Raw genomic sequence first — 101,657 nt, 5'->3', positions numbered from 1 at the left:
AAGATATCCATAAAAAGTGTTGTTTAAAGTTAGCAACAAGCCACCTGGAAGAAACACCAAACATGTGGAAGAAGGTGCTCTGGTCAGATGAAACCAAAATCGAACTTTTTGATAACCATGCCAAACGATATGTTTGGCATAAAGACAACACAGCTCATCACCCTGAACACACCATCCCCACTGTCAAACATGGTGGTAGCAGCATCATGGTTTGGGCCTGCTTTTCTTCAGCAGGGACAGGGAAGATGGTTAAAATTGATGGGCTGATGGATGGAGCCAAATACAGGACCATTCTTGAAGAAAACCTGTTGGAGTCTGCAAAAGACCTGAGACTGGGACAGAGATTTAAACGTATCCAGGTGTTGGAATGGCCAAGTCAAAGTCCAGACCTGAATCCAATCAAGAATCTGTGGAAAGAGCTGAAAACTGCTGTTCACAAACTATCTCCATCAAACCTCACTGAGCTCGAGCTGTTTGCCAAGGAAGAATGGGCAAGAATTTCAGTCTCTCGATGTACAATGTACAAAACTGATAGATATACCCCAAGCGACTTGCAGCTGTAATCGCAGCAAAAGGTGGCGCAACAAAGTATTAAGTTAAAGGGGCCGAATAATATTGCACGCCCCACTTTTCAGTTTTTGAATTTCCACAAAAATTTAAAATAACCAGTAAATTTCGTTCAACTTCACAATTGTGTCCCACTTGTTGTTGATTCTTCACAAAAAATTTACATTTGGTATCTTTATGTTTGATGCATGATATGTGGGAAAAGGTTGAAAAGTTCCAGGGAGCCGAATACTGTCGCAAGGCATTGTGTGTATATGTATGTGTGTGTGTGTAAAAAAAAAAAAAAAAAAAATATATATATATATATATATGTGCAATGGTTAAGGTTGAATGATACCAGTGGTAATAATAAGGTGCAAATGTATAAATATAGTGGTGCCAGCTATGATTAATGCACATAAATGAAGATAGTAATGCTTGGCTTCCAACATATATAAAGCGGTAACTGGGATCACACACTGCAGATGCACCTAAAATGTTAATTTAAACAAATGCATGCTACCAACCAAGGTAAAGGGGGACTCCTAGTGCCCAGCCGTTTCGACACGTGTTTCACACAACATGCTTCATCGGGGTTGATGCCAATGTAAGGGAGAGTTGGGCGCTCCCTTTGTCTAGAGTCAGAAAAGGTGCAAAATCTAGAGGAGACATATTGATATGATTCTGATGTTTAAGTAGACAGATTTTATGTCTAGTCGTGCATCCTTCACACCCCTTCTGAAGAAAAAATTATGTATACTACATGATCACTTACTACTCAAGTAGTATTAGTGCTACCAGGATTTACAGGGGAGGATGTACAGACAGGATTTACAAAGGTGCAAACTTAATTTGATTCCTCTGTATACTAGCCAATTTTTTTTTTTACATGGAAAGAATTTCAACATACTCTGCAAGCTCATATTCCCTATATCTGGGGATGCACCCTATATCCCTTCTGTAATTATTGCCCTAATTTTTAATCCTCAGAGAATCAGTAAGTATTGGGTACCTGTTTGACTTGGTAAGCATCTGATAACTGTACTGCTGAACTTGTTTAAGTTTACAAGTTGAAATTGCATTTAGATTTATATAAAGGGAGCCTGTCACATCCCAACATGCTATTAAGCTGAAAATATGGGGTTAATTTACAATTAGTAGGGATGAGCGGACTCGTGGATATTCGGGTCCGACCAAACGTTAGTCCAAAGTTTGGTTTGGGTATCAGAACTGTAGCTGAACCCCAAAAAATCAATGGGGACCTGAACTTTGGAGCTGGAAAATCAACTCTTTTTTCCTTAACTGTAAAATGGACTCCGTATTCGGAGTTCAGCATCGGAGACTAGGTTGTCCTGTACGAACCCTGAACTTTACAGTTCGGGTTCGCTTATCTCTAGTTATTAGCGTTCCAAAACTTCCTGCCCGCTGCACTGAAAGTTCAGCTACTGGGACGAAAGTTAACTTTTCTCCTCCTGGTAGCCTCTAGCTTTGAGTCATAAGGTCGCAGCTTCAATACAGTATTTTGCTCAGTACGTAATGAGCGGCAGCTGTAACCATGCCAGTGGAATTGACAGCGCTGGAGTGTGATTACAGCTGCTATTTTCCAAGTGGTGTCCTTCAAGATGGCACCACCCACGCATCCGCAACAGCAGCTTTCGGTAATCTTCAAGAGCTGCTACTGCGCAGGCGCGGCCGGCCCCATCTTGAAGGAGGCCTTTTTTTTTCCTTCTCCAGCAAGATGGCGCTGCCGGCACCTGCGCAACAGCAGCTATCGGATCTCTATACAAACCGATAGCTGTTACTGCGCAGGCGCCCCGGGTGCCATTTTCAGAATGACTTTTTTTTTTTTTTTTTTTGCTTTTTAAATCGCTCAAAGAAATCTGCAAAAGGGATTAAGAGCACAGTAACTATACGATTGTGCCGCAGCGCAGGTGCCACGGCCGGCACCTGCCTGCAGAAGCTTTTTTTTGTTTGTTTGTTTTTGGATTCAGTATGTGATGGTATTCATTATGCAAACTAGGGGGCAGGTCAGTGAGGGATCAGTGACCTGTCAGCAGTCTGCATTATGAATACCTAATCAGAGCACCATATACATGAACCCCACCTTAGGACACGAGCATATCATTAACACAAAAATGAAAATAAAGATTAAGAAACAGCCACAAGACGGGTTTCATCAACCAAGGTATCACTTAATTCAGTATAACGGCGCCGACCTGACACTGTGTGTAGATTACTGTGCATAATCCTGCTGACAGGTTCCCTTTAAGGCAGATTTTGTAACACATTTAATCCTATGCATTTAGAAATCTTAAAAAACCTTTAAAATATATTCGGATGTTTTCTGCTGGTTGGCACAGTATTGCTTTGCACTTAGGATATGAGTGACTTAGGATTGACACAATGGGTAGGTCCCTGATCTGATCAATTATTGGCATGGGGTACCATTTTGAAAAAAGTACAAACAATGTGAAAATGAGAGGAAGAGTGTAGAGCCTCAATCAGTTAAGGAGAGTCTGTTAGCACAGAATGACTGTTTAAAAAAAACACAGGCACTTAGTTCATCATGGTGGGGCCATACATTTACAGTATATACACCTTTCCACATGCTTGTTTTCCATCTATCCCCACCCTTCTCTGGCTTTATGAAGCTAGAGCTGTCGATCACAGAGGAGGAGGGGGGGAATAGAAAACAAATAGGTGGGAAGGTGTAGTTAAATGTTTGACCATTCCATGATGCACCGAACACCTGTACTCAGCTGAACAATCTTTTTTGTGCTGACAGTCCCAAGGAGAAGTTGTTCCTAGACTTCAATTTAACCCATCAGCAGAATTGTGCACAGTAACCTACAGACAGTGTCAGGTCGATGCCGTTATACTGAATAAAATGATACCTTGGTTGATGAAATCCGTCTTGTGGTTGTTGTTTAATCTTTATTTTCAGTTTTAAGTTAATGATATTCTCATCCTCCGAGGCAGGCTGTGGGGGGATCTCCTTGCGGTGCTCTGATTAGATATTCATGTGTATGGCTTCTGACAGGTCACTGATCCCTCAGTGACCTACCCCCCTAGTTTACATACTCCATACAATATTGTGTGGTAAAAGAAAGAAAAATTAACATTCATCAAAATGGTGCCTGCGCCGTAGCATGATACAATGGCTAATATGCATATATTCATTTATGATTTAGTCATTTTAGTACTATGGGGAGAAAAAAAATTATCCTCATCAAAACGGCATTGGCGCCTGCGCAGTAGCTTCCATTGCGTTCCAATAGATGCTACTGCGTTAGTGCCACCACCATTTTGCTGGAGAAAAAAAAAACTGGATAAATCAAGATGGTGCTAGCAGCGCCTGTGCAGAAGCATCTATCAGAACGCGATAGATGCGCCATTTTGATGAAAATTTTTTTTTTTTTCTCGCCACAATACTATGACTAAATTAATTAATATATGCATCACCCCAAACTGCCCCTTTCCATATCTCCCCACATTGCCTCTCTGAATATTTTCCCCACTGCCCCTCGCTATACTATGTACCCTTTCACAATCCTCAAATTGCTCCATAATGTCCTCCATTGCTCCATTATATTCACTCGTAGTAGTAGACCCAACTCTCCCCACCCCCTCATCTAAAATGAAAGCACATTTCATCTTCAGATCCTCTGTGGAGTGTTTTCCGGTATCCAACATATCTGCTGCCCGTATGGCGCTGGCAGCAGCGTGCTGATCTCATCACGCTGCTGCACATTGGGATGGGGCTGACGTGCGCTCCTCTGCCACAGTCACGGCAGCACAGTGTTAAAAAGTATGTGTCTGAAAGTAGTGAATACATTTGAATATAGGAAGCGAGCGATGTTTCCCGAACACCTGTGCAGGCTGCAGAGAAACCTTTGGAGCGCCACATGCGGCCTGTGTACAGGATGTTGTCCAGGCCTGGCTTAGAGCTTGAGAAACTGCACAACTCCTAAATCTTTAGTCCTTGGTTTTGGCATCAGTTCACATAAACACACATAAATCACACTTGTGACTATTAGCTAGGCTGCTCTGTTTGACATGTGGTAAGGGTGTTCTCCAACAAATGCAGTGACCCATCTTACACCTTTTGTGAAAATTTTAATACTGTGTTTGTATTAATAATCAAGCCAGAACATAAGTAACCAATAACAAAGACTAGCTCACCTTTTTCCCAGCTGTCATACACAGTATATACAGTACATGGGCAGGTTAAGTTCCACAAGGTACTATGTTCTGTATTTAATTGTTTTCCAGTTGTCTCCAACTCTATTTTTTTTGCATACTTTTAAGTAAAGATGAGCAGATCGTTTGAAATTTGAACTCCCCAACTTAGCTGAATTTCCCCATAAAATTCAATTCACTGTGAATAAATTCACATGAATTGCATAATTAGAAGCTTTTTAATTGCCTTGACAATATGTGTAAAACATTGTGAATTCCCCTTGGAGTCAGTTGGACACAAAACCTTTTAAAAATAAATTAGTCCTATTTTGTTTCTTGAGGTTACTTTCAGGTTTTGTAAGTTCCCAGAATCAGTAGGTATTGTCTAGCAGTATAAAACACAGCCATGAGGTATGTGGCTGGTTGGGCTGTGCACAGTAGCGTACCGGAGTGGGCTGAGGGGCAGCTTCCCCAGGCTCCGCGCTCTGAGATGCCCACCTGAAGTTGTCTACTGTAACTGTATCGGCACTTGGAGCAGTGGGGGGGGGATGAGGAGGGGAGGTGAGTATTGTATATATTTTTTTTAATGCGGCATGCCTTATATAGAATGGAGGCCTATGGGGAGTACATAATACTATATAGGGGCCTATGGGGAGTGCTTGATGCTATATAGAGGCCTATGGGGAGTGCATTTTACTATATGGAAGCCTATGGGAAGTGCATTATACTGTAGGGAGGCCTATGGGGAGTACATTATACTATAAGCCTATGGGGAGAGCATAGACACGAACATGAAACCAGATATTATACTGATGAATGATATGAGGTGTGGCAAAGAAGATCCAAGACAACATACTCAGAAGGGAGGTAAGAAAATTTCTAAAACAATTAACAGGGAGGAGATTGGAACAAAGCAAAATTCTCTAAAATGCATGCTCGCAAACGCCAGAAGCCTGACAAACAAGATGGAAGAACTAGAAGCAGAAATATCTACAGGTAACTATGACATAGTGAGAATAACCGAGACATGGTTAGATGAAAGCTATGACTGGGCTGTTAACTTACAGGGTTACAGTCTGTTTAGAAAGGATCATAAAAATCGGAGATGAGGAGGAGTTTGTCTTTATGTAAAGTCTTGTCTAAAGTCCACTTTAAGGGAAGATATTAGCGAAGGGAATGAGGATGTCGAGTCCATATGGGTCGAAATACATAGTAACAAAATTCTCTTTGGGGTCTGTTACAAACCCCCAAATATAACAGAAATCATGGAAAGTCTACTACTAAGGCAGATAGATGAAGATGCAACCCATAATGAGGTCCTTGTTATGGGGGACTTTAACTACCCGGATATTAACTGGGAAACGGAGACCTGCGAAACCCATAAAGGCAACAGGTTTCTGCTAATAGCCAAGAATAATTATTATCTTTCACAACTGGTGCAGAATCCAACCAGAGTAGCAGCACTTTTAGACCTAATACTATCTAATAGACATGACAGAATAACAAATCTGCAGGTTGTTGGGCATCTAGGAAATAGCAACCACAATATTGTACAGTTTCACTTGTCTTTCGCTAGGGGGACATGTCAGGGAGTCACAAAAACACTGAACTTTAGGAAGGCAAAGTTTGACCAGCTTAGAGATGCCCTTAATCTGGTTGACTGGGACAATGTCCTCAGAAATAAGAATACAGAAAATAAATGGGAAATGTTTAAGAACATCCTTAATAGGCGCTGTAAGCGTTTATACCTTGTGGGAATAAAAGGACAAGAAATAGGAAAAACCCAATGTGGCTAAACAAAGAAGTAAGAGGGGCAATTAACAAAAGGTCCAGATGAATTACACCCCAGAGTACTGAAGGAGATAGCAGAAGAAATTTTTGAACCCCTCTCCATAATCTTTGAAAATTCTTGGAGAACAGGAGAAGTGCCAGAAGACTGGAGAAGAGCAAATGTTGTTCCTATCTTCAAAAAGGGGAAGAAGGTGGACCCAGGCAACTATAGGCCGGTGAGTCTGACTTCTATACCAGGAAAGATCTTTGAACAAATTATTAAACAACATGTATGTCAATACCTGGATAAGAATGAAGTGATTAAACAGAGTCAGCATGGGTTTGTAACTAATAAGTCATGTCAGACTAACTTAATTTCCTTCTATGATGGTATCACTGATTGGGTGGATCAAGGAAATGCTGTAGATAGAGTATATCTTGACTTCAGCAAAGCATTTGACAAAGTTTCTCATACAATCCTTATTGAAAAAATGACTAAAGTATGGAATGGACAAGGCAACTGTTAGGTGGATTCATAACTGGCTTAGTGATCGGACCCAAAGAGTGGTCGTAAATGGCTGCACATCCAGTTGGAAGAATGTCTCAAGTGGAGTACCACAGGGCTCTGTCCTGGGCCCTGTATTGTTCAACATCTTTATCAACGATTTAGATGAAGGAATTGAGGGTAAACTGATTAAATTTGCTGATGACACAAAGCTAGGAGGGATAGCTAATACTAGAGAAGAGAGAGAGAGGATTCAAAAAGATTTAAATAAACTGGAGAAGTGGGCAGCAACTAACAGAATGGTTTTTAACAGGGAGAAATGCAAAGTACTACATCTGGGCAATAAAAATGAAAAAAGCATATATAGAATGGGAGGAATAGGGCTAAGTGACAGCACATGTGAAAAAGACTTGGGTATACTAATAGATCACAGACTGAATATGAGTCAACAGTGTGATGCAGCAGCAAAAAAGGCAAATGTAATTCTAGGATGTATTAACAGAAGCATACAGTCTAGATCACGTGAAGTCGTTATTTCCCTTTACTCCTCTTTGGTCAGACCTCATCTGGAATATTGTGTCCAGTTTTGGGCACCACATTTTAAAAAAGACATCAACAAACTGGAGCAAGTTCAGAAAAGAGCGACCAGAATGGTGACCGGTCTGCAAACCCAGTCTTATGAGGAAAGGTTGCAGGATTTGGGAATGTTTAGTTTGCAAAAGAGAAGACTGAGAGGAGACTTAATAGCTATCTACAAATATCTAAAGGGCTGTCACATTGTAGAAGGATCAACTTTATTCTCATTTGCACAAGGAAAGACTAGAAGCAATGGGATGAAACTGAATGGGAGGAGACACAGATTAGATATTAGAAAAAACTTTTTGACAGTTAGAGTGATCAATGAGTGGAACAGGCTGCCACGAGAAGTGGTGAGTTCTCCTTCAATGGAAGTCTTCAAACAGAGGCTGGACAGACATCTGACTGGGATGATTTAGCGAATCCTGCTTTGAGCAGGGGGTTGGACCAGATGGCCCAGGAGGTCCCTTCCAACTCTACGATTCTATGATTCTAAAAGAAAGCATTTAAACTACTAAAGCAGGATGGCACCATTGAAGCTCTAAAAAAACTATAAGGAGAAAAATTCTTCATCTAAAAAAAATAATTAAAGCTGCCAAAAAGGAAACAGAGAAGCACATTGCTAAGGAGAGTAAAACTAATCCCAAGCTGTTCTTCAACTATATCAATAGTAAAAGAATCAAAAGTGAAAGTGTAGGCCCATTAAAAAATTGTGAGGAAAGTATGGTTGTAGATGATGAGGAAAAAGCTAATATATTAAACACCTTCTTCTCCACGGTATTCACTGTGGAAGATGAAATGCTAGGTGAAATGCTGAGAGACAAAGAAAACCCGATATTAAGGGTCACCAGTCTAACCAAAGAAGAGGTGCAAAATCGGCTAAATAAGATTAAAATAGATAAATCTCCGTGTCCGGATGGCATACACCCACGAGTACTAAGAGAACTAAGTAATGTAATAGACAAACCATTATTTCTTATATTTAGAGACTCTATAGCGACGGGGTCTGTTCCACAGGACTGGCGCATAGCAAATGTGATGCCAATATTCAAAAAGGGCTCTAAAAGTGAACCTGGAAATTATAGGCCAGTAAGTCTAACCTCTATTGTTGGTAAAATATTTGAAGGGTTTCTGAGGGATGTTATTCTGGATTATCTCAATGAGAATAACTGTTTAACGCCATATCAGCATGGGTTTGTGAGGAATCGCTCCTGTCAAACCAATCTAATCAGTTTTTATGAAGAGGTAAGCTATAGACTGGACCAAGGTGAGTCATTGGATGTGGTATATCTCGATTTTTCCAAAGCGTTTGATACCGTGCCACACAAGAGGTTGGTACACAAAATGAGAATGCTGGGTCTGGAGGAAAATGTGTGTAAATGGGTAACTGGCTTAGTGATAGAAAGCAGAGGGTGGTTATAAATGGTATATTCTCTAACTGGGTCACTGTGACCAGTGGGGTACCGAAGGGTCGGTGTTGCGACCTATTCTCTTCAACATATTTAATAACGATCTGGTAGAAGGTTTGCACAGTAAAATATCGATATTTGCAGATGATACAAAACTATGTAAAGCAGTCAATACAAGAGAAGATAGTATTCTGCTACAGATGGATCTGGATAAGTTGGGAACTTGGGCCGAGAGGTGGCAGATGCAGTTTAACAATGATAAATGTAAGGTTATACACATGGGAAGAAGGAATCAATATCACCATTACACACTGAACAGTAAACCACTGGGTAAATCTGACATGGAGAAGGAATTGGGGATCCTAGTTAATGATAAACTTACCTGGAGCAGCCAGTGCCAGGCAGCGGCTGCCAAGGCAAACAGGATCATGGGGTGCATTAAAAGAGGTCTGGATACACATGATGAGAGCATTATACTGCCTCTGTACAAATCTCTGGTTAGACCGCACATGGAGTACTGTGTACAGTTTTGGGCACCGGTGCTCAGGAAGGATATAATGGAACTAGAGCGGGTACAAAGGAGGGCAACAAAATTAATAAAGGAGGTGGGGGAACTACAATACCCAGAGAGATTAGCAAAATTAGGATTATTTAGTCTAGAAAAAAGACAAATGAGGGGTGATCTAATAACCATGTATAAGTATATAAGGGGACAATACAAATATCTCTCCGAGGATCTGTTTATACCAAGGAAGGTGACGGTCACAAGGGGGCATTCTCTGTATCTGGAGGAGAAAAGGTTTTTCCACCAACATAGAAGAGGATTCTTTACAGTTAGGGCAGTGAGAATCTGGAATTCCCTGCCTGAGGAGGTGGTGATGGCGAACTCAGTCGAAGGGTTCAAGAGAGGCCTGGATGTCTTCCTGGAGCATAACAATATTGTATCTTACAGTTATTGTTAGTTTTTTTTTAGAAGGACGTAGATCTGGGGATTTATTCTGACAGAATTTTATAGGCTGAACTGGATGGACTAATGTCTTTTTTCGGCCTTACTATGTTACTATGTTACTATTCTACTATACGGAGACCTTTGGGGAGTGCATTATACTGTATGGAGGCCTATGGAGAGTGCATTATGCTATATGGAGGCCTATAGGGAGTGCATTATACTGTATGGAGGCCTATGGGAAGTGCATTATACTATATCATACTATATTGAGGCCTATGGGGAGTGCATTAAATTGTTTGAAGGGCTACGGAAAGTGCAGTATACTATATGGATTCTATTTAGGGGGCCATTATTCAGTGAGGGGAGCAACATACAGTGTATTATGCTATATGGAGGCCTATGGGGAATGTATTGTACTATATTAGAAGCCTTTCGGGAGTGCATTATACTATACAGAGGCCTATGGGGAGTGCATTATACTATATAGATTCCTATAGGGAGTGCATTATGCTATATGAAGCACAATGGGGAGTGCATTATACTGTATGGAGGCCTATGGGGAGGCCATAATAATTTTATATCTAGCGCCAACATATTCCACAGCAGTTTACATTTTAGAGGGGACTTGTTAAGACAATAAAAGACATTACAGAATAACAATAATCACATAAATCAACAGATACCAAGAGGAGTGAAGGCCGTGCCCGCAAGCTTACAATCTATGAGTAGTATATGGAGGTCTGTGGGAAGTGCATTATACTATATAGAGTCCTATGGGAAGTGCATTATACTATATGGAGGCCTATGGGGAGTGCATTATACCATAAGAAAGCCTATGGGGAGTGCATTAAACTGTATAGGGGCCTATCAGGAGTGCAGTATGCTATATGGAGTCTATATAGGGGGTCATCATACAGTGTGGGGATTACAGTGAGGGGGCCAACATACAGCTTGGGAGCTAATGTGGGGCCATCATACAGTGTTGGATCCATAAAAAAAGTTTGGTGGCTACTAAGGGGTCAGTATACTGTGTATAAGAGAGCATCTTACTGTGTATAGGGGAACTGTACAGGGGGAGACTCGGACCTTTTTAAATGTTAAATGGGCACTTAATGTAATAGGGGCACTCAGGTTATTGTGACTGTCAAAGGGGTACACAGTGGGCCTTTTTACTTTCTAGGGGGCAAAATATGGGTTCTGTTTTCTAGGGCACTTGCACAGGGCATTAATATATTCTTGAGGTTTGTTTTACCATCTAGAGGGCACAACGCAGGTGCAGTAATAGTGGTGGTCCAGCCGTGTCTCAGAGTCGGTCCCGCTCGTGATTCTGGATGGGCTCCTCCTCTGTTTTTCTGGGTAGTCTCCAGTTTTGTTTCTCGGTGATGGCTCTGCCTGTGTTTCCTGGATTTGAGCCGATGTCTTGAGCTTCCATGTCGGTGTTCCTGGATCCAGGCTGTCCGTGTTTTGCCTGTGTCCCAATGTCCTAGCTGTTCTCTGGGGTCCATCCTGTGATAACGTCTGTCCGAGGTCGGTGTCTGATGTTCTCCTGCTGTGCCTGTGCTATGGTTGAGAGGTTCTCCTCATATGCCCGTGCCAGATGACCCTGGACTGCATAAACCCATGATGACCATCTTACATCTGGAGACCTGTGATATTCACCCTTCCTTGATGTGCAGAATTGGGACTCTAGCATTGTCATGTCTTGTTTTCTGTATCGTGACTTTGTGTAGTAAACTTTGTTTCTCCTTACCTGAAGTTGTGTGGTGTCATCTAGTTCTGCATGTCACCACCTTGCCCACATGCTCAGCTGCCACACATCCCGGTTCCTGCCCTTTCCTAGTCTGGGTAGGCCCGGGTCCCCCTCTGTGGTCCAGTGGGTTCACATTCCATTACTACCTGGGACGCACGCCCCACGTCGTCGTAGCTTGGCGGCGTGGGAGCGTAAGCTAAGCCATCTCCGTCTTTGACACACTAAGGGTTAGGGTATGCCAACCATTTAGTACAGAGAATTCTTTTGTACCCCTTGCATATAGTTATATCTCAGTGCTTCTATCCCGATCCGTAGGTAGGGGACCACTATGATAGATAATAACCAATGCATTATGTTCATCAGTAGTCGAAGAAATAAATAGTGATGAAATATAATGTAATCACAATGTGTTTTGCCAAATAACTGTCCCTTGTCTCCTGTATTTATTAGTTTGTTATTTTTATATGTGTTTTTACCACACAGACAAAAACAGCATAGAAGTAATCAGTAAGCAAAATGGCAGCTCTGAGTTATCCATATTATAAATGCTTGGCCCAATGTTATGGTGTATGATTTAGAAGAGTGAGGAAAAGCAGGCGCTAATGCTTACAGTTTGGGAGGCACTTAAACATGTGTTCTTACATTTCCCAATAATACAGAATCACATATTAAGTCTAAGAATCAATATTGAATAACTCACTTAAACTAAGCTTTCCACCACCCTTTTCTTTCGCACAACACTTGTGCTTGTTTTAGGTGTGGCCGGTGTGTTTCCTTGTTAATTCTTTTGCTTGGCAGGTTGGTTTGGGCAATCGTTTATTTATAACTTATATTTATCTAAAACTTTGCTTGTCAAATAAAAGAGGTCATGTATAAGATAAATAGGAAGAAATGCAATTCTTCTACAGTTTATTTTTCTGGTCTTTTTCAGTTTAATTTTAATGTTTTAGCCTTGTTCATTACAGAAAACATATTCTGTAAATGTTACATATGTTCTATACTTTTTAAAAGGCTGTGGTCATATATGACTTCTGGGTTCATAGAGTCATTTGAAATAAATAAAATCTGCAGTTATACTAGGACACATTGGGAGTTGCGGGGGGCTAGATCTTGGCTAAGAACCATAATCAAATATATAGCAGCTTATTTTTTGTCTCATAACTTAATAGGACATAATACAAGCCTTTTCTAAGCATGACTAACTAGAACTGAGCTAACAAATATCAGCTCTTGCTGTAGAGGGTTTGGACCAGCCTTGGATTACATGGTCACCCAATAATATTGCATTTCCTTTCTAGGAGTTGACTTCTGGATACTTTGAGAAGCTCTTGAAGGCCATGTTCATCCTGTGCAATTTTTCAAGAAATGTTTTGTAATCAAAATATGGAAAAAAAAAAGACTTTACCTAGAAATATTTAAATGACACACATTACCTGAGGGATTAGAGGGAATCTGTGGGCAGCATGGATTGCAGCCAGGTATATTATTTTCTGAAATCATTCTACCTTTAAGAGAAAATATACTTTTAAAGATCTGCCAAGGGATGAGTCTAGTCCGGCTCCACCCTTAGCGGGCTTCTCCCAAAGCCACTACAGATGATTGACAGGTCTTTCTCCTTCACATGTACATAAGGAAGGACCTGCCATTCACCTGTAGCGGCACTAGAAAATGCTGACCCAAGTCGGCACCGGACTAGTATGGTCTCTGGCTGTGGTTTGGGCAGCATGAATTGCTTTACAGGATCTCTTTAACTGGCTGCACTGCAGCAATCCTTCTAAGCCAAGCTGGAATCGCATACAGTTGTTACAGTGCAGCTGTTCTTTAACTGTTGAGTAAGAAATGAGAATAGTGATATGTATAGTTGTGTGACACCCCAGAGTCCAGTTTTCACAGTGACATTGCCTCCCTCTAATGGGTAAAGTCATGCTTGGAGGCAGAAAGGGACCCCATGCCAGGCAGCATAGATTTAATCACAATTTCTTGCTGCAGGTCAGAAAAGGGAGATGCCTTATAAATTCTGGCCAGCAGAGGGGGTTGGTGAGTCAGCTAGAAATCAGCTGAGGGGGTTGTCATGGAAACGAAACAGCTGTGAGCTGTGAGAAGAAATGACAGTTTAAACGTGAGGACGTGAGGTAAAGAGATCTTTCTGGAAGATCCTGTCAGATGAAGACAGGCAGTTGATCTGTGAAGAGGGAAAGGACAAGAGCAGAGACTAAGAGACTTTAGGGAAGCTAAAATACTGCATATAGCAGACCCCTGAGTGAAGCGCTAATAAAGAGAAAAGGGACATCTGAGTCTTAGGCTGACAGGAGCTGTACGCCCTGATAGCCGAATCTGAAAGTACAGGGGATTGTAAATTCCTGTGTACATTGATCACCTGAGGGCACGGCAGCGGATAAGGAGCCCGGGGCCGACGGTGAAGAGAACGGTACCCGTGCACGTTTCTTTACCTTTTACTGGTAATAGGTTGCAGACCGGAGTACCACATACAGGTGATGGGATGAGTCCGGCTCGCCTTGAGGCATTCAGGGGATCCACCTTGCCAGGTGGGGATTTAGGACCTTCCTTTCTGCACTTTGTGTGTGGGTCTCCGCTGTATATAACTATGCTGCGACCCTCTATTTGTGATGGTTTCACTAACCTGTACGGCTGTCAGCGTGAGCCTATTCCACGGGTACTGTTCTCTTCACCGTCAGCCCTGGGCTCCTTATCCGCTGCCATGCCCTCAGGTGATCAATGTGCACAGGAATTTACAATCCCCAGATTCCAGAAAGATCACTTTACCTCACGTCCTCACGTTTAAACTGTCATTTCTCACAGCTCACAGCTGTTTTGTTTCCATGACAACCCCCTCAGCTGATTTCTAGCTGACTCGCCAACCCCCTCTGCTGGCCAGAATTTATAAGGCATCTTCCTTTTCTGACCTGCAGCAGGAAATTGTGATTAAATCTATGCAGCCTGGCATGGGGTCCCTTTCTGCCTCCAAGCATGACTTTACCCATTAGGGGGAGGCAATGTCACTGTGACAACCGGACTCTGGGGTGTCACATATGCAGCTAGTGATATGGGTCTTTTTTCCCGTGGGACTAACTTACATATTCAAATATTAAAGGGGTCATCCAGTACTTTTATTATTTTTGCACATAGGGCTAAGGATTGCCTGTCTGTTGTCTGGTACGCCAATGTCTGCCGACTCAGAGTGGACCGTTAACGTTTCTGCCGGTGACTTATCAGCTTCTGCTGACATGGTATCGGCAGAGTAGCATCTTCTCTAATGCCCTGCTCTGTTAACAGGATGTCTCTGTCGATGTCATGCTGATTGACAGCTGCCTACCCGCATGGAGCTGGCTGTCAGTCAGCATGACATTTGCAGTGATGCCTCACCGTCACCAACAGATCAGACTGGAAGTGCTCTTCTGTTGTGGAGAGGTGAAATGAAACAGAAGTAGTGCAGAACAAGCAGGTGAAAAGCAATAACTCCCTGTTAGTTCCTAGCCCCATGCACAAAAATAATAAAAGTACTGTATAACCCCTTTAATTTTATTAAAATGGAATGCAAGCAAGACACAAGAGCTAACTGAAGCACTGTTAGAATCACAATCAGATAGGACTTAAATTTAGTGGAAGAAATCTGTCATGATTCCAAAGCAAAATGGACAAGTTGCTGCACAATTGACATAGAGTGAAATGTGATGAATGTAAGGGCCTCTGCAGGAACGGCCAGATTCTATAGCTGGGCAAAATGATTTGTACTACCATGGTCCCACATCCACTTTTGGGACTCTATGGACGTGGGCCAGGACCATGCGAACTTCTTCGTCCGACAATAAAATTGCATCTTAGGTGGGAAATTATAATTGCAGAAGATGTAAAAACTCGGAAGCCTAGTAATTGCATGGTGATGCTAGCCTTTGACTGCGAGACAAAGGAATTTGCACTTGACTGGCCCGACTGCAACAGAATGCTGATGGGGATGCAGGCACTGTGTAGTAGGAATTATTTTGTTCATCTCTACCAGATTCTAGTACAGGGGTGAAAATGAGAAGACCGGAATGATCTTGGAACATGCTAAGTGGAATTACTAAACCAAAGACTAAGGCTAGTTTCACACTAGCGTTACGGGGCACAGCGCACGGCCGCCGCTAAGCTCCGCCCCGGCCGTGCCCCCTCCGGTCAGCTCCTCCTCTGATCACATGACGCTGCATGCGATCAGCGCACCCTATATTTAGCGTAGGGTATGCTGGTCGTGCGCTGGCACACTTTTGCCGGCACATCCGCCCTTTTGGCGCTGCGCCAAGTGCACAAAAATGCAACACAGTGCGCTTGGCGCATATTGGCACAGCGCCAAAAGGGCAGATGCACCTGCAAAAGTGTGCCAGCGCACAACCAGCGTATCCAACGCTAAATATAGGGTACGCTGATCACATGCAGCGTCATGCGATCAGAGGAGTAGCTGACCAGAGGGGACATGGCCGGGGGCGGAGCTTAGCGGCAGCCCTGCGCTGCACCCAGTAACGCTAGTGTGAAACTAGCCTAACCATGCAAGGTTATTTGAGTTGTTGGATTTGTTATAAAAGTTGTTTTTTTTACTCTTACATCGCTTTTTCACATGCATTAATTGAATTAATATTAATGTTTATAACTTATGCATATCCGTATTGTCACATTAATCAGACTGCACAAAATCTGAGTATTTGGAGAATCTTTGGAGAATTGAAGGATTTGCTTACTTTTTGTTCTCACCTATTAGCTAAATTGTGTTGGTACCCTTGAAATTGTTCCAGAAAATTATTGCAATTACCCATATTTTGTTATACTCATGTTTATTTCCTTTGTCTATTGGAACAACACAAAAAATGGCAAATTGGACATAATTTCACACAAAACCCTATAAATGGGCTGACAAAATTCTTGGCACCTTTTCAAAAATTGACAGTAAACAACTTTGCTTCAAGCATGTGATGCTCATTCACACTTTCCTGTGGCAAGTAACAGGTGTGGGAAATATGAAAATTACACCTGAAACCAGATAAAAAGGGGAAAAGTGGACTCAATACTTGCATTGTGTGTCTGTGTGTGCAACACTAAGCATGGAAAACAGAAAGAGGAGAAGAGAACTGTCTGAGGACTTGAGAACCAAAATTGATGAAAAATATCAAAAATCTCAAGGTTACAAGTTCAACTCCAGATATGTTGATGTTCCTTTGTCCATGGTGCACAACATAGTCAAGAAGTTTACAACCAATCGCACTGTATCTAATCTCACTGAATTTGGACGGCAAAGAAAAATTTATGAGAAGTTGCAATGCATGATAGTCCGGATGGTGAATCAGCAGCTCCAATCAACTTGCAAAGAAATTTAAGCTGCCCTGCATGCTCAGTGTGCATCAATGTCTGCGTAAACTATTTGCCAACATTTGAATTAAATTAAACGCTATGGCAGGAGATCCAGGAAGACCCCACTACTGATACAGTGACATAAAATAACTAGACTGCAGTTTGTCAAAATGTACATGAGTAAGCCAAAATCCTTCTGGGAAAGTGTCTTGTAGACAGAGGAGACCAAGATAGAGTTTTTTGGTAAAGAAAAGAACACAGTCAAATATGGTGGAGGTTCAAAGATGTTTTGGCGTTGTTTTGCTGCCTCTGTCACTAGGTGCCTTGACTGTGTGCAATACATCATGAAATTTGAAGATTACCAAAGGATTTTGGGTCGCAATGTAGTACCCAGCGTGAGAAAGCTGGGTTTCCAGCAGGACAATGACCACAAACATACTTCAAGAAGTACCCATAAATGGATGGAGAATTCTGAAGTGGCCAGCAATGAGCTTGGATCTAAATCCCATTGAACACCTGTGGAGAGATCTTAAAATTGCTGTGGGGAGAAGGCACCCTTCAAATATGAGAGACCTGGAGCAGCTTGCAAAAGAAGAGTAGTACAAAATTCCAGTTAAGGCTAGTTTCACACTTGCGCCTTTTTGCGCAGCGTATCGAGCGTATCGTATCGTACAAAAATCCCTATACACAAATATTAATGTTTTTTTTTCTTTGTGTCACAGATTCCTGGCTACTGGAGAGACCCTCTCTTCACTGCACTTCCAGTACCGGATTGGAATCTCCACGTTGTCTGGAATTGTAGCGGACACCTGCCGGGCTTTGTGGAACGTTCTTTGTCCAGAATTCATGCCCCTGCCCACCGCAGAAAAGTGGTTGGAAATCGCCGAAAGATTCCAGACTGTCTGCAATTTCCCTAACTGTTTGGGAGCGGTGGATGGGAAACACATCCGGATTATCAAGCCCAACAGGCTCTGAGTACTACAACTATAAAAAGTACTTTTCTACTGTACTCATGGCCATTGCGGATGCAGACTGTATGCTTATTGCTGTGAACATTGGGGCATTTGGCCGTGGGAATGACTCCCAGGCTTTTAAGAACTCGGACATGGGCAGGAGGTTGCATGGCAACCACTTCAATTTTCCCATGCCACGTCCTCTTCCCAACACCGAAGGTCCGCCACAGCCCTTTGTAATGGTTGGTGATGAAGCATTCCAGATGTGCCAAAACCTGCTCAAGCCCTACTCCACCCAGGACTTGGATCACAACAAAATAATTTTTAATTACAGGCTGACCAGGGCCAGAAGAACAGTAAAGTGTGCATTTGGTATACTTGTATCTAGATGGCGCATTCTTGGCACAGCCATTAATCTGAAACTGGAAACAGTGGATGAGGTAGTGAAGGCGTGTGTAGTTCTACATAATTTTGTAATTGCTAGAGAGCACCCAAACTTAGATCTTTTTGATGTTGCTCCTAACCCATTGCCTGAATTTACTCAGCACCCTCTCAGGTCATCCGTTGAAGTTGGTCAAATGAGAGACCAATTTGCGGCCTACTTCAACTCAGATGTAGAACGGGTGGAATGGCAAGAGCAAATGGTGTAAAAAAATTGTCTTGTTGGTATGTTAATAAAAAACACTGTTTTGATACCTGTAGTGAGTGCATTCTGTGTTTCTACACTCCCAATACTATTAGCAAGTAGCCAGGTGTATCAGTGAATTTATGATGCTGTATTTTGTGCATCATGAATTCAATTCACCTAATACTCCTGAGGAGGTAACTATACATACACACACAAGTTGTATTACCTTTATAATCTCTACAATGTGTGTTCAATTAACAGCGACCGTGGAGATAATACAACTAATATTTGTGTTACATGGGGCGATTTTACAAATAGTGATTTTTGGATTCACTGGCATACTTCAAAACATGTAAATATAAATATTATTTGTAGGATCAGCACTGTGGCTTGGATTTTGAAAGCACACTGGTAAAATACCCAGGCCTGGTGTCATGCTGAAGTGACGAATACTTCACAAATTTATCACAAATGGGCAGAAGAATACACATTAAACTGCAGCATCACTACACTGTTCTTCAAATATATGGAGAGTTAAGCAACGCTACAGGTTCAAACTCATGTGTATTCACCTGTCCAGGTGTGATGGTGATGATGATACAAGGTCAGGGTACTTGTGAAGTATACATAACATTTATTTTCACCATTATTAATCAGTTTCTTCAAAACACACTGAATAGAGTATGTGGTTAATTACAAGGTATATCTACAGTTCCTTGCCTTATCTCTAATAGTTAAATGATGGTACAAAATAGGCAAGGTAACAATAGATATGCCTTGCACTCAACACCATCCTCAATGCCAGAGTTTCCAAACTCTAGTCCTAAATGTCCACCAACAGATCATGTTTTAAGGATTTAATTTTTTTTTCCTCAGGTGATGCAGTTATCACCAGAGTAATGGAATTACTTAAAACATGATTTGTTTGTTGGCCTTCAACACTGGAGTTGGGGAACCCTGCTCAATTCATGACTTGTCTTTTCCACAGCAGTCTCTACATTCTTGTAATATTGCACAGACTGGATCCAGCAGGGTTCCCCAACTCCAGTCCTCAAGGGCCACCAACAGATCATGTTGTAAGGAAATCCATATCTCCGTTGATAACTGCTTCACAAGAGCAAAATGAAAAAAGGAATTCCATACAACATGATCTGTTGGTGGCCCTTGAGGACTGGAGTTGGGGAACCCTGCTGGATCCAGTCTGTGCAATACTCCAAGAATGTAGAGACTGCTGTGTAAAAGACGAGTCATATAGATTGGTTGTTTTGACAACACATATCTCCAAGACTGACACAAGAATCTCCAAGACTGACACAAGAAACATGTCTCAGTAATGGAGATATCTGGTGGCAAAAACGCTAAGTGTACGGCGCAGTGTGTGTAAGGCGCAGTGTGTGTAGTCGGCGATTGACACAGTAACCAATCCAAATATTTTGAAAGCAGAATTACACATTTATTTTTACAACAACAAAAATTTTTTTTTATTAGGAATGACTTTTTGGGGAAGATTGGGATACTTTGGGGGTGTGGAGAGACAAGGAACGGCTGGAGGTGGAGGAAGGGGTTCTAGGAGAAGGGGCGACGAAAGTACTGGGGGAAGGGAGCTCTGGAATGGACATGGAGGCAGGTTGAGACACATTAGGAGGAGAGGGAGGATGGCCGAAAAAAGTTTTTTCTTTCTTTTCTTTGGCGCAGGAGTATCCTGCCTGGACCGACTTCCACCGTGTGACCGCCATACTTTGCTCGACCGCTTGGAGATGGTGGACCGTGGCGTTGGCCTGTAAAATATCGAATACGGGTCACCACTCTGCTGCTCTTTGGTGGCGGTGCTCCTAGAAGTGGCAGTGGCGGTGCTCCTAGAAGGGGACAAAGTTGTGTCGGTGCTCATAGAAGTGGCGGCGGTGGATGTCATACGAGGAGACGAAATCGTGTCAGTGCTCAAAGAAGTGGCGGTGGCGGTGATCCTTGGAGATGTAGTTGTGTCGGTGCTCCTAGAAGGGGGCTGCGTGTCGGTGATCTGAGCAGAAGTTCTGGCGGGACTCCGAGGAGGAGAATTGGTGGCGGTGCTCTTTGGATGAGGAGTGCTGGCGGTGCTCCTTTGATGAGGAGTGCTGGCTGTGCTCTTATGATGAGGAGTGCTGGCTGTGCTCTTTTGCTGAGGAGTGCTGGCGGTGCTCCTTTGATGTTGACTGGTGGTGTCGGTGGCCCAAGCAGGTTCTGTGGTGGTTTTGCTCCAAGCAGGTGGTGCTGTGGTGGTGGTGGTGCTCCATACAGGAGCAGTGCTTGCCATAGTGGTGGTGGCGGAGGAGTGTCCAGCAGCACTCAGACTTGGGGTGGTGTAGTGGTGTCCGGCCTCGCTGGGAATGCAGGTGGCCATGCAGTGGTATGCAGCAGAAGTTGGTAGGGAGGTGTAGCGAGTCAGCGGTGGCACTGTTGGAAATGACACCACTGACTGCTGCACATACCGATTCTGCTGCATAGCCTGCAAGTAAGCAGTGTTGCAGGCCTGTAACACACTCAGCTGTTGCTCAGGACTAAGGTGTTCCGCCGTGCCCTATTCAATTTTACTGAAAAAATGGTGCGCTGGTCTGTTGAGGTCGGCCTCCAGACGGTCAAGGCGCTGGTCGACAGAGTGGAAGCGGTGTTCCATGTGGTTAAAACCACGTTCCATCAGGGAAAAACCGCTTTCCATTCTGGCAGACAGCGCCTTGAGGCTGACCAGAAAGGCCTCGCTCAAGTACATGAACTCGGGCATGACAGGCCTGTCCGAGGCCCTCTGCCGCTGGTGGGTAGTGCCCGCATAACCAGTGACAGAGACCTGGGACAGGGGAACACCTGATGGACCAGCTTCCTGGTCACCAGCTGTCTGTGTTGCTGACCTGCAAGATGCTTCCTGGCTGTCGGATGGCTGGGACGGGTCTGAGGTCGATCGATGAAGAACCGCTCCCGGGACAGGTTGCAGGGTGCTTCTCCAAGTTCTGTGGAAAGAAAGGGAAAACATTAGTATCATGCATTAACAAGAAGCATCAGCTGTGGACTAGAAAAGCACATAGAAATAAAAATAAAAAAAAAAAAATACGCTCTGCTGGCAAGGACCGGTCTCAGAAAAGCCAATTCGCGATGATAGCGGTACTTTCTTCTGCGCCTTGCCGCTGAACCACTGCGAACCTGTCCCTCAGCACAAACATCAGTGTTGAAGCGGTCCTTCATCGAGCGCGAACGTGTGCGGATTTTCTTCACTGTTGAACAATGCACTGAAGGCAAGATAATTATCAGCACACACACCTGATAGAACTTTGCAAACAGTCAATGCTGCAGCACAAAAAAAATTCTATACACAATGCAGTCACTGTTGATCCTGAGGACACTGTTATGTTTCCTGCTAGAATATATGTAGCAGCCAAAACAACAGTATCATCAGGAGCAAGAATGAAAACAGGATCAAGACAGCAGTTGAATACACAAAGCAATCACTGTTTTCCAGAAGGCATTGGTGTGTTTGATGCAAGAATATATCTGGCCACAAACACACCAGCACCATCTGGACCAAAAATCAATGCAGCTTCAAGACTGCAGTTCAATACACAAAGCAATCACTGTTTTCCAGAAGGCATTGGTGTGTTTGATGCAAGAATATATCTTGCCACAAACACACCAGCACCATCAGGACCATAAAACAATGCAGCTTCAAGACAGCAGTTGAATACATAAATCAATCACTGTTTTCCAGAAGGCATTGGTGTGTTTGATGCAAGAATATATCTTGCCACAAACACACCAGCACCATCTGGACCAAAAATCAATGCAGCTTCAAGACAGCAGTTCAATACACAAAGCAATCACTGTTTTCCAGAAGGCATTGGTGTGTTTGATGCAAGAATATATCTTGCCACAAACATACCAGCCCCATCAGGACCATAAATCAATGCAACTTCAAGACAGCAGTTCAATACACAAAGCAATCACTGTTTTCCAGAAGGCATTGGTGTGTTTGATGCAAGAATATATCTTGCCACAAACATACCAGCCCCATCAGGACCATAAATCAATGCAACTTCAAGACAGCAGTTCAATACACAAAGCAATCACTGTTTTCCAGAAGGTATTGGTGTGTTTGATGCAAGAATATATCTGGCCACAAACACACCAGCACCATCTGGACCATAAATCAATGCAGCTTCAAGACAGCAAATCAATACACAAAGCAATCACTGTTTTCCAGAAGGCATTGGTGTGTTTGATGCAAGAATATATCTGGCCACAAACACACCAGCACCATCTGGACCAAAAATCAATGCAGCTTCAAGACAGCAGTTGAATACACAAAGCAATCACTGTTTTCCAGAAGGCATTGATGTGTTTGATGCAAGAATATATCTTGCCATAAACACACCAGCACCATCAGGACCATAAATCAATGCAGCTTCAAGACAGCAGTTGAATACACAAAGCAATCACTATTTTCCAGAAGGCATTGGTGTGTTTGATGCAGAAATATATCTTGCCACTGGATCGCCCTCCCAGGGCTGTGGGGTACTCGGTACCGGGCCGGTGTCAGGGGGAAAGGTGTCACAGTGGCGGTGACCCGGTCCGTGGCCCAGGGCGCCCAAATCAATGGTGGTTTGTGATATAGTTTATGTGATAGTTCGTGACGCCACCTATGGTGTTTGGCAAGCAAGATGTTAAGCCAACGCAGCGTGCAGATCCTCTGGGGCTGATGGTGTGTTGCAGCATAGATGGTGTAGCTCCCCACAGGTGAAGCTGTAACCCCAGGGCAGTGTAAAGGCAATAGATGAGAATAGGCGCAGGCGGTGTGAGGAATGCTGGTACCCAGATGTAACGGTGCTGACGGTGTTAGCTCACAAATGAATGGAAGACACCAGGGCTTGCAGTTCCAAAGCTTTACTCACAGTCCGTGGTACACACTGGTGCCTGCCTCCGTGCCGTGTCCTCCGGGGCAGAGACTCAATCAACCTCCCGGGCAAGTCAGGATTCTCCTCTCCAACACTCCGCCAACATGTACCTCTTCTGAACGACTCCTCTATTGCGCCTTAAGGTGTGAAGAGCTCCAGTACCGTGGTACTCTGGAGTTCCTCCTGTCAGATGTTCCTAACAACTCTACTCGTATGGCAGACAGCTGTAGCCTCTCTCGGGGACTCCCTTCTCCGGAGTCCTGGCTCTCTATTCAGTTGCTGTTGTGCACCAAGTATTAGATGGGAGTTGCAGTTCTACGTCTTTCTCCTTCTCTTCCTTTCCTGTGCCAGCTGGCTCAGATCACTGAGGCAGCTGCAGCACTCCTTCTCCTCTGACCCGTCCTCAGACTCTCCTGACTGACTGTCCTTCTCCCGCCTGACCTCCTGTCAGACTGCTCTCCCAGGCTGAGCCTCAGACTAACCTGTAATTCTAAACCTTCCCAAAATTTTATATGGATCTCAACTCCACCCAGCTCATCCAGTGTTCCATGCAGGGAACCACCAGAGGTGCTCTGCTACTCTCTATGCACTGAGCCGCAATGTGGTTGTGCAGAACTACCCTGTTGTGTGGGGTGCGAGTGTTGGAGTGTGGAAAGGAGTTCCCACCTTACCTGGATGGTGGGGCCCTACACCTTAGGAAAAGGTGCAGTAGCTATGTGACAACTGAGCCTCAGGGGCACCACACCACAAACACACCAGCACCATCTGGACCAAAAATCAATGCAGCTTCAAGACAGCAGTTCAATACACAAAGCAATCACTGTTTTCCAGAAGGCATTGGTGTGTTTGATGCAAGAATATATCTGGCCACAAACACACCAGCACCATCTGGACCAAAAATCATTGCAGTATCACAGAGCATCTTTATACTTACTGAACGCCCTTTTTGAAGTTGGAGAGGCTCTGTCCCAGCCATCCATCATCGCTGCGGCCACCTCATTCCAGAGCTGCCGGGTCACCACTGTGTCTTTGCACTGCTGGTCACGGCTGTCCCACAACGGGATACGCTCCTCAACAAGGCGGATCAGGTGCTCGTTGTCGATGTACACTTCTTTGTCATCCCGTTGTGGAACCTAGAAAAAAAAAAAAATTAGAATCTTTGTAATTTTGGAGAATGAAAAAGATAGAAAAATAAACAGAGAAGATGAAAATAAAGACAGAAAAAAAAAAAAAAGGAAAGACTATATACTAACATTGCGTCTCCTCGCCACGACTTGGATACGCTGCTCCCGCTCAGACTGCTCCTGCTCAGACTGCTCCCGCACTTCACCTTCACTGGCCGTGTCCGATGTCTGTGCAAGAGAAAAAAAAAATTAAAACACATTTCTAGAGGCAGCTAAACTTACCCAAAGGCAGCAACATCCTCACCTCACAATCAGCTTGGGCCAGTTCTTGTCGAGATGACGAATAGACCGATCCAGAAGAAGACATGCTGAAATTTAAACAAAAAATACATTAGTACATTATAAAATCGTACAGGACACAGACATTATGTTGAAGAATACTCACATTTTGGCATCTGAAGTTTGAATCCACAGTTGGAAGGCTGTCTTGTCTCTTCAAGGCTGTCTGTAGAGTATTGGTCTGGCCCTGAAGACACCTTCTTTTATCTAGACCCCTCTCAAACAATGTTGCTTGTTTAGGGGGAGGTTTAGGCAAGTGTCTAGACATTGTTTACTGAAATCGCGTGCGCGCACAAAGCGCTGACGTGCACGCATCTAAGAGCACGTCAGCGACCCCATAGACTTTAAGGCTATTTTTGGATGCACACGTGCATGCGCAATTTTTTAACGATGTAGGCGGAACAAAAAATGCAACATGTAGCGTACGGCACGTCTGGGCACACACCTGTAAAATGCGCAGCCCACACTAAACGCTGATGAGCGCGTGCAATCGCTAGACCCTGCGACCACCATGTTAAGGATAGGGGAACATTGCGCGTGCGTCCGATAGCGCACAATGCGCTGCGCGATAAAACGCTTGTGTGAAACCAGCCTAAGAGGTGTAAGAAGCTTGTTGATGGTTATACAAAGCAATTTATTGCAGGTACTGTATTTTCCGGATTATAAAACGCACTATTTTTCCCAAAAATTTTTTGGGGAAATGGGGGTGCATCTCATAATCTGAATGTAGTTTACTGATGGGGGGTGGCTGCAGGAGCGGGATCCCAGGAGGCAGAGTTGCTGCTGCAGGAAGCTGTTGGTGGCATCATATATAACATGCGCATATGCATTTGTCATTTTTTCTTAAGGAGTAACTAAACTTTTATTTTATTTTGTTAATAATTTGTCCAGTATCCAAGTTATGGAACTTTGCTAAACACATTATTAAGGGATTGGGATTCATCCCTGTAAAAAAAAATTCCAATCACGTGGCTTCCAAATCCCTGCTCTTTCCCAGCCTATTTTCTTGCCTTCATCTGCATTCATATCAAAACATACTAATTTAGAGTACAGATGATGGCAGTAAAATGGTCAGCTCAGCATCTGTGTCTCACTAACTCTGGGAATAAGCTGTTGCAAGAAACTGAGGGCGATTCATTAACGTGCTTATGCCAGAAATCTAGAATAAACACTTTAATAAGTCACATTAATTATGTACAAAAATGATGCGACTTTTAGTGTTTACACACCAGTGACAGCCAGCTATGCCAATATGTATGTGGCTGGGTCAGGATGGGGTGTGGTCAATTTCGCCTATCAAATTCATCAAAAGTTACGCCACTAAAGTGCTTTATGCCAGACTTAAAGGGGTTTTCCCGTCAAAACCGATAAGGCTGTAGGCATTCTGTATGACTGCAGACTTATGAATCCCCCCAGTGCACGCAGGAAAGTAAGGTATGTATGAGTTATACATGTCCCCGGCCAGTGGGCATGGCCGCGCTCCCTACACTTGTATGGAGCGAAGCCACGCCCTCTAGTCATCTGCATCACTGTTTGGAATGTGGCCTTGGCTCAACAGAAGTGTAGGGGGTGAAGTCCATGTGCAGGGAATATGTATAACACATAAATACCCTCCTGTCCTGGGTTTGAAACAGTCAAATACCCCCAGTGCACATTGTGTGTACAGGAGGGAATTCATAAGTCTGAAGTCACACAGAGTGACTGCAGACTTTTCGGTTTTGACCGGACAGCCCCTTTAATGAGTCGCCCCCCATTCTTCTGATAAGCAGAACATTCAAAGGAGGAAACGTACTGATCCTTTCACTGCCAGCATCTGTACGTTCTGATATCAATGCAGCTAAAGGTACCCAAATAGTCTGAGGAAAAGCAGGGGTTTGGAAGCCACTTACATGCAGGTTTCTACAGGAATGAAGACAGATTCCCATGTGAGGGAGCACCAGGGCCATAGTTCTGGCTGAGACTAATGGCTCTTGTGCACCCTGGTCTCCCGTCACATACAAAGAATGTCCCATTGTCAGTGTACTTGCCTCTTTACTCTCCACACCTTCAGGGTCTTCTCTAGGCTGCTTTTGACCCCCTCCGGTCGTTTGCGCACAAATATAGACACAGTCCAGTTGCAGCTTAAAATGTAGAACTTTACTTTTTCCTTTTCACAGCACATCCTCGTTAGATACAACTTCAGCATAGGGTACTATACACATTCACATTCTTCACTTTCCCTGCACTCTTTCCTATGGTCTTCAGTACGTGCCCGGGTCGTACCGTTTCTTCCGGTACCGCAGCAACCTCCCTGTTCAGACTCACTACGCTCAGGAGTTCCCTCATCTGTTTTGCCCTGGACCTGAGGGCGTCTGTCCATGCAGTGAGCTGCCACATTTTAGAGCCACCTGCATCCCTGTACTGTTATGACCCCAACTGTAGCTTCTGTTCCACACTGGTGTCACTGCTGCTGCCTCGCTGATCTTCTGACCCACTGGGCCCTGGATGGTTGGGTTCCTTACTTAAAACGTTATGAAACTGTCCGCCCTATACGGGCTCCACGGTCCTACTGGCTAGGATCAGCAAGACCCTCTATCTTACACACGGTAGCTCCTCCTAAAATTAACCATTACTTAACTTAGACTAAGTATACTACAGTGTACTAATATGTCCCCATCTATTTTACTCACTAATGTACTATGCTTTCCTTATGTTACAATTGTATACATTAACCCGCTATATATATATATATATATATATATATATAAAAACAGCAGCATCCTTACACCCAAATAAAGTGATCAGCAACATTTCAGAAGTTTAGATGCTGGACAATAAAATAAAAAATAGTAAAATGTATTTGCTCTTGAAATTGTTGGCAACTGAAAGACAATGTGGTACTAAAGTCAGGGAGACATGCTAGCAGCTCTCCCACCTTAAGCAATGCCTAGAGTTGTGGCATATCAGGTCTTCTCTGCCATCCCCCCTTTGTACCATACTGTTCATGTTTTGGGTGGGATACCATTAACCGTGCTCAGTGATTTCTCCCTGGGATCACATCATCACTAACTGCTCCTCCTCTTATCACCTTGTTATTCCTTGTTTGCTTCAATTCATGGTTAATGTTAAATAAATATTATCTCATTGGTGAATTTCTTCCTCAGATTACATATAAAGGTTGTAGTCTTTACACCCAACATCTGACCTGAGAGCAGCCTAATAGAAGAATCCGAGAGGCTACCGGTGAGTGACATATTCACATCGATTTACTATGTGTGTTTGCAAAGGTTAATATCTTCGATACAATCTAACATTTTATTGATTTTCTATTATTTATTCACCTGAACTTATACTATATTTGGTAAAAAAAAAAGAACATTTAGAGAGATTTTAGTTGCTATATATACTCAGCGCTTCTCCTACACTTGCAAGTAACCTTGGTATGGTTTCCATAAAGATTTGACTTCTGTTACTTCATCTATATTGTATATATTTGCATTTATATTTTTATATTCCAAATGAATATAATAGCATTGTCTCTGGGTGTTATATGTATATATACAGTGCCGGCAAAAAAAAACCTCTACATGTTCAACGAATCCACAAAATCTTAATATACAAGTGTTTTATTGTGGATATTTCATTACAATTAGTATGTCGTCATGTCACCCTTTATTTTATCACCATCTGCACTAGTAAGCTAGTTTTGCTATTAGACAGTTTTTGATCATCTTCCTCATGGTGTGCACTTTTAAGAAGTGAAATACATATATAATAATATATATAGTGAAGGAAATAAGTATTTGATCCCTTGATGATTTTTTGAGCTTGCCCACTGACAAAGACAAGAACAGTCTATAATTTTAAGGGTAGGTTAATTTTAACATTGCGAGATAGAATATCAAAAATAAAACCCAGAAAAATCACATAAATTATATAAATTAATTTGCATTTTGTAGGTAGAAATAAGTGATTGATTCCTCTGGCAAACAGGACTAATACTTGGTGGCAAACCCCTTGTTGGCAAGCACAGCAGTCAGACATTTTTTGTAGTTGATGATGAGGTTTGCGCACATGTCAGGAGAATTTTGGTCCACTCCTCTTTGCAGATCATCTCTAAGGGTGTGTGCACACGCTGCGGATTCTGTTGCGGATCCGCAGCGGTTTTGGCCCTGCGGGTCCGCAGCAGTTTCTGCTGCGTTGTACAGTACCTTTATAGCCTATGGAAAGTGAAATCCGCAGTGCACAACTCGCGGATTTGCTGCGGTTTCAAATCCACAGAAAGAATTGACATGTCAATTCTTTCTGCGGATTCCGCTGCGGTTTGCCACCTCCTCCATTGTAGAGGTGTCAAACCGCAGGGCAAAACCGCAGGCTAATCCGCAGATAAACTGCAGGTCTTTTGACCTGCGGATTTTGCTAAATCTGCGTGGAAAAATCCACAGATCATTCCACAGCATGTGCACACACACTACATCATTAAGATTTTGAGACTGTCGCTTGGCAACTCGGAGCTTCAACTCCCTCCATAAGTTTTCTATGGAATTAAGGTCTGAAGACTTAATAGGTCACTCCATGACCTTAATGTGCTTCTTTTTAAGCCACTCCTTTGTTGCCTTAGCTGTATGTTTTGGGTCATTGTCTTGCTGGAAGACCCATTTTTAATGTCCTGGCAGAGGGAAGGAGGTTGTCACTCAAGATTTTACGGTACATGGCTCCATCCATTCTCCATTGATGCGGTGAAGTTATCCTGTGCCCTTAGCAGAGAAACACCTGCAGGATTTTAAACCTTTACGCCGAGGATCATTTGACCAGAGCCATTGGGGAGGCACAGAAAAAGTAGATGGAATTGAAACATGCCAGGGCAGATTTATCAGTACACGCAAACTTAGACAAGACAATCTTAAAATACGCCAAATTTAGCAAAGTGATTTATGCTGTTTAATAATTCTGATGTATGTTTAGACTGTCGGCTCTAAAGGGGCCTTTAGATTGCAAGATAATAATGAATGAGTGTTGTAAAAGACGCTTGTTTCACAATTATTTTGCTGTGGAAAAGGCTTCTGTTTACCTGATGAACACAAGCAAAATATTTGTTCATTGGGTGAAATGGTCTTTTGTGCAGCATTAAAAATCATCGTTCCCAGTGGCGCATCTTTCTGTGGAAACAAGACTCACACGGCCGACAACTATGGCAGGCGATCCGCACTGAGCGATCCACACTAGATTGCTCAGGGAACATCACTTACTTTCCACAGGCAGACTAAATAGGCATTTAAGAGAAGTATACTAATCGGCGTGCTATTTGTCAGTCTGTATAAACTGACGCTTCAGGGGTTTCGGCAGCGTCCGAGAGTGGACCCTCTGGGTCGCGGAACTGAGGCCCCCGGGGCGAGCGCACCAGGTGGAACCCACGCCTATACAGGGACCGTTAGGGGCAGGCCCACGGGAGATCAGACACCGCGACAGCTGGAACCAAGAAGGGCGGCTCGAAGGACCGGAGAGACCACAGGCAGGACTGAGAGGCAGCACCGGAACCAAAGTACAGGGCTCCGTGAGGAGCGGCCGAGGAGAGATACAGAGCAGTTAGCACCAGAGGCAACGAGGAAGATGGACAGGCGACAGGCAAGGGGACAGGACAGGGAAACAGCCAGACACTAAGGAACGGAACCGAAGAGAAGACTAAGAAACACGGACCAGGCAGAACGGAGGGCAGACAGGGAGAAAGGGGAACAGGCTGTGGCAGAGACAGCAAGGCTGGGACAAGGGGCAAGTAAAGAACAGAGGGAGAACCTATAGGGAACCTATAGGCGGCCAAATTAGTGCAAGGACTTCACACAATAACCAGGCGTCTTCCCCTTATGGGAGACGCCTGACAAATCCCCTGCTGGCAGGCACCTGGCTAACCGCTAATTGGCCGCCACCCACCGCAGGGTTAAACTCCCCGACGGGCGCATGCCCGTGCAGTAGTACGCATGTGCAGGCGGGGAGCTGCCCGAGGGCCTGGAGGAGAAGACGCGCATGAGCAGGAGGGAGGAGGGAGTGCGCGCGCCGCTGCCTGCCGCGGGGGGAGCCGGTGCCCGTGGGATGGCGGCGGCTGCGGCCACTGCTGTTACATAAACGGACCTTTAATATACCAAATTTTGGCGTACTTTTTTCCAGAAATGTACTCCACAATTCTGGTGCTCTTTTTGGCACCCAGAGTTGCACAATAAACCATACTCTTTTTCAAAGAGACGATTCATACAAGGCTCAAAAAGTGTCTAATAATATACATAGTGGACAAAGTCATGAAGGGCAAAAATGTGGTGCAATTTATTTGAGAGTCTGACACAATTTGCTTTATAAATATCTCCCACAGTGCAGTAGAGAGTCGTGGAACTTTTCATTTTACAGGGATTAAGCTTTACAGAAAATTAAAAGACTTCTTTAAAAACAAGGCTGAAGTGGATTTGTGACAACCATGACACTAATCTATGAGTTCCTTTCAGTGTGTGCTTGTTTTGTATTACCAGTTTTGTTCGTGTTGGCACACATACTAATGTGCGTTATATCAGATAGGTCAACAAATATTGGTCTCCAAAGAAAAATAGAAGGACATTAACAATATTGTAATGTAAATCTGTGTGTATCTCCACTTTCACTCATGTTGTAACATGTCATTAAGACATTAAAGACATGTTACTTGCGGAGGCGGTGCTGGTCTCTGCAAGCTGGGTTTTCGACTTACAATGCACACTGACAGTGCGCTTTGTTGCGGCTCGTTTTTACTAATCTGAGCCAGAGAGCACAGTGACAAAGCAGGGACTGATCCTGCCCCTGAAATGAGCGTCAGTGATTATGCTACATTTCAGGGAGGGGGATAAGAGGCTGTGGCAGCCTCTGCCCTCTGATGATGCTTTATTTGAGTATCCCAGAATGCAAAGGGATTCTCAAAATTCATCAAATAGGAAGTAGGAAAAAAAAGAAAAGCGGTTAGTGTAGTTAGGGAAGCATAGGGAATTTTTAATTAAAACATATTAGATTATGGAATTAAATAGATTGGTGTTTAGGATGAAAATTAATTTGAATGTTACTATCAATGGCAAATCCCAATACAATGTTATTTATCTCCCCGTTTTGCTGTTTAATCTGAAGGAAAATTCAGATTGCCATTAGCTTCTTTGCAGCCCATGAATATACATGGCTAGTTTATGACATTCATTAGCTGACATGTTTTGCAGTTATTTATGCAAATAGCAAATGTGGGGTATTTTAAGTGGTTGTCTACTAGGCAATACATCAAATTATTAAGGTCTTCACAACAGAAGTTGATCGGTAGTCCCTCTGCTGGGATTCCTAAACATCATTTGAAATCTGTGCAGAGACCTTGCTGCAAGTGTTTAGATATCCTATAATGTCACCATAGGGAAACTGAAGAATTACCTGCTAACCCAGGCAAAGAAATGGCAGTTCCTGTAATGCTTTCATAGGTCAGATCATCCAAAAAAAAATAAAATGTGGCCCTGTTTCACCAAAGTAATTATGTCAAAAATGTAGTGTAAATACTTTGAACAGAGGCACATTTCTTGCGCACCACAAGGTTGCACAAAAATTTGGACACTTTTTCACAATAGTTTTGACCAGCTGGGGTGGAACAGAGTGATGTTTGTCTAATTCATGAAGAGTCATACTCCAGTTTGATGTGCCCAATTCCTTAAGAGGTGTGCCCCTGTTAATGAATCTGTCTTCTCTGACTCTACCACGCCCCTTCATTAACACTGGAGTGAACAACGCTAGTCTTGATAAATTGGGCCTATCTTTTAAGCCACTCTATATTCCAACTATGATGTTGACTATTGGTTTATACCACACAACCCATTTAATATTTTCTGTAACTTTTCAGAATATTATAGAATACTTTTGCAGTGAAATTGAGTGGTTCTATATAAAAGCTGTCACTATTAAGTTCTAGAAAGCAAGAGCATCATAGAGGTATTCTCATGAGAAGTACCTAGTTTTCTGTTATAACTGTAGAAAAAAAAACATGGACCACACATCTTACAAAACATTTTTACAAAACTGAACATAAGGACCCTGATTCATCAATGGCGGCATCGTTAACGCCAGTCTTTATGAGATGGCTTGCTGGAGTCAGAGGCACATGATTCGCAAATATAGAGATTAGAGTAAGATATGCCACAACTCATGATGAATTAGATGGACGCTCATCACCACAACAATTTGGAGGTAGCTAGCCAAAACGGTCATGAAAATGCTAAAAATCATGACTAGTGCCAAAGTGATACCATATGAGCAGGGAGAGTGACCCAGATGCCGCACAGCAGATGTGCTGCAAGGTAATTCCCTCACGGCCGTGACGTGGAAGTGGGTTTCATACAGTCTGATCAGAATGTTAATTAACAATCTTGTTTTCAGTTTTGTACATTTTTGCTTAGCAATAGATCAGTGTATGAGTTTTGGATTTGCAATCCATGTCTTTTTTTCTGCAATCATAGTTTTCTGTTACCAGACAATTTTCTAAACACTATGCCATTCCTACTGAAGATGAGCGGATCGCTTCACACAACACTGGTCCATGGTCTAGGTCAGTGCTCTCTGGCCATGAACAGGAGATGTGCAAATTTCTTGACCTTCCGGGAAACCAGTTTCCTCTTACGATATGCTGTGCTGGTGCGCTGTCACCTCAGTGCACAGATTACATCACCCCAGCTCAGGAAATCAAATGCCACATTGAGGATGTTCATTAAATTTGTGCAGCTCCGGTGCACAACCAGAAACCATTGACCTGTACCATGGATCAGGGTTTAGGGAAGTGTTCCGCTCATCTCTAATTCCAACCGTCAATGAGTTTAGGATGTTGTGTCAGATTTGGCAATGTTGTTTCCATGGACCCATATCAAAGTGCATAGATTACACAAAGAAGTATAGACCTCAAGGTACTTGGCATACTATCATATGATGCTTCCAATAAGCACAATAATCTCCCTAAAATTAATGTTTCTAGGAGACAGTACCTCTGTAATAAGACATCTTATGGGATTTTTCACTGGCACAGATTCCTCAATATAAAACCTTCATGTGGCTTTAGTATCACAGCAAACAAAACAACTAAAACTTTTACTATCATTTACAGTATCTAAAAATATTTTTTTCAAAAGAGTTCTTCCTTCTTGCTCCATCGTATTGTGTGTTTATAATCTATTTGGAGGTAGTAGTCAAGATGTTTGAAAGAAGGTTTCACTGTTATGCCCCTATTTGAAAACAGTATACACCTAATTTGGCCACATTCCTAATAGATAATACTCCACTTAATTCCCAACATGTTTTCCTGTTCACTAAGATCATCGAAGGTGCATAAGGGAATTCCAGAGGTTTGTACAGGTAGTGTTGAATAGTTGACCCCTTGAAAATTACATGTCTTTTTGTTCTCAGAAGGAGGTAATAATTTCAGTATTCAGAACTCCGTGTTTGCTGAAACTGCATGAATTGTACGACTGAAGTTCCTCACAGAAGGGAAAAGAAACTTCTATCACAGACACTGATTATGACTAGACATTTCCTCTCCCACAGTAATAATAAAGGAGATCATAATACAGTTTTCTGCCATATTTAGTATGATATAGGGAGAATGACTATCACACTGTTCTCACAGCTGGATGGACCAGGTCTAGCTGCCCCATTGATGCTGTGCTAATGCATCATGGGATTTACAGCAGAGCAAAGAGGAATAAAATGCAGGATGTGAGCTTTGAATCAAAATGCATTCTGAAGAAAAGAAAATAGAAACTAAACTAATTGGATGAAAGTACACCATATAGAACAGAAGTGTAGAATGTGATAGACAATTAAGAAAAATGTGCAGAGTTGGAAAATAAATAATTGGACTACTGCTTCTTTGACAATCTTGAGTGCCATATTTGAGTTCCATGTTTTACAAAATATGACCATGTGCATGAGCACTAATAACAAAAAGTAAATCAAAATTAATAAACACGAGATCATAAATTTAAACTCGTTTTCTTTGGTTTGATTTGCAGAAATGGCTTTGCGAGCAATAAGAGTGGACTTTCTCAAGCAGGAGAATGCCTGTCAGCACAATACTTCAGAGTATGACAACTCCCATCTCATTGTGAGACGTGGACAGCCTTTTATATTGAAGATTTCTTTTGACAGGGAAGTGACTCAGAGAGATAAAGTAACATTGCAATTTACAACTGGTGAGTACAATATTAGCTGATACTCAAGAACAACCACAGCTATATAAATCACAACTAATCTCATAGCTGTATATAAAACGCTTAAATAAAGCTATCAAGGGAAGAAACTCCGCAATATAGAATTTACATGAAAAAAATGGAGTGCTGACTTCAATAACATATAAAAAATTGGATTTAGATTTTATTATTACATTAAACATGTATACAACAAGTACAAAAAACAAGGAAAGATTCCACACAAGTAATCATTAGGAGATTTGCCCTGGGGAAGTTAGTGCCACAATGCCTAGAATTATATTAATAATGACCCAGTCACCCATATACTGTTACCAGGGTAAAAGCAGTAACCCTGGGAGGGTGAACATAAGGTGCATAGTGCAACAAGGATTGATCAGACCGGTTAGGCACACTTACCCATCTCAATAAATAGTAGTGCTGACAGATCCCCTAAGAAAGCCCTGGACGCGCGTTTCGCGGGATGCTTTATCAACAGGGATAATTAGTGTAGTGAGTCTGTCCTTTTTATATACAGACTAATTACCGTGGTGCCCAAAGCGGCGCATACGCAGTGCGAAACCGCACCCGGAAGCACCATCACATGCAGGCGTCCCTCCAGTGCGCAGGTCCGGGAAAATTCCCGTGAAGTCACAGACCTGCGCACTAATAGTACAGAGGCCAGATGGGATGGGCAAGAGTGCGGACGCACCGGGCATGCGCACAGCGGCGGCCATTTTTAAGAAGCCTATATGGAGGCTACCATCTTAACAATGCTCTCTACATTATAGCACAAATCAGAAACAAAAAAAGGGATATCTAGTGTATATGAATTAAATAATGTGGCCTGGTATTTAGCATTGATGTGGAACCTCCATAGTATTTCTTGGGAATAGTTAGAGACACACCATAATTTAGTACTCTCAACCAAAAATGAGAAAAATAATAATATATACAAACACAATGAAAAACCATAAAGAGAAGGGGAAAAAGGGAGAGAGAAAGGAAATAATATATATTGATGAGGAGAGAGAGAAAAAAAAAAAAAAAATTAAATTAAAAAAAAAGGGGAAAATATAATAAAAAAATAAATAAAAAAAAGAATAGGATGAAAAAAATGATGATGTTGAAATGTCCCATATTCCGCACTCAAAACTGGATGGTTGATGAAGAGGCTTCTCCAAAACATACGCATGTACATTCCACAGATGTAACAACTAAAAAACACAGAAGAGACAGACAAATTAAAATAAAATAAGGGAACCACGAGCAGAACAGAATATAAAAAAATAACAAAATGCTTTTAGCGTAAGAAAGACGAGAAGCTAAGCTTCTCATTGAGACCATTCGGGGTCATCGAGTCCAAGGTGACAATCCACTGACATTCTTTTTGTGCCAAGAGCCGTTTCAGATCGCCACCCCTAATTCCCCCATGTACACAATCAATAGCCCTAATTTTTAGACCCTTAGCATTACAGCCATGATGGATCCTGAAGTGTCTCGGCAGAGTTTTTAGTAACGAAAGATCCTCAATTTTATGTGCATTGCTGATATCACGCACATGCTCTCTAGTCCTAATGCGTAGTTGGCGAGATGTTAAACCAACATAAATTTTCTTGCACAAGCAAGTCGCATAATAAATAACATACGTTGAACTGCAGGAAAAATATTCTTTAATCTCAAATTCCCTTTGGCCATCAGAAGAGCTAAAATGTGTACTCCTAATCATATTAGAACAGGCCACGCAATCTCCGCAGGGAAAAAACCCTCTACGAGGCCTACTACCAGAAGGAACGAGAGGTTTGGACACCTTTGCCACATAGTGGCTGTGTACCAAAAGGTCCCCAAGATTCCTACCTCTCCTGGCCGTCACCATTGGTCTATCTGGGAGATGCAATTTAAGTGATGGATCAGTTTTTAAAACAGACCAATGTCTGCCAAGAATATTCTGGACCTCACTCCAAAAGCAATTGTGTGTCGAGATAAACCGGACTTCCTGATTTTTACTTTTTGCCTTCTTGGAAAAAAGTAATTCCTGCCTTGTACTCTTCCGAGCTCGCAAATAGCCCTTTTTGATACTGCGGTTGCTGTAACCCCGACACTTGAAACAATTCTTTAAGTCCACTGCCTGCCTTTCAAACTTCTCATCGGTGGAGCAAATCCGCCTCAACCTAATTTTTTATTTTTTATTTTTTCTCTCTCCTCATTATCAATATATATTATTTCCTTTCTCTCTCCCTTTTTCCCCTTCTCTTTATGGTTTTTCATTGTGTTTGTATATATTATTATTTCTCTCTTATTTTTGGTTGAGAGTACTAAATTATGGTGTGTCTCTAACTATTCCCAAGAAAAACTATGGAGGTTCCACATCAATGCTAAATACCAGGCCGCATTATTTAATTCATATACACTAGATATCCCTTTTTTTTGTTTCTGATTTGTGCTATAATGTAGAGAGCATTGTTAAGATGGTAGCCTCCATATAGGCTTCTTAAAAATGGCCGCCGCTGTGCGCATGCCCGGTGCGTCCGCACTCTTGCCCATCCCATCTGGCCTCTGTACTATTAGTGCGCAGGTCTGTGACTTCACGGGAATTTTCCCGGACCTGCGCACTGGAGGGACGCCTGCATGTGATGGTGCTTCCGGGTGCGGTTTCGCACTGCGCATGCGCCGCTTTGGGCACCACGGTAATTAGTCTGTATATAAAAAGGACAGACTCACTACACTAATTATCCCTGTTGATAAAGCATCCCGCGAAACGCGCGTCCAGGGCTTTCTTAGGGGATCTGTCAGCACTGCTATTTATTGAGATGGGTAAGTGTGCCTAACCAGTCTGATCAATCCTTGTTGCACTACGCACCTTATGTTCACCCTCCCAGGGTTACTGCTTTTACCCTGGTAACAGTATATGGGTGACTGGGTCATTATTAATATAATTCTAGGCATTGTGGCACTAACTTCCCCAGGGCAAATCTCCTAATGATTACTTGTGTGGAATCTTTCCTTGTTTTTTGTACTTGTTGTATACATGTTTAATGTAATAATAAAATCTAAATCCAATTTTTTATATGTTATTGAAGTCAGCACTCCATTTTTTTCATGTAAACTGGTGAGTACAGTATAAAACCGTTCTAAAATACACCACACTATCTTCATAGACAATGTTAATGATGTATCTATTAGAAATCTAGATTCTGGTTAATTGGACCTGATCTGAAACAGGAGACAAATCCAAATGAACTGGTAAAATCCAGTGTGAGACATGATGGCAGTCCTGATGGACTTTATGGTGGAAACATTGCAATTTTAAAAGAAAAAAGGATAAAATTGTATCAGAAACCAAAAAATGAGAACTTAAATCAGATACACCCCTGAGTGCTGCAGGAATTAAGTACAGTCATAGATAGACCATTATTTTTAATCTTTAAAGATTTCATAATAACAGGGTCTGTACCACAAGACTGGCATATAGCAAATGTGGTGCCAATATTCAAAAAGGGGACAAAAACTGAACTTGGAAATTATAGGCCAGTAAGCTTAGCCTCAACTGTGGGTAAAATCCTGGAGGGATTTCTAAGAGATACTATACTGGAGTATCTGAAGAAGAATAACCTCATGACCCAATATCAACATGGGTTTACGAGGGACCGTTCCTGTCAGACTAATCTGATAAGCTTTTATGAAGAGGTAAGTTCTGGACTGGACCAAGGAAATGCAGTGGACGTGGTGTACATGGACATTTCAAAAGCTTTTGACACGGTGCCACACAAAAGGTTGATACATAAAATGAGAACAATGGAGATAGGGGAAAATAAGTGTAAGTGGATTAAAAGCTGGCTCAGGGATAGGAAACAAAGGGTGGTTATTAATGGAGCACACTCTGACTGGGTCCCAGTTAACAGTGGGGTACCACAGGTGTCAGTATTGGGCCCGCTTCTTTTTAACATATTTATTAATGACCTTGTAGGGGTCATAGAGAGAGAAATTCAATATTTGCAGATGACACTAAACTCTGCAGGGTAATCAATACAGAGGAGGACAATTTTATATTACAGGAGGATTTATGTAAACTAGAAGCTTGGGCTGATAAATGGCAAATGAGATTTAATTGGGATAAATGTAAGGTCATGCACTTGGGTAGAACAAACAAGATGTATAATTATGTACTTAATTGTAAAACACTGGGCAAAACTGTCACTGAAAAAGACCTGGGTGTATGGGTGGACAACAAACTCACATTTAGTGGCCAGTGTCAGGCAACTGCTGCAAAGGCAAATAAAATAATGGGATGTATTAAAAGAGGCATAGATGCTCATGAGGAGAACATAATTTTACCTCTATACAAGTCACTAGTGCGACCACACTTAGAATACTGTGTACAGTTCTGGTCTCCGGTGTATAAGAAAGACATAGCTGAACTGGAGTGGGTGCATAGAAGAGCGACCAAGGTTATTAGAGAACTGGGGGGTCTGCAATACCAAGACAAGTTATTACACTTGGGGTTATTTAGTTTATAAAAATGAAGGCTTAGGGGTGATCTTATTACAATGTATACAGTAAATATATGCGGGGACAGTACAAAGACCTTTCTAATGATCTTTTTACTCTTAGACCTGTGACAGGGACAAGGGGGCATCCTCTACATCTGGGGGAAAGAAGGTTTAAGCATAATCACAGACGCGGATTCTTTACTGTAAGAGCAGTGAGACTATGGAACTCTCTGCCATATGATGCTGTAATGAGTAATCACTTCTAAAATTTAAGAGGGGACTGGATGCCTTTCTTGAAAAGTATAATATTACAGGGTATATACACTAGTTTCCTTAATATTGCGTTGATCCAGGGAGCTAGTCTGATTGCCTTAAATGGAGTCGGGAAGGAACTTTTTTCCCCAATGTGATGCTTACTGTTTGAAGCTTAGTGTTTGCCACATGGGTTTTTTTTGCCTTCCTCTGGATCAACATGTTAGGGCAGGTTAGGATAGGATATGGGTTGAACTGGATGGACTTAAAGTCTTCCTTCAACCTTAATAACTATGTTACTATGTAAAGCATTAGAAATTTTATGTGTTTTTGCTTCATGGCGTTATATTGAGGATATGCTTAGGTGTCTATGTAAAGCATTACTAAATATTAAGGAGAGAAAGAACTGTGACAAAAACAAAATAAGAGCCTTTGTCCATGTATTTAATACATTTTTTGGTTAATTCTAGGGTCCCGTCCATCAAAATCAAATGGATCCCTTGTAGCTATTGAGGTCAACGCTTCACATCTTCCTAAAGAATGGAGCGCTAAAACACAAGAATGTCATGGGAAAGAGGTGAATAACTAATCGTAAAAGAGTGTATTTTTCATTTCTGCGTAGGCTGTTTTCATTGGCCCAGATATTAAGAATTACTAAGATTAACCCTTTACGTCAGATATAAAATATTAAATTAATTGGTTTAGAATCTGACTGTTTGTACTAACAATGTTATTGTTATTCTTAGTGTCTAGTAGCTGTGACTCCACCAGCCAATGCAATCATCGGAAAATACTTACTAAGTATAATAACAGGAAGAGGAATTGTCTTTATGGCAGTAGATTGTCATATTTATCTCCTGTGCAACGCGTGGTGCAAAGGTAACAAGATTTCATTTAATTTTTTATATGCATTTTTCATTGTGCTCATAATTTCATATTTACGGAGTTCAGAATGTGTACTATTTTATCTATTTGAGGTTTTTCTATTTGTGTTTAAAAAAAATGTTGAAGCCTTTTTTGACTGTAAATCAGTAGGAAAATATAAAACATACTACTGCATACCTGGGCAAACTGGAGTCCTTGGGCCACATTATGTGGCCCATATTAATAATAATCTTTATTTATATAGCGCCAACATATTCCACAGCGCTTTACAGTTTAAAAGTTTCAAAACACAAGTCATAAGTAACAACGTTAACAATGCGATAATTAAAGCAAAATAAGACGACCCTGCTCGTGAGAGCTTACAATCTACAATGAGGTGGGGGAGATACAAAGTACAGGTGTGTATTTACAATGATGTATTTACAATGATGGTCCAGCCATCTTGAGGGAGTGAGGGATGGATGGAGATAGTGAATGGGCTACACATGCACACTTACACATAGAATGACTGATTAGTGAACGTGATGTGTTTTGAGCGCCTGAAACTATGCAAATTGTGGATAGTCCTAATTTCTTGGGGTAGAGCATTACAGAGGATTGGCGCAGCGCGGGAGAAGTCTTGGATTCGGGAGTGGGAGGTACGGATTAGTGCAGAGGTTAGTCGAAAGTCGTTTGCAGAGCGCAGCGGTCGATTAGGCCAATAGATAGAAATGAGGGAGGAGATGTAGGGGGTGCTGCACTGTGGAGACCTTTGTGGGTGAGAACAAGTACTTTGAATTGGATCCTACAATGAATGGGCAGCCAATGTAAGGACTGGCGAAGAGCGGACGTGTCCGAGTACCGATTAGCCAGATAGATGACCCTGGCTGCTGCATTAAGTATGGACTGGAGAGGGGATAGTCGAGTAACGGGGAGGCCAATTAATAGAGCGTTGCAGTAATCCAGGCGGGAGTGGATCAATGCTACAGTGAGTGTTTTTGTTGTTTCCATGGTGAGAAAAGGGCGGATTTTAGAGATGTTCTTTAGGTGTAAGTGGCAAGAGATTGTATATGGGATGTGAAGCAGAGATTGGTCTCAAACAGAACACTTAAGGGGGTTTTACACTAAGCGATATCGCTAGCAATATCGCTATAACGTCACCGGTTTTGTGACGTTATAGCGATATTGCTAGCGATATCGCTATGTGTGATACTTACCAACGACCGGCTCCCCCGCTGTCCATCGCTGATCGCGCGAGATTGGGCGGCTCCATTTCTTGTCGTCAGCTTCCTGCTGGGGCTTCCTGCTGTGACGACGAGCGACGCGTGGAGGCGGGCGGGAGGACGTCAGGATCGCTGTGTGTGAAAGGTGAGTATCGTCCGCTGCGTCGCTGCTGAATCGCTGTGAGGTCTTTCTGTGTGAAAGCTCACTAGCGATCATTTAGCGATGCACCGGCGATCCTGACCGGGTCGGATCGCTCGTCGGATAGCTGGTGCATTGCTAAATGTAAAAGGGCCTTTAGACAGTGCGCCTGCTGCAGGGGTGTTATTATGGTGCCACCCACGGAGAGGGAAATGTCAGATTCAAGGAGGTTAGTAGATGGCGGGAGCAGAAGAAATTCAGTTTTGGAGAGGTTGAGTTTCAGATGGAGAGCGGACATGATGTTGGAGACTACGGAGAGACAGTCACTGACGTTCTGTAGTACAGCGGGGGTAAGGTTAGGGAATGACGTATATAGTTGTGTGTCATCAGCATAAAGATGATACAGGAAGCCAAATCTACTGATGGTCTGTCCAATTGGGGCCGTGTAGAGAGAGAAGAGAAGGGGGCCAAGGACTGAGCCCTAAGGTACCCCGACAGCGAGAGGAAGAGGAGATGACGTGGAGCCAGAGAACAAAACACTGAAGGAGAATTAAATGCCCACCCGTGCTCAACTGGCATTTCTACTCAGTTTTGATGCATTTTTGATCAGTGCAACATGTTCATTGAGATGAGAAATAAGTCAGGCAGTTTTGTTGCTGGAAGTTAAGAGAAGCAAGTTAAATAGTCAGGGTGATCAAGCTTTAATAAACATGGTTTGTCAGAACAAATAAGCAAGGTTTTGTAGTCTGAGTAAAATACATATAAGTATGAGCAGAGTTGGGTACATAATAGGTGTAAAAAAAAACAACACAAGTTGTAAGTACATAGCTATTAATTCATTCTGTACAGGTGCAGCTGGCCAATAGTGCATTTAGTCTATATGGGGAATCACACTATTGGTGCTAATTCTAATCTGGATTTGTAATAAACATCAGCTAAATGGTATCATTGCTCTAAGAATATATTAGTCATGCACACAGGGCCGGCTCCAGGTTTTCGTGGGCTCCGGGTGAAAGAGTCTCACTGGGTCCCTTTAACACATACCACTATTCATGATGCACAGATACAGGAGAGAAATATAGGTATAGTACAATGCCAAAGATTTCACTTACTCCTCACATTATATAAGTGATATCTCGTGCAAATTCTACAATAGCTCAGAAACCGGATAGTATAGTCCTCCATGCAGTATTATGCGCATCACATAGTCCTTTATACAGTATTATGGGCACCATATAGTGCTCCATGCAGAATAATGAGCCCCTTATATTGCTCCATACAGTATTATGGGACCCATACATTGCTCCATACAGAATAATGGACCTCATATAATGCACCAACAGAATAATGAGCCACATATATTGCTCCATACAGAATAATGAGCCCCATATATTGATCCATGCAGTATTATGAGCACTACATAGTGTTCCATATAGTATAATGAGCCCCATATATTGCTCCATACAGTATTATGGGCACCACATAGTGCTCCATACAGTATTATGGGCACCACATAGTGCTCCAAACAATATTATGAGCCCCATATATTACTCCATACAGAATAATGAGCTCCATATATTGCTCCATATAGCATGATGGGCACCACATAGTGCTCTACATAGAATAATTACCTCCATATAATGCTTCATACAGTATTATGGGCATCACATAGTGCTCCAAACAGAATAATGAGACCCATATATTGATCCATATATAATGGTCCCCGTATAATTCTCCACACAGAACGGTCCCCATATAATGCTCCAGTATATCATGAGTCCTATATAATGCTCCATATATAATGGGCCCAATATAATGCTCCATTCAGAATGGGCCCCATATATTGCTCCAAACATTAAAAAAATGAAATATTCACCTCTCCTCTCTAGCCGCTGCTCTGCTCTGGACTCCTCAGCGTTATTGTCATCTGGCTCTCTGTACTTCTGGCCCTTTGTGACTGTTCAGAGCAGAGGACACACTGTATTAATGTCATCATACCCTCTGACCTGAAATGTCACAGAAAAAAGATGCGGAAGACCCCCAGGCTCAGCAGATAGCATTGAGAGCGGGAGGATGTATGTCTCTTAGCCATAGCACTATGGCACTTTAAACAAGTTAGTCCCCTGAAGAGTTACTTGGATGAAACGCGTTGGGACGCTCCTTATAGGGAAAGTGCAGGGCATGTGCAATATAGGGCTAGCTGTGGACTGCCCTTGTAAGGGCAGGAGCCTGGGGATCAATTAATGGTTAGCATGTAAGGGAATTGACAGGGTATTGTCTTCCCATCGCTACCTTCCTGTAGGTATACAGAGTATCCCTGGTGACTCCTGACCGTCTGCATAAACCGGTGAGATTGTTCCTTTTTTTGAAATCTCGTTTATGGAAGGCTATGGACCTGTTGGTCTGGCCTATGAAATATATATGTGCATACATGTGCAATTGGCTATAGCATTGTGCTAATTTTTTTATTTATGCTGTATCCATTATATAGATTGTTTTCTGATTTATCAGTTACATTCTATATCCCTATGTGATGCGTTTGGGTGCTTGCAATTATCCTTTGAGGATCACCCATTTATTTTGCATCTCATTTTAAATTCACTTGTGGGTGACATTATTATTTTTTGGTACTTTTAATTTGTTGTATTAAAAGTTATATTTCATCTCATTTGCTGCTATATACTGTAAATTTGGATGAGAAATATTTGTCATTTCGGACTGATATTGGCATTTTTTGCTGTATTTGTTAACTTTTGGGGTGCCATTTAATAATCAACAAGAGCAACTAGATTTTTTAAAAGGGGATTTATTATATATAGGGTATTTACAATGACATGCATAACTAAGGGTACAATGAAAGGGAAAATGTAATAGGAGGATGAGGATGGGGGGTGGCAGATGAGATGTGCTTAAGTAGCTTGGTGTGGTACCTATATATCAGGAATACAAACAAACAATACAAAGTATGAGTAAAACAATCAAAAGGTGTGGATCCCTCAGTATCATTAGAAAGGTAGCAAAAATAGGGAACTTAAAACATATCATTTAATGATAAATATTAAAATATCCAGACATAGCGATCATAGAGATCAGAACATCCAAAAAAAGCAGCCAGAACATAAATACGCTAAATCAGGGGACTGACTGTCTATAAAAAAAAAAAATACCAATACCAGTACCACTGGTAATTCAGTAAAGTAGGCCTAATAGGACATAGGGCAGCCCAAAGACATGTCAGTACAACTGATACTCTGCCCACTATGCCCCAAATGTACATTGGAGATCCATATAGTAGAAAATTAGAACAATCTCACCAATAAGGTAGATGATAGGACCTATGATACTGTTGAAAGAACCTCCTATGAAGCTGAAGGCACTAAACCATAAGAACAAGCATCCATGCCAGGAGTAGGGATCAGTTTGCCATTGCAAGTAGGGACCACCTCTCAACGCATTTCATCCCAACAGGACTCATCAGGGGATACGGCACCCAGGACAGGAGAGCTCCACCATGTCAGGTATTACTCACAAGCCTCCCATAGGAGCCACACAGTCAAACGAAGCCCATATTTTGCCCATCCCTGTAACACAACTAAATAATAGTACCACGCAGTGTTTCGCGTTCTCAGGAACATGCACATGTATGCTGATGTAGACCTTGCCATGAAGGTGGTGATCTTAGGCCCCAAAATGGATTAGAGGATCAAGGGTCTTTACAAAGATGGTTGCAGTGGTCTTCATCTTCCTGCAGATGGAGTTCTTGTATTTAGAGAAAGTCTTTGGGCCAATAGCCTGAGGACAAGTTCAAATTTTATTTGGGCAGGAGATAAGATATCCATCTCAAGGACAATGTTTTAGATTCCAAACACCACAGGGGTTGTGTACAAATATACATTACATGAGGCTAGAGACAAGATGTCTATCAACAGAACAAAAAGATACCTATGTAATACTGCCACAGGGCACACAATTGCCATCCTTTCTCAGGTTTTACGACCCCACATAGCACATGGTCTATCTTTTTCATGCAGACTTCTTGATGACCTTTGGCACCATGTAGACTTCAAGGGTCAAATTGTGAGATCAGTGATTCATATTACACATATTATAGGCTTCCAACAATATGTATTTTTCACATAACTTACAGACATCTTGTAGAATTTTTTTAACACATTATGTATTCATTACTGGATATACTTATGTATTTCACTCAGACTATATACAGGTGCTTTTCATAAAATTAGAATATCATCAAAAAGTTTATTAATTTCAGTCCTTCAATACAAAAAGTGAAACTCATTTTATAGAGCCACTATAAAAAGAGTGATCTATTTATTTTTTGGTTTGGAGACCCATGTCATCTGCTGGATTAGGTCCACTGTGTTTTATCAAAACCAAAGTCATTGCAGCCGTCTTCCAGGAAATTTTAGAGCATTTGATGCTTCTCTCTGCCGTCAAGCTTTTTGGAGATGGAAATTTCATTCTCCAGCAGGACTTGGCACCTGTTCACACTGCCAAAAGTACCAATACATGATTTAAAAACAACAGTATCACTGGGCTTGATTGGCCAGCAAACATGCCTGATCTTAACCCCATAGAGAATGTATATATATATATATATATATATATATATATATATATATATATATATATATATATATATATTATATATTTCACTTTTTGTATTGAAGAACTGAAATAAATTAACTTTTTGATGATATTCTAATTTTGAGAGAATCATCTGTAAGGGTGAGTTTCCACTATGCGCATTCCTTGCGCTTTGGACGGTGCGGAAACCCCGCTCCGCCCAAAGCCCTGCCCCCTTCTGTATGCGCGGTGATACAGACAAGGTAAACAGACATGCTGCGTTCTCTATAGATCTTCATAAAAATCTTAAGCCTTCTAAAATCCATCTAGAACAAGGGAAATTGTCTCCAATACCAGGTTACGAATACATATAACTATATCCATAAGGGCTCATACAGACCTCTATACAAATCAGTCTGATCTCGGACCGCAATGCCCAGACTAGTTTTCATACCAGAGCATGACAGCTTCATGTATTTCTATGAGGTTGTCTTGCTCGGGTTGGGAGAGCTGCGGTCAGTCTGTGCATTGCAATCTGAGATTGGACCAACTAGAACGGTTGTCGGCATGACCCTTAATAGGTATCAGTCACTAGGTCCCACAGGACCAGTATGACAGTGCCCCAACACCAGCCATAGTGCATGCAAACAACAAAAGCCCCATAACTAATTCATTGCAGGCAACAAGATATAGCGAAGACATAGTGCCAAATACTTTTTCATTCTTTCCACTTTGTGCACTGGAAGAGGAGAGGGTGGGATGCAGCTGCAGCATATCTCCCAATCTGTAAAGTGAATGGGAGTGGGATCTAATTGGCTCAGAGCCCAAAGAGCGCTCACCGATCTGACATCGTACCAGGAAGTGCCTACGCACTAATTGAGCATACAGAGAAAATTATCTTTATTATGTATAAATATAGGATACTAATTGTTTGCAAAACAGAGGCTTCCTATCGATTATATGCTAAGTTCAGTAAAAATGAATTATCAGTATTTTACATGCAGCACTTTCTGTACTGACCCTGATCACCAGTCAAAAAGGAGCAAAAAAATAGTCCACACTTTTTATTTTATATATAAAATAAGCAGCTCAAAAACCTTTATATTCTATTATTTCTCCAACTCCATAAAAATGATCTGTAGGAGCTAATCAACCGCAATGTCTTTCTTTACTGCTCGACCTTTGACACCTACTACTATATCCGAATCTGGACCTAATGGAGGTTTAGCTGACACTCTCATGTGCCAGTCTAATCCTGGGCATGTGAAGTATTCTCTTGATTAATCGCTAACAATAAAGTGTTAACATTTTCTATATGAGACATTTCAGGCTGCCACGAGAAGTGGCGAGTTCTCCTTCAATGGAAGTCTTCAAACAGAGGCTGGACAGACATCTGACTGGGATGATTTAGCGAATCCTGCTTTGAGCAGGGGGTTGGACCAGATGGCCCAGGAGGTCCCTTCCAACTCTACGATTCTATGATTCAATGATCTCTGTCTATATTGTGACCCTGGTCTAAGTGTCAGGGTGCCATCATTCTGAGAACTTAAAGTCGATTAGTTCTAGAATCAATCTAAAACTTACTTATAAAAACCAGTGGCGCTACATGAGGCTATAACAGCTGCAAATTAACAGATAATGCCACCTTTTATCTGGATGATATTAAAAAATTACTTAAAAATATTTATTTGCGCTAGTAATACCCACAATATTGTCTCTCTTCAAAAACAAACATACAATATAAAAGTATATATATTTGTGTAGATAAATTCCCTTTATGATCTCAAAAACCACATCAATAGTGCAACTAAATAACACAAAATGAACAATAAATTAAGGAGGAAGCAGATAAACTAATAAACTAAAAAACCAAACCGCTCCCCCACATAGTAGTATGTAAAATTAGGCACACATAAATGCACCTGAAATTGGCAAATAAAAAAGCTTTTTTAGTCTCAATTCAAATAGCGCACATACCTATTGTACTCCCCCGCTTGACTTCCTTATAATCCAATAGTGAAGCGGCGTGGATAGAAAAAATAATAATAATAATCACGAAAGGGTCTGGGTGAATGTTGCAAGAGGGTCACCGTTAATGATGTCCAAAGTGCTAACGGGGGATGCTCCGGCCGGTAGCAATCCCCCTGTTCACCGCTGATACTCCTCCCGTTGACAGAAGGGCGAGAAGCGGAGGACGCTGTTTGGAGCCGGCAAGGTACAGGACCTTGCGTGACGTCACAGTCACGTGTCAGAGCACGTGATTGAAAAAGATTGACAGAAATTTGGACCAATCCTACGCGTTTCGGAGGCTTACTGCCTCCTTCAAATTTCTGTCAATCTTTTTCAAGCCGATCACGTGCTCTGACACGTGACTGTGACGTCACGCAAGGTCCTGTACCTTGCCGGCTCCAAACAGCGTCCTCCGCTTCTCGCCCTTCTGTCAACGGGAGGAGTATCAGCGGTGAACAGGGGGATTGCTACCGGCCGGAGCATCCCCCGTTAGCACTTTGGACATCATTAACGGTGACCCTCTTGCAACATTCACCCAGACCCTTTCGTGATTATTATTATTATTTTTTCTATCCACGCCGCTTCACTATTGGATTATAAGGAAGTCAAGCGGGGGAGTACAATAGGTATGTGCGCTATTTGAATTGAGACTAAAAAAGCTTTTTTATTTGCCAATTTCAGGTGCATTTATGTGTGCCTAATTTTACATACTACTATGTGGGGGAGCGGTTTGGTTTTTTAGTTTATTAGTTTATCTGCTTCCTCCTTAATTTATTGTTCATTTTGTGTTATTTAGTTGCACTATTGATGTGGTTTTTGAGATCATAAAGGGAATTTATCTACACAAATATATATACTTTTATATTGTATGTTTGTTTTTGAAGAGAGACAATATTGTGGGTATTACTAGCGCAATCTAAAACTTAGTCCGGTTTCATACATTTGTCCCGTCCCAACCCAACTGGGTCTCTTGACCTGAGCTCATTGCTTCATGTACACCTATGAGGCAGTTAGTTCAGGTCAGGAGACACTGTGGTCACAACAGGTCTTCCAGTTGAATTCAGGTCAGGAGATTCTGTGGCCACAACACGTCTTCCAGTAGAGTTCAGGTTAGGAGATGCTGTGGCCACAACAAGTTTTCAAGTTGGTGTTTTCTGACTGTGTGATACCAAGATAACTCAGATTTAATTTGCCTAATTATGTTTGTTATTAGATGATAACGTATACATGCCAAACGAGGATGAGAGGAAAGAATATGTTCTGAATGACACTGGTTACATTTATGTGGGATCACAAAGCAACATCAAAGCAAGGCCATGGAATTTTGGGCAGGTCTGTATCTGTATCTATAGCTATATGTTAGAATCTGTGCATTGCATACTAAGGATCACATGAGATCCTGACAGATTAAGTAGGAAACCTTTACTTAAAGGTCTGTTGCTGCTCTGCTAATACTTAATCTCTAGTCATGCTTAGTAAAAAATAAAAAAGAAGGCTGCAACACAACAAACAGACGTTGTGTACACATACCCTAATGGTATAACTGTATCATAGACTGCCTTTGTCATATATCCTGAAGTTTCGTAGATTTTAATCTGTCCAGACATGCAGTGGATACTGTGTCTGGAGGCACGTCCTTCCCCATCTACTGGCTGACACAAGGCTGTGGGACGGATCGCCCCAGTAAACAGCATACGTTGCCTCATCTACTGGCCTCTATAAGCATACTACAACAGTCAGTGGGACGGATCACCCCAATTAAGAGCACATGATTCTTCACAATAGGTTTAATACCTATTACCACGTATTTGGTACAGTACGTAACTGAAGAAGGTCAAAATTTGACCAAAACGTTTTTTTACATACTACAATAAATATTCTTCTGAATATCCTAAAGTTGAGTGCTAGATTTATAACTTATAACTACTTGGTTTGGGAACCTAACCTTTAGCACCATTACTTAAGTTGTGCTCATGGTGTTTTTCCCTTCTGTCATTTTTGTGATTGGCTGCGATGGACCATTGAGAAAGGTTGAAGGAGGAAGTGAGTGTTAGAAGCTTGGAGACAGCTGAGTGGGAAGTGTCAATGGGGATTTTGAAGTCACCCACGATGGTAGTGGGGATGTCAGTGGAAAGGAAATTAAGTAGCCAGATGGTGCAGTGGTAAAAAAAAGGTGGAAGCTGGCTCTGGGGGGGGGCGGTAAATGAGAACCAGTTGGAGGTTGGGGGGGAAATAGATGCGGACAGACTGCACCTGTCGCTGGGGCTGGAGGTGTGAAAGATGGAATTCACTATATGAAAATGTAGCTGGAGAGGCTGTGTCAGAGGGGGTGAGCAAGGTTTGAATGATGGCAAGGAACGAAAGTCTGTTAGTGATGAAAAGATCATGGATGTATGAAAGTTTATTGTAGACAAAGCGACCATCCATAGAGCTCCTGTTAGAGGGACTGGGGAAGCGGGGGCTGGGTGAATGGGTATAAGGGTAGAAAGGTTGTGGAAATTCATGATACAAATACAAAATCTGTAATAGTGCTCTGATCTACCGTGTTCTGATTGTAAAATTGGCTAGAGGGATTTGGGCTGTTGGACTGCTACTTTTGCAATGAAAATAGCAACAAATCGGGAATGTATATAACTATTGTTCAGACTTGTAGTTGAAAAATAATTTGTCTCATTTAGCAAATTAATATTCTGCAGTGAAACAATATTCCCATAAGTCTCTGCGTACATCAGTGTTATGGCTTTCATTTATAATGGAAACCACAATGCTCTGTTAGATCTATTCCACAAGCTATTCCACAAGCTGCAAGCTATGTTTCCAGGTACAAATGGTGGTATCTCTAATGAAGGCTCCTAACAGAGCATCCAGCATCCAATGCAAGGATAAGCAGAGCCTCACATAGTAAGGAGGTCATTAAATTACTTTAAAAGGGTTGTCCACTACTTGGACAACTGCTTCTAAATTTCCCAAGTAGAATATAACACTTTTACTAACCTCCTGTGCCAGTGCCCTCCCAGAGGTGTTGGCACTGATTTTCCTGGGGTTCTTCTGACAAATCAAGACATTTGAAGGAGGTGAGAGGTGCTGCTGCCCTCTCACTTCCTCTGGATGTCAATTCTGTCTGTAGGAAACCAGAGAGTAAAGCATAATTGCCACAGGGATTGCATGACATAATGTCAAGTGAGCCCTGGTGGGATCAGTGCCGACACTGCTGGAATGGCATCAGCACTGGAGATGAGTGTAAGTGTTATTATACTGGGAGTAAACCTAAGGGTTGTTCGAGTAGTGGACAACCCTCTAAAAAAATAATAAAACAAAAAATTAACAGTGCATGATGGGAATAGAGTTTTATCCACAACATGTATCTATTTAAGATTTGTTTTTCTATTTTTTAGCATGAAGAAGACGTGTTGGACTGTTGCTTCTTTCTTCTTGACCGTAGTGGACTCAAACCAGCAGCAAGAAGGGACCCTGTCATTTTGTCAAGGAAATTCTCAGCTTTAGTATGTTTTACACCAGATCTTCAATGTGTATATTAATAAGCAAATAACTCTTTTATTTTATTATGCATAATATTTTAAGTTTATAATGGTCTGAGAATATTATCCCTTAAATAAAGACTATAACAGTCAAAATTAAGGATATCATCAGTCATTATAGTAAAAGGGTCATGTCTATTCTCCTAATTATTAGCAGCACAGAAATATTGTGATATTTTGCTAGTTGCTCCTTCAACAACAACAACAACAACGTAATAATGGATTTCAAATCTATTGCTTTCTTCTATTTCTGCTAAAAGTGCAAAAACTTATTATCATGGAAGCTTAAAGGGAATTTGTTAATCGATTTCTGCTGCCAAAATTATAAGCAACATGCAAACCATGGGCAGCATGAATTAGAGCCTGCCTGCACCATTGCAACCTGGCAAATTTTTGTCTGAAACTCTACAGCATTTAGAGAAACCATACTTAGCAAATACAGCCAGGAACCATAGCCATTATCAAGTATACTTTGACCCCACCCTAACAGGATTCTCCCTGCACCGCTTTAGTTGATTGAAGGGTCTCTATGTACACACATGAAAGATCTGTCAATTAAAGCGGTGCAGGGAGAAGCTGGTTGGACTAGTCTCATCTCTTCCTATAGTTCAGAGATGGATCATTAAGCTATATTTTCTTTTGGAGAAAAATATAACTGGTTGCAATGAAACAGCAAGGCTCTGATTCATTTACTGCTGCCCATGGTTTGGGCAACATGAATCAATTGACAGGTTCCCTTTAAAGCAGCTGCCTCATCAGACAGAAGTTGTGTGAGCCCAGCATATTATGGGACCGTATGCCCTCCTATTAGCCTAAGCAGTATAATATTTTTACCATTTGGCTAACAAGAGCGATTAATGAATATATACCAGTATATTCATTAGGAGACTGCCTCTCCTGTCTGTTAAATGCATATAAAGCAGTCAGCCTACAATCACTGTCATGAGGGCAGGGAAGAACTGCACCTTATGAGCGCTCATAATAGATAAATTGAACAATATGAATTTGTGGTGTTTCAGTTAATGGGAAAGCTATCCATACTTTAAGTGGCATAGTATCATAACAGATCGCCCTTCACAGGTAGCCTTATGATAGACATTTATGGCATATTCACATGATACCTCATTCATGTTGTGGTAGATAGGCTCACTCAGCTGCACACAGAGGTAGACACGGGAACACTGTCTCCAAGTCTTTTCCTGGTTTATTATACAGGCGGCATAAATTACGATGAAGTAAAAATAAGCACGGCCCTTTGAGCAGAAAACAGGAAAACGAAAAAAAAAACTAAGTGGTAAGACAAAGCACAGTCTTTGTGGTTGCGGGGATCCTCCCGCTCAGGGTTAGCAAAACGCACGGTTCCGGTTACCATAAACACGAACACTTCTCTGGAGCTAGCCTCTCCAGACAGACTGAAACACTGAATGCCTCAGAAGGCCAACTATTTAAACCTCAGACCACACCCTGGGATGGAGATAAGGTGGATAACCTCCTACCTCTATACTTGTCCACAAAAACCCAGCCCTTAAAAAGACCGATTTAACTCCTCTGGACACAGTGTGCTGGAGGAAACTTCTGGGTTTCTAATCATTGGAGGTAATAACCTCAGTGAAACATAACCCCCCGCCAGCACTTTGCCATTGACTTTGTCACAATGTCTAAAAGATGCCTGCTTCCCCATTCTGACAAACTCCCAGATGGCAGTGACAGGAGAGACAGTTGCACATGTGCCACAGCCCCGTTCTGGAGATAGTTGGGTGGGACCCACAGCTAGTAGACATTTGTGACATGACATAAATGTCTGTCATAAGATAACCCTTTAAGAGACAGTTATTGCTCCACGTTTTGCATGCACGCCACTCAGGATATGAGAGCGAAACAAAAGAAACATGAGTTCTCTTTGGAATCCTGGGGAAATCTCACTGAGGGTGACCATTACTTATAATTCTTCACAGTAGAGGGAAGGTAATGGTTTACAGGCACACAGCTATGACACAGTTCTGAGCTGAAGTTAATCACAGGGGTTTTATTCAAGCCTCTTTTCATCACAAAGAATCACTTCTCTTCATGCAATACTTCATCAACATATATGAAAGTCCCTTCACAGATAACTTCTCTTCATATATAACTTGTCTTTACACACAGTGTTGCTTCCCTTGGAAGACCTGGTCTATACAGCTTATCTGAGTTCAGTCTGACAGGAGACTCTCTAAACTCACACCTCACTCTTTGATGTCCAGGACACATTAATAATTTTCCCAGTATCCCCTGGGACTGAGCTAACCACTCCCTGTCTGCTATAACCATTTTAACCCCTATTGTTGCTGGATAATTCTAAATCAACAGTGCAGCTTTTATCTGTCACACATGTAATACAAATGTTGGATGCTTAGTTTTTGAATTATTCTATTTATGTTTCTATTTATTTGAAGTGTTATGATATTGCAGGATTAGTAGTTTGCCCAGTTTTTCTAACTCTTTGCAACCCCTTCAGGAGCAGAGTTGTGTTTACAGAAACTGTCTCTAATACTTTTATTTTATGATAATTTTTATGCATCACTATAATCTTTACGGACATGCCATGCCAGAACTGACCATCTGTATACTTTCCTTAGGTTAATTCAAATGATGACAATGGAGTACTGACCGGAAATTGGTCAGGAGATTATGCTGCGGGATGTTCTCCCTCCTCCTGGACAGGAAGCACTGCCATTCTACAGAATTATTACAAAACTAAAAGGCCTGTTCTGTTTGGTCAGTGTTGGGTATTCTCCGGAGTCATCACAACAAGTAAGCCAAAAACATGCAAAAACTTTATTTATTTTACTTCTAATCAAGCATGGACCACAAAGATCCACGGTAGGAGATAGGTTGGACAGTTACTTGTGAGACGTGTCCTCCTGCATCCATGTTTTTATGGAAGTTTGAATAAAAGTGTTTTTATGGGATGGTGAGTGCCACTTTTTCAATCTCTGAATTTTGCACTGCCATTACTCATTTGGTTGAGCACCACGATATCCCTGCAGTCAGACGGTGTTAATAAACGGTCCCCTCTTGAGGAGTTGTTGTATCAGGATCTATACATATAAATTATGCTTCTTTCCAGTTGGGTAGCAAACACCTGGTGACAGAATACCTTTAAGATGGCATGCACAGGCATAGGCGCTCATGCATAGGAGGTTTGATGCCTGGTACTGTAGCTCAGCTCAATTCAAGTGCATGTGATTGAGCTGCAGTATTATGTATAGTGACACTCACATACAAAACCCAAGATGAAAACAAAGTAAGCATTTAAATACCTTGCAGTGTATAACCTTACCATATGGCAAGTGACGTCATGTGAATGAGGGCTGAAAAGGACTAAGACCCGGCTAATGGACACCCAACCATGGCGAACTATATGAATGTAATGTCCAGCTCAAAGAAGAGAGCTAAAAAAACCAAACAAAAACATAAAAGATGAATTGGAGAATTTTGTTATGCTGACTGGAGGAGGGGTTTCTGTGGTTCAGACCCTTTGATAAAACATAGATGGGCTCTTCTAAGGATAAATCTTCATCAATGTTAAGGGTTTGGAATTAAACCCTTATGAAATCTGATATCAAATTTGTTACAATAAATTGTAGCTCATTATTGCTATTACTAGCTATGAACCCGTTCTATGCCCGGGTGGCGAGCATTTTTATTGGTATATGGTCTCCTATCCTGCTATGTGCTGCCACCCTCCCTCCTATCCTGGTAAGCACGGCACCCCTCATTCCTATCCTGGTATGCATGGTACCCTCACCCCCCCAATCTTCATCCTGGTTTGCATGGTCCCCTCACCCCCCAATCCTGGTATGCATGGTACTCCCACATCCCTATCCTGGTATGCATGGTCCCCTCACCCCCTATCCTGGTATGCATGGAACCCCTCATCCCCCAATCCTAGTATGCATGGTCCCCTCACCCCCTATCCTGGTATGTATGGTTCCCTCTCCCCCTATACTGGTATGCATGGTACCCCTCATCCCCCAATCCTGTTATGCATGGTACCCCTCATCCCCCAATCCTAGCATGCATGGTACCTCTCATCCCCCAAAACTGGTATGCATGGTCCCCTCACCCCCCCTATCCTGGTATGAATGGTACCCCTCATCCCCCAATCCTGATATGCATGGTACCCCTCATCCCACAATCCTGGTATGCATGGTCTCCTCACCCCCCTATCCTGGTTTGCATGGTACCCCTCACCCCCCAATCCTGGTATGCATGGCCCCCTCACCCGCCAATCCTGGTATGCATGGCCCCCTCACCCGCCAATCCTGGTATGCATGGCCCCCTCACCCCCCAATCCTGGTATGCATGGCCCCCTCACCCCCCAATCCTGGTATGCATGGTCCTCTCACCCCCCCATCCTGGTATGCATGGTACACCTCATCCCCCAATCCTAGTATGCACAGCCCCCTCTTACCCCCCAATCCTGGTATGCATGGCCCCCTCATCCCCCAATCCTGGTATGCATGGTACCCCTCACCCGCCAATCCTGGCATGCATGGTCCTCTCACCCCCCCTATCCTGGTATACATGGCCCCCTCACCCCCCCCTATCCTGGTATGCATGGTCCCCTCATCCCCCAATCCTGGTATGCATGGTCCTCTCGCCCCCCCTATCCTGGTATGCATGGCCCTCTCACCCCCCTATCCTGGTATGCATGGCCCTCTCACCCCCCAATCCTGGTATGCATGGCCCCCTCACCCCCTATCCTGGTATGCATGGCCCTCTCACCTCCCCTATCCTGGTATGCATGGTCCCCTCACCTCCCCTATCCTGGTATGCATGGTCCCCTCACTCGTATTAAAAGTACACCAAAAAAACACAAACATTTATACTCACCCTTCTTTCCTGTGCTCCAGCGCTGTTCTGCTGGAGGCCGGGGCAGGAGTGCCGCCGGAATCGCCCATGCCCATAGCGCTGTCCGGCGCCATATTGCTGAAGACACACTGCAAGTGAGTCTTCAGTAAAATGGAGCCGGATCGCGCATGTGCAGCGCGATTCCGTCCGCACTGCAGCCCCGGTCTCCTGCCCCAAAGAGAAGCGCCGCGGAAAGCTCCTCCCGGTCAGGTAAGTATGTATGGCGTCGGTGATGGCGGTATGCAGTGTGTACGGTACCGCCATCTCCGGCGCCATACTCACTCCTCACCACTGGCTGCCTCACTCTGCCTGGAGCCAGACTGCACAGGCGCATCGCGCTTGCGCAGTCTATAAAGGCTTCGGACAGAGTGACGCTTACAGCGTTATATTATAGATTATTTTCCACCATTTTATTTAACAATCCATCTTAATTATATCTGGCGCTGAGGTGAATTTAACCTGATATGTCCCTTTTTCTGTTTTTTTTTTTTTTTTTCTCCCTGAAATAGTTATGCGCTGCATTGGGATCCCAGCAAGAAGTGTAACTAACTTTTCTTCAGCTCATGATACTGAGGAAAATCTTAAGATTGATTTTTACTTGAACGATAAAGGGGAAAAGATAAATGAATACTGCACTGATTCCATTTGGTAAGAGAAGTGCTTCCAAAATAATGACAGTGCTCCAGTATACTCTTTATACTCCTATTTGTCTATATTGCATATGGTATCTATGGCAGGTTCACATGATAATATGCACTACTGCTCAAAATGTTTTAACGAAACCTTCTAACTGCCATGGGATGTGCTTAGAGATGATCGAGCACTAAAATGCTCAGGTGCTCGAGCCAAGCAATTCCTAATACTCACATGCTCGTTTCGAGTAACGAGTATAATAGGAGTCAATGGGAAATCTGAGCTTTTTTTAGGCAGACCCTACGAAGAGGTCTGGTGGGCAGTGAAAATGTTCAAATGGATGGGAAAAGTGCTGAATGTAACAAGACCTGCATGGGGAAGACCCATGGAAGAATCTCTGATGACCCGATCGCTGCTGTTAACAATGTTGTCACACAGAAAATCCCTCATAACCTTAACTGCTTTTATTCTGATCACATCTAATTTCCTGAACTACAGTGCCCCCCACTGTAATAAACCCAATCCTAACCGTTCTTACTACCCTAACTAATTCCTACACTCGTACTCTAGTTTCCTAACCCTTACAAGTACTGCATATCCGAGCACCGTGATACTCAGGTGATAAAGTATCACTGAGCACGTTCGCTCATCACTACATGTGCTGAAGCCTTGAGCCCCCAATGTGCATCTAGTTCTATGTACAAAAATAAAACAGGAATGCAGCAATCCAAAAGGAGTCGGATCCCCAAACTTACCAAAATTTAATGGCGAATTGTAAGACTAAGCCATTACTATTAGAGCCTTGCATAATACCTTTAAATGATTTTAATTGTTTGGCAAGTTTTCTAATCATTAGCTATCAAGTTGCTGGCAAAGTGTTTTATATCTCTATGAAATATACATCTCCAATTACAAAATGAAATATATAGAAATGGATCATCATCCATATTACACATATTAATTTAGACTTAATGAATTTATAGATTCATAGGAACTTGTCTGTTCTAGGAACTTCCATGTGTGGAATGATGTATGGATGAAACGACCAGACCTTCCTAGTGGATATGATGGCTGGCAAGCGCTTGATGCAACCCCCCAGGAACCAAGTGAAGGTACGTTGTGTAGTGTGTAACATGCCATGGGCCTTGTACGGTGGTATGGCTGTGATATAGAAGGAAACAGTCCACGTAAAGGAAATGTGGGGTTTTTATTTTCAGCCAAAATGGAGCAAACACTAAAGCACCTGAAAAACACCAAAGACTTGCCCGACTAAGAGCTAAGAATAACACGATCCCTCTGATTCACGCTACCAAGGAGGTGTGCGGGGCTTGGCTCTCCAGTCACTCAGCGTTCAGCACATGTAACCGCTGAGCATCTCTTTCTCAGAAATACACCATGTCACTCCGGAGGCTGTGTCTCTAGGAAGCTTTTCCTTTAGCCTTTTCTGGGTCTGTAATGAGACAAGTTCTCTAACCTGAGCTGGCTAAGCTTCCAATACTACCTGAAGGAGAGCGGGAGTGGTGAGTCCCACTACCAAATCCTGCTCGTTACTCCAAGAAAAACCAGCCCGGAACTATCAGAAATAAATTGTCTCAGCGCCGAAGCTGCTGCACCAACCAGTGCTACCCTGCTTTTAATATATCGCCTAGCTTAACTTTCTGGGAGAGATATATACTCCGTCCAGTATCCTTCCTGTTGACCGCCTACAGGTGCAAGATCAAAGGCTCAGGAGAGCAGTTTTTGTTTAAGCATATAGGACTTAATGAGGTAGTCAGAAAAGCAATAGATGATTATTACATAAGAATCAGATTTGGTAAATAGGGAAGTGTAAGGAAAGATAACAGAGCAAGGACTTATTCACATGTTAGTATTTGGTCAGTATTTTACATCAGTGTTTTATATGCCAAAACCAAAGTGTCTCTTGACTGGAGAATTGTAGAGGCTGCACCTTTTTATTATCCGTTTCCATTTTTAACCTCTCCAACCCTTCTTTTCCAGAATTTCCAAAATAATCAGAAATAATGCCGATGCTCTTAAAAACGGTGACTCTTTAGGGGTCATATTCCCTCAATGCCGTTTTAAACTGGCTATCGGTTATAAGAAATATAGGGCTGCCCCGTGGCCGAAATTCCCACAGGTGATAGCTGAAACACTGCAGTATTGGAGCTGATCGGGACCGATTAACCCTTTACATACCGCTTTTAATCATGACAGCAGCATTAAAGTCGTTAAAATGGGGTTATGAGACCTCCTATGGCAGCATCGACCCCCCACGATTATAATCATGGGTGCTGATTGTTGCCATGATACCCTGAGGCCGTTTGGTGACCCCCAGGGTACTGTAGCCTGTGAGATCCAGTCATAAGCTGGGTCTCACAGGCACAGTCAGTGACTCCCTGACAGGTGTCATGCATTGCAGTACACGAGTACTGCAGTGCATTAGATCAGAGATCAAAGTGAAAAATATACATGTCCCACAGTGAAACTTAGTAAAATAAAGTCAAACAAAATGTGTAAAAAAAGAAAGAAAAAAAAAAAAAAAAAAAAAAAAACGTGTACACAAATCACGAAAGATCATTTTGCCACTAAAAACGCAGGCTTTGTAATAAAACAAAGATAGAAAAAAAAATGTACACATAATTGGTATCACCGCATCTGGACCAACCCATTGTATAAAACTGGTAAGTTATTTATTCCATATGGTGAATACTGTAAAAAAAAATTAAAACAAACAAAAAATGTCCCTTTTTCATCATACTGACACCCAAAAAATTTAATATAAAGTAAAAAAAAAAAAAGTTCTGATTTGTCTCATTCGGGACAAAAAAAATGAAAAAAGTTAGTTTTCATAATATGGTGATGCAAAACAAATTCATTTTTGTAAAGTATTGTTTTTAAGCTCGAAAAGCAGCAAAGCATAAAAAAACTAGATAAATCGCTGTAATTGTACTGACCCAACAAATAAAGTCTCATCACTTTTACTGCACGGAGAACGGTACAAAAAAAATAGATAGAAACAATTATTGAATTGCTGGTTTTTGTTCATTCTGGGTCTGAAAAATCTGAATAAAAAGCGTTCAAAAAACGTTATATGCCCCAAAATGGTACCAAAAAAATCTGGAACTCATCCCGCAAAAAGATAAACACTCATACAGCTCTGTTCACGAAAAAAAGTTACAGCTCTTGTAATATGGCAACAAAATAACTATTTTTTTTTATTAAAAATGATTTTACTGTTATAGCAGCAAAATATATAAAAACCCTATATAAATCTGGTATCGCACGGACCCAAAGAATAAAGACATTTAATCACTTATACTGCATGGAAAACGGTGCAAAAAAAAAAAAAAAGAACTATTCTTGTACTGTTGTCTATATGGTCATTCCACCCCTCCAATAAATCAAGCTTGGTCCACATCTATTCTGCACTCTCCGCTGAGTGCTTACATCTGGGTTTCTGTGTGACTCCCCAAAACCGTGATTCAGACAAAACCCTGATGGAACCATTCACTTATGAGGCAGATGGAGTGACATTGGATGCCGTCTTGTCTCTGTTCTGGCAGTATCCTGTCATTTTAGGCGTATTTTTAGCACACAAATGTGGACGACCACAGTTCTGTGCACACCTGTAAAGATGAATGCCACCGCAGCAGACGCCAAACGGAATCCAAACTGTTTCCATTTGCCTCATTATGGTGGATAGTTCCATTAGGGGTTTGGTTTGCATCACACTTTGTACCCCAAAATGTTACCAATAAAAACTAACTTCTCCCGCACAAAACACAGGTCTGTCATCTGTTACTAAAAGTATTGGGGGTTCCCACGTTACTGCTAGAACAAAGACTCTGGAAAAGTGACATGTCTCCAACAACCCCTCAAATAAAATCTAGTGAAATCCCAAATTCAAATACCCCCCCCTTCTGAGTCCCGCTTTGCCTAAACTGCAGAAAATGGCCACGTGTTCGGTATTACTGTAGCAAACAGAGCCCAATTAACAATTTCCAGAGTGCAAGTCACTCGAAGAAAAGCTGGGCACAATGTATGGGGGCACTACAATATATAGGGGCTCTACACTTTATGGGGACACAATGTATAGGTACTAAACTTGCATATTTACAATTCTCCAGAATAAAGCCTGGCGTGGATGTTATAAAATAGTGGGAGAAATAATTGAGGAATGCAACTTCTACAATTGGGTCACTTCTAGGATTTTTCTGATGTTCTGCACCTTCGGGGCTCCGCAAATGTCACCTGTAAACTATTCTACCAAAATCTGTGCTGCAAAAGAGCGCTCCTTCCTTCTCAGACCTGAAATGTGGACAAACAGTTATTTCTGATGACATATGAGACATCACCGCATTCGGGAGAAATTGCGCAATAAATTGTTGGGTCTAGTTTCAACGATTAACCCTTGTGTAACTGATAAATTTTCAGCAAATACAAAAATTACATTTTTACCACTATATTGTTATATTTCCACATCCTAATGTTACGAGAGATGCACCTGTAAGTTCCAAATACTCACTACACGCCTAGATGAATTCCTTAGGCAGTCAAGTTCCCAATATGGGGTCACCTGGGGGTTTCTGCTGATCTGGAACCTCAGGGGCTCAGCTAAAGGAGCCCACAATCTTTTCAAATGGAATCTGCATTCTAAAAGCCAAGTAGCACTACTTCTCATCTGATTCCTGCCGCATGCTCAAACAGTAGTGTATAACCTCATATTGGGTACTGCCACATTCGGTAAAAATTGCATAACAAATTATGGGGTCGATTTTCTCCTATTACCCCTAGTGCAAATTATAATTTTTTTTCCTCAAAAGTATTTTAGTGAAAGAAATAATCATTTTTGGTTTTCACATCTAAATATTATAAAGTTTCATGAATCATCTGTAGGTTAAAAATGCTCAGAACACCTCTAGATGAATTCTTGAGGGGTCTAGTTTCAAAAATGGGGTCACTTGTGGGGGTTTCTGCTGTTTTTGCATGTCAAGGACTCTACAAATGTAATATGACACAATCCCCCAAATGAAATAGCGCTTTTTCCTTTCCACGCCCTGCAATGTGCCCAAACACAAGTTTTTATGGGGTGTCATCGAAATCAGGAGAAATTGCGTACCAAATTATGGGGACCATTTTTTCATAGTATCCATTGTGAAAATTAAAAATTTGGGGATAAAACAACATTTTAGCAGAAAAAAAAAACGTAATTTTTGTTTTCTCATCCACATTTAAAAAGTTCTGTGAAGCACCTGTGAGTTCAACAAGCTCAAAACCCCCCTTAATACATTCCTTGATGGGTCTAGTTTCAAAAATGGGGTCACTTTTGGGGGTTTCTGCTGTTTTGGTACCTCAGGGACTCTGCAAATGAGACTCTGTGTCTGCAACCTATTCCAGCCAAATTTACATCCCAAATATCAAATGTCGCTTCTTCCCTTCCGAGCCAAGCTGTGTGTCCAAACAGAACTTTTTGACCACGTGTGGGGTGTCACTATGCTCAGAAGAAAGTTGGTAACAACAAACTGTGGGGTCCATTTTTGGGTGTTACCTCTTGCAAAAGTGAAACATTTGGGGATAAAGCAACATTTTTGTGAAAAAAATTAACATTATCAATATGATGACCTAATGTTATCAAATTCTGTGAGGGGTGAAGTTCCCAAAATGGGGTCACTTGTGGGGTATTTCTGCTGTTTAGGTAGCTTAGGGGCCATGGAAATATAAGGGTTGGTCAGGACTATAGTCGTGGCCAGAGACACTAAAGCATCAGTGTCCCCGCCTTCCCTCAAAGAAAACTGCAATCCACTGTTCGGCATACCTGCATCTCCAGGTTAGGCTCCCCCTGGGCACTTCCGAAGCGGTGATGGTCCCTCTCCGAGGCGACTCCCAGTAACTGAGACACAGTCCATGGTAACTTGAATGGTTTCTTTACTGCTAACTTCACACATATGTCCACAGTTGGCACATCGCTGAATACACATTCACCTTGACTTGCTTCATCAGCTCTCCCTACTTTGCTGATGCTTCTACAGTTGTGGCCAAAAGTATTGACACCCCTGCAATTTTGTCAGATAATACTCAGTTTCTTCCTGAAAATGATTGCAATCACAAATTCTTTGGTATTATCTTCATTTAATTTGTCTTAAATGAAAAAACACAAAAAGAATTGTTCTAAAGCCAAATTGGATATAATTCCACACCAAACATAAAAAAAGAGGGTGGACAAAAGTATTGGCACTGTTCGAAAAATCATGTGATGTTTCTCTAATTTGTGTAATTAACAGCACCTGTAACTTACCTGTGGCACCTAACAGGTGTTGGCAATAGCTAAATCACACTTGCAGCCAGTTGACATGGATTAAAGTTGACTCAACCTCTGTCCTGTGTCCTTTTGTGTACCACATGGAGCATGGAGAAAAGAAAGAAGACCAAAGAACTGTGAGGACTTGAGAAACCAAATTGTGAGGAAGCATGAGCAATCTCAAGGCTACAAGTCCATCTCCAAAGACCTGAATGTTCCTGTGTCTACCGTGCGCAGTGTCATCAAGAAGTTTAAAGCCCATGGCACTGTGGCTAACCTCCCTAGATGTGGACGGAAAAGAAAAATTGACAAGAGATTTCAACGCAAGATTGTGCGGATGTTGGATAAAGAACCTCGACTAACATTCAAACAAGTTCAAGCTGCCCTGCAGTCCGAGGGTACAAAAGTGTCAACCCGTACTATCCGTCGGCATCTGAATGAAAAGGGACTGTATGGTAGGAGACCCAGGAAGACCCCACTTCTTACCCCGAGACATAAAAAAGCCAGGCTGGAGTTTGCCAAAACTTACCTGAAAAAGCCTAAAACGTTTTGGAAGAATGTTCTCTGGTCAGATGAGACAAAAGTAGAGCTTTTTGGGCAAAGGCATCAACATAGAGTTTACAGGAGAAAAAAAAAGAGGCATTCAAAGAAAAAAAACACGGTCCCTACAGTCAAACATGGCGGAGGTTCCCTAATGTTTTGGGGTTGCTTTGCTGCCTCTGGCACTGGACTGCTTGACTGTGTGCATGGCATTATGAAGTCTGAAGACTACCAACAAATTTTGCAGCATAATGTAGGGCCCAGTGTGAGAAAACTGGGTCTCCCTCAGATGTCATGGGTCTTCCAGCAGGACAATGACCCAAAACACACTTCAAAAAGCACTAGAAAATGGTTTGAGAGAAAGCACTGGAGACTTCTAAGGTGGCCAGCAATGAGTCCAGACCTGAATCCCATAGAACACCTGTGGAGAGATCTAAAAATGGCAGTTTGGAGAAGGAACCCCTCTAATATCAGGGACATGGAGCAGTTTGCCAAAGAAGAATGGTCTAAAATTCCAGCAGAGCATTGTAAGAAACTCATTGATGGTTGCCAGAAGCGGTTGGTCGCAGTTATTTTGGCTAAAGGTTGTGCAACCAAGTATTAGGCTGAGGGTGCCAATACTTTTGTCTAGCCCATTTTTGGAGTTTTGTGTGAAATGATCAATGTCTTGCTTTTTGCTTCATTCTCTTTTGTGTTTTTTCATTTAAGACAAATTAAATGAAGATAATAATACCAAAGAATGTGTTTGCAATCATTTTCAGGAAGAAACTGAGTATTATCTGACAAAATTTCAGGGGTGTCAATACTTTTGGCCTCAACTGTATATGTCACACGTCTGGACGGTTCGTCTTAGACTACTTCCCAGCTTCTTCCTGGCCTAACCTTGCCATGACGACAATTCCTTCTGCCTCTTTCACCCCAGACTTGAAATCACCTGCCACCCAGTTTGGTTGCCTCTGGAAAAGCATCTGATCCATCTGTACCACTCCCTGCGAAGCTTCAGCATCTTTCTGTTCCTCGCTCCAACCAACTCCCGCCCTAAAGGCGTCTGCCCAGGCTATGAGTCACCACATCTTCTCTCTACTGCTCTGGCCCACTGTATCAATGTCCAGTGGCCGTGGATAACGTGGGCTGTCGCTACTTAAACGTTGCATGGCTGCTGAGCCGTCTTGGGCCTATAGCCCATGTGGACACTTCGGGCACCCTGGCCCCGTCTGACTAACTTCCCTTCTGCTGTAACCCTTACTCCCGGCAGCCCTTCCTACACTTAACCCTATACTGCTAAAAGTTCTATGTACTAGAGTGCCCCCCTATCGTTCCAAAAGGAGCACTTCACTTTCCCTATTCTACAAATGACAAACCCTGAAATGTAGTAAACATTATCACATTATGTACAGATAAAAGCATCAATAAGACATAGAGACACACAATTGTAGTACCAAAAAAGTAGTAGCAATACCATTCCACATGCGTGGTAATGCATGTAAACATGTAGCAGTACCAGTTAGCAAAGAGTAATGAACATTTTTACTTAACCCCCTTTAAACTCCCCTTTGCTTAAATTTGGTCGTCCCTGACCAAACACTTTTCAGAAACTTTAATATTTACAACACATATTCTGCGCAGGGAGATTATACGAGGTGGTCACATCCGATACGCACCAAAGTTTGTGTCCTATGCATGGGACAGCAGTCCTGGAAGTAAGCTCCCCCTTTCCTTGAGGGAAGTACAGTCTTTCTTCTCGTAGTCTCCAGCCGAGAAGACAGTTTCTTCTTTTCCAGCAGAATGGGTGCAACAGGTTGTAACAGCCTTGCTGGCATCGCTGCATGGCCTCCCATCCCCCACACACCAACTTACTCACTGCTCCAGGCCATGCTGTGATTTCTGTCTGCTGACAGCTCCATGCTCTGTGCTGCTTGTCTCCTATCTGCTATGTGCATGTTTCCTGGCTGTGTGCATAGGGGGGCAGCGCCAGAACTCTCTGGCTCTTATGGAGTCAGGGTGCACCTGTCTAATGTGTCCCTGACCAATTACCATGAGCCCTCTAGTATTTAGGGCAGCTCCACCCAGTGGAACCTTGCCTGTGCAATGTGTGAACTCAGTGTCTTGCTACTGAGCTGCCAGGTCTTGCTCTGTGTTCCTCCTTCTCTGGAGGCATTACTCCTAGCTTTGCTTACTACTTCTCTGTCTGCCCTCCAAGGGGCAGAATATCCTGATCTCTGTGTCTTTGTTCTTGCCTTGCTTTGTACCTGTGTATACTCTGGTCCCTGTGTCCTTGGCCCTGTCTCATACTGTTGCCCTGTCTGAACTCTGTCCTACCTTTGTCTGTCTGTCTCCTTGTCTTGGGATTCTTTCCCTGATGTGTCTTTCCTTGTGTCCTCCCTGTCTGCTTGTGTTCTGCACTCTTGCTGCTCTGTTCATGCTCTGCTCTCTTGCAACTCTGCCTGCTCTGTACTCTTTAGGCTCTGTCTGTACTCCATACTTTTGCAGTTCTGCTTGGTTCTGGTTCTGCTGATGCAGAACCTCTTGCTGCTCTACTACTCTTCTCTGCAATCTTGTGGCTCTGCTCATGCTCTGCTCTCTTGCGACTCTGCCTGCTCGGTACTCTTCAGGCTCTGCCTGTGCTCCATACTCTTGCGGTTCTGCTTGGTTCTGATTCTGCTGCTGCAGAACCTCTTGCTGCACTACTATTCTCCGCAGCCTTGTGGTTTTCCTCCTGTGTGAAGAGGTCCAAACCTGTTCCGTCATACTCCACTCTTTCCTGTCAGTACCTGCTCCTCCTGTGTGAACACGTCCAAACCTGTTCCGTCATATTCCACTCTTTTCTGTCAGTACCCGTACCTGCTCCTCCTGTGTGAACAGGTCCAAACATGTTCCGTCATACTCCACTCTTTCCTGTCAGTACCTGTTTCTGCTCCTCCTATGTGAACAAGTCCAAACCTGTTCCATCATACTCCACTCTTTCCTGTCTGTACCAGTACTAGCACCTGCTGTGTTAACAGGTCTCTACCTGTTCCTTCATACACCACACCTGCCAGCCCTGTTGTCTCAGGCGTGCCTGCCAGCCCTGTTGTCTCAGGCGTGCCTGCCAGCCCTGTTGTCTCAGGCGTGCCTGCCAGCCCTGTTGTCTCAGGCGTGCCTGCCAGCCCTGTTGTCTCAGGCGTGCCTGCCAGCCCTGTTGTCTCAGGCGTGCCTGCCAGCCCTGTTGTCTCAGGCGTGCCTGCCAGCCCTGTTGTCTCAGGCGTGCCTGCCAGCCCTGTTGTCTCAGGCGTGCCTGCCAGCCCTGTTGTCTCAGGCGTGCCTGCCAGCCCTGTTGTCTCAGGCGTGCCTGCCAGCCCTGTTGTCTCAGGCGTGCCTGCCTGCCCTGTTGTCTCAGGCGTGCCTGCCTGCCCTGTTGTCTCAGGCGTGCCTGCCTGCCCTGTGTCTCAGGCGTGCCCGCCTGCCCTGTGTCTCAGCCGTGCCCACCTGCCCTGTGTTTCAGCCGTGCCCACCTGCCTCTGTCTCAGCCGTGCCCGCCTGCCAGTGTCTCAGCCATGCCACCGTCTAACCAAGTGGGATCAGCAGCCACAGCCAGACACCACCCTGGAATGGCACCTGGCAGCTGCCTGCTACACAAGCCTGAACTCACCATCAGAGGCTCCAGTGAAAACCAAGGCAGTTGTCCTAGTCACGTCCCTTCCAGGGTAGTCTGGTTTGTGGCACAGTGGGGCCACAACTCCCTGGCTCACGCCCACCAGTCAGGGCATGAGCTTGACACAGGTGCAACAAAAACAATAAGAGTCCATGGGCTCCAGATATAACGCCTAGCTCACAGTCCTCCAGGCCAAGATAAACAAAACTATGAAAACCAGAAGAAAATAAACAATGCTTCGCTCCAACATTGTTAATGGGCCGCAACGGCCATGTGGCCCTTGAATCTGCAGAGCATGACAGGGCTCCCTGCCCTGTGGGGACGCGCCACAGTCCCGAATCAAACTTAGGGTGCAACATGCACAACTTTTTTTCTTTAACTAACAGACTTATGCACAGCAGCAATGTTCAAAAGCACGTATAGCGTGTCACTCCTTTTACTTCTGAGAACACCTCTGTGGCCGCAGAGGATGCAGACCGCTGCACAGCAGCACAAGCGTTAGGGCTGGCAGGCTTCCATGTACCAGCTGACATTTGGGCCTACAACGATTCCGGGAAGAGCACAATGTCATCTTCGTTATAGTGAGTGACCGCTATTGCGAAGTACCCACAGGGACAGTCCTCTTTAAAGAAGGAGACCCAAACCCCCTTCTTCAGCAACCAGCCAAACTTGACAGACGTCACATTTACATAGACTTTGGCATCAGTCCCTTCCTCCCTGATAAAAGTATTGGCCTCGCTCAGTGTCGGTGTAGACCAACCATCCACAGGTACGTCGCCCTGCCCGAGCAGCCTGCCTGGGAGTGGGAAAGGAACCTTCTGTTGCCGGGTGTGAATGGGTGGCTCCCAGTACCATAGCGGAGTGAGAAGCGGGCCAAACTTCCGACGGTTGGGGCTGAGAGGTGGACTCCTCCATGGGAACGCAGGGGTGAACGACGGCCTTCGGGAGGGGGCTCTGTGGGGAGGACTTTCCCTCAGGGATCAGAGACGAGGACACACTCACCCGCTCAGATGAGGACGTGTTGTTCGTGATCTTCCCAGGAACGCTGGCCCCCTCCGCGGGGACGCCCGCGCACTTGGCGGATGTGTGGAGTGGTGGCACAATGTTCATTTCCGCCTGCGGTTCCTCCAGGGCAGACGACAGTTCCGGTCTCCGCTGAATGAATAGTAAGGGCTCCGGATCACCCACTCCTCGGGTCTGATGCTGCACCGCTGGTTCCACATACGAAAAGTCCAGCTCCCGAATAGATGGTAGCTCTGTTGGCTACTGACTCTGCGGCCAAGGCAACTCTGCAGGCAGCCAGGTGGGGACCTCTGCTGATTCCTCGCTTGACTTGCCAGGCTGGGCTTCCACTCTTTCCTGCCGCCAGTTCCACTAAATTCGGCCCATGCCCTGGCAGCTACGGGTGCAGGAGTGCTGCATCTTGGCCGGTTCACGTTCACAAAATGGCATCACACAGCTTCTTCCTGAATTTTCTTCTGGGCCCCACCCATTTCCAGGTGGTCTGCCTCCGACAACTCCACCCATCTGTCATTAGTCAGTGGGAGAGGGCGGGGTTTTCTCCTCTTCATCCGCACCCACCAGGGGCGGACCGGGACATACTGACCGGCAGGTTTGGGTGCCAGGGGACGACGGCAACGCCCATGAAGGACGCGGTTCTTGTTGTCTACTTCTTCGCCATCTCCCGCCAATTCCACAGCCGCCATCTTGGTCACAGCAATGGTGTGAGACTTTTTCATCAAATAAGCCCAGTCCAACTCAGTAGTCAAGTCCGGTGTTATCACAAAGTTTTTATTAGTCAAATTCAGTGTTTCGTCCACAAAATCTTCTCCAGATACAGTGACCACTTGCTCCTTTTTCCGGTCATTTTCCAGGGGCACAGCAGTTGCACAGACATCATCAGCTCATTTCTTCGCAGTTCTCCACACTGCAAGGCAATCGCATCCTGCAGACTACGCCAAATGTAAGGGTCGGCCAGGACAATAGTTGTGGCCAGAGACACTAAAGCATCAGTGTCCCGGCCTTCCCTCACAGAAAGCTGCAATCCACTGTTCAGCATACCTGCGTCTCCATGTTAGTGTCCCCCTGGGCACTTCCGAAGCAGCGATGGCCCCTCTCTGAGGTGTCTCCCAGTAACTGAGAAAAAGGAAAAGTCCAGCTGATAAAGAAAAGGCTATTTATTGAAAAATTCAACTTAAGATCAGCATCCCGCAGACAATTAGCGGTAACGCAGAGCTCTGACAAAGAACACATGTAGTGTTCGAAACGCGTAGCTGCGTTACCGCTAATTGTCTGCGGGATGCTGATCTTAACTTGAATTTTTCAATAAATAGCCTTTTTTTATCAGCTGGACTTTTCCTTTTTCTACATTGCTTCCAAGCGGTCTCCTTGAAGTCCATGCTGACAACATGCCACAACAGGTGAGCTGGCTTTACTCTACTTCTTTCCCAGTAACTGAGACAAGTCCATGGTAACTTGAATGTTTTTTTACTAATAACTTCACACAGTATATCCAAAGTTGGCACATCGTTGAATGCACATTCACCTTGACTTGCTTCCTAAGCTCTCTCTACCTTGCTGACACTTCTATACAGCACAAGTCCGGACCGGACCATCTTAGACTGCTTCCGAGCTTCTTCCTGGCCTAACCTCGCCATGATGAAAATTCCTTCTGCCTGTTTCGCCCCAGACTTGAAATCATCCTCCACCCGGTTTGGTTGCCTCTGGAAAAGCATCCAATCCGTCTGTACCGCTCCCTGCGAAGCTTCAGTATCCTTCTGTTCCTCACTCCAACCGACTCCTTCCCTAAAGTCATCCGCACAGGCTATGAGTCACCACATCTTCTCTCTACTGCTCTGGCCTACTGTATCAATGTCCAGTGACCGTGGATAACGTGGGCTGTTACTACTTAAACATTGCGTGGCTGCCGAGCCATCCTGGGCCTATAGCCCATGTGGACACTTTGGGCACCGTGGCCCTGTCTGACTAACTTCCCTTCTGCTCTAACCTTTACTCCCAGCAACCCCTCCTACTCTTAACCCTATACTGCTAAAAGTTCTATGTACTAGAGTGCCCCCTCTAGTGTTCCAAAAGGAGCACTACGCTTTCCCTATTCTACAAATGAGAAACCCTGAAATGTAGTAAATAGTGATGGGCGAGTAGCATCGTTGCTCGGGTCTCCCCGAGCATGCTTGGGTGATCTCCGATTATTTTGTCATACTCGGAGATTTAGTTTTCCTCCTCTCAGCTGCATGATTTGCGACTTGTAGACAGGCTGAATACATGTGGGAATTCCCTAACAAACAGGCATTCCACACATGTATTCAAGCTGTCTAACAGTCACAAATCATGTAGCTGAGGCGACGAAATCTAAATCTCCGAGCATGCCAAAATGCTTGGAGACCACCGGAGCATGCTCGGGGAGCCCTGAGCAACGAGTATACTCGCTTATCACTAGTAATAAACTGTTAGGCATCGGGTTTCTGCGTCTGCTCTGCAGGAATCCAGAGCCTCACATTCTGCGGTCTTCTGCTGTCTATCTACTGCAGAGGAGATTACTTTGCAGCAGACCGCTCCAGAGACGAAGTCACCCTGTTCTCCAACTGGACATGCTCACGAGACGATCTCCCATTGGAGATCGGGAATCATATGCTCAGGTCCTGTTTCTGATCTCATTGGTCCATCTCGGAGATCTGGAAGGTCCCGCATGGCTATAAAAAGTGCGCATGACCGTTCGGTCATGTGCTAGTATAGGCTATACTTGCTAGATGTGTGAATGGCGACGGATGTATGATTCTGGTGACTGACTCATTTGAAACCCCTTCCCTCTGATATTACACATGTGGATAGTGTGGGGAATAGATAGCTCAGCTGGGATCTTTGCTTTGGCACAAGCGTGTGGCTATGAAGTCACTTCAGCAGACTAGCAAGTTCCACATGGATATGAACACGGCATATTTATTGTGCACACTTGTTACTCAATGTTACACATGCCAAACATGAAATAAAACATCTAAGGCCGTCTGGCCACTAACTTACAATAGCAGGCTAACTACAAAATAAACCTATATAACAGCAAACAAGTCCATGTAATCTTACTGTGTCAGCTCCCAGCTCAGCAGATGAGATAGACTGAGAGATCCCAGCTCCTCCTGATTATATCAGCTGGACCAGTCAGGAGACCAAAACCTGGATTGAATAAGTGGAGGGGGAACTACCAGTCCTTTCCATGCTGATCACTAAGGAAACCAGGCCTGGATTACAGTGAAATAAACTGGCTTCATCATCAGTACAGGGAGACATATGAAATGAAACGGGGAGAAATATACCCGTTTTCTAGTACCTCTCCCCTTGGCACCTCACACACCCCCTCCTCTGTTCGAGCCCGTGGGGTCGGACACGACGAGTCACCAAGCAGTGCGTTCTAGACATCGCATCTGCATTTCTGTGCGCTGTGCCCGCCCTGTGCTCAACGGAAAATTTAAACCCTTGTAATGCTAAGAACCAGCGTGTCACCCGCGCATTGCCTTCTTTTGCCCGGGACATCCACGTTAGGGGCGAATGGTCCGTCACTAGTCTAAACTGGCGACCTAGTAAATAATAGCGCAAGGTGCACAGGGCCCATTTCACAGCCAGGGCTTCCCGCTCAACTACACTGTAGTTCTTTTCTGCTCTCGTAAGCTTTCTGCTTAGATAGGCCACTGGGTGTTCCTCGCCATTTACTTCTTGAGACAAAACCGCGCCGAGGCCCACCCCAGAGGCGTCCGTTTGGACAATAAACTCCCGTTTAAAGTCTGGCGCAACCAACACTGGTTGGTCACAGAGGACTGTTTTCAATCGCTGAAAGGCCTCCTCTGGTTCTGCGTTCCACTTTATTGTAACAGATTTCGACCCCTTAGTAAGATCTGTGAGAGGAGCTGCGATGGTCGCAAAATGTTTGATGAACCGCCTATAATAACCAACGATCCCTAAAAAAGCTCCAACCTGTTTTTTGGTTACCGGTCGTGGCCAATTTTGAATAGCGTCCACTTTATTGGCTTGAGGCTTCACGACGCCTCTCCCTATGCTATATCCCAGATAGCGAGCCTCTTCCAATCCCAACGTACATTTCTTGGGATTGGCAGTCAACCCAGCTGTTTTTAGGGAGTCTAAGACGGCTTGTACTTTTGACAAATGCGTGTCCCAGTCATCGCTAAAGATAATTATGTCGTCCAAGTACGCGGATGCATACTGGCCATGCGGTTTTAGGACAATATCCATTAGACGTTGGAAGGTGGCTGCGGCACCATGCAACCCAAATGGCATATCTCGGTACTGGAATAATCCCTGGGGCGTAACAAAGGCAGTTTTCTCTTTGGCTGATTCCGTGAGGGGAATCTGCCAATAACCTTTTGTTATGTCAATAGTGGATATGTACCTATCCGAACCCAGTCTCTCTATCAGTTCATCGACTCTTGGCATCGAGTAGGCATCGAATTTCGATACTTCGTTTACTTTCCGAAAATCGTTACAAAATCGGATAGTCCCATCGGGTTTGGGCACCAGTACGATAGGGCTAGCCCAATCACTCCGGGACTCCTCAATGACCCCGAGCTCTAACATCTTCTTCACTTCTTGGGCAATGGCTTGTCTCCGAGCCTCCGGAATTCGATATGGTTTTAGCCGTACCCGCGCCTGTGGATCAGTAATAATGTCATGTTTAATTAGGCGAGTCCGGCCAGGAAGTTCCAAGAAAATATCTGCGTTCCTCTGTATATTTTTGGCTTTCGGATAGCGTGTCTGCAATACCCACTTCTGGCGGAGCTACCTGGGGGTCCTTTACCTCAGAAGGTGGTGCCCCTCGAGGCCCATCCTCAAGGGCAGCTCCTGCCACCAGACTCTCCCTGTCCCGCCAGGCCTTAAGCAAGTTTATGTGGTATATTTGTTCGGGCTTTCTCTTGTCTGGTTGGTGTATCTTATAATTTACTTCACCTATTCGTTCCAGCACTTCGTATGGTCCCTGCCATTTCGCAAGAAATTTATTCTCTACGGTAGGCACCAATACCAACACCCTTTCTCCGGGTTGAAAGACTCGTGTTTTTGCCGCTCGGTTGTATACCGTGCTTTGGGCATGTTGTGCGCGCTCTAAACACTCTTTAACTATTGGCATAACTGCTGCAATTCGGTCCTGCATAAGTGTTATGTGTTCAATTACACTGCGATAAGGAGTCACCTCTTGTTCCCAAGTCTCCTTGGCAATATCTAACAGGCCTCTAGGACACCGCCCATAAACCAACTCAAAAGGTGAAAAGCCTGTGGAGGATTGGGGTACCTCACGTATAGCGAAGAGGAGGTATGGTAGTAGGGCATCCCAATCTCTCCCGTCCTTATCCACCACCCTTTTCAACATTCCCTTTAGGGTTTTGTTAAAGCGCTCCACCGAACCATCAGTCTGAGGGTGATATACTGAGGTACGCAAATGGGAGATTTTTAGTAGTTTACATAAATCCTTAAGTATACGAGACATAAAGGGGGTCCCTTGATCCGTAAGTATCTCTTTCGGAATGCCAGTGCGGGAAAACATATTAACCAGCTCCTTTGAAATTGATTTCGCATTGGCATTCCGCAAGGGCACTGCTTCAGATAACGCGTGGCGTAATCCAATACTACCAAAATGTACTGATGACCCCTGGCAGATTTTACTAATGGACCGACTATATCCATTGCTATCCTCTCGAAGGGAACCTCTATTATTGGTAAGGGGACTAAGGGGCTTCTAAAATGTGACATAGGTGCGGTCAATTGACACGTAGGACATGACCGACAGTACTGGGTCACGTCTCCCACTAGACCCGGCCAAAAGAAACGTTGCAGAATACGGTGTTTTGTCTTTTCTACTGCCAGGTGTCCTCCCAAGGGATGTTTATGTGCCAACTCCAAAACTACCTGGCGAAAGGACTTAGGTACCACTAGTTGTTCTACCACCACCCCTCGCACCTTGTCTATGTGATACAACATATCCTGCTGCACCGCCACGTGTGGGAACTCGTTTTGAGCCCCTGGGTACAATGGTCTTCCCTCGGAGACCTTTATATTTTCCCACGCCCTTGCTAGATTAGGATCCTGGTGCTGAGCGGTCCCGAACTTACCACGGGCCACCTCAAGATCAGGCATTTCTAAAACATCCTCTAGCTGGTCTGCCTCGCCTGCATACACAGCCAGAGGAGAGTCCACAGATTCTAGTACTTCCTCTGAGATGAGTTCTCCGTCGTCTTGCTGCAATGGTTCAGGGGCTAGCTCCGGAGCACCGTCTTCAACTAGAGGGTTCATGCCACTTTTGAAGTTCCACAAGTCCCAAAATAAGTGAAAGTCTCTTCCCAGGAATACACTGTGTCCCATAGACTTTATGACTGCTGCCTGATGTCTTTTGGTCCCTACTGGCGTGACAAGAGTAACCCAGGCAGTGGGGTAGTTCTTAGTATCCCCATGGATGCAACTAATGCCCACGGTTAAGTTCGTTAGGGCACTAGAGTCCACCAAACTGGCATGTACCAAAGTTACTTGACTGCCAGAATCCAAGACGGCATTCACACTATAACCGTCAACCTCGACGTGGCACACGTGTTGTTCATTTCCCGTGAGGGTCTCCGCCACACAGACTGACTGCACATATAACGAAAGACGCCTCATAGCGTTACAGTCCATTGGCTCTGTAGTCATTGGGCAGTTAGCTGCTACATGGCCAAGCCCGCGACATCGCCAACATTGTATAGGCCCTTGTCTCCTCGATGGAGATCCCAGACGAGGTCTGCTGGCTTGATGTGAGCCCGTACCACCTCCATAGTCCTTTGTAGGTCTGCTACCCTTCATTGTGACGTTCTCTTCTTTTGAAGATGAAGTAGGTTTCGCAGGACTCTCCAGCGGTTTCTTGGGGAGCCAGTGGGGTGCTAATGTCCCTTGGAGTAGGCTTTCAGAAGCATTGTGGCGTTCGACCATATTCACCAACTGGTCAGCGGTACTAGGGTCACCCTGTCCAACCCACCTCTGGATCTTAGCGGGTAAGGACCGCAGGTACTTGTCTAGAACAACACGCTCCACCATCTGTGCGGACGTCAAAGCCTCTGGTTGCAGCCATGTTTTTACTAGATGGATGAGATCATGCATTTGTGAGCGGGCTGGCTGATGCTCCACAAAATTCCATATATGCACCCTCTGTGCGCGTACATACGTGTTTACTCCCAGCCTTGCCAGGATTTCACCTTTGAGTTTGATATAGTCCATAGCATCCTCTCCACTCAGATCGTAATAGGCCTTTTGTGGATCTCCGCTCAGAAATGGAGCAACTACCTCAGCCCATCTGTCCAGCGGTAGGTGCTCACGTTCTGCAATACGTTCAAACACAGTGAGGTATGCTTCCACATCATCGTCTGCGGTCATTTTAACCCCTTCACCCCCAAGGGTGGTTTGCACGTTCATGACCGGGCCAATTTTTACAATTCTGACCACTGTACATTTATGAGGTCATAACTCTGGAACGCTTCCATGGATCCCGGTGATTCTGACATTGTTTTCTCATGACATATTGTACTTCATGTTAGTGGTAAAATTTCATTCGAATAACTTGCGTTTATTTGTGAAAAAAATGGAAATTTGGCAAAAATTTTGAAAATTTCGCAATTTTCCAACTTTGAATTTTTATGCCCTTAAATCACAGAGATACGGCACACAAAAAACTTGATAAGTAACATTTCCCACATGTTTACTTTACATCAGCACAATTTTGGAATCAAAATTTTTTTTTGTTAGGAAGTTATAAGGGTTAAAAGTTGACCAGCGATTTCTCATTTTTACAACACCATTTTATTTTTAGGACCACATCACATTTGAAGCCACTTTGAGGGGTCTATATGATAGAAAATACCCAAAAGTGACACCATTCTAAAAACTGAACCCCTTAAGGTGCTCAAAACCACATTCAAGAAGTTTATTAACCCATTAGGTGCGTCACAGGAATTTTTTTGAATATTTAAAAAGAAATGAACATCTAACTTTTTTTCACAAAAAAAATACTTCAGGTTCAATTTTTTTTATTTTACCAAGGGTAACAGGAGAAATTGGACTGCAAAAGTTATTGTGCAATTTGTCCTGAGTACGCTGATACCTGATATGTGGGGGGAACCACTGTTTCGGTGCATGGCAGACCTCAGAATGGAAGGAGAGCCGTTTGACTTTTTCAATGCAAAATTGGCTGGAATTCAGATCGGACGCCATGTCACGTTTGGAGAGTCCCTGATGTACCTAAACAGTGGAAACCCCCTACAAGTGACCCCATTTTGGAAACTAGACCCCCCAAGGAACTTATCTAGATGTGTGGTGAGAACTTTGAACCCCCATGGGCTTCACAAAAGTTTATAACATAAAGCCATACAATTAAAAAATCATATTTTTTCCACAAAAATGATCTTTTCACCCTCAATTCTTATTTTTCCAAGGGTAACAGACCCTAAAAGTTATTGTGCAATTTGTCCTGAGTACGCTGATACCCCACATGTGGGGGTAAACCACTATTTGGGCGCATGGCAGAGCTCGGAAGGGAAGCAGCGCCATTTGACGTTTTTGGCTGGAATTGAGATCGGACACCATGTCGCGTTTGAAAAACTCCTGATGTACCAAAACAGTGGAAATCCCCCACAAATGACACCATTTTGGAAACTAGACCCCCCAAGGAACTTATCTAGATGTGTGGTGAGCACTCAGAACCCCCCAGTGCTTCACAGAAGTTTATAACGCCCGGGCGCGAAAATAAAAAAATTCGTATTTTTTCCACGAACATGATCTTTTAGTCACCATTTTTTTATTTTCCCAAGGGTACCAGGAGAAATTGAACCCCAAAAGTTGTTGTCCAATTTGTCCTGAGTATGCTGATACCCCATATGTGGGAGAAAACTACTGTATGGGCACACGTCGGGGCTCGGAAGGGAAGTAGTGACGTTTTGGAATGCAGACTTTGATGGAATGGTCTGCGGGTGTCATGTTGCCTTTGGAGAGCCCCTAATGTACCTAAACAGTGGAAACCCCCCACAAATGACACCATTTTGAAAACTAGACCCACTAAGGAACTTATCTAGATGTGAGGTGAGCACTTTGAACCCCCAAGTGCTTCACTGAAGTTTATAACACTCGGACGTGAAAATAAAAAAAATCATTTTTTTCCACAAAAATGATATTTTTGCCCCCAATTTTTTATTTTCCTAAGGGTAACAGGAGAAATTGGACCCCAAAAATTGTTTTGCAATTTGTCCTGAGTAGGCTGATACCCTACATGTGGGGGTAAAACACTGTTTGGGCGCATGGCAGAGCTTGGAAGGGAAGGAGCACCATTTGACTTTTTCAACTCAGAATTGGCTGGAATTGAGATCAGACGCCATGTTGCATTTGGAGAGCCCCTGATGTGCCCAAACAGTGGAAACCCCCAATTATAACTCCAACCCTAACCCCAACACACCCCTAACCCTAGCCCTAACCCTAAGGCTGTGTGCACACGCTGCGGATTTTGCTGCGGTTCCGCAGCGGTTTTGGCTGCTGCGGACCTGCAGCAGTTTCTGCTGCGGTGTACAGTACCATGATTCCCTATGGGAATCAAAAACTGCGGTGCAGACGGTGCGGAATTTTCCACGCGGATTATCTGCGGTTTTCAATCCGCAGAAAGAATTGACATGTCAATTCTTTCTGCGGATTCTCCTGCGGTTTGCCATCTCCTCTATTGAGGAGATGAAAAACCGCAGGACAAAACCGCAGAGCAATCCGCAGGTCTTTTGACCTGCGGTTTCACCTGCGGATTTTACAAAATCCGCGCGGATGAATCCGCACCTAATCCGCAGCGTGTGCACACAGCCTTACCCTAACGGGAAAATGGAGATAAATACTTTTTTTTTAGTTTTATTATTTTTCCCTAACTAAGGGGGTGAAAACGAGGGGTTTGACTTACTATTTATGGCGGTTTTTATGTTTGGCGACTGTCACACGCTAAAAGACGCTTTTTATTGTAAAATAGTTTTTGCATCACCACATTTTGAGAGCTATAATTTTTCCGTCTTTTGACCCACTGAGTCATGTGAGGTCTTATTTTTTGCGGGACGAGTTAACGTTTTTATTGGTACCATTTTCGGGCACGTGAAATTTTTTGATCGCTTTTTATTCCGATTTTTGGGACGCAGAATGAAGAAAAACCAGCGTTTCATGAATTTCTTTTGGGGGGGGGGGTGCGTTTACACCGTTCCGCGTGCGGTAAAATTGATAAAGCGGTTTTATTCTTCGGGTCAGTACGGTTACAGCGATACCTCATTTAGGTCGTTTTTTTATGTTTTTGTCGGTTTTATGCAATGAAAACTATTTTATATAAAAAATAATTATTTTTGCATCGCTTTATTCTGCGAGCTATAACTTTTTTATTTTTTCGCTGATGATGCTGTGTGGTGGCTCGTTTTTTGCGGGACAAGATGACGTTTTCAGCGGTACCATGGATATTTATATGCGTCTTTTTGATCGCGCGTTATTACACTTTTTGTTTGGCGGTATGATAATAAATCATTTTTTGCTTCGTTTTTTATTTTTATTTTTTAAGGGGTTCGCTAAAAGGGTTAACTAATGGGACAGTTTTATAGGGCGGGTCATTACGGACGCGGCGATACCTAATATGTGTACTTTTATTGTTTTTTTTTTATTATTTCTAAAAAATGGATTTATTGAGGGAATATTTTTATTTTTCTAATTTTTTTGGCGATTTTTTTTTTTATTTATTTTTACATTTTTTTTAAATTTTTTTTTTACTTTATTACATAGTCCCAGGTGGGACATCACTGTCCTGTGACAGATCGCTGATCTGTCACATCACAGATCACTGTGACAGATCAGCAATCTGCCACAGGCATTGAAGAAGACTTCCTCTTGCCTGCGCTTTGCAGGCACTGAGGAAGCCAGCTTCCTCAGGTCCCCGAAGGCCCCCGTCGCCATCTTGGGGCCTGGAGGATAGGAGCCCCCGGCAGCAGCGCTGCACATTGCGCTGCCGTGGGGGGCTCAGGGAAGCACGGAGGGAGCCCCCTCCCTCCCGATGCTTCCCTTTAACTCCCGGTACACCGCGATCATGTTTGATCGCGGTGTGCAAGGGGTTAACGTGTCGGGGGCGGTCCGTGACCGCCCCTGACACATAGTGCCGGGTGTCAGCTGTGATAATCAGCTGACACCCGGCCGCGATCAGCGGCGCTCACCACGTGGGCGCCGCTGATCGCGGTAGACGTACTATCCCGTCCACGGTCATACGGGCCCAGGTACCGTGGACGGGATAGTACGTCGGATGTCAGGAAGGGGTTAAGCAAAGTCTTCTGTACGGCTTTCTGCGCACTAGCAGCGCTTTGTGCACGGTCTCACTCATCTCGGGGTTGCTGAACCAAGGCCTGTTTTATTGCCTCCAACTGCTCTTGCTGCATCTGGTGTTGCTGCTCCAGAGCCTTCTGGAAGCAAGTATTAGTCTGCTGTTGTTGCACATTTGCTTGCAATAACTGCTTCACTAGTTCCTCCATATTACTGGACTCTTGGCTCTTCAAAAGCGCAGAAGCTTTCAGCCAGGACATACACAGCGTTTTCTCTGCAGTCACAGTCCAGCAGCCACAAGTGCCCGCATTCGAAACACCATTTGTGGGGAATAGATAGCTCAGATGGGATCTTTGCTTTGGCACAAGCGTGTGGCTATGAAGTCACTTCAGCAGACTAGCAAGTTCCACATGGATATGAACACGGCATATTTATTGTGCACACTTGTTACTCAATGTTACACATGCCAAACATGAAATAAAACATCTAAGGCCGTCTGGCCACTAACTTACAATAGCAGGCTAACTACAAAATAAACTTATATAACAGCAAACAAGTCCATGTAATCTTACTGTGTCAGCTCCCAGCTCAGCAGATGAGATAGACTGAGAGATCCCAGCTCCTCCTGATTATATCAGCTGGACCAGTCAGGAGACCAAAACCTGGATTGAATAAGTGGAGGGGGAACTACCAGTCCTTTCCATGCTGATCACTAAGGAAACCAGGACTGGATTACAGTGAAATAAACTGGCTTCATCATCAGTACAGGGAGACATATGAAATGAAACGGGGAGAAATATACCTGTTTTCTAGTACCTCTCCCCTTGGCATCTCACAATAGGGAAATAGTTCAGCAGTCAGCGCCAGTCAGTGGCAAGCCTTAGGCCACTGTGCACACCGCACCTCTACGCTAGCATCCGACATTGGGCTTGCTTTCTAGCTTTGTCGTCAAGCGGCAGTGTCCTATGCCGCGCTGCAGTTGCAGCCCTTCTTGGCGCTCGCAGTAGCGACGCCACACACACGGTAGGTCTAGACGGACGCAGCTCCTCTGTCTTAGGTCCTGCTCCTGTGACCAGATGCCGTGTGTGCATTTACCTGAGGCCTGTGACACTAACAGGCTCTGCGTTTTTGTATGTTTATGTTGCGGCGCCTCTGTGTGTGAACAGAGCCCGCTCTGCGCACTTCGGGTGAAGTTGAACCCGTGCGCATTATACCGCCATATTGCTCGTCTGTCATTACCTAGCAGCGGTGTAACACCTACTGCACGGTGGACCCCGAGTGGCGAACGCACTTTATTATTTATTTTTGTTTATTGTGTTCCGCCGTTCCTAACAAAAAACATTATCACATTATGTACAGATAAAAGCAACAATAACAATAAGACGTAGAGACACACAATGGTAATACCCAAAAAGGAGTAGCAGTACCATTACATATCTGTGGTAATACATGTAAACATGTAGCAGTACCAGTTAGCAAAGAGTAATGAACATTTTTACTTAACCCCCTTTACATAAATGGGACATAGTGCACACAATCTCTTTTAGCCAAATTTGTGTTCTAAAATTCAAATATTGCTCCTTTTCTTCTGAGCTCTGCCATTTGTCCAAACAGAACTTTTTGACTATATGTGGGGTATCACCGTACTTGTAAGAAAGTGGGTATCAAACTGTAGGGTTCACTTTTTGTTGTTCCCGCTTGCAAAAGTGAAAAAATTGGGGCTAAAGCAACATTTTAAAGGTGAAATGTATATTTTGTTTTTCATTCCACTTTGTAATAATTCCTGGGTAGCAGCTGAAGAGTTAAAAAAAAAAAATTCTGAAAGCAGTTTTGAAGTATTTTAGGGGTCCGGTTTAAAACAGAATCACTTTTGGGGAGTTTCCAATATATAGATCCCTCAAAATCCATTTAAATCTGAATAGGTCCCAAAAGAAAGAGCTTTTGTAAATTTGTTGAAAAACGGGGAAATTGTTGCTAAATTCTTAACCCCTCTAACATCCTTACAAAACCTAATGACGCTTGACAAATGATGCAGATGTAAATTAGACATATGGGAAATTTTATTTATTAATTATTTTGTACAGCAATTAAAAAAGAAATTCTCTAAAATTGCGATATTTTCACAAATAAATGCAAAAAATAACAGCCAAAATTTACCACTAACATAAAGTACAAATGTGTCACGTGAATAAAGCCTAAGGCTAAGTGCCTACGTTGCAGAAATGCTGCAGAAATGTCCGCAACATTTCCGCAACTCCCTGCCGCAGGTAAAACACATGCGGTATTCGCATGCATTTTCCCGCAAAACACAAGCATTTTGCAAGCGCCTTTAGCTTGCAGAATGCTTGCGCTTTCCAAGTGATTTGAAACATCGCTTGGAAAGGTGATTGACAGGTTGGTCACACATGCCAAGCATAGTGCTTGACAAGTGTGACCACCTTTTTACTATTGATGCTGCCAATGCGGCATCAATAGTAAAAAATAGAATGTAAAAAAAAATAAAAAAAATAAAAAATATTGCATTCTCACCTTCTGACGGCACCCGATGTCCTCAGTGGCGCTCCCGGAGATGCTTTGTGCGAAGGACCTTTGTGACGTCACGCTCACGAGACCGCTACGTCATCTCAGGTGATTTGCGCAATGCATCCCTAGGAAAGGAAGATGCTGGCAGCGTGGCTGAGAGGCGAGAGGATTCCGGGGGCCATCAGAAGGTGAGTATATCCTAATTTTTTATTTTAATTCTACTTTTTACAGGATTATGGTACCCAGGGCATGGAGGACAGTCTCCTCTCCTACAGACCCTAGGTACCATCCGCACATGAAGCACTCACTTTACGCATGGTGGGCATAGCCACATGCCTAAAGTGAGCATTTTAATGCAATCCTATGGTGGCAGAATTGCCGCTATTCCGCAGTAAGAATGGACATGCTGCGGATTTTACCGCTATGCGATTCCTGAAAAAACGTGGCAGAAACGCATAGAAAACGCAATGTGGGCACACAGCCTAAGGGTGTGTGCACACAATGTCTTTTTCAGGGAGGAGAGCCCACTGAGTCTTTCAAGAGAAGACACTGCAGGAAATGTCTGTTTTTTTTTTTTCCTGAAGCATCTTTTGGTTTTTGGTAATTTCCTGTACACTTTTTTGAGGTTTTTGGGACAATTATTTTACTGGTTCACGTATAATTTGAGAAACAAGTCTACTAAAGTTGTCTGAACATTTAAGGTTAAGTTTGATAAGGAAGGAATTATATTGAACCTGACTACTGAGTTGTATTATGCCAGTTGCCATTTTGGCAATACGTGTATCCGGATGACATATCTAGGATATACTATCATGTTGTGGTCAGTGAAGGTCCAACCTCTGGGACCCCTATATTCCAAAAAATGAAGAAGCTTCCATACCGATCTCAAGTTACAGCTGTATCTAATTTTACAGGCAGTGATAAAAGTACCGTAATCACTAAATCTTCTCCTTGGCCCATTTATTCTCAGGACTAGTGGGGTTCCCAGAGGTCCCACTGATCAAAAAATGATGGCATAACCTCACAATATCTCATCAATGTATGTGATAACAATAGCCCTTTCAGGAAACGTTCACATATCCATAGTGATGCTGAGGAGAGGTGCCTCACAGCAAAAGCAAAAAATACAAAAAAATCATTTCAAATTTCTACTGCTAATGTTTGACTATCAATGCTCACTTTCCTCTATATTTCCATCTCTAGGGATCTTCCAGTGTGGCCCATGTTCTCTGACCGCTATAAAAAAGGGACTGGTGTACCTTCCATATGATGCCAAGTTTGTGTTTGCTGAAGTAAATGCTGACAGGATAGAATGGATGGTGAAAGAAATGCATGGAGATGAGCAGCTAACCATGCTAAAGGAGGAGAAAAAGAGCATTGGGAAATTCATCAGTACTAAAGCGGTCAATAAGAACCTGAGAGAAGATATTACGTTGGAGTACAAGCACAAGGAGGGTAAGTAGCTACAGGTGCTTCTCACAAAATTAGAATATCATTATGAAGTTAATTTATTTCAGTTTTTCAAAACAAAAAGTGAATTTCATATATTACATAGAGTCATTACAAACAGAATGATGTATTTCAAGTGTTTATTTTTGTTAATGTTGATGATTATGGCTTACAGCCAGTGAAAACCCAAAAGTCATTATCTCAGTAAATTAAGAATATTTTATAACACCAGCTTTAAAAATGATTTTAAAATCTGAAGTGTTGGCCTACTGAAATGTATGTATGTTCACTAAATGCACTCAATACTTGGTTGGGGTTCCTTTTGCATCAATTACTGCATCAATGCGGCATGGCACTGCTGAGGTGTTATGGAAGCCCATATTGCTTTTATAGCAGCCTTCAGCTCGTCTGCATTGTTGGGGTCTGGTGTCTCTTATCTTCCTCTTGCAATACCCCATAGATTCTCTATGGGGTTAAGGTCAGGCGAGCTTGCAGGACAATCAAGCACAGTGAAACTGATGTTTTTAAACCAGATATTGGTACTTTTGGCAGTGTGGACAGGTGCCAAGTTCTGCTGAAAAATGAAATTTCCATCTCCAAAAAGCTTTTCGGCAGAGGGGAGCATGAAGCGCTTTAAAATTTCCTGGTAGTTGGCTGCACTAACTTTGGTCTTGTTAAAACACAGTGGACCTACACCAGTAGATGAAATGGCTCCCAAAAAACCATCACTGATTGTGGAAACTTCACACTAGACCTCAAGCAGCTTGGATTGTGTGCCTCTCCACTCTTCCTCCAGACTCTGGGAACTTGATCTCCAAATGAAATGCAAAATTTACTTCCATCTGAAAACAACACCTTTGACCACTGTGCAAAAGTCCAGTTCTTTTTCTCCTTGGCCCTGGTAAGATGCTTCTGGAGTTGTCTATTGGTCATAAGTGGCTTAACACAAGGAATGCGACACTTGTAGCCCATGTCCTGGATACGGTTGTGTGTGGTGACTCTTGAAGCAATGACTCGAGCAGCAGTCCACTCTTTGTGAATGTCCCCCAAATTTTTGATTGGCCTTTTTTAACAATCCTTTCAAGGCTGTGGTTATCCTGGTTGCTTGTGCATCTTTTTCTACCACACTTTTTCCTTCCACTCAACTTTCCATTAATATGCTTGGATACAGCACTCTGTGAACAGCCAGCCTCTTTAGCAATGACCTTTTGTGGATTACCCTCCTTGTGGAGTGTGTCAATGACTACCTTCTGGACATCTGTCAAGTCAGCAGTCTTCCCCATGATTGTGAAGCCTACTGAAACAGACTAAGGGACCTTTTTAAATGATTAGGAAGCCTTTGCAGGTGTTTTTTTGTTAATTATTTTAATTTACTGAGATAATGACTTCTGGGTTTTCATTATTGGCTGTAAGTCATAATCATCAACATTAACAGAAATAAACACTTGAAATAGATCACTATGTTTGCAATGACTCTATAATATATGAGTTTCACTTTTTGTATTGAAGAACTGAACTAAATTAACTTTTTGATGATATGACTTGTGTGCTGTGCACTATATACTCATATAGCAATCAGAACTATGTGTATAAATATATGTATATACAATATATATTGTGTGTATTTTAAGGACTGAGGTCTCGGTCTTGAAACTAAAGAATTTTGTATTGCTAGCAAGTTTGCGTAGTAAAATAGCAATGATTATGTTTCAGCAATTAAAGGGTTTCTCCAGTACTTTTATATTGGAACAACACAGCTCCGTCACCTGTTTAGTGGCCATGGATGGAAGCTGCATATTCACATCCACTATTAATCTGATATTGATATAGTACTTAACCAGAGTCAGCATGGATTTGTAGCAAACAAGTCATGCCAGACTAATCTAATTTCCTTCTATGATGGAATCACTGACTGGGTGGATTGGGAAAATGTGGTAGATATAGTATATCTCAACTTCAGCAAAACATTTGATAGAGTATCTCATACTATACTTATTGAAAAATTGACCAAGGCTACGTATGGGATTGACAAGGCTAAATGTGTTTCACGTGGGGTACCACAAGGCTCTGTCCTGGCCCCAGTGTTGCTCAACATTTTTATAAATGATCTAGATAAGGGAACTGAAGGTAAACTAATCAAATTTGCAGACGATGCAAAGCTAGGAGGGATAGCTAACAAGGAGAAAACAGAGAAAGGATTCAGAAGGATCTAGATAAGCTTGAACAATGGTCAGCAACTAATAGAATGGCATTTAACAGGGAGAAATGCAAGTGTAATGCTGCTGCAGTGCAGTATAGCGCAACCTCCACCCGTGGATGCTGGGGAGGGAAGAGAGGTTGCACACACAGTGTAGCAACACTGAGCAGCAGCACAGGCGCCTCCAGGTGGCAAAAGAATGGTCAGACGAGCCGAGTCAGAAACAGTTAGGAAAAGAAGTACCAGAGAAACAGTTAGGAAAAGAAGTACCAGAGGTCACAGCAATACACGTGGTCAAATACAAGCGAGAAGTCAGAGCCAGAGGGGAGCAGAGATAACCGGGACGTGAGACAGTCAAACAGGTCAGAAGACAAGCTGGGTCACATACCAAGAGGTCCAAGCACAGGGAGCGAACACTAAGACATGTGGGGTGGCAGGAAAGGGAAGTCATGGGAACAGAGTTAACAGGCAGAGGACAAAACACGGTATCATGGGGTCAACCGCTCTAGCCTGGAAGCATCAACTATCACTGATGTTGGTCTGCAGGCCACAGCAGACTGAAATAGCCACACAGAACCCAAAACAAGGCAGAGAAGGTTAACCCCCACATAACCAGACCGGGAGAGAATAACAAGAAACAAACCCCGACCTGGATCATGACAGTAGCCCTCTCTCAATGGGGGCCACTGGACCCCCAGGTTTACCTGGATAACGAGCATGAAAGGCCCAGCCCAACCGATCCGCATGGACCGAACGCGCCGGCAGCCACGACCGGTCCTCAGGACCGTAACACTTCCAATGGACCCAATAATGAAGAAACATAATAAATATAAAAGGTATATAAAATATATAAAATAAGGTGTGTGGGTTGTAGAAAGCTGACGTTTAACACATAAATTCATCTTTATTTTGCAGGTTCTTCAGAAGAAAGGGAGACTTTCCAAAACGCCTGCTCTTACTTGAAGTCGGATGCTTGCTTAGTGTTTGCAGCTCCTCCAGCAGCTTCTCCACCTGGCACCAGAATACAGATCACAGGAGCAAAGGAGTTACCTCCCGGGAATCCCTTGTCCCTTAATATATTGATTGAAAATGAATCACATCAATCAAAAACCGTTACTGTCACTGCTGGCTGTCAGCTGCAGGCCTATACAGGCAAAATTGTAGCCTCACTGGCATCCATCATACAGACCGTAGAAGTTGCGGAGAAACAAGGTACGTGAAGCAATAACTTGTCTTCTAACAGCTATATCCATCACTATCCTCAACATAAAAAATCTCCTATTTCATACCATAACCTCTATTCACCAACTCACTCCAAAGCTGCTAGAATTTGCATAAGTGGAACAGTATTGCACTAAAAATGCAGAAAAAAAAAAATCACATAAGGCCTCTTTATTTGTGACATTTTCTAAAAAAGAATTGATGGCCGGTTCATTATGGCATTATGTCCCTACTAATAAACTTTTCTAAAATGGGCACATTGTGGTGGTAAATAAGAAAAACCACACACCTTCTGCACGACTGCCTCTCCTCTGTACTGCTGCTGATGTCCCTTGCTGGTCTCCTGTGTCAGGAACACCACACTGCACTTGCTCACTGAGCCAGTGCGTGTGTCCCGAGTAAGAGAAACTGTGCTCTAAGATACCTGTGGAGCAGGGCAGCAGCGGTGAAGATGCGTGCTAGACCAACAGGACCTGAAGCACGTGACTGCTGGGGGCATGGCCTAAACTCCAGAGAGCTAGGAGCAGCAGGAAAACTCCTAGAAGGGTAACTACGGGACGAAGTTACCAAGGGACATAGACAGGTATATAAACAGAACAGGCCGGGGTCAAAGCACGAGGTAGCATGACAGTACAAAAGGATTAGACAGAACGGATAGTCAGGACGTAGCAGCAGTCAGGAACCAGAGAAGCAGATACCCAGTACAGAATCAAGAGACAAACTCAAAAGAGGGACAGAACCAGGTCAGAACCATATAAGCAAGCTAGAAGACAATCAGAAGGCACAGGCACACAGGGGTCACCATACTTGGCCAAAGGCAAAAGTATAACTGACGGGGATTGGAGTTTCCCAGGGCTATAAGAAGCTCTCCTTGAACCAAAGAGAGGCCACAATAATTAACCCCTGACGTGCAGGTCAAAACCTGCACTGGGATCATGACAGTACCCCCTCTCAACGGGGGATCTCTGGACCCCCAGGCTTCCCTGGGTATTTGGCATGGAAAGCCCGAACCAGGTGATCTGCATGTACAGAGTGAGCAGGGACCCATGAGCGATCCTCTGGTCCATATCCCTTCCAGTGGACCAGGTATTGCAAGGAGCGGCGCACCCGCTGAGAGTCCACAATATGTCCGACCTCATACTCCAAGTGACCCTCCACCAACACTGGAGGAACAACAAGCTCCTCCTTGACAGACCCCACGGGTTTCAACAGCAATTTATGGAACACATTGGATATTTTTAAGGAGGCAGCCTATATGCCACTGGGTTGACTATGTCCACAATCTCATACGGACCAATGAACTTTGGTCCCAATTTAGCTGATGGTACCTTCAAGATGATGTTACGTGTAGAAAGCCAAACCTTCTCTCCCACCTGAAACATGTGTCCCGTGGCTCTCTTTTTGTCAGCAAAATAGTTATACCTCCCCTGGGTCCGAGAGATATTATGCCGAACTTCAGCCCAGAGGCTTTTTAATCGTTGAACGGATCCCTCTGTCATGCCCGCCATGTCTGTTATGCCTGTCATGCCCGCCATGTCTGTTATGCCGCATGACCCCTGGAGCAGTGTGCACGTGCACTGAACTATCATGCCCACCATGTCTGGTATGCCGCATGACTCCTGGAGCAGTGTGCACGTGCACTGAACTCTCATGCCCGTTATGTCTCATGCTGCAAGATCCCTGGAAGCAGTGTGCACATGCACCTTGTGACTGTTGTGCTGCAAGATGCCTGGAGCAGTGTGCACGCGCTCCTCATCTCATGGCTGCCTGCCATTGCCAGTGCGCATGTGTGTTTTACCTCATGGCTATACGCCGTTGCTGTGTGACCAGCCGTCTCTGCTCTGCCTGCAGCAATCCTCCCTGTGTTCCTGGAGCCCCTGATCATGTGACCTTTCCTATGTTCCAGCACTGTCTGATCCAGCTATTCTCTCTGTGATCCTGGAGCCCCTGATCATGTGACCTTTCCTATGTTCCAGCACAGCCTGATCCAGCAATGCTCTCTATGGTCTTGGAGGACTCGCCAATGTGACCCTCTCTATGATCCTGGAGGATCTGAACAGGAAGCATGGCTGCTTGGTCTGCTCAGTCGCTCCCTGTATTCTGTGCCCCTGCACTCTGCCCTGTCGTGTGTCTCTGCACACGCTCTGTGCTTGTATGCTGCTTTTTGTCCTGTGCCATGTCTTGTGTTGTCCTTTGTGCCATGTTTTGTCTGCTATGCTTTGACTTGTAGTTCTGCCTGTGTTCTCTGCCTTTGCCTGCTTTGCCCTGTCTTACCTTTGCTATGCTTTGACTTGAAGTCCTTCCTGTTTTCTCTGCCTTTGCCTGCTTTGCCCTGTTTTGCCTTTGCTCTGCCTGGTGCTCTGTTGTGCCTCCTGGCACACGCACCAGTCCTCTGCTCTGACCTATGGTGCTTCTCAAGCACATTTCCAGGCTAGTCTCAAGGTTCTTCCTTGACTCGGCTCTGGGCTTCGGCCTACGCTCCGCTGCTAGCCCTGTTCTCTGCCTGGTGCTCTGTTGTGCCTCCTGGCACATGCACCATCTCTGCTCTCTGACCTATGGTGCTCTCTTGCACATTTCCAGGCTAGTCTCAAGGCTTTGCCTTGACCCGGCTCTGGGCTTCGGCCTACGCTCCGCTGCTAGCCCTTTACTCGCTATAACCTGACTCTGTGTTTCTGCCTACGTTCCGCTCCTTGCTCTGTTCCTTGCCTTGCCTTGCTTTGTTTCTCGCCTTGTTTCTTTGCGTGCCCTTTGCATGCGCCTGGCCTTTCTAGCCTCCTGTCTGTGCCTGAGCCGTGCCCGCCCTAGCCGTGCCCGCCTGCTTGTGCCTCAGCCGTGCTCATCGGCCGGTGACAGCTGTGTCGCCTGTTATGCCTCAGCCAGGTTCACCTCAGTCTTGCCCGTCTGTCTGTGCCGCAGCCCGACCAGCTAGCCAGTGCCCCAGCCGTGCTCGCTGTGCTTCCTTGCACCCACACTGTTTCTGCACTGTGCTTTGTGTGCTTCTCTAATAGCATGCGCAGGCCCTGGCCTGCTCCTTGGCATACCTCCCCGTGCTTCTGTAAAAGTACGCGCAGGTCTTGCCATGTACCCTGTCGTGCCCTCTAGCACGCACAGGCCCTAGCCTATACCCTGCCGTGCCCTCTTGCACGCACAGGCCCTAGCTTGTATCCTGTCGTGCCTTCTTGCACGCACAGGCCTTAGCCTGAACCCTGGCGTGCCTCTTAGCACGCGCAGGCCCTTGCCTTAGCCTGAACCCTGGCGTGCCTCCTAGCATGCGCAGGCCCTTGCCTTAGCCTGAACCCTGGCGTGTCTCTTAGCACGCACCCCGACTTGAACCTGACCCTGGCGTGTCCCTCTGCACGCGCAGGGCTATGCCTTGTACCCTGACCCTGGCATGTCCCTCGGCACGCGCAGGACCTTGCCTTGGACCTTGAACCCTGGCGTGTTCCTACACACGTACCAAGTCTTGTACTTTGAACTTTGAACCCTGGCGTGTCCCCTACACACGCACCGTGTTTTTCACTTTGAACCTGCATGTCCCCTACACACGCACCTTGCCTTGGACCCTGGTGTGCCCCTAGCACGCACCCTGCCCGGAACCTGACCTTGGCGTGTTCCCTAACACGCACCATGTCTGGAGATCTATCTTGCCTCCTTGCCTGAACCCTGGTTTGCCTGCCGGATGCCCAGAACCTGCCGATCGCTGCCTGGGATCCTGAGCTTGACGACTGCGGCCTGATGTCCGGAACGGATGTCCGCAGCCTGAAGCCCTGATCCTGTTGATCATCGCCAGCTGTCTGGAGTGTAATGCCATCGACTCCTTGCCGGTATCTTGGCGTGCCACCTGACACATACCATGCCATGGACCTTGGCGTGCCACGCACGCACGCACCTTGCTGTGTTTTGCCTGTTATCACGTTTTACACCTGATGTTACCCTGAGTTTGCCTTAATGAAGATACCTTGAATTCACGTCTTGTCTTGTTTCCTGCATGTCCTTTGTCGTCAGACACTCGTACTTTGTGTCTACCTGAGCTAGCCGTCTGGTTCCAGCTGTCGTGGTGGCTCACTCCCTTGGTCTTGCCCCTGACATTCCCTGTATAGGGGGTGGTTCCTCACAAGGTTAGCTCACCCTAGGTGGGTGGGTGCCACGACCCAGAGGGTCCACTCTAAAGAAAACGACCCAGCGTAAGCTGACTCCGTCACACCCTCCGCCCCTGGGCAACCGGAATCTACCCGTGAAAATTCCCCAAAATGAGGATTAAACCCATAATTGATCAGGAATGGGGACATGTTGGTGGATTGATTCACCCGGTTGATAAAAGCAAACTCCGCCAACGGTAACGCATCACACCAATTTTCCTGTCTGGTGAAGGTCAGACACCTGAGAGTCTGTTCCAGGGATTGATTGGTGCATTCCGTCTGACCATTACTCTCCAGGTGATATGCCGAGGAGAAGGAGAGTGAGATGCCCAATTTCTTACAGAATGCCCTCCAAAATTTGGCCACAAACTGCACACCTCTATCAGACACAACATTCAGGGGTACCCCATGCAATTGGACCACATGCAGCACAAACAACTTTGACAACGTTTCTGCTGAGGGTAATGCTGTCAAGGGAATGAAATGGGCCTGTTTCGAAAAGCTGTCCACCACCACCCAGAAAACGGCATTGCCCCTGGAAGGTGGAAGATCGGTAGTAAAGTCCATGGAGGGATGAGTCCATGGCCTATCAGGAACCGGTAAAGTTATGAGTGCCCCAGCCGGCCGGTTATGCGAGCTTTTGGAACGGGCACAAACTCCACAAGCAGAAATGAATTTCTTGACATCGGACCCAAGTGAAGGCCACCAAAAAACCCTGGCTACTGCCTCTTTAGTGGCTGTGATAACGGGATGAGCGCTCAGCCTAGACTCATGAAACTCCTGCAGAAGAATAAATCTGGAACAAACAATTTATCGCCTGGCCGCCGCAGCTAGGCACTGGGCCCTCAAAATTTATTGTTCCAACTCTGACGAGACTCCTGCCACTACCACCCTCGGGCGAAGAATGGAGGACAGCAGCTCGGGGGGAGACACCGGGTCAAAACTTCTGGACAGCGCATCCGCTTTAACATTTTTGGACCCTGGTTGAAAAGTAATGGAGAATTGAAAGCGTGAAAAAAAGTGACCAACGGGCTTGTCTAGGAGTAAGCCTCTTAGCAGACTCAAGGTATGCCAAATTTTTGTGATCAGTGATAACAGTGTTAGGGTGAGCCACCCCTTCCAAAAAGTGCCTCCATTCTTCGAATGCCAGCTTGACCGCAAGAAGTTCTCTATTGCCTACATCATAGTTTCTCTCAGCGGATGAGAACTTCTTGGAGAAGAAGGCACAGGGTTTGAGATTAGTAAGGGTGGTCGGACCCTGGGACAACACTGCTCCCACCCCTACTTCAGAAGCATCCACCTCCACAATAAATTGTTTGGACGGGTCTGGCAGAACCAACACCGGGGAAGACATGAAACATTTCTTAAGAGCTGAGAAGGACTCCTTAGCGAGTTCTGACCAATTTTTTACATCAGCCCCCTGCACTGGGATCATGACATCCTGGTTGCCTTTTTAGGAGAGGGCCTTCAGGTGATTACTGCAGTGCTAGACACCCTTTAACTCTATCTTACTTAAAGATGAACTCCCAACAAACTAACTAAACTTTTTTCCTCTAAACCTTTCTAAATATATATGTAGTGTAGAGATAATTTAATTAGTATACTTACCGATTGCCATCTTCACTGGTTTTTAGTGCCGCTCCTGTCCTCGTCTCACTCACATGACTGCAATAACAACTCACCAGATCACACTATATGTAGACCAGAAGTCGCTTTTTCCCTAGACCTACACCTTACAGATCCTCATTTATAACATTAAGCATTAATCTTCCTATTTTGCTTTTCTTGTTGCATCACAAATGTAGTTGCTACCATTCCCATGAATGTTGCTGCGGACCAATACATGAAGTGTCTGACTACAGTAGATGACGAGCTCATGATCAGACTTAATGTCATAACAGAAACTAAAGAGGGGCAAGAAAAAAATAGTGAGTCCCTGGTCATACCATTCCTATACCCACCAATCAACGTGGAGGTATGTATTAACTATAATCCATTATTTGTGGTAAAAGCCAATAAATAGGAAAGCGCTGACATTTTGTGCAACCTTTACCGGTTTTCTAATGTGCTTGGTACCCACAGAACACCCAAGTTTCCCTTTATTTATAGCCCTGCGAGTAAATGAACACACAGAGCCAGTCCAGAGTCACTATGCTACAGGCACTTTATGGGCTGACGTATAACAGTGTATTAGGAAGATTTTCTTCCCTGGAACTAATGCTTTGTGCAGAGAATATGTCTATCTACACCTGCTGGAGCATTCTAACATTGTTTGTTCCCTCAAATTTATATGGAATAGGGTAATATGAAAAAAAAAATGAAATATGACAAGTGCATGCATATACCAATGAATATGACGTTTCAGCCCAGCAGGCTCTCTGCACCCCGATGTAGGTTTCACTTGTGGTTCGTCCAAGGATCTAAGGTTTGTCCCACTTGGAAATGTACTGTATGTTGGGGTACAGTGATCCTGCTGGGTTGGTACTTCCTTTTGTTTGGTATGTTGGCACTTTTTTTTGTTTAGTATTATGTTTGCTCTATATTCTATGCATCGTGCATTTAGTCAGTGCACAATTCATCATATGTGCCCGATGTACTGCTCTGACATTTCTGTTCCAATTAAAGATGAAAATATACAGTGGGGCAAAAAAGTATTTAGTCAGTCAGCAATAGTGCAAGTTCCACCACTTAAAAAGATGAGAGGCGTCTGTAATTTACATCATAGGTAGACCTCAACTATGGGAGACAAACTGAGAAAAAAAAATCCAGAAAATCACATTGTCTGTTTTTTTTTCATTTTATTTGCATATTATGGTGGAAAATAAGTATTTGGTCAGAAACAAAATTTCATCTCAATACTTTGTGATATATCCTTTGTTGGCAATGACAGAGGTCAAACGTTTTCTGTAAGTCTTCACAAGGTTGCCACACACTGTTGTTGGTATGTTGGCCCATTCCTCCATGCAGATCTCCTCTAGAGCAGTGATGTTTTTGGCTTTTCGCTTGGCAACACGGACTTTCAACTCCCTCCAAAGGTTTTCTATAGGGTTGAGATCTGGAGACTGGCTAGGCCACTCCAGGACCTTGAAATGCTTCTTACGAAGCCACTCCTTCGTTGCCCTGGCGGTGTGCTTTGGATCATTGTGATGTTGAAAGACCCAGCCACGTTTCATCATCAATGCCCTTGCTGATGGAAGGAGGTTTGCACTCAAAATCTCACGATACATGGCCCCATTCATTCTTTCATGTACCCGGATCAGTCGTCCTGGCCCCTTTGCAGAGAAACAGCCCCAAAGCATGATGTTTCCACCACCATGCTTTACAGTAGGTATGGTGTTTGATGGATGCAACTCAGTATTCTTTTTCCTCCAAACACGACAAGTTGTGTTTCTACCAAACAGTTCCAGTTTGGTTTCATCAGACCATAGGACATTCTCCCAAAACTCCTCTGGATCATCCAAATGCTCTCTAGCAAACTTCAGACGGGCCCGGACATGTACAGGCTTAAGCAGTGGGACACGTCTGGCACTGCAGGATCTGAGTCCATGGTGGCGTAGTGTGTTACTTATGGTAGGCCTCGTTACATTGGTCCCAGCTCTCTGCAGTTCATTCACTAGGTCCCCCCGCGTGGTTCTGGGATTTTTGCTCACCGTTCTTGTGATCATTCTGACCCCACGGGGTGGGATTTTGCGTGGAGCACCAGATCGAGGGAGATTATCAGTGGTCTTGTATGTCTTCCATTTTCTAATTATTGCTCCCACAGTTGATTTCTTCACTCCAAGCTGGTTGGCTATTGCAGATTCAGTCTTCCCAGCCTGGTGCAGGGCTACAATTTTGTTTCTGGTGTCCTTTGACAGCTCTTTGGTCTTCACCATAGTGGAGTTTGGAGTCAGACTGTTTGAGGGTGTGCACAGGTGTCTTTTTATACTGATAACAAGTTTAAACAGGTGCCATTACTACAGGTAATGAGTGGAGGAAAGAGGAGACTCTTAAAGAAGAAGTTACAGGTCTGTGAGAGCCAGAAATCTTGATTGCTTGTTTCTGACCAAATACTTATTTTCCACCATAATATGCAAATAAAATGAAAAAAAAACAGACAATGTGATTTTCTGGATTTTTTTTTCTCAGTTTGTCTCCCATAGTTGAGGTCTACCTATGATGTAAATTACAGACGCCTCTCATCTTTTTAAGTGGTGGAACTTGCACTATTGCTGACTGACTAAATACTTTTTTGCCCCACTGTATATACAATACCGTTCAAAAGTTTAGGGTCACTTAGAAATTTCCTTATTTTTGAAAGAAAAGCACAGTTTTTTCCAATGAAGCTAACATTAAATGATTCAGAAATACACTCTATACATTGTTAGTGTGGTAAATGACTATTCTAGGTGCAAACGTCTGGTTTGTAATGCAATATCTTCATAGGTGTATAGAGTCCCATTTCCAACAACCATCACTCCAGTGTTCTTATGGTACTTTGTGTTTGCTAAGTGTGTAATAAGGCTAATGGATGGTTAGAATACCTTTGAAAACCCTTGTGCAAGTATGTTAGCACAGCTGAAGACAGTTTGGCTGATTAGAGAAGCTATAAACCTGACCTTCCTTTGAGCTAGTTGAGAATCTGAGCATTACATTTGTTGGTTACATTAAACTCTCAAAATGGCCAGAAAAAAAGAACTTTCATGTAAAACTCGACAGTCTATTCTTGTTCTTAGAAATTAAGGATATTCCATGTGAGAAACTGCCAAGAAACTGCCAAGAAACTGAAGATTTCCTACAACGGTGTGTACTACTCCCTTCAGAGGAGAGCACAAACAGGCTCTAACCAGAGTAGAAAGAGAAGTGGGAGACCCCGCTGCACAACTGAGCAACAAGACAAGTACATTAGAGTCTGTAGTTTGAGAAATCGACGCCTCACGGGTCCTCAACTGGCAGCTTCATTAAATAGTACATGCAAAACGCCAGTGTCAACATCTACAGTGAAGAGGTGACTCTGGGATGCTGGCCTTCAGGGCATAGTGGCAAAGAAAAAGCCATATCTGAGACTGGTTAATAAAAGGAAAATATTAATATGAGCAAAAGAACACAGACATTGGACAGAGGAAGATTGGAAAAAGTGTTATGGACAGACGAATCCAAGTTTGAGGTGTTTGGATCACACAGAAGAACATTTGTGAGGCGCAGAACAACTGAAAAGATGCTGGAAGAGTGCCTGATGCCAACTGTCAAGCATGGTGGAGGTAATGTGATGGTCTGGGGTTGCTTTGGTGCTGGTACAGTGGGAGATTTGTACACAGTAAAATGGATTTTGAATAAGGAAGGTTATCACTCCATTTTCAATGCCATGCCATACTCTGTGGACAGCGCTTGATTGGAGCCAATTTCATCCTACAACAGGACAATGACCCAAAGCACACCTCCAAATTATGCAAGAACTATTTAGGGAAGAAGCAGGCAGCTGGTATTCTATCTGTAATGGAGTGGCCAGCGCAGTCTCCAGATCTCAACCCCATTGAGCTGTTGTGGGAGCAGCTTGACCGTATGGTACGCAAAAAGTGCCCGCCAAACCAACTTGTGGGATGGGCTTCTGAAATCATGGGGTGAAATTTCTCCAGATTACCTCAGCAAATTAACTGCTAGAATGTCAAAGGTCTGCAATGATGTAATTGCTGCAAAGGGAGCATTCTTTGACAAAAGCAAAGTTTGAATGAAGGAGAAAATTATTATTTCAAATAAAAATCTTTTTTCGAACCTTGTCAATGTCTTGACTAGATTTTAAATTCATTTGGCAACTCATTTGATTAATAAAAGTATGAGTTTCCATGGAAAACACAAAATTGTCTGAGTGACCCAAAACTTTTGAACGGTAGTGTATATATTTTTGCCAAATACAAAAAGGAAACATGTCATCTTTAACTTTAGGCCCCTTACAGATTATTCCATTTTCAACTTGCCTAACTGTTCACAATAACAGTAAATTTGACCAGGGGAGCCCAAACTTTTCCATGCCACTGTATATTCCAAGTTTGCAGCTTGGTGTTGTTGCAGCGCTGTGGTCCTGGATTCATATTCTACCAAGGACATTTGCTAGGAGTTTGTATGTTCTCCCCGTGTTTGCGTTTGTTTCCTGGAGTTTCTCCGGTTTCCTGCCACACTCCAAAGACATACTGATAGGGAATCTAGATGCAATAATCATTTGGTGCAGTGAATGTCTATGACCAATGACACTGTATGTTTTACCCTTTGAATATAGATGCCAGACACAGGAAAGATCAATGAGGATTTTACTTGCACCTTTACCTTTAAAAACACTCTGAGTATTCCCTTAGAGAAGTGTGAGCTGCACGTGGAAGGACTTGGCATCTTCAAACTGGAGAAGTTTGACCAACAGTAAGTAAAGGTGGTCATACACATTAGATCGAAGTAGGCCGATGGCTGAACAATTGTTGCGCGAATCTTCTTCTGGTAAAACATCACGGTAAAAGACAAAGCATGTGCATAGGCTTAGGGGTCACATGATGTCATTTAAACTCAGGTGAACCTGAAATTTTTCAAGCAGAAATTGCTTCAGGAAATTCTGCATTTTTTAATGAAGCATCTTTTGCATCATTTTGTGTCATTTTTTTTGTAACTTCCTGAGTATTTTTCAGATGTTTTTGGGTGCCAGTAGGGTTTTATTTTAGAGCTTTTTTGTAAATTTTTTTTTATTGTTTTCCGGTCAATTTTTCCAATGCATTAAGCCAAAACGACGGCAAAACATTCCAAAGGAGGTCTGGATGACTTTTGAGCTTTGCCATTGACTGTTATTGTTTAAGTATAGAGCATCTTCCAAGTGAAAAACACCAGAAGAATGGCCAACTCACTTCTATTAACTATGGTACATGTTGTCTTTGGAAACCTGAAGCCGTAAAAAGATTTTCAAAAGCCTAAACGTATGCACAGCAAAGGGTTTTTACATTCTTCTGAGTGTTTTCCATTTTTTTCAAGAGGTTTCCATGTGTGCACGTAGCCTTAGACTCCAAAAGTGATTGTCTTTCCTGAGTATATAGATATGGGCAATGGAGGACCTACATTTCATAACTATTAGTGATGGGTGAGCGTGCTCGGATAAAATGTTATCCTGTTTGTTAGGCAATCCCCAGATCTGTCTAACAGCCTCGAGACATGCAGCCACGGAGACTCGAAGATACTATTCCAACACTCTTAAGATACACTGATGACACCATATCCCAGCACGCTCGCTCATCACTAATAGGTATATTGCTACTGGTACTAAATACGATCCCTAGAAACATAGAGAAAGTAGGAAGACCTTGAGTTATTTCTATATGAATTTTAAAATTCATATTTTTGTGCATGTTTCAATATCGGTTTTCTCACCTCATACATAGGGACGTTGGACCAGGACGAATCTTTCGTTCCAAGATTATATGCTCCCCTAAGAAAGCTGGAGAAAAGAAAATTGTAGCGGAGCTCATTTCCAAGCAAATTAAAGGAATTCATGCAGAGAAGATTATCAACATCACTAATTCCTAACAAGATGTATTTTAAGTATTTTAATGTACGGTAACATTAATGCCTTGTAGCCTTTGGTGTACCAGGTCTTGACAACACTTTGACAAACCATGAATATAAAATAAAATCATAAGAAGAACACAAAATAAAACTATAAGAATTGTGGTTAACCATCCGGTTTTCATGGAATTTGTTTTTGCTAGATGATTTTTGTGCTGCGTCTGATGAGGAAAAATTCTAAAGCGCCCCATAAACAATAGATAGGTGTCAGACATTCCATGGCTCAATTGATTTTTTTTGGCCATCAGCTATCTCTTTTGACTCCTCCATAAATATATACTGTACAGGCAGTTCATATGCAATGGCAAATTTATAACTTCAATCAGTTGCAAACATGGTGTTCTTCACAAATAGGGGTAAATTAAGACAATTGGTAAGTGAATTAGTCAGCTGCCTAGGGCACTTATAGGAGAATGGTGCAATTTACGGGTAAAACACTACAGTTATTTTTTTGTATACCAGGATTCAACAGGCATCAAAATTGCAGGTATTTCAAAGAAATGGTGAAATGAAGAATTCAAAAGCACGAAACATACAGTTGTGGCCAAAAGTATTGACACCCCTGCAATTCTGTCAGATAATACTCAGTTTCTTCCTGAAAATGATTGCAAACACATGACTTAGGAAAGTCTGACTGACGGCTTCACTGTAATGACCCCTCCCAAAACCCACACTTACCCCTTCTTAACTTAAATAAGACACGACTGCGTGACATTGGATGTAAAAGGCCACAGCAGCCCTGTTTATTAACACCAAACAAGCAATAACATTTTATCCATAAACGTAAAAATATTCCATAAACATAACCACCAGCAAAAGGAGGGGGGGTAAATGAAGAGTCCATTGTACATGATTGCAACACCAGCTCCACCACGTGCCCTCAGCCGCACCACACCGGCTCGAGGACACCCAGCCGAGTGTTGCAAAACCCATTGTACATGATTGCAACACCAGCTCCACCACGTGCCCTCAGCCGCACCACACCGGCTCGAGGACACCCAGTCGAGTGTTGCCCAACCAATGTCCTGCTGGGACCCAGCCCAGCAGGGACCCACTTTAACATGCCCCGCTGTGACCGAGCACAGCAGGGTCCCACATTAACATGTCCCGCTGTGACCCAGCATAGCTGGGACCCACCTTAACCAAGTATACCATTGCACCACCAGGGGTAACCTGCTCCTGCACTGGGTTCACCCCCCCGCTCTTTGTGCAATCCACCGACTTCAAATACCCCCCTCCTTTCCGCCACCGCGAGCACGTATGACACCTTGTACGTGCGAGTACCACCACCAAAAACCCAACCCGAGCCGACTCTGCGGCTCGAGTAACCAATGTTTCTGTACCAAGACCAATCAATCAAAACTGATCCCCATTAGACCTCACAATGCCAACCTACACCAAAATACCAGTACAACAAGGTCAGCCACACCCAAGACCTGCAACTAGCCAACCGCATCGTCCAATCCTATGCACCACCTGCGCGACCAGTCCCCAACCTGAGCCGCCGCCTCTGCCTCGTTGAGACCGCAACATTGCAGGCGCCTCCGAAAATGATACTTCACCTAATAATTAATCAAAGCCAACCATTATTGCCGTGAACAAAAGAACCTACATTGGTTCCCCAAACCTCCGATAGATTCTTGAAAATGTGCCCAGTAAAACCCACTATGTAGTCATTCCAAACAGGAGCCCCTATCGACACCAACATGAGCACGGCTCCCAGGCAGAAAATTGCACTCCACCTGATAATAATCAAAGCCAACCATTATAGACGTAACAACAGAACCTACACTGGTTCCCCAACCTCCGACAGATTCTTGAAAAACGTTCCCCACTATATAGTCATGAACAACAACACGAGCATGGCTCCCAGGCAGGAGCATTCAGGCCCGATGTCTCAGATCAAACTCCTTGACGCCCCAGCGACCAAGTCTC

The 101,657-nt window shown here is 43.6% G+C and overlaps 1 protein-coding gene across 1 annotated transcript; it reads left to right on the top strand.

Moving 5' to 3' along the window:
• Positions 1–28,169: 28,169 nt before the first annotated feature.
• On the top strand, positions 28,170–99,798 carry TGM4 (transglutaminase 4). The gene is made up of 14 exons (XM_073550083.1): positions 28,170–28,200; positions 34,998–35,177; positions 40,384–40,490; positions 40,660–40,792; positions 49,950–50,068; positions 52,132–52,239; positions 54,891–55,065; positions 57,678–57,816; positions 58,810–58,913; positions 84,345–84,596; positions 87,703–87,999; positions 93,953–94,122; positions 98,401–98,537; positions 99,539–99,798. Exons 2-14 carry the CDS (start codon positions 35,000–35,002, stop codon positions 99,681–99,683), a joined length of 2,064 nt encoding a protein of 687 aa, XP_073406184.1. The 5' UTR covers positions 28,170–28,200; positions 34,998–34,999; the 3' UTR covers positions 99,684–99,798.
• The last annotated feature ends 1,859 nt before the right edge of the window (positions 99,799–101,657 follow it).

The sequence above is a fragment of the Dendrobates tinctorius genome, unplaced genomic scaffold (assembly GCF_039654945.1).
Source record: "Dendrobates tinctorius isolate UK_male_01 unplaced genomic scaffold, ASM3965494v1 ptg000162l, whole genome shotgun sequence".
Classification (NCBI taxonomy): Eukaryota; Metazoa; Chordata; class Amphibia; order Anura; family Dendrobatidae; genus Dendrobates; species Dendrobates tinctorius.
Note: the sequence above shows the minus strand (reverse complement) of the source record. Positions and strands in the feature narration are given on the sequence as shown.

What these genes read in the sequence shown, in the direction of transcription:
- TGM4 (XM_073550083.1), top strand. Translation starts at nt 35,000, where the DNA reads ATGGCTTTGCGAGCAATAAGAGTGGACTTTCTCAAGCAGGAGAATGCC. An exon ending in AACATTGCAATTTACAACTG is followed by an intron (nt 35,178 to 40,383) that starts GTGAGTACAATA and finishes GGTTAATTCTAG; the next exon opens with GGTCCCGTCCATCAAAATCA. An exon ending in GTGCAACGCGTGGTGCAAAG is followed by an intron (nt 40,793 to 49,949) that starts GTAACAAGATTT and finishes GTTTGTTATTAG; the next exon opens with ATGATAACGTATACATGCCA.